We start from the raw sequence: 144179 nt of genomic DNA on the forward strand, positions 1-144179 counted from the left end.
GGTCTTCAGGTCTGACCTTGTTCACACTCTCATCTAGGAGATCTGACCCTTTCAACTAAAACAACTCAATTCAAAACTATTCCTTTATTGCTTGGATTTAGACCGTTGCAGTTACTCTAGCTCTTAATCCAATTGCAGCCTGACTTCCAGCACATAAGAAAATATGCCAGGGTTATTATCAGAAGAAAAATATTATAATTTCCAGTTTCATGCCATAAGGGTGTCTAAAGGAGTCAGTAAGGGTGGAAAAAGGGTGGAGGAAGGAGTTCAGAGCGGGAAAGGAGTAAGGGTGGTGGAAAAAGTAATGTGTCTGAAGGCGGCTGGTGGTGGTGGTGGTAGTGGTGGGGGTGGGGCGTCGGGGTGAAGGAGTTCCAAGGGAGGGGGGGAAGAAGTTATGTGAGGGAGGAGTTCCGGGTGGGGGAGGGGGAGAAAGGAGACTGGAGGGTGGGTGGGGGGGTGGGAATGTCCAGGTGAATGTGCAAGGGAGGGCTCTGATGAGTCCATGACTGCTTCCTAAGGAGCGAACTGAAGGTGGGTATGGTACAACAGAACGGTGAGAATGACCGAGAGCAGAGTGAGGCCGTAGGGTGGGAGGGTGAAGGTTCAATGGTAGAAGGGACGGCAAGGGTAGTTGATGGGGACTCGGAGGCAGACATGGACCCTGGGGATGGGAAGGAGGAGGTTGAGGACGTTAATGTGGATGAGGGTTGGATTTTTGGGAAGGGTGTTGACCTGGACATCCCCAAAAGAAAAGTGTTGTGGCTGGTAGGTCATGGAGGGGAGGTGCAAGATGATGCCATGGAGGTTAACAGTGATGGGGGAAAGGAAAGGGTGACTGGGGGAGGAGAAAAAATGGGGGAGTGAAAGAAAACTGTAGCACTACCATGCTGGCTAAATCGAAAGTGAAAAGAGAGTTGTGATAGGTGAGATCAAGTGCTGCACAGAAGTGTGATCAGTGGGTAGGCGTAAATGCAGGTCAACTCTTAGGGGCCCCGGCTTGCTTTGGCTGTCTTCCTGTGGGCCAGCTGCTCCCTCTGCAGTGACAAAGGTTGAGGTTGATGGGGGTCACAGGCGAAGCGGACTCAGAGGGAGTGGACAGCCTCTGAGATTCCTGAGTGAATGACCCAGGGGTGTCCAACTGCTGCTCCTCCTCCCTTCGGGTGCTCGAGGGCCACGGCCTGATTCCTTCAGGGGAAGGAGCACCGGGGGGACGTTGAGGTGCCCCGTTTCCCTCTCAAGCCACCACTGCAGGAACTCGCCCATGGCTACCGCAATGGAGTGCAGGTCTGCAAACATCTCCGCATTCTGCTGGACCAGGGTCTCCATGGTGTCCATCATCCTCCCCATGGAGACCTCCATATGAGCACATGTGGGCACTACTTCATCAGAGGGAGGCAGACGCACTCCTCGTGTAACTCTCTGTTGAGGGCTTCTAGTGGTTTTGTATGATGTTCCCCCACCTTCTGCTGACTCTCCAGGATGAGTTGGAAGGCCAAATCCAGAGACTTGTCATCTGACTTGGATCTGAGAGATGCCTTTTTCCCAGCAGCCACTGAGTGCTGGGTAGCTCAGCTTTTTTTTCCATTCACGGGATGTGGGCATCGCTGGCTAGACCAGCATTTATTGCCCATCCCTGGCTGCCCTTGAGATGGTGGTGAGCTGCCTTCTTGAACCACTGGAGTCCATGTGGTGTAGGTACACCTCCAGTGCTGTTAGGGAGTTCCAGGATTTTGACCCAGCAGTGAAGGAATGGTGATACATTTCCAAGTCAGGATGGTGAGTGACTTGGAGGGAAACTTTCTGTTGGTGGTGTCCCCATGTATCTGTTGCCCTTGCCCTTCTAGATGGTAGTGGTCGTGAGTTTGGAAGGTGCTGTCGAAAGAGCCTTGATGAATTCCTACAGTGCATCTTGTAGATGGCACAAACATGCTGCTTCTGTGAGTCGGTGGTGGAGGGAGTGAATGTTTGTGGATGTGGTACCAATCAAGCGGGCTGCTTTGTCCTGGACGGTGTCAAGCTTCTTCAGTGTTGTGGGAGCTGCACTCATCCAGACATGTGGGGAGTATTCCACCACACTTCTGACTTGTGCCTTGTAGATGGTGGACAGGATTTGGGGAGTCAGATGAGTTACTCACTGCAAGATTCCTAGCCTCTGACCTGCTCTTGAAGCCACAGTATTTATATGACTAGTCCAGTTCAGTTTCTGGCCAATGGTAACCCCAGGATGTCGATAGTGGGGGATTCAGTGATGGTAATGCCATTGAACATCAAGGGGCAATGGTTGGCTTCTTTCTTGTTGAATATGATCATTGCCTGACACTTATGTAGTGTGAATACTACTGGCCATTTCTCAGCCCAAGCTTGGATATTGTCCAGGTCTTGCTACATTTGGACATGGACTGCTTCAGTATCTTTGGAGTTGCGACTGTGCTGAACATTGTGCAATCTTCAGTGAACATCCCCACTTCTGTCCTTATGATGAGAGGATGGTCATTGATGAAGCAGCTGAAGATAGTTGGGTTGAGGATGCTACCCTGAATAACTCCTGCAGTGACGTGCTGGAGCTGAGATGACTGACCTCCAACAACCACATCTTCCTTTGTGCTAGGTATGACTCCAACCAGTGGAGAGTTTCCCCGATTCCCATTGATTCCAGTTTTGCGAGGGATCCTTGATGCCACACCCTGCTGCCTTGATGAACCTGCCTGCTCCTGCTGCGGACATGTGTCCATGCGGTGACCAGCAGATTCTGAACCCGAGCCTGCTCTAGATCTAGATCCCACCGAGGTGTGTGTCCCTGCGCTGGTGGAGGGTGTGGGTAAGCGCTGTGACAGGTCTTCTAGGATGCTTATTTACAGCTCTTCAATGGCTGGAGGTGAGGACATGGATGTAGCTGAGGGACTGACCGGCTGAGGGCGTCGGTCACTTGGCAGAGTTCCCTGCGAACCAAAGTAGAGAAAATTAGCTCATGGCAGCAGAATCAAAGGCAGGAGAGAGAAAGCACTCGCAGTTACACAGAGAGTGTTAATATGGTGCAGGATCCTCACGAGGGTATTCACCGCTGACCTCATCGTCGCCACAGGCACTGTCCACATCCTCACCAGTCAGTGTGAAGGCATGCTCCTCAAAGTGAGTGAGGGGTCTAATGTGGGCCATTTCACCACCCACCCCCAGTGTGGGCCTCACCCTGCTGTTGTGAGCCAGCTTCTCCTGCACAAAAGCAGATGGAGAATGTGTAAGCAGTACAGATGGCACTGCATGGAATGTTTGTGTGGTGAGCAGAGACATGGACGGGATGAGGATGCAAGCTCAGAGGATATGAGCCTGATGGAGATGTGAGGCTGTGTGTGACAGTTAGTGGTGTTGACCACAGCTTCCACCGCCTCTCATGCAGGATTAGTGATGTTGCTGTCCATCCTGCAGCCGAAGCTGGGGTAGAGGACATCACGGCGGACCTCCACTGTGTCCAAGAAGGACTCGAGGGATGTGTCATTTAACTGGGGGGGGGTTGCGGCTGCAGTCTTTTTGCCTTTTGGAGCCATGTCTTCTTTGCAGCAGCTGTGGGCTGGAAACACAGAGGTGTGCACGCGGCTGCACTTTAAATAAGGCACCCAGCGTGATGGCGTGGTGAGGTGATGGCGTGGTGGGCGAATAAGAGCTTGCCCGCCATCAAAATGGCATGCTTCCCTGGGATGCATAATTAATACGGTGGGATTGAGACGATATGGTGTGTGAAGCCGCCATTGCAGCCAGCAGATAAATCGTAGTTTCTCCTGTTCACTGCCACACTTAATGCAAATCTGGGACGATTCCACCCTTTATATGTGATTCACACTGAAATTATGAAGCAAAATAGTATTAAGTTTGGAGTCCCTAAACTCAATCCCCCTTGTGATATTTTTTAATTACTTACTAGAAAATGTATGTGGGTACAAGAGAGCAGGATTGAACTACATGGATGAATATCTTACAGCCATCATCATGCATCAAATGTGTAACCTGTTTGCATTTGTCTTTGTTTAATGTTCATCAGCAGGTGGGCATCACAGTCACAAATATCAAAGGAGCCGACAGTGCACAGTTGCCACCAGCAGTCATATCTGCCACTGCAGCCAATGAAGCAGGTACCTGTGGAACTCAATGTCCACTTCAGCTCTGCAACTGTGTGTCATTATATATTTGGGAAGATTTACAATCATGGGACCATTATTTGTTTTACTTATTTACTTGCTGCTGAGGTCTGCATTTGCTCCACTTGGTTTACTTCTGGCCAATTGTTGATCAATATGGATCACAGCAGACCACTGCAAATGTATATCAGCATCAGTGCTGGTGGTGCTTGTTTCTGTCATCCCTGGATTGTTGTTTATAGGAGAGGCCTACTATCATTTTGTAGAATTAAATAAGAGCACAGAGCTGTCATTAATGCAAGTATTAATAATGCCATATCTATGATACATCACTCATATCATTACTAGAGGATAGCTCCTTATGAGGTCTATTCAACTGTCTGGGATTAAACCTGTCCGTTTTTATGAGGTCTCTGAATCCCTTCTGCTTACTTACCTGTGTTTGTTCCTTAAGAGTTGAAGCTGGTCTTCAAAGCAATGGTGCATGACTCCTAGTGTCTAGCATCTGTGAAACTGTGATTCTTGTTGTAACTGGCAGCAATAGTGCCACTTGCCAAACAGTTCACGGAAATTAAAAGCAGTACATCAGCTTGATAAGGCTGTAAAATAGTTAGTGGAATTCTAGGTTTTGCCACAACAGGTACAAAATAATAGCCATGTGATAATGATTAGTCAGCATTAAAACCTTAGGAGCTCAGTTCAAGTAGTGTGCAGGTTCTGGGCTCAATACAGTATAATGTGTCAGCCATGGCTCTCAGTTGGTAGTGAGCTCACCTCTGAACCACAAGGTTCCAGGCTCAAGTCCCACTCTCGGGCTCAAGCTCAATGAATTGACGCTGACATTCCAGTGCAGTACTGAGGGAGCTTGGCACTGTTGGAGGTGCTGTCTCTCAGATGAGATGTTAAACTGAGACCCCCAGTAACTGCCTGCTGCAGTGAATATAAATGACTCCATGGCACTATTTTGGAGAACAAGTGAGCAGTTACCCCTGGTGTCCTGGCCAATATTCAATTCCTCAATCAACATCACAAAAATCAGATTACCCGGTCATTACCACATTGCTGTTTGTGGGAGTTTTCTGTGTGCAACTTGACTGCCACATTACAACAGTAACTACACTTCAAAAAGTACTTTATTGGCTGTGAAGCACTTTGCGGATGTCCAGTGGTTCTGAAAGTGCTATATAAGTGCAAGTCTTTCTTTTCCCAGACCAAAGGGAGGATATTCACTGCATTCCTTTCTATACAATTTTTTTTTGCATTTTCTTTACAATTACAATCTCATCATGGGCACAATACTGTTCTACCATTATACAGTTATATTCAGATTTTACATTGGTGCTCTTTCTCAAGTCATGTATTCCTCTCACTTCTTGCTAGGTCTGGATGAGTTGTTAAACCAAAACCCTATCCTCCAGAGCAGCTGGACATTGAACACCCGATGGGCGCTATTTGAAGAAGAGGAGGTTAATATTTCTCTTTCAACCAATAGCAGCTGTCTATTTTGACTGATGATGATGTGAGCCCCAAAGTTACTTTGCTGTGCTGCACCATAAGAGTCCAAGTCAAGAAGTCCTTACCATAGATAGTGCAAGCATAGGTCACAACATCAGATGATGAAGCCATCACATTCAGTCCCCGATACAAGCTCCTTTCCTGGCTACTGACTCCATGTTTCTCCCTAGGAACTAATTGAGGCTGAATCAGATTGTTTGCAACATTGGTGTCAATAACTGAGCCTCAGTGAGCTTCTGACTATCTTACAGCGCCATCACTAAAACCACCTATTTCCACTTCTGTAACATCGCCCCTGCCTGAGCTCATCAGCTGCTGAAACCACCACCTATGCCTTTGTTATTTTCACACTTGACTATTCCAGCACGCTGCTGATCCTCCATCCACAATATACCCTCTGTAAACCTCAGGTCATCCAAAATTCAGCTGCCTATGTCCTTACTTGTACTAAGTCCATCACACCTATGTTCACAAACCTACATTAGCTCCTGGTTAAACATCATCTCAAATCCAAAATTCTTATCCTCAATTTCAAGTTCCTCCATGGTCGCACCCCCTCCCTACTCCAGTAATCTCCTCCAGCCCCACAACCCTCAGATATCTGCATCCTCTAATTCTGGCTTCTTGAGTATCCCGGATTTTAATCATTCATCGTTGATGGCTTGACTCTTAGCTGCCTTCTGAAACCAACTAGCGAGCTAGTCAGTTGTATTTAAGAAGCTGGCTCACCCTCACCTTCCAAGGGTAGTTAAGAATGGGCCAGTGATGCTCAAATTGCCTTCAATTCCCTAATCTGCAAGTTCTGGAATTTTCTCTTTAAACCTCTCACGTCCTTAAAATCTACCTCTGATAAAGCTTTTAACCCATCTGCCCTAATATTTCAATATGTGGCTAGGTATCAAATTTTGCTTTACAGGGCTCCTGCAAAGCACCTTGCAATATTTTATTACATTAAAGGCACTATATAGATATAAGGTGTTGTTGTTGATGATGTTCATGTAACCAAAAACAAATTATCCATTAATTCACTTCATTTGCTGTCTGTGGGACCTGGTGGTGCACAAATTGTCAACTGTGGTTGCCTCCAGCAGTCATTGCATTTATTTCACTAATTGTGAAGTGCTTTGGGGAGGCTGATGAATGTAAATAGTTCTCAGCCCTGTATCCTCAGTGCTGCACTCTCACACACAATGCTTCTTTGCTCATCAAAAATGAAATCACAGCTTAATTTAAGCAGTTCAATTTTTTTTCTTCACTTCTAAAGATTTGAGCATTACTGGCCCATTCATAACTACCCTTGGGAAGATGGAAATGAGCCAGTTTCTCAAATACAACTGATTAAGCTTACTAGGTGATTTCAGAAGGCAGTTAAGAGTCAAGACACTTTATCCCCCACAGGAGCCAAATGGGGGACAGCGAGAGAGTGGGAAAGTGGGCGGGGGGGGGGGGGGGGGGGGGAGACGGAAAGAGAAAGCAGGAAAGAAGGGAGGGAGAGAAAGAGCAAGAGAGGGCGGAGGGAGAGAGATAAGACACACAAAGTGTTCTGAAGTTCCCACATGGCACAGGAATTGCAAGCAACAGATTTCAGATGTCAATTCATGATCTAACAAAAATCTCAATTCTCTCTTTTAGAATCCAGTTATTACCTTCTTTTAACCATTCATTTAACTAATGCCCCAAGGCCAGCTCTCTGCTAGTAGCCTTATTAACTCACTTACTCTAATACTTACTCTAATACTCAGCTCGTGCTGACACTACTTTTACTTTTTTTTTTAAAAACCTTACTCCCTGACGCTGATGCTCATTCTGCTCTGTTACTCTATCCCTGAGCTCAGCTACGCACTTCTCGGAGCTCTCTGAACAACCAATCACCCACCTACTAATCTATGACATCACTCAATTTTTGTTTGGTATTTGTTCTGTGTTCTGTCTGACTCTCATTGACCCCCCAGACTCAGTCTCTCTCCCTCTAACTCCCCAGTTCTGCTTTTATCCATTGGTCTTCAGCAATGTTGCTCTCAGGTTCGTTCTCTCTCCTGCTAACTCCCCACTGCCCCTTTCAACCATAGGTCTCCGCACAGTTTTCCCTCAGACTCATTCTCTCTGTCCCACTGACTCCCTACTGCCATTTTTATCTGTGGGTCTCCTGCAGTGTTTTCCCTCAGGCTCATTCACTTTCTGTCCATCTCATTAGTTCAGGGATGACTGGCCTATAACGTCAACTAGTCTGGTAACATATGCTACGTACCCATTATCATAAGCATAATTTACCTGACTGGGAGACACCCAAGCAACATAAGGGAAACATGTAAAAGTTCCTACTCTAGAGACAAAGCCCAGACAGTCCTTGCCAACTCCAAATTTATGGAAGCTGTATCATCTTTGATACTTACCGCCAGTCTATTTGGCTAGGGCTTAAATTGTCTGGCAACAATGGTTAGAAAGTGAAAAAAAAAAGATGAAGTTCCCTTTTCTCTTGTGTTTACAGCAAGAACTTGGCATAAGGTAGTCAATCTCTCCATCATAGCCTTCTCACTTTCTTCTATTTTTGTCAATGGCACTATGGTCAGGTCTTCTCTGAACCAACCTCTTTTTTTTCTGTTTTGTTGAAGGGTCCATTTGGACTCGAAACGTTAACTGTGCTCCTCTCTGCAGATGCTGCCAGACCTGCTGAGTTTTTCCAGGTATTTTTGTTTTAGTTTCTCTTTTTTTTCTAAGCTTTAACACTTTCCTTCTATATCCTCACCATTGAAATAAAAAGTGTGTGAAACAAAGACTCATCACAATGAGGGTCACAACGAGCAACATTTCACCCCCCCCTCCACGGCTGGGGGAGGGGGGAGATGTACAGGAGTAGTCGTGGGTGGGCAGGTTCCTGATCGGCGCCACCAGTCGGGGGTGTGCTGCCATTTTACGTGGGCGGGCCAATTAAGGCCCGCACAGCATGACGCCTGCCAAGGAGTGCTATGGGAGCATTGGATTGGGGGGCGGGGGGAGATTCCCTGAGCTGGCAGTGTGCTCTTTCGCACACATGTGCAAAGTGCTACTTCAGGGAGATCGGCTCAGATTTCAAACTTCAAATAAACATGAGAAAAGCATTTTGCTGCCAGGTCCCCTCATGTGACACTGTCACATGAGTTGGGACATGTCCATCACTTTTATTTTGAAATATTCTGAGATTTTTAAATCACTCATGAAACCTCATCCTGCCCGTGGATGAGATTTTACGCTTTTTCAGAAGCCCGCCAGGGCTCCCAGCCTGCCCGCCAACCTTAAGGTTGATTTCAATTAGTTTTTTAATGGCCTTAATAGGCCGCTGACCTGAAAATCTAAATGATGCGGGATGACGTCACCCCTCGTCATTTTATGTGTCGGCGAGTGGGCCCTGTCCCTGCTTGCCAAACAGAAGATTCTGCCTAACAAAATTACTAATATTGCAATTCTGGATCTTTACAATTGTTAACCCAGTAATAAAGAGTAAACGAGGTGAAAATAAGTATTGATAAGTTCTGATAAGCATTTGAAAGACAAAAAGTTTGAACAATTTTGTTTGAAAGACCTTTCAACAGATTTACAGAACATCCCAAACACACAAAAAACAAAAAGATTTTTAACCCTTACTGATCTTACAATCAGACCAGAATACCTTAAAAAAGGAGTAATGCAAGCTCTTTACACCTATTCCTCAACTTGAGGGTGGAACAAAAGATATCACTGTCATACAATATATGATAAATTGAAGCAAGTCATTCAACCCTGAATAATCAGTAAGGTCAACATTTGGAATATACAATTGGCAATTTACCTTCAAAAGAACATTTTTATAGTACAGAATATCAGGAGAATAGTAGTAGAGATAATAGAACTTTCATTCTGATGTTATGAAGATAAATTTTAAAAGATAAGTTGTTTACATTAGAGAAAAGAAGTTTGAGAAGGAGACAGGATTCAGGTATTTAAAATCCCATTCGTCTTGGATATATGTTTCTAATGAAGATTTATGTTAAACTTTGATTCCATTGGAGGACATTAGAGACTACCCTTGTCAAGGAAGGTAAACGTGCAAAATAGACTCAAAGCAAGTATGAACCCGGTGTTATTATCCATTAAAATGATCTGAAAGGATATCAGGTTAATAATAGGGTCAAAGTCTTGCGTAGGTTTAGGCACAAATAACATTCCTTACAGGACGCTATGCTCGGTGTCTTGCTGGGACCATGGGGAAGTGTTATTTGTGAAATGTAACTGCTTAAGATTGAACTAAAGCAAAAAGTAATTTTAGATTGGTGCTCTTCCATTTTTATTAACGCTTGGAGAAGACATAAATTGCACTGGACTTTATCTTCTCAGAGGGCTTGCTACTTCCCTTCATATATTCCGATGGACAAGGAGCAAATAAGTAGCAATGCCAGGAGTAAGGTTGGATTCATTTGTGGGTTCTACTGAAAACAGCGTACCAATACTGCCAAGCTGAACCCAGCAAGTTCTAAGTAAATGTTGGTCCTGCTTAGAAATCATGCTGAAACTAATTAAACTAAATTCAAAGAGATTTAAAGTTCACTGGTGTCAAAATTGTATATTTAAAATGTTGCTTTCCAACTTGAGGGGAAGAAAAGGAAACATGTTTCATGCAGCACCTTGTGACTTTCATGAGGAGGTGGTGGCACTGGAGACCCAGGTTAATGCTCTGGGGACCCGGGTGAATTTGAATTCAATAAAAAATTGGAAATAAAAATCTAATGGTGACTATGAAACCATTGTTGTTAATCTGGAACGGGGATGGAAATGTGCCGTCCTTACCTGGTCTGGCCTACATGTAACTGCAGAACCACAGAAATGTGGTTGATTCTTAAATGCCCTCTGAACAAGGGCAATTAGGGATGAGCAATAAATGCTGGCCTAGCCAGGGACACCCACATCCCTTGAACGAAAGAAAAAAGAATTACACTTCACAGGCAGTGAAAAACTCCTGTTACATTCTCCAACCGTCGTTGGGTTACGTTCTCCAACTCTATTTCACCGATTTGAAGCTTATCTCCCATATCTTGATCAGTGGCTTCTCCTTCCTACATGAATATGACCATGACATTTCCCACGTCCTTAATCATACTATCAGAATATTTATTTTGTTTGTTTTTCTTTAATATCATCCCTATGTATACAGAACCAAATTATCTGGTAAAAATAAGATTTTCAGAGGTTAGGCACAGTGCCCTAGTTGAAGAAACTTCCTGTTTGTACAGCACCCCTGCCACTGAACCAGGACTTGATGGCCAAGGAAGGTGTGCTCATAATGTGGCCAAACAGGTTGAGTATCAGCTTGTAAATCCTTCCAACACATGGGGCAGGAGAATTAGAGGGGATGAGGGGACGAATTTTTTCATCCAGAGGGTGGTGGGAATCTGGAGGTCACTGCCTGAAAGGGTGGTAGAGGCAGAAACCATCATAACATTTAAGAAGAATTTGGATATGCACTTACGATGCCATGGCATACAAGACTATGGGCCTAGTGCTGAAAAATGGGATTAGAATAGTTAGGTTTAACTGGCGCAGACTTGATGGGCCGAAGGGCCTTTTTCTGTGCTGTAGATCTCTATGACTATATCAATAGCAGGTGATAAGAGGGGAAGTGATTCCTCGTCAGCCATGTGATGGAACGAAATTGAAGCCTCTACCATCACTATCCATAGCTCCAAGCTACAACATGCATGTAACAGTGTATGTTGCTACAGCAACTCAGACTCCTTGGGTAGCTGGTTGGCTCTGTTAGCTGGACGGCCAGTATGGATTAGATTGGTGTCAGCAGCAAGGGATTCCATCCCGGTTCCAGCTGGGGTGGATTTGGGAAATGCCTCCTTGCCCTACCTGTAGCAGAGATCATGGCACTGTGGGTTGGACCAGCCTCTGGCAGAGAACTCAAGGAGAAGATGGCAAAAAGAAGAAAATGTTAACTGGATGATTCGCTTAACATTGACTCACTTTAACATTGGTAATAAAATACAGTCAATATATCAGTTTAACGTTGGTGGTTTCACTTTGTCATTTGCCACAGACTTCCTTCTCTATGGCCTGTCAGCTCACATGACTTTTCCTGCAGTGTTTCCATCCTCCGCTCTCGGCTATGCCTCTCCCTGCTTGTTGACTCCTGGCCTTAATTGCCTCTCTCCTCCTTGCCTTCCCTGCCCCTTTGGCCTCTGTTCTTACCAGGGGCCTTGGGGTCTGTTTTTCAGAGATTCCTGACTCCAGCTTCCGGCTCCACTCCTGAACTCACACTAAGTCCTGGGCTCTATCTAGTGGCAGAAGTTGGTTAGTGCAGGTAGCTGCTAATTGCACCGACCATCTCTGCCACTTTATGGCGCCTTGTCAATCTAAAAGTACTGTACGGAGGAGAGTACTGTACTATTTTTTTTAATGAATGTAATTTGTATATTGTATTTGTTTGATATTTAGTGATGTGTTTTATTTTGCAATTTATTTTAGCTAGGAGTGCACAGTGCTGAAGATGTCTGGTACGGTATCCCAATTCGTACATTGTTTATCTGGCCGAGAAATGTCCAAAAGAACCTAACTCTGGCTTTAACATTGATTTCTTATGGGAACCTATGATTCACTTAAAGTTGTGATTTCCAGGAATGCAACCACAACATTAAGTGAAGGCTTAATGCAGGTGTCAGAAATGCATGCTTGAATCCAAAACATCTAAATATAGTATAAATAGTAACTCGTCAGTTAGGCCCCCCATGGCCACTAACCTGTAAAGAATGGTGAGTATTGATATAGTAGTAGGAAAAAGGGAGTAATTTTTCTGTGACAAGTTATTTAAATATTTTTAAAAAGATAAAATTTAACTACATAAATTGTAAGCTAAACTAAAGGAAATGGTCACTCAGATAACTAAATGCAGCAGGATATTCTAATTACAATGGAGAATTTGACACCCATTCACCATAAAATCTAACTGTGAATTTGCCCAGTTTTAAAAAATCCCCTTCATGCAGCAGCTTCTTTGAACTGTTTTCTATGAGCGCCAACTGTTGGCCACAGATGCAAATAACAGCAGAGGGCTCTGCACTGCAACAAGGCTGAGCTGGACCATGCATCCACTACATGTTGTACGGTGACCTGGCTTGTCTCTGCACTCTGACAGTACAGTTCCCAATTGAGCAGGCTCCACTATTGGTTAAAAACAAAAAACTGCGGATGCTGGAAATCCAAAATAAAAACAGAATTACCTGGAAAAACTCAGCAGGTCTGTGGAAGGGTCATGAAGACTCGAAACATCAACTCTTTTCTTCTCCGCCGATGCTGCCAGACCTGCTGAGTTTTTCCAGGTAATTCTGTTTTTGTTTTCCACTATTGGTTTAGTGAATTCAACAAAAACACCCAAATTTCTTGATATACAAAAGTATCTCAGAAAAGTCTGAAAATAAACTATTTTCTGACAAGCCAATTACATGGACCAAAAATCAAACTAACCAACTTCGGTTATTATCCTGAATTGACTGGCATGGGACCAGCAGCCGAACAGTAAATGTCTTTGCATTTTGGCAGTTCCACTATGTTAAAGTCACAGGATCATGGAGTCTTTGCAGGGTAAAAGAAGGGCATTGAGCCCATCAAGTCTGCACTGGCTCAATGAAAGAGCATTCTACCCAATCCCACTTTCCTGCTTATCCCCATAACCTTGCACATTGCTATCTGAAAAGAGACAATCTAATTCCCTTTTGAATACCTCAATCGAACCTGCCTCAACCACACTTTCATTCCAGACTCCAGTCACCCTCTGAGTAAAAAAATTTTTCCTCACATTGCTTCTACTCTTTTTGCCTATTATTTTGAATTGTGCCCTCAAGTTCTTGATGTACTCTAGAGTGGGAATAATTTCTCACTATCTACCCTGCCCGTACCTCTCAGGATCTTGAATACCTCTATCTAGTCTTCTTTCAGTCTTTTCTCCAAGGAAAACAGTCCTAACCTCTCCAATCTATCCTCAAAGCTACAGCTGTTTATCCCTGGAATCATTCTTGTGAATCTCTTCTGTACTCTCCCCAATGCCTTCACATCCATCAAGTATGGTGCATAGAACTGGATGCAGTACTCTAGATGAGGCTAACTAGTGTCTTATACAAGTTTAACTTACTCTTGCACTCAATATCCCTATTAATAAAACTTAGGATACCACATGCTTTACTAACTGCTCTCTCAACATGCCCTGCCACCTTCAATGACTTGTGTACATATACACTGAGGTGTCTCTGTTCCTGTACCTCCTTTAGAGTTTCTCCCTTTATTTTATACTCTCTCCACATTCTTCCTGCCAAAATGAATCTCCTCATACTTCCCTGCATGAACTTCATCTTCCATTTGTCTACCCAATCCACCAATATGTCTACGTACTTTTGAAGTTCAAGACTATTCTCATCACAGTTTTCAATCTTCATATCATCTGCAAATTTTGAAATCATGCCCTGCACACCACAGTCTAGGTCATTAATATATATCAAGAAGAGCAAGGGTCCCAACACTGACTCCTGGGGAACTCCACTACAAATCTTCCTCCAATCTGAAAAATAACCATTTATCACTACTCTCCGTTTCCTGTCTCTCAGCCAATTTATGATCCAAGTGCTTACTTTTCCTTTTATTCCATGAGCTAGAATTTTGCACATATGCCTATTGTGCGGCACTGTATGAAATGCCTTTTGAAGTTCCGTATATACATCAACAGCATTACCCTTATCAACCTTCTGATACCTCCTCAAAAAACTCCAGCAAGTTAGTTAATTATGATTTTCCCTTAATGAATCTATCCTGGCTTTCCTTAATTATCCCACACCTAAGTGACTATTGATTTTGTCCCAAACTATAGTTTCCAGAAGTTTCCCTACCACTGAAGTTGTTGGAGATTAATCACACCGAGGCATCATTTCGTATGTAGAAACCCCATTTGTGCACAAGGAAGACAGCACACAAAAGAGCTACTGTACAGTCTTGTAGTAGAATACATGCAGACCTGTTAAAAGCATTTTTACAGCCAATCAGTAAATTTTGCACAAACCTATCTGCTTATTTGCATAAGTTAACTGACCAATCCATATTTCAGTAAATTTTCATTCCCAGCACAACAGATGTTGTGCTTACGCAAATTCTTATCACAATCCTGATTACATTGACCTGAGAAGGAACAAAATGGAATGTCTCAGAGCTCATCCTACAACTGTAGTCAGACAAGATGGTATTGTTTTCAAGGTTGCAGTATTTTTCTCTTAGGCCTAGGCATATAAGTCAACTCCCCCATTTACCCTTTTAGCACTAAATGGGTTCCCTGTAGTTGCCTAGGCCACCACACTTCCTCCGTTTTGTCTTAAAATGACGATCCACCACCCTTAGCCAAGTTCTATGTATCCTAGTCGTGGGCTTCATTCTCAGTGGGGTCCTGATTCCTGAGGAGAGAGGGGGAATAGATAACTGGCTTGCCACCAGGACTCTGGAGGTTCTGTGGTCAGCATACAGAGCGGATGTGGCAGGTCTGACTGAGCTGCAATGCTCGCAGGGCAAGCAAGTCAGGGTAACCAGACAGATTTTTGAAATTGCAAGGCCCAGATTCTTCAGTGTAGTAGCCATTAGAGGTCCAAGTGGAGGTGGAATTATTTGAGGTGAGATTGTATGATCATTGGCAATCACACCCACCCCCCATTAAAGTATGTGAGTCTATCCTCAGATCTCGGGGCCTGCGAAAGACACATCACCTCATTGGCCTTGCACTCCCAAAAGGTAGTCATAGGACCAGACTGGTTGTGAAACCAGAATCGGCCCTCCCGGTAAATATAATCAGCAAGGTAGGCACAGGAACCCAATGGCAATTTGCCCACCCTAGTACTACCCTTGGTATAATTTCTCCTGATGCATAGCCAGGCCAGCTTCTTAACAACCATAAAGGTGGGCTCACGTCTCCAAATGGGCGTTCGATGATCGAGGGCCCCCGTATTACCTAGGGACTATGTAGAATCTGAGGGGAAAGCCAAAAATGCATCTCTGAGGAGGAGGGGTTAACAGGAAAATGAGTACAAATCCAACATTTAGTCTGATTAACTTGCGAGGCTACAGCCTGCATTCGTTGAACCGCAGAATTGGTAGTCCATGCCCCCGCAAGGACCATGCAGGACAGGATCCAAATCAGAGTTAACATTCTGACAGCTCAGTTAAAGTTCCTGCAGAAGATCTTCCATCCGAGGTCAGCGTCCGCTTGACATGCGATGTGTGGATCCACAAGGGTCATCCTTCAACCTTCACGGCCATATGGGTGGTGAGCAGGACTTGGAAAGGTCCCTCCCATCAAGATTCCAAACAGTTTTTTCTCCTGAAGGTCTTTACCAGGACTAGGTCCCCGGGCTGGTATTGATGGCAGTCTTCAAAGGTGGGCTTTTTCTGAGCTTTTTTGTCTTTCCACCGCCCCAGTAGACTGGGGGTGGTATGAGCAGGAAAGGTGATCGTTGCATTGTAAGGCCTTCAGCAGTTCCTTTATCACTTTAGCGATAAAATCTCTGGTATCCCAAACCTGGGTATGTACTCACCCAACAATAATTTTACAACAATAATAGCATCATTCCATCGGGTGGCTCTATCCATTGCGAGAACAAACATACGATAACTAAAACATAATTATATACCATACAGTTAGACATTTGTATAAAGTCCATTTGTAGGTGTACAAACAGGCCCCATGACTGGGGTCCCGTACCAGCAGTCACTGTGGGCGCCTTGCCTGGGTTATGTCGTTGGCAAAGCAGACATTGTGAAGCTATTTTAGCTGCCATGGCGAAAAACCCAGGCGCAACCCACATCTACTGTGCCATTTTGTTCATCCCTCCTTTGCCCCAATATTTTCAACTCTATATAATGTCCTGCCAGGTGTTGACATAGGTATGACAGGTATTACTAATACAATGCCTATTAACATATTACTATTCACTATACATTCAACATTCATTCTATATACGCGTGTCAAACCTCTGAGCTGGCAACTGGTCAAGTCACGATTCTTGTGTCGTGAGAGATTCAATAAGTGCTTGTTAGTTACCCATAAAGGGACTACCCCTTCATTAATCTGTCTTAAATTTTCTCGGGCTTGTTCAGTGCCCAAGATCCATAGGTGCTGCATACATCATTTCTGCTCTCTTCATCTGAAATATCTTTCCCTATTTCAATTAATTTATTGATAGTCCCCGCTTGACTTTCGAGCACGATAGCCAGGCTTTGGATTAACCATGTCACGTCCTGGTCCGTATCTAATTGGGTATCCTGGAACCCCTGTCCCCACTCTAGAATCTCCTTAAGCTTAAAGCTCAGGGTACAAACCTTCTGGTTAACAGTTGCCAGGTTCTGAATTAACCATTGATGTCCCTATACTGAATATCGTAGCAGCATCATTTATCAGGCTGTGCTTAACGCGGTTCCCTCCCAAGCCTGATCGCATCTTGCCATTGAACTGAACTGCTTCAGTCATCAATTGGCATGTCAGTGCCGTATAGAGTGCTTGGGTATGGGTTGAGTACCACTGGGGCAGGACAACACCGGGTACATTCAAGACTATGGGCACCAGCTCATGGTGTACATTATCATGCAAAACTTCTGATTAACCAGTACCAAACCATTCATTGGTCCTGGATGCATAGTCAGACAAGATGGGTCAGTCGGTGTGATTTGAGGGGCTTCAATTATCTCTACTCGGACTGTGGAAGAAAATATGGAAGATGGCTGGGTAGTGGCGGACCTCCCTTGCCCAATCTGAAGCAAACCCTTACTACAATTTGAAAGCACTTGTTTTCCTACTGTTACATTTATCATTCCCTATTGTGCGTTGCATTTGGCACTGTCTGTGCTGTACCAAAGTTCCTCCTGCGGTGTGGGATGAGCAGAGATGTTCCCCGACTTGTTGCCAATACTGATACGCCCATGACCAGGATCATAGGTCTGTGGAGACATTAACATTGGCTCCCGTTCTCTGGGTTACTGCTTGGTCAATTGTCATGTATCTTTAACTGTGTGTAATGCCTCCATTTACTTCTCGTTCTCATATCTACAAGTGCGCATGAATCACCTGTCATAATTACCTCGTATGGTCCATGCCTGTTCACTCCGAGCTCACCTTGACCACCACCTTATTCCCCACTTGGTCCATTGCTGCTCTTTGGATTTGCCTGTTTCTATACCTTTAATCACCTGTCGGTCTCTGACTTCCTTCCTTAACTCATGCAATTGCTTACTTAATTCCTTTACATGGTCTGTATTTTTCCTTTCAGTGGCCCTACATCTCCTCCTCCCACTAAAACACCTTCAGGTAATTGCATGGCCCTTCCTGCTATCAATTCAATGCGGTGAACCTGGTGGTCCTATTTGGTGTAGCCCTAAGGCGCATCAGAGTGCTGGGCAATACTGTGGCCCAGCTCTTGCCTGTCTCCTGAATTGCTTTGGCTATAGATGTTTTTAAAGTTCAGTTCATCCTTTCCACTATCCCTGAACTCTGGGGATGGTAAGGAATATGGAATTTCTGTTTAATCTCCATAAGATTATACACTTTTTTAATGACTCTCCCTGCGAAATGAGTTCCCTGATTTGAATCCATCTGGGTAGGCACCCCCACTCCTTTCAGTTTACTCTCCCCTGCTACTGTCTCATTCAGACCTCAATTCCTTAAACAACTCTACAATGCACCTTCTTATCCTATCTTTCAATGGCTCGGTATCTTCACTTCCAGTGATGGTTCTCTCTGGGAACCGCTTAACTCTGCCTGTCATCAAGGTGTTAATCCTGTGGTCTTACTTTTTGTAGCTTGCAGGCACATTAATATAATCAGTAATACATTTATTTAGCCTTTTTCCAGCTTTCCCTTTACCTGTATCCATCTTGTGGTAAATTGTTAAGTATTATTTCTCCTTACATTTCAATTCCTGAACAACAGATTCCACATAGTTTTACCTCTAAGTTTTTTTTCCCCTGACTATGATCATCCTAAGATTCTCTTGAGTTCAGTTTCTCTATTGTCACCGACGATCTCTGTCTCTAGATGTTTGCTTATCTTCCCCTGTGCAGTTCCAATGCCTCAGTTGATGGCCAGATTATCAAATTCATTTCCCTTAAAACAGTTTGTACATTATGTCCTCTTTCCCTAACTCATTCTCTTACTTGCCTCATACTATTTTACACATGCAACAGCTACCATCTTATCGTGTTTAGGTTGCCTGGAGAGACTTTAAAATAAATAAAATATTCTCATAGCAGTTTTAAAAACAGAAATCAGGTATTGACATGTTTTGCTTCTTTATCTTCTTCTCAAACATTTTATTGTCTCAAAAGTAACCCACTAAATTGTGTCTGAACCTTTTCTTTTAGAATTATCTCAGATTCATTAACTCGGCCAAAAATGAGATTTCTGCCAAACCTTGTCAAGGTTTCGAGTTTAGTTTCATATTTGGGAACAGACTTTACAAATATGAAAGCTTGCAGCATTTGAATTAGTGCCAATTGTCAAACCTTTTAAAATGAAATTTCTCAGAAGGGAATTTATCAAGAACCAAACCTCAAATTTTAAACTTTGTAAGAAATGTAATTTACACTATCAAAATTAAAACTACCTCTTTCTTATGTGTATTGATTTGTATCCAAGTTATAATTTCCGTATATTTATCAACACATTCTTTATCTTAGATAGCATCCTAGTGATTCAGAAGTAACCTGTTAAATTATACTGCACTTTACATCTCAAGATTGTCCCAAATTCAAATTACAGTGCTGTTGGGATGCAGATTTCCTTTAATATTTAATTAATCTCTTCAAAATAAACCCCTTTTTATCCATTGGAACCATCAAGATGTTGTGTTTATGTCTTTTGGTTTTCCTAGAATCCTTCTGAATTTCAAGTAATTTTTTTTCTCAGAATTTTAGAATATGAACTCGTATGTATCAATCCCAATCAGCTTGGAAGCTGATGATGAGGGTTATTCCTTACTAGTCTGCAAGGGGGTGGCACAAGGGTTGGTTCACCTCAAACAAAGGCAAACCTTGTTTTATCTTTACACAACTTCAAATTATGATTTTTGCCAGAAATCTCAACTCAAACCTTATACTCAAAGCTTTGGAATGTTTGAATAAACTTTCCATTTAATCTAATATGGGGCTTTTGACTCTAAAGTGCTCAACTACACACACAAAAGACAATTCAGGGAAGAAAACACATTAAGTCTCACATACAAATGCTTCCTTGCACACAAACACATATATAAAAGGTATGTATTCCTATAATATTGAACTTAACTCTAAACGAAGCTTCAAGTAGTAGTGGGGGAATAAAGGGATATTGAAGGCTCCACCTATAGGGAACTTCAAACTGACATTTTCTCTGCTGCTGCTTGTCAATTGCTCATTAACCTCCTAGGGTACTCTCTCTCTCTCTCTCTCTCTCTTCAGCACAAACAGCTCTTGTAACTTAGATCAATTCATTTTTTTTTTAAGTGCAGAAAATTCAGAAGCGGACCTTTCGGGTCCGTAATGGACATACATATAAGCACTTGGGGTTCCCTTTGGAGGGGGAACCTGGGGTTTCTTTGATACCCTATTACCCATTTTCTATCTAATAACTAAAAAAGGCCAGTCTTTGGCAGGTCCTCGACCCCTAATCTACTACTAAGGTACTTTCACCAATCAGTCCACTCACTCTCTCAAGGGATCCTGGACCCCGAGCCGCAATCACGTACACACACAGCGTTCCAACTCCATGGGCTATCGACCCCGAGTATATTCTAAACCTAAACTCCAGGAGCTCCTGCCCCGAGTATATTCTAAATCTAAACTCCAGGAGATCCAGCCCCGAGTATATTCTAAAGCTAAACTCCAGGGGCTCCAACCCCGAGTATATTCTAAACCTAAACTCCAAGGCTCCAACCCTGAGTATATTCTGGCCAGAGCAGTACCAAACCGTGACAACTAATCTCCTAAACACTTAAATAGATGACTTACCCTAAGAGTCAACCACAGGCAGGCGAAGGCAGATTGTGGGTCAATGAACCCCAGAAGCCCAAATTGGGCTGCTGCGGACTGAGGAGTCCTTGCACTGCAAGGTCCTAACGCTGGCGCTCCGTGACCCTAGGGTCATTTTGATGGGACCTCCAAGAAACTGTCAGAGATTAATCACACCGAGGCATCATTTCATATGTAGAAACCCCATTTATTGCTTGTGCAGAAGGAAGACAGCACACAAAAGAGCTACTGTACAGTCTCATAGTAGAATACACGCAGACCTGTTAAAAGCATTTTTACAGCCAATCAGTAAATTTTGCACAAACCTATCTGCTTATTTGCATAAGTTAACTGACCAATCCATATTTCAGTAAATTTTCATTCCCAGCACAACAGATGTTGTGCTTACGCAAATGCTTATCACAATCCTGATTACATTGACCTGAGAAGAAACAAAATGGAATGTCTCGGGGCTCATCCTACAACTGTGGTCAGACAAGATGGTATTGTTTTCAAGGTTGCAGTATTTTTCTCTTAGGCCTAGGCATACATTCAACTTCCCCATTAACCCTTTTAGCACTAAATGTGTTCCTTGTAGTTGCCTAGGCCACCACAAAGTCAAACTGACTGTTCTGTAGTTGCCAGCATTATCTTTGCACCCCTTTTTGAACAAGGGTGTAATTCGCAATTTTCCAGTCCTTCGGCACCACCCCTGTGTCTGAGGAAGACTGCAACGTTATCACCAGTGCCTTTGAAATTTCCACTCTCACCTCCCTCAGTATCTTGGCTGCATCTCATCCAGTCCTGGTACCTTATTAATTTTATGTAAATATAGCCTTTTGAATACCTCCTCCTTCTCAATTGTAAGTTCCTTGAGCGTACCAGTTACCTCCTCTCTCACCTCGGCCTGGATAGCATCCTCTTCCTTTGTAAAGACAGATGCAAAGTACTCGTTTAATACCTCCACTCCTTCTCCTGCCTCCACATGCAAGTCTCCTCTTCTATCCCGAATTGGCCCTACCCTTGCTTTTACCACCCTTTTATTATTTACATGCTTATAGAAGACCTTGGAATTCCCTTTTATGTTAGCCGCTAGTCTCTTTTCATGCTCCTTTCTTGCTTTTCTGATTAGTTTTTTTCACTTCCCCTCTGGTCCTTTTATATTCAGCCTGATTCTCCATCGTATTTTCTACCTGACGTGTCATATATGTGCTTCTTCCTTTTCATCTTTACCTCTATCTCTCTCTTTGAAGATTACTAACAGAGCAAGAAAAGGCACAGGATTTCATCCAAGTACTTATAAAAGTACCAAATGTTTCTCATGTTTTTCAGGTTTCATGGCCAGTTAGTGAAATTAATGATTTAAAACATTCTACATAACTATGTTCTGCTTACTTAATTCTTAAAATACCTCATCTCCCAATATTGAAATTTTAAACTGCTGTACAATTTCTCCTATTTAACTTCAGGTCGCAAACCAGGTTCAAAATAGGACCGTCCATGGAAGTTATTGAAGGAGCCTAATGCATTTCCATTGTCAGACTAAATTTATTTTATGAGGAAATGTTGAGCCTATCCTCATCAGAGTTTAGAAGAATGAAAGGTGATCTTATTGAAACATAAGGTTCTGAGGGGACTTGACAGGGTGGATGCTTAAAGGATGCTTCCCCTCGTGAGGGAATCTAGAACGGCAGGGGGAGGGGGTTGGTGGTGGTGGGGTGGGAGTGCAGAGTTTCAAAATAGGGCATCTCCCATTTAAGATGAAGATGAGGAAGAATTTATTCTCTCATAGGGTCATTAATCTTCGGAATTCTCTTCCACAGGGGGCAGTGGAAGTTAAATTTAGTTTGTGCTGAGGTCTCTAGTCCATTTTTCTCTCTTTTTCTTAAAAATAGCTTGTTAAGTATAAGATCGATACTGGTATAAAAAAAAATAATTACAATAAAGTATAAAGAGCAGGGGATTCTTCAAGTGTAAAGAGCAGGGATACTACAGTAATTAATTAATATAATATGATAGTGATAGCAGGATGGGTGATGTGTTGCTGCTGCAGCATATGGGAGCTGCTGGACACCAAGGTGATCCAGACCGAACAAATCTGTAATAAAGGTTTGCAGCTCAAGGAACTTTGGATTCAAGTTGGAGCTGGAGTCTGAGCTGCTGACTTTGCGTCATATCATGGAGGGGGAAAGTTACCTGGACACTTTGCTCCAGGAGGTGGTCACACCCTTCAGATTGGGTAATTCAAATTTGGTCTATGGTCAGGGACAAGAGGATGTGACTGCAGCTGAGGCAGGTATGAGGACCCAGGGGGTAGCATTCAAGGAGCCATGCCCCTGCAACTATCCAACAGTTACAAGGTTCTTATAAGCTGTGTGGACGAGAGCGGGACTGCAGGGAGGATGAGTGAACTGACCACGGCACCATGGTACAGGGAGCCATTCAACTTGGGGGGAGGAAATGGGACCACAGTAGTGGTAGGGGACAGTATAATTAGGGGGAACGATACTGTTCTCTGCAGCCATGAGAGTCCTGAAGGCTGTGTTGCCTGCCTAATGCCAGGGTTAAGGACATCTCCTCAGGGCTGGAGAGGAACTTAGATGGGAGGGGAGGGATCCAGTTGTTGTCGCCCATGTTGGTACCAATGACACTGGTTGACTAGAAAGGAAGTTCTGCTAAAAGAATTTGAGCAGTTAGGAGCTAAATTAAAAAAGCAGAACCTCCAAGGTAATAATCTTGGGGTTACTACCTGAGCCAAGGCCAAAGGGTAAATAAAGTCAAGAAGTTAAATGCATGGCTGTGTGGGAGTAATGGGTTTCAGTTCATGTGGCACTGGCACCAGTACTAGGGTAGAGGAAGCTGTTCTGGTGGGGTGGGTTTCACTTGAATCGTGCTGGGACCAGTATTCTGGCAAATCAAATAACTAGGGCTGTAGAGAGGGCTTTAAACTAAATAGAAGGGGGGAGGGGAACGCGTTGTTCTGGAGAGGGCAACAAAGCAAAAGATTATGGCAGCCTTGCAGGGCAGTTATTTAGGTAATGATACCAAGAATGTGACAGGAAGGGACAGAGTGTACAAACATAAAAAAACAGCAGCTAATAGGGTCAAAGGCGGGGGGGGGGGGGGGGGAATGGTAAAAAGGCAAAATTAATGGTTCTTTATTTAAATGCACATAGTATTCTGAACAAAATAAATGAATTAACGGCACAAAGAGAGATTAATGGGTATGATCATATAGCCATTACGGAGACGTGGTTACAAGGAGATCAAAGCTAGAAACTAAATATTCAAGGGTATGAGAGTTTTTGAAAGGACAGGCAGGAAGGAAAGTGTGGTGGGGTAGCTTAGTTAGTACGAGATAGAATAAGTACGATAGCAAGAAATGGTCGTGGATCAGAAGATGTAAAATCCATCTGGGTGGAGGTAAGAAATAACAAGGGGAAGAAGACACTGGCAGGAGTAATCTATAGGCCCCCTAACAGTAGCTATGCTGTAGGACAGAGAATAAATCAGAAGATAATGAGGGCATGTAAAAAAGGCAATACATTAATCATCGGTGGCTTTAATCTTCATATACATTGGGAAAATCAAATTTGCAGAGGTAGCCATGAGCAAGAATTCATGGAATGTATTTGGGACAGTTTCCTAGAACAATATGTTGAGGATCCAACCAGGGATCAGGCTATTTTGGATCTAGTAATGTGCAATGAGGTAGGTTTAGTAAATCTCAGAGTAAAAAGTCCCCGAGGAAACAGTGACCATAACATGGTAGAATTTAGCATTCAGTTTGAGTGAGAGAAACTTGGGTTGGAAACAACTGTGCTAAACTTAAATAAGGGTAAATACAAAGGAATGAGGGCAGAGTTGGCTGGAGTGGACTGGGTAAGTAGTTTAGCAGAAAACATACAAAAACAAAAATTGCTGCAAAAACTCAGCAGGTATGACAGCATCTGTGGAGAGAAAGAGTTAACGTTTCGTGTCCAGATGACTTAGTTGATGAACAATGGCAGACATTTAAGAAAATAGCTTATGACTCACAACAAAGATATATCCCAGTGAGGAAAAAGGATTCTCGGAAGGGGATAAGCTCAACCATGGTTAACCAGGGAAGCTGAGGATAATATCAAATTGAAAGAAAAAAACATACGATGTGGCAAAGAATAGTAAGCCAGAGGATTGGGAAAGTTTTAAAAACCAACAAAAGATGACCATAAAAATAATGAAGTGGAAGAAAATAAACTCCGAGGGTAAACCAACAAGTAATACAAAAAAGGACAGTAGGAGCTTCTTTAAATATATAAAAGGGAGAGGCCAAAGTGAACAGAGGCCCCAAAGAGAATGAGGTTGGTGAAATAATAATGGGGAACCAGGAAATGGCAGAGGAGTTGAATAATACTTTGTATCAGTCTTCACGGTAGAAGGCACTAATAGTATCCCAAAAATACTAAATAATTAAGGGGCAAAAAGGTGGGGGTGGGGGGATAAATACAATAATTATCACTAGAGAAAAAATACAAGGAAAACTCATGGGACTAAAGGCCAATAAGTCCCCTGGACCTGATAGGTTGCACCCTAGGATATTAAAGGAAGTAGCTACAGAGATAGTGGGTGCACTGGTAGGAATCATCCAAGAATCCTTAGATTCTGGAAAAATCCCAGAGGATTGAAAAACTGCCAATATAACACCCTTATTCAAAAAGGGAGACAAAAAGCAGGTAACTATAGGCCAGTTAGCTTAACATCCTTCATTGGGAAAATGTTACTGTCTATTATAAAGGAGGTAATAGCAGAGCATTTAGAAATGCATAATATAATCAAGCAGATTCAGCATGTCTACATGAAGGGTAAATCATGCTTGACAAATTTATTAGAATTCTTTGAGGTGTTAACAAGCAGGATAGATGAAAGGGAATCAGTAGATGTATATTTGGATTTCCAAAAGGTGTTCGATAAGGTTACTTAATAAGTACGCCCATGGTGTTGGATAATGTATTAGCATGGATAGAGGTCTGGCTAACTAATCGAAGACAGAGTGTTGGGGTAAGGGAGGCATTTTCAGGATGGCAACCTGTAACTAGTGGAGTGCCACAGAGATCAGTGCTGGGGCCACAATTATTTACAATATATATTAATGACTTGGATTGAGGTAAGTGAATGTACTATTGCCAAGTTTGCAGATGACAAAAATAGGTGGGAAGGCAAGTGGTGAGGATAACACAGTCTACAGAGGGTTATAGACAGGTTCAGTGAGTGGGCAAAAACTTGGCAGATGGAATTTAATGTTGGAAAATGTGAGGTTATGCACTTTGGCAGGAAGAATAGAGGAGCTGAATATTATTTAAATGGAGAAGGACTGCAGAAAACTGCAGCACAGAGGGATTTGGGAGTCCTCATGGATGAATCACAAAAGCTTGCATGAAGTTCAGCAGGTAATAGGGGAGACAAATGGAATGTTGGCCTTTATTTCAAAGGGAATGGAGTGTAAAAATAGGAAAGTCTTGCTAACACTATACAAGGCACAAGTTAGGCTACACCTAGAATACTGTGAACAGTTTTGGTCTTCTTAGCTAAGGAAAGATATACTGGCATTGGAAGTAGTCCAGTTCACTGGGTTGATCCTGGAGGGATTTTCTTATGAGGAGAGGTTGAGTCGGTTGGGCCGGTACTCATTGGAGTTTAGAAGAATGAGAGGTGACTTTATTGAAACTTAAGATTCTTAGGGAACTTGACAGGGTAGATGCTGAGGGGTTGTTTCCCCTTGTAGGAGAGTCTAGGACCAGAGGACATAATTTCCGAGTAAGGGGTCACCCATTTAAGACAGAGATGAGGAGGAATTTCTTCTCCCAGAGGGTAGTGAAGCTGTGGAATTCTTTACCGCAGGAGGGTTGTAGAAGCTGGGTCGTTAAGTATATTCAAGGCTGAGATAGACATTTTTAATCAGTAAGGGAATCAAGGATTATGGGAAAAAGGCAGGAAAATGGAGTTGAGGATTATCAGGTCATCCAGGATCTCATTGAATGGTGGAGCAGACTCAATGGGCCAAATGGCTTACTACTGCTCCTACGTCTATTGAGCTTCTTGAATGTTGTTGGAGCTGCAGTCATCCAGTCAACACGCTCCTTATTTATGTTTTGTACGTGGTAGAAAGGCTTTGGGGAGTCAGGTGAATCAGTCACCACAGAATACTCGGCCTCTGACTTTTCTTGTAGCCACAGTATTTATGTCGCTGGTTCAGTGAAGCAAACACTACACCCTTGTCTTTTGCACTTATGGGCTAGGCTCTGCCATCACTGAGGACCAGAATGTTCCTGGAATTTCCTCCTCTGTTAGTAGTACAATTGTCCAGCATTCACGGCTAGATCTGACAGGACTGGACATTTGATCTGAATCTTTGGTTGATGAAATGCTTCGCCTTCCATAGCATGTTGCCTCCACTGTTAAACGTGTATGCAGTCCTATTTCGTTTCGTCAGATTGACACCTCATTTTCAGGTATGCCTGCTGCTGCTCCTGGCATACTCTTCTACATGGCTCATTGGAAATGGTAGTGAGGGGTACGCTTATCCAGGTTACAGGCTGTGGTTGAATACAATTCTGCCAATGGCCCACAGCACCTCATTGATACCCAGTTTTGAGCTGTTAAGCTGTTCTTAAATCGGTTTCATTTAGCACTGGTAGTTTCAAATAGCATAAAGGATGGTGCCCTCAGTGTGAAGATGGGTCTTTGTTTGTACAAGGTTGCGCAGTACTCTTACCAATGTCATGCACCTCTAACAGGTAGATTGGTGAGTACTAACTACAAAACTAAGGCAATAGCTGGGAACTTTATATGACAAGCGGCTCATTCCCAGCGCCCCCCCTCCCCCTCCTCCCCTCCCCTCTCAACAAAATCTCCTCCTACCACCTAAAAGGCTACGATGGAATATGCACCACTTGCCACAGCCACAATACTAAAACAGCATCCAGGACAAAACACTACCCAATTGATGCTCCTGCCACTAGAATCAATACCCATTTCCCTTGCTTGTGCAGCTGCAGCATACCACTATAGGATTAACTTGGGTTACTTTAACAGCATCTTGCAGCTCACGACCTCAATCTTCATGGACAAGACCAGCGATATCATGAAAAACAGTATCTCCAAGTTGCACACAATTTCAACTTGAACATAATGCAATTTGTTTGCCATGGATTCATGGCATAATTTTATCCTTATAAAACACCAAATCCTCTGAATTGCCTTGGCATGCAAGATTTACTGGTACTTGTTAAAAGTATAGAATCTATGATGGCTTAGCAAATAAATGCATTATGGGATGTGGTAGAGTGAGCCAGAAGAATCAGAAAGATCTTCTGATTCCTGGTGTGTGGTCTCAGCTAGAGAAGGGGACCGTTAAAATTGGCATTGGTGCGATTGGTTTTTTTTTTGGTGGGTGTTGGGGTGGCGAGAGCAGGGAAATAAACCAGAACCTCTCCTCTCTGCCACAATTGATTTCATGACCAAATAGTAAATCATAAATGATCCTAGGTGGACACACATCAAAAGTGAACACATAGCAGAGATGCTTGTGAAAGAATATCCCTCCATGTCAGAAAGGAACTCTTAATTCTTTGCCTTATGCAGATCAGTTTAGCTCTGAGTCAGCAGATTTGTCTCAAAGTTAAAAAGGTTGTGGGTTTGAGTTATTAAACATTGTGAAGATAAAGGTAAGCACCTCTCACATAGCATTGAGAGCTAGAAAATTAAGCTAATGTCTAGATTAAGCTTGATGTTTAAAATTGTGGAATGCCAGCAGAGTTGATATTTTGGAAGATTAAATGGACCATAGAACCTTCACCTGAACTTGCAGTGCTAATCAATTTTGACATGGTCAGCTTGCAAAGTCATCTGCACTCTTATAATACATCAGATTCAACTTTGACATGACCATCAAATGTTAGCCTTCAGGATTGGTTTTAATCCAGTAGGGATGTTTCATACTTAAAAGTTTATTGCAATATTGTTCAATTGCCATGATGGCATTCTCAAACCTTTTATCATAAACTCAAACTCCTTTACCTGATCTCCTGAAGGAAAGTGACATTGTCTTTGATCAAGGTAAGCCATTCACCAAACCTTCAAAAAGAAAAAGGACTAAAAACTTGCATATTGTGAATGCAATTTCCTCCTTTTAACAGGCAGCAGAACCTATATTCACAGTTATTAGTACATTAGTGCTGGAGGAAGGAGCTTGTAGGTTCAAACTCCATTCTAGCAACAGAGCATGATACAAGCTGAAAAGCTAGTGCAATACATTCACAGATACTGTCTTTCAAACATGATGTTAAAATGAGGCCCCATAAAGTGGATATTAACTATTCCTTGCTGCTATTTTAAGAGCAGGGAGTTCTCCCAGGGTTTTGGCAAAAATTCCCCTTTCAATCAAGATTTAAAAAATTAGTCTATTTCACTACTGTAACGGCAAATGCTGTGTACAAAATAGATCTCACAGTTGGTTACAAATCAGCCACTGCACTTCAAAAGTAATTTGTGTACAGCTTTGAAATCAATTCCTGTTTCAAGTCAAAATCCTGAAGGTTTAACTTTCTGGACAAAAATGACCAAGTTTCTGTATTTTAGGTTATTGTTTGCCTCTTCCTCATCCTTAAGATATATTAGGGTAATATTTGCTGTGCAAGACCCAAACTGCTGTCATTTCAAAAATATTTCCCAAGCAGCTCAGCATTTACTCACTTAATGGGTTTTCATTTTTAATCTAATTATATTTTATATTTCCCAGGTGCATTAAATTCCTGGTGGAAACAGAATTTACCAGCAGCAAATGCACTTCCCTTACCTCAACCACCTAATATTCTATTAAGTTATGTAGGTATGGTAGTATAGTATGTATGGTAGTCAAGTAGTTATGTTACTAGACTAGTAATCCAAAGACACAAGCTGAAATCCCACCATGGATGCTGGGGAATTTAAATTCAAAAGAAATCTGTAATAAAAAGCAGATATCAGTAATGGAGACCACAAAACTACTGGATTGTCGTAAAAACCCTAATGCCCTTTAAGAGACGGAATCAACCGGCCTTAGTGGTAGGTGTCTGGTCTACATGACTCCCTTTAACTGGCCTTACCAGTAGATGTCTGGTCTACATGACTCCCTTTCTAAAATGGTCAGTTTCAGGAAGGTGGCTCACCACCACTTTCACAAAGGCAATTAGGGAAATAAATGCTGGCTTTAGCAGCGACACCCACTTTCCATGAATATTATTTTCTCCCTCAAAAGGGTGCTATATTAATGTTGCATTTGTTTCTTCAGCTAGACTATTTTTTTAAATTAACAACCATTACCCCTTAAATTCCCATCCTTAAAATGAGTCAAAGCATTCCCTTATGAATTATATCAGTTAACTCCCACCTATTACTACGCATCCTCTTTACGCAATACATTGGATTTCAGTAGCTAATAAACTGCCCTGGTGCCCCAAACAAGCAATGTCTAGATTGAATCATAGCAATTATTCCTCCATTGCCCCAAGAGCATGCTTTTCCCCCAACTTACTCTTAAGCTAATTTGGGATCTGGCTGGTACTTGTTCAATTAGTTTACATTGCAATCATATTCCTCAATTTCCTGTTCTTTTAGAATTTAATGTATGCTTCTATGATGTTCCCTTCTTAGATTTCATCACTTACCTTTGATTTCTATGCATCAGGTTCCATCTCCTTAAATTTGGCAAGGATACAGAGAGAATCTTTGGTTAAGAGGAACAGTCCCTTTACTTCCAACAGGCCTTGCAAAAAGATGTTCCCAGATCGACAAGATTTCCAGAAATTGTAGGCAGAAATTCATTCATGTAACGCTACTTCTAGCTTGTTCAATATCAAAGAGGAAGAACACTGTGCAAGTAACGCAACGAATCATAACTTATCACAACATTGGGAATCTTCTGTTGCTTAAGATTTATTGAAGGATTAAATTATTTAGGGATGGATGAGGCATTGCATTTTATCTTATTCCCTCCCCAAATAACTTTAAACAGTATCATAAGTAAATTCACATGTTCAACTACTAACACATAGTCAGCAGTACAATTCAAAAATTGACCCCCAGAAAGGGTGTGTGATATTAAGGAGTTCTTGACAAGGAGTACTTAGGTCTTGACAATAGCAGAAAAAGGTGTAGCCATCAGCATTCACCTGCAATAAAGTTACATTAATTTTCTACTACAGGCTCTCACTCTTCCTTTCCTAGCTTAGGCCACATGTGCAACTCTCTCTCATTATTGTCACAGCTCAGTCGCTTCCAAAACACACTCATTACATTTCCCTCTTTCCAGACTCTCTTTTTTCAACTTTACTGAGAAATTTAAGTGTGGCATCACAGCCCACATCTCTAGAACTTACCAAGCAAACTGTGGGCTTATTAAAAATTGTGACAGCTCATTCAAGGACAACACAAGTTTCTTTCTCAAATGTTTCACAATACTCTGCTCAAGGCTCTCACGAGAGAAGTCAACAATAAGAGAAACAATTTGAATTTGCATCCAAAATTAAAAATATGCAGTGTATTATTCACGATGAAAATTTGTAGTTTTCCCAAAGGAGAAACCTCTAGTTCACAGCACTTAAAAAAAGTGCAATATCATATGTTGGAAATTTGCTTGAATGGGAGGAGTTTTAGAACTCATTGTAGTCTCATTAATGAAGGATGATCAAACCAAGGTAACTCGTAAGCTGAAGCTGCAATGGAAGGAGGAAAAGTTGCCGCTATGACATCCATGTATCCAAAGTATCAATCTACAGGGAAACACCACCTGGATGTGCAAGGTAGGCCTGCTGTTTTTAACATTGAAAAGAAACATATTAGTGATGTGGCTTTAAGATTTGCAGGAGAGTGAATAGTGAGATTCAAGATTTAAAAAAGGTTCAGTACAACATATGAACAATGAAAAAAAGCATCTGCAAAGTTGTAAAGTATTTAAAATTGCAATTCACCAATACAAGTAAATAAATGTTATATATTGCATGTACCCTGCAACAGCTAGATTTAAAACATGCCTTTCACACTCTTACAGCAGAATATTTGCAGATACACTTCCCCTCCCCCCACAGGATAAATTCAACCATCATCTGCATGATATAGTTGCTATAGAAATCAGGTGCTTGGGTTTCAAATAACACCGGTGAGAAAAATTGTTGGGAATTTGCTTCATACAATTAATAAATTTACCATGGTGGTGCTCTGTAAGTCATAGCAGACTGGAAGGAAAGTTTAGTTCTCGCCAATGAGAACATAAGATAACAAGAAAATAGGAGCAGATGACCATAACCTACTCCACCATTAAGTATGACCATGGCTGATCTTCAACTTCAAGTCCACTTTTCTGTTTACTCCCCATATCCCTTGATTCCCCTAGAGACCAAAAATCTGTCTCAATCTTATATATATTCAATGATGATGCATCCACAATCCTCTGGGGTAGGGAATTCCAAAGATTCACGACCCTTTGAATGAAGAAATTTCTCATCTCAGTCATAAATGACTGGCTCCTTATCCCGATACTGTGCCTCTTTGCTTTAGATTCCTCAGCCAGTAGAAAGAACATCTCATTATTTACCCTGTCAAGCCCCTTCATAATTTTGAATGTACAGAACTTGGATATTGCTGAAAAGAGAGACATGTAGGCAAAGCTTTTCATGTTGCATCAGGACAAACACAAGAATACCAAATTTCAAAGGATCACAATTTATACTGCAGGAGAAAAGGGATGCTGATTGCTTTCTCCATGACGACACCTCAACCAACGGGGAACTATAAGCTCCCCAGGCTTCCAGGCAATTCAAAAGTCACAGAACTTCTATATATTCCTTTTGTTTGCAGAGAACAGGTCCCTGCTTATGAATATATCTCATTGCTAGCAATTATAAATGAGCCACATTAGGAACTCAACTGATTACCTTAAATTGCTTGTTAGTGTAGTTATGAATGCACTCAGGATTGGTCAGCAAGTGCTTCCCAATCGCAGTATCATATCTAACAGCAGACGTTTTGTTGTAGACTTTTGCAAGCATGGACTAGTTGAGTATAGACTATACTCTGTCTATTACAAATAGCCAGAGGAACATTATTCAATTTGATCAGCCAATCCCTGGGACATGGAGCCTACGTAACTGGCATCGCACCGGCAATGAAATTCATACACATCGTTGATCAATCATGTGGTAGGCAGATAATCAATCAATAAATCATGACATCTTGCATGCATCATGTGAGGCAAAATATTTACACACACTAGCAAATTTCCATGGCATTGCTCAGAGCAAGTCAGAGATTCCATAGTTGCTTGGAATGGGGAAAGAAAGAAGTATTTTCCATATTCACTGCAGGTAGCTAACTAAATATCAGTTGTATATAAGATGGAGGAGCAGTATTTTACTGTCCATCTATTTAGGGTTAATGTTTTTCATAATAAGCCCAAGATACAATAAAACTTTAATTTGCCTTTTAAAAAACCATATCTGCAAATGTACTATGCATAACCTTTTAAAAATATTTTAAACTCAAGAATATTTATTCAAAGCATTTTTGGTTTGAATAATGCTTCAGCCCTTTCAGGCATGCTTATGAATATTAAATTCCCACCAAAAACAAATGGCAGCTCCAGTAACTATTTATATTTTTATAATGTATTCAAAAGGTTTTACTTTGAAATTTATCATGCATTTGTCACACGTTACAACTCATTGAATTAATAAATTTTATTCCCCCCAGGAAAAATTACCTCAAACACTGAAAATTCCATGTATAAAAATTGTTCCTTTACAACCTTTAAAATGATTTTTCTCTGATGTTATACTCCAGTAATTTCCGATAAGAGCAGGGCTTAAAAACAAGTCCTTCTATGCTGTAGTCATTCTTCATGTCAATCATGCATGATTTTAGAAGTTGTAGGCACGTGTGCAAGCTGGGTTCTGTTTTTTGTTACCCTGGTTCGTCTTTAGTCAGCTAATCATGACTGCTCCGACTTGAATTGACACAGGTTTTAGATAAAAACATTGGACTAATTTCCAACACAAAATGCCATCAGAGATTGAATTATTTTCTTCCAAGTTTTTCAAAGATTTTTGTTGCCTACCTTGAAAACCTCATTGCTGCTGACTGTCAACTTGATTTGGTTTTTGAGCTTCATTGATGTTGATTTTCATACGTGTCTGCAACCTACTAATGTTCTCAAGATTTTGTCCATTGTATATGAAATAGTGTCAGCAATCTGTGTATAGTTCAGCACTGTATTCCAAGAATATCAAGCAAAGTTTTTATTTTACTTTCTCTAACAGATTTCCCATGCATTGCTTTCACTTACTTCAGTGACATGCTGTTTTTAAAGGACTGGATGTACAATGTAGAACATAACAATATGCTGCTGCGAAGACTGACTTCTGTCCCTTTTAATGCTATGAAGTCAATTAAGTAAATCCAGGCACAGATCAGAATTCAATTGTTAAGCTTTCCATATATAGACAGAAGGTATGTGCTAAACAACTCAATCAAAAAATGATTGCAGCACAGAAGGCAGCCATTCAGCTTGCTGAGTCCATGCCAGCTCTCTGCGACAGCAACTTGCCCAGTTCCACTCCCCCACACTTTCTCTGTGGCCTTGCAAATTTTTCTCTTCAGATACTTATCCAATTCTATTTTGAAGACCTCGACTGAATCTGCCTCCAAAACATTCAGTGCAATCCAGATCCTAAAACACATGCTGCACTAAAAAGGATTTTCCTTTGGTTCTTTTGCAATCACTTTAAAATCGGTGTCCTCTGATTCTTGATCTGTCTGCCAATGGGAAAAGTTACTCCCTGTCTACTCTGTCCAGACCCCTCATGATTTTGAACACCTCTACCAAACCTCATCTTAATCTTCTCTTCTTGAAGAAGAGGAGGCCCAGCTGCTCCTACCTAACTGAAGTTCCCCATCCCTGGACCATTGTCATGAATTTTTTCTGCACCTTCTCTAATGCCTTCACATCCTTCCTAAAAAGTGTTGCTGCCCAGAAGTTGACAAGGCACTGGGACCAGATGAGATGCATCCAAGGATGTTGAAGGAAGTGAGAGTAGAAATTGCAGGGACACCGGCCATAATCTTTCAGTCTTTCCTAGACTCAGGGGTAGTGCCAGAAGACTAGAGAATTGTAAACGTTACTCCCTTGTGCAAAAAAGGTTGTAAGGATAATTCCAGCAATTACAGACCAGTCAGTTTAACTTCAGTGGTGGGCAAGATTCTAGAAACAATTATTCAGGATAGAATTAATAGTCACACGGAAAAATATGGGTTGATAAGGAAGAGCAAGCATGGATTTCTAAAGGGGAAAGAGTGTTTAACTAACTTGGAGTTTTTTGAAGAGGTAACAGAAAAGGGTGATGAGGGTAATGCTGTTGATGTGGTGTAAATGGCTTTGAAACGGCATTTGACACAGTGCCACACAACTGACTTGTGAGAAAGTTATTACTCATGGAATAAAAGGGACAGCAGCAATGTGGATACAAAATTGGCTGAAAAATAGGAAGCAGAGATTAATGGTCAAGCTGGAGGAAGCTTTGTAGTGGAGTTCCCCAGGGGTCGGTATAGGGGCCTTCGCTTTTCCTGGTATATATTAATGATCTAGACGTTGGTGTGCAGGGGACAATTTCAAAGTTTATGATATGAAGCTTGGGGGTGTTACGAATTGCAAGGAGGATGGCGTGGAACTTCAAGAGGACATAGACAAGTTGGCGGAGTGGATAGATAGGTGGCAGATGAAGTTCAATGCAGAGAAGTGTGAGGTGATGCATTTTGGTAAAAAGAACATGGGCAGACAAAATAAAATAACAGATGGAATTTTGAAGGGGGTGCAGGAGCAGAAGGACTTGAGTGCATATGCGCATAGATCATTGAAGGTGGCAGGACAGGTGGAGAGAGCAGTTAATAAAGTATATAGTATCCTGAGCTTCTAATAGGGGTATAGGGTACAAGAGCAGGAGGTCATGCTGAATTTATAAAAGACCCTAGTTAGATTTCAGCTGTTGTGTACTGTTCTGGGCACCATATTATAGGAAGGTTGTGAACACATTGGAGAGAGTGCAGAAGAGGTTTACAAGAATGGTCCCAGGGATGAGAAATTTCAGCTATAAGGATAGATTGGAGGAGTTGGGGCTGTTTTCCTTGGAGGCGAGAAGGCTGAGAGGAGACTTGGTAAAAGTTTTCAAAATGATGAGGGGGCTGGACAGGATAGGGAGAAGCTGTTCCTACTCGTAAAAGGATCAAGAATGAGGGGACAGATTTAAAGTGATTTGCAAAAGGAGCAAATGTGACGTGAGAAAAAACTTTTTCACACGACGAGTGATTCGGGTCTGGAATGCACTGCCTGGAAGTGTGGGGGAGGTAGGTTTAATCGAGGCATTCAAGAGGACATTAGATAATTGTTTCCATAGAAACAAGGTGCAGGGGTACAGGGAAAAGGCAATGGCACTAGGTGATAATGCTCATTTGGAGAGCCAGTGCAGACCTGATGAGCCAAATGGCCTCCTTCTGTGCTGTTAAGATTCTGGAGAGAACTGGACACAATACTCCAGTTGAGGCCAAACAAATGTTTTATATGGGTTCATTGTAACTTCCTTGCCTTGGTACTCTATGTCCCTATTAATAAAGCCCAGGATCCTTTTGTTTTATTAAATGTTTTTTCAACTTGCCCTGCCACCTGCAAATATTTGTGCACATATACCCCCAGGTCGCTCTACTCTGGCACCCCTTTTAGAACTGCGTACTTTATTTGATACCACTTCTCTTTGCTCTTCCTACCAAAAAGAATCATTTCAATTTGCAAGGTTAAATTGCATCGGCCATCTGTCTGTCCATTCCACCAGCCTATGTTCTCTTAATGTGCATCACCATCCTCCTTAAGGTTCACAATACTTCCAAGTTTTGTGTCATCTGCAAATTTTATAATTGTGCCCTGCACCCCCAACTCTAGATCATTAATATTGATCAAGAAAAGCAGGTATCCCAACACCAGTGCAAGGAACCCCACTATATACCTTCCACCCATCTGAAAAATAAACAATCACTACCTTATTTCCTGCCATTCAGCCAATTTTGTATCCATGCTGCTACTGTCCCTTGGATCCCATGAGTTCTAACTTTACTGACAAGCTTTTATGTGGCATTTTATCAAATGCACCTTGGAAGTCCATGTGCACCACATCAACTACGTTACCGCCATCAACCTGCTATTACCTCATCAAAAGACTCAAGGGCAAATCATGTTTAGCCAAACTGCTCAACAAATCCATGATGACTTTTAGCTAAATGCACACTTGCCCAGGTGGCTGTCAACTTTGCCCCAAATTATTGTTTCTATACGCTTTTCCATCATCAAGGTTAAACTGACTGGCTTGTAGTTGCTGGGATGATCCTTACTTTTGAACAACGGTGTAACATTTGTAATTCTTCAGTTCTTTGGGAAACCCCGTATCTAAGTAGGATTGAAAGAATATGGCCAAGCCTACTGTTCTCAGTACCCTTGGATGTATCTGATCCGGTTCTGGTAACAATTTTTTTTTTATTACTATAACTTTGCACCTGTCTTTACAAACGAAGATGCCAAGTACTCATTTAGCATCTCAGCTACGCCTCTGTCTCCACGTGAAAATCCTCTTTTAGGTCCAACTCCTTTTACCACCCTTTGACTATTTACATGCTTAAAGGTGACTTTTGGATTTCCTTTTGTATTGGCTGCCAGTCTTCTCTCAATTTTTCTCTTTCTCTTTGCTTCTCTTGATTTTTCCCCTCTGAACCATCCATAGTCAGCCTGGTACTCGTATCGTCCACCTAATATCTGTTAAATGCATCCTTTTTCTGCTTCATCTTACCCTTACTTTTGTCATTCAGAGAATTTTGCATTTGTCTAGCGTGGCTTTTGCCTCATCGGAATGTACCTGAACTGTACCTGACCAATCTCCTCTTTAAAGCCAGCCCATTGTTCCTTTTCCAGTTTTGCAAGCCAATCCTGGATTCCAATTTACCCGAGTAAGCTCCTTGTCCTTTTCCAAAGCTAACCTTTATGATACTATGGTCACTGTTCCCTAAATATTCCCCTACTGACATTTGATCCATTTGACATACCTCATTCTGCAGAACCAGATCCAGCAATGCCTCTTTTCTTATTGAATTGGAAACTTGATGTAAAAAAAATTCTCCTGAACACAAATTTTTTGCCTCTCTTTGCCCTTTACAACCATCTTCCTGGAGTCATACCTAGCACAAAGGAAGGTGGTTGTGGTTGTTGGAGGTCAATCATCTCAGTTCCAGGACAACACTGCAGGAATTCCTTAGGTTATTGTCCTAGGCCCAATCATCTTCAGCTGCTTCATCAAAGACCTTCCTTCCATCATAAAGGTCAGAACTGGGGATGTTTGCTTATTATTGCACAATGTTCAGCACCATTCTCAATGTATCAGATACTGCAACAGTCCATGTCCAAATGCAGCAAGACCTGGACAATATCCAGCCTTGGGCTGACAAGTAGCAAGTAACATTCACACCACACAAGTGCCAGGCAATGACCATCGCCAACAAAAATGAATCTAACCATCACCCCTTGATTTTCATTGCCATCACTGAATCCTTCACTAACATCCTGGGGCTTAGCATCGAGCAGAAACTGAACTGGACTAGCCATATAAATACTGTGGCTACATGAGGTCAGAGACAAGGAATCCTGCAAGTAACTCATGACTCCCCAAAGCTTGTCCACCACATACAAGGCACAAACAGGAGTGTGATGGAAGACTCTCCACTTGCCTGGATGGGTGCAGCTCCAACAACACAAGCAGCTTGATACCATCCAGGGCAAAGTAGGCTGCAGGATTGGCACCCATCCACAAATATTCACTCCACCACCAATGCACAATAGCAGCAGTGTGTACCATATACAAGGTGCACTGCAGGAACTCAGCAAGCTACCTTAGTCAGCACCTTCCAAACCCATGACTGCTACCATCTAGAAGGGCATGGGAACACCACCATCTGGAAGTTCCCCTCCAAGCCATTCACCATCCTGACTTGGGAATATATCACCATTCTCTCACTATAGCTGGGACAAAATCCTGGAACTCCCTCATTAACACAGGAGTTTATAGATTGTTTTTGGGATACTTTCTTAGAACAGCATTTTCTGAAGCCAACCAGAGGGCAAGCTATACTAGACCTGGTATTGTGCAACAAGATAGGATGAACTAATCTCATAGTGAAGGCACCCCTACATAGCAGCGATCATGATTGAATTTTACTAAAATTATGAGGGAGACTAGTGCATCCAAGGCTAACATTTTAAACTTAAATAGGGGCAATTATGAGGGCATGAAAGCAGAGCTAGCTAAAGTGAACTGACAAATGAGGTTAAGGGATAGATCATAGAGATTCAGTGGCAGACATTTAAAGGGATATTTCAGAATACATAGAATAGTGTGAATAGATGTTATCTTTTAAATTTAGAAATATGGTGGCATCCTGTATGGAAGGCTGTGTGTGTGTGTATGTAATTAAATTGGGGAGGGTTAGTAAAAACAGCTTGTCTGTAGGAACAGAGAGATTACAGGTAAAAGTACGATATGCATGCATTTGTAATGAGAGGCTGTGGTGAAGTTGAATGCACAAGTAAATAGGCTTGGTTTGAAATTTGCATTATAAGTAGGAACTTGATTTTTCAGCTGTTAAATTTCAAAGGAAGTTTAAAAGTGGCAAGGGGCTGTTACAACTTACAAAGGTTTCATAAAAAACAAGGGAAGGTTACTAAATTTTATTTTACCCAAATGTGGATTCAATAGGAAAATGAATGATTTTTATATTTTGGGAAAATTGAGTTCAGAGGTGCTTAGAATAATGGAGTCTAGGATTAAAGGGGAAAGGGATATTTAAGAAAATACATTTAGTCGACCTGTGCTGGCTGTGTGGGGGAGGTGTCCCAAGATCAGCTGTGTTGTGAAAAATTGAGAATTTAAAGCAGCCATCCAGTTTCAAGCCAGGGAAGTCTTGACTTTCAGAGAGCAGTCTATTCCTGAACTTCTTTTGGTTTTTTTCAAACAGCAGAGTGGAAGTGAGAAGTTTGAGAGGTATACTTTATTGAAGTAGCAGATTTTGCTTTGGGTAATATTACTGGATTTTTATGATTAAAACCTATAAGGGAGCTGTTACCTAGTAGTTTACTTGTATGGTCTGACAAAGTGAGATTTTTGGGGAATAATCTTGTGTGCTTTTCTTGTTAATAAAGCTTTTAATTTTAAAAGCCTAAAAAGTGTCACTGAAATTCTATACTTCTGGGCTTAGTAGTTTTCCCCTTTTTTTAAAATACAAAAAAAAAAGTTATGATCAGTAAGACAAGTTTCCCTCTGGGATCTGGCTTGCTCAGTGAATAACACCAGCTGCGGTCGTAACAACAGATAGATTCCAATGAGAACAAAAAATTCCAAAGAGGGGGCCCACCATCCATGGTTAACTGTATATAATTGTACAAGTATAATTGTATATAATTGCACAAAGACGGGTGGTGGATCAGAAGATTGGAGAAGACAAAGAACAGCAAAGAATGACAAAAAGATTAATAAAGAGGGAAAAATTAGAGTACGAGAGAAAGCTAGCTAGTAACATAAGGACCGATAGTAAGAGTTTCTGTAGATATTTAAGTAAGAAAAGCGTTAACAAATTGAGATTTGGTCCTATAGAAAAGTGTGCTGGGGGAATTGATAATGGAAAATAGGGAGATGGCGGATGAATTAAACAGGTATTTTAATCGGTTTTCACTATGGAGGACACAAGTAACAGCCAGAAATAGCTGTAAATCAGGAAATTGAAGGGAGGGATGAATTCAGGAATATTACAATCATCAGGAAAGTGGAACTGAGCAAATTGTTGGGGCTGCGACCTGACAAATCCCTGGATTTGGATGGACTTCACCCCAAGGTCTTGAAAGAAGTGGCTAATAAGATAATTGATGCATTGATTTTAATTTTCCAAAATTCCCTTGATTCAGGGAAGGTTCCATTAGATTGGAAAACAGCAAATATAATTCCTTTATTCAAAAAGAGGGACAGAAAGCAGGAAACTACAGGCCAGTTAGCCTAACATCTATCATAGGGAAAATGTTAGAAGCTATTAAAAAGGATGTTACAGCAGGGCACTTGGAAAAACTTATTGCAATCAGGCGGAGTCAACATGGTTTTATGAAAGGGAAATCCTGTTTAACCAATTTATTGAAGTGGTCACATGTGCTGTGGATAAAGGGGAACTGATGGATGTACTGTAGTTAGATTTCCAGAAAGAATTTGATAAGGTGCCACATCAAAGGTTATTGCGGAAAATAAGAGCTCATGGTATAGGGGGTAACATATTGGCATGGATAGAAAATTGGCTAGCTAACAGAATGCAGAGGGTTCACATAATTGGATCTTTTTCTAGTTGGCAGGATGTGACGGGTCGTGTGCACAGAGGTCAGTTCTGGGGTGTCAATTTTTTTTACAATTTATATAAATGACTTGAATGAAGGAACCAAAGGTATAGTTGCTAAATTTGCTGATGACACAAAGATGGTAGGAAAGTAAATTGTGAAGGGGACATAAGGAGGCTACAGGAGGGGCATAGATAGGTTAAGTGAGTGGCAAACATCTGGCAAATGGAGTATAATAAGGGCAAGTGTGAAATTGTTCATTTTGGCAGGAAGAATAAAAAATAGTGCATGAATCACAAAAGGCTAATATGCAGGTACAGCAAGTAATTAGGAAAGCTTATTAGTGTTATAATTTGAGGGAAATTGATTACAAAAATAGAGAGGCTATGCTTCACTTGTGCAGGGCACTGGTAAGACCACATTTGGAGTACTGTGTACAGTATCGGTCTCCTTATTTAAGAAAAGATATAAAATACATTAGCAGCTCAGAGGTGGTTTACTGGACTAATACCAGGAATAGGCAGCCTGTCTTATGAGGAAAGGTTGGACAGGTTAGGCTTGTATCCACTGGAGTCAAGGAGAGTAAGAGGTGACTTGATCGAAACATACAAGGTCCTGAGGAGTCTTGATAGTGTCACAAAACTATAATATTTTTCATATTATTGTAGGCTTATGGATGGGAGTGTGGATTTTGTGTGTGGCTGATTTAATTGAATTAGATGCAGGTAGACTGTAAGATTGAAACTATCAAAAGAGTTAGGTGTAAAGCAGACTGCTGAAATAGAGATGGGCAAGCAAAGATGAGGGTGCCACAAATAAGGTGAATGAAATTTACATTTTTAGATAATTGATGTTTGATTTTCAAAGGGATGGTAGGATGTTTACAATTAACAAGATAAATAGGGCAAGGTTATTTTTCCCAAAAAGGAAAGAAGCCATATTGACATGAAATTTTTTAGATTATGGGAAAAGTAAATTTACAAAGACATGTAGAACATTGGGATTTTACACATTAAAGAGAAAGAAACATATTTAAAGAAGGATGGAAGGCTATGTAGAAGTGTGGCCATGTAACATTTTGAAAGGTACACTGAGTAAAGCAGCCTTGGGGAAAAGCCTCTAGCCACTTTTGCAGAAGTCTCCTGTGTCCAGTAACCAAAGTTGTGTTAAAAAGCCTTTGGAATTCCAAGGTCGAGTGGGTGCTGTGGTAACCTTGCTGGATTGCCTGTTTAAATTTAAACTATTTTGGGCTGCTCCTTAAAGGGGGTGTGTAGTTGAGTCAGATTAATTAGGAATTTTGGGATTTGTTATATCAAATAACTGTAATCTTATATAGGTGTTTGAATTCTTTCCTTTTGTTAATAAATGTTTTAATTTTAATTTTTAAAATCACTAAAGGACTCACTACTTCTGAAGTCAGTGCACAACTCTGGTAATAAATACAAATTGCAAAACCGTGCAATAGCGTGGCCAAGTTTCCTTTGTGGATTCGGTTCGCCTGGCACATATCACCTGTCACATCATATAACAGGGTGGATGTGAAGAGGATGTCTGCTTTTGTGGGAGAGTCTAGAACTAGGGGTCACTATTTGAAAATAAGGGGTCACTCATTTAAGACAGAGATAAGGAGAATGTTTTTCTCAGAAGGATGAGTGTCTTTGGAACTCTCTTCCTGAAAAAGGTGATGGAAAGGATCTTTCAATATTTTTATGGCAGAGCCAGATGGCTCCTTGATTAACAAGGGGGTGAAAGGTTTTCAGGCATAGGCAGGAACATGAGATTGAGGTTACAATCAGGTCAGCCATGATCTTATTGAATGGTGGAGCAAGGTCGAGGATCCGAGTGACCTACTATTGCTCCTAATTTGTATGCTCATATGTTCACTGTGGATGTACATCACATGGACACAGTCGCTCAAGAAGGCAGCTCATCCCCACCTTCTCAAAAGGGCAATTAGGGATGGGCAATAAATGCTGGCCTAGCCAGCAATGCCCACATCCCATGAATAAAAAACATCCTAATATAGACTGGGATAGTAAAAGTCCCCCATTATAACTACTATAAAATTCTTGCACTGCTCCAACTTCCTTGCAAATTTGTTCCTCTATGTATTTTTCCATTAGTTGGTGAGCATTTCTTTTTTAATATTTGCACCTCTCTCCTTTCCCAACCAGAACAACAGAATTGGCAGTCAGCTTTCGATCTTTGCCAGTCACAACTAGTGGCCAATTAGAGATTAGAAGCAGCTTTGGTTCCAGGTTTGAAAAGGGGCATGTTTTCCAGACCCAGAGGAGAGTTGTGGTTCCTGACATGCTGTGGAGTTTTAACTCGAGTATATTGACTGAAACCCACCTGCTTCTGGGTTAAAACTCTTCCCCACCAACCCGCCCCCTCCCACAAAAACCACCTTGAGTACCACTATGATTCTCCTTCCTGCTTACTTGATCCTATCTCATGATTGCTTGGTTAGAAATTTTTCCACATAGGTGGCATGATGCTTGTTAAATTTGCAAAGAGCTGATTCCAAGGTCCACCACTCCCAATACAAAATGAATGGAAAAATCAGGCGCTGCAGGCTCTTTTATTTCACAGCCAATGTTCTATGATATCAGTTCCAGTAGTTCACCTGGCTGTCCTTGCAATCTGGAATTTTTAGCCATTAACAGTAAAAAGCACTATCACATAAAAATTATTCACTCTTCCACTAGATAATTATTGTTTGGAAAGAATACTATCTCAGTATAAATTTGTCCAGCACTTTTGATCCTGTATATTATTTGAACAAGCCAAGATTTCACGACATCTACAAACAGGTTAATCAGTCCTCCACAAAATCGCATCTTGAGCAGCAAAGGAAAACTTCTGTCATTCCCTGAAGTTTGGTTTAGGCTGGCAAGATTGTCAAGTGTAGTACTTAACATATCTATACTGTTTTAGTCCAGATTCTGAAATCAAAGATCAGCGTTCATGAGCCAGCTCTTGGCGAATACTGCTAAATCTGGCTCCTCTGTGTGCAGACTCAAGCCCAGTTTCTCATTGGCCTATGCTGGATGCTAGTTTATGGACAGCAACCTTCCAGATTTCAAAATCATAAGACAAAAACAGAGTATTAATGGAGACTGGGGTTCAAATTTTAACCATCTATTTGGAGGGTTAATTCTCCACAAGAAGTTCAGTTATGACTAAATTTTACAATACACAAAACACGTAATAAGTTTTTAAAGTTTTTTTTTACTCTTTAAGGTTTTTTTTATATACAGTAAATACAAAAATATTCTTTCAAATACATATAGATTTTAGGCCTACAAAACAATCAACTGAATGCACCGGAAAATGTAAATCACAGTGACAATGAAGTTACAGCAGAAAACAGGCAATTTTAGGCAATTACTAAACTTTTCATTCTGCTTTGTAGACATTTATATGCAGTGCTATATATACACTCACACACACACGCGCACACACACACTAGAAAAATCAGCAGACTTGTCATTGGCCATTAGAAATAATGAAAAAAACAATTGCCTGTAAATGCTTTCCTGAATAGTGATGCAATTCTCCAACTGTAAAGATTTTAACCTCAAAACCCTATACCAATAACTAAAATAGACTACATATTTTTTGTTTTTTTGTTATATACACAAAACAATGGAGGAGGTGGGGGGGGTGCGGTTAACATAAAAATACATCACAGGACAAGTTTTTTTGTTATTTTACAATTATTAAAATTACATACCAGCCTTTTGAAAAGAACTGTCAATGCAATACTGATTTTTTTTTCAATAAAAGGCGGTTCACAAGTATTTACACACATACAATGCATAATTCAGGGCAAAGAGACAAATGTGTCCAGGACACTGGTTGATCTACATGGCCAGATGCTATTCCATCCATTTAAGGCTTTGATTTTCTCTCCCTCCTTTCTCATTTTCTAAAAAAAGGCCTCAAGTTTATGGACATCGCTGGTTAACCAGCAGAGTCAGTCATCAGTACATATACTTTGAAGAAGTGTAAACCAAAACATACTTCTGGTACTTCTAGCATCTGGTCTGCAAAACGTATAGTGGAGTAGATTCGAACAACCCACCTTCTGGCTTCAACACCAAGTCAGGGTAACAATTACATAGAAGGGCTCCACTTTTCATGTCAAGGTAAATTTTAACAAAACACAACTGACATGCTTGAATGGTTTAAGAATTACAAATTACATTTACCTGACAAGATAGAGATGCTACCGATTAAGGGTTAGTCTGATGGAATTTTTTATGACACGTATGCTACTCGTGGGGACTGGAGATGATGCATCTGGCAGCTCCTTGCTAGGTAGTCTCTGTAAAAAAAGAAGCAGCACCAAAACAAGGACAGAAAGAAGCATGTTAAATTGCACTTGTTAAAGATGAGTTCTAGAAGTACAAGAGATTTTTTTTTTTAAAAAGACTTAAAAGTGAAAATCATTCTAGCTCCCTTAAAGAATCTTCAGAAAGTTTTGAGTGCAGACATTACTCGTAGAATCATCGTTTCCTGTGAAGAAAGAGATTTAATAGGTGGTACCTGTGATCTTGTATCAATTGTTGGAATGGGCATGGATTTCACTTCTCCGTGGTTGTCCTGTTACATACAGACAACAATTTAATCAATTGAAGCAAAACAAATTTCAGATAGGTGAAACCTCTCCCCCCCCCCCCCCCACTATACAAAATGTGCAAATTTGATTGTTTTAAAAGAATCAAAGGCATGGAAACAATTTATTACATTGTGTCCTGCTTTAAAAGAATCAAAGGCATGGAAACAATTTATTACATTGTGTCCTGATAAGATTACTTGAAATGACAAACAATTGAACCAGACATTGTAAGGGAGCTGAATACCCACTGATGCATCTGGGGTATTCCAGTTACTTGTTGTATTGAAAGTTAGCCTCCAGTCACTCAGATTGGTGCTAGCTGCGACAACAGGTAAAATGTTGCACCACAACAAACATTTCCCTATAGGGGAACAGAGCAGCAACAGAAAAATGTGCATATAAATGTCACTTAATTCTTGTTGATAGTCCTAGTGTAAAAGTCAACCTAACAGTGAAATTAAATATAAAGCTGCAAACAAGTTTGTTCTTTATACCTGCATAAATTCTTGTATAAGTCTAAAACACGAGGGTACAGACTGTAAAATGCAGTATAGAAAGCAAGATTACAAGAGCAACGTCTTGCACAAACTGCCTTTCATGCAGAAGACATACCATAGGTATACCTATTGGGTATTGCGAACGGGCACATAAACACTTCACCATAACTCCTGCCAATACATACTGTCTTCAGGAATATTCTACATAAGCAGGATGTTAAATATAAAATATCGCAATTAATTCAAATATTTAATTATTAACTTTTAACATTAGATTTAATAATGATAATTAAGCTGGGGAGGGGACTGAATTTACAAGAGGGAGGACTACAGATAAATGAACTGATATTTACTGACAGGTTCACCAGTTTAAGGGTAAAGCTGTACCGTCTTAGCTGCTAGTGAATGGTCCCGTTTAACCAGTGAGAAATGAACACCCTCAGTCACCATGAACACCCTTGTAGTCAACCTTCAGTTGTAGTTACCACTACCTGTCCATCTTTCTGAGATTTCTGTCCGTCCTCTTCATTTGATGAACAGGGCTGTTTAAAAGCAGAATCATCTGGCTCAATGGCACACATCTGGAAAGACAGGAAAGAAAAGCATTGAAACAACATTCCAGAATATTGTGATAAGTGTTTAACTTTAATTTAGCTCTAAATTAAATTATGTAACATTTAAAAAGCCTGACAGTGCCAATACTAACTGTGGCTCCTGAAAGGACATGCTCCCAATTTTGTTTTGAAAAGGAAATATTGTTCTAGGCTAATGTCATCCTAATACCGTTGAAAAAGAAAAATGTTCTTGCAATATGCGCATTACAAATAAAATAACCATACGTTCCATCAAGCTCCTGCTTTGTACCACAAATTCAACTGAGGATAAACTGCTTTGCCTTTTCCACTATGAGGCTCAGACAGGAGTGCGATAGAACACATACCACTTGCCATGCAAACACAACACAGTTCAACATAATTTCATGACAGGTCAGTACCCCAAGGTTTAATATCCACTCTCATCATCATTGTGGTTACACTGAAGACCATCTACAGAATCCACTTCAGTAACTTACCAAGCTTACTTTGACTGCGCAACAACTCTCACATGCAAATTCTATGACTGAGAAGGACAAGGGCAGCAACGTCATGGGAAACCATCACCTCAAAGTGAAAGGTTATGTTAACCTAGACATGCATCACTATTCCTTCATAGTCACAATATCCTAGAATTCTTTAGTTCGCAGCATTTCAGGAGCATCTCTGCCATAAGAGCTGCAGCAGTTCAAAACTAGGCCCACCTCCAGTGTCTCAAGGAAATAGGGATGGGTAATGAATAAGGCCTTTCCAGCATGGGGACATGTTGAGAACAAATAATAAAAGGAAAGCTTAAATGACACTCACCTACCATTTGTGGTGTAATTTGCATTTACAAGCATTATGCAACAACCACTCCTCCAAATGCATGAACCAGTAGCATTTCAGAATTTTACCCCAAATGGTAAGTTAACTTTGCATTGTCTGAAACACTAATGCTCTTTATCAAAAGTGGCTCTAACTTAAGTGTCAATTTAGTAGCAATAAACCACAGTTCTTTCAATGTAGATCTCAGCATAAATCACTTAATTTAAGAGCATTGTGTGTTATGTTCACTGAAAGTTTGTTGCAGGCAGTCAATAGAAATACTTTACAAAATGACATTGATCTGGTAAACTCCAAATATAGAAAAATAATGAGGGATGGAAGAGGTAGGGACGGACACAAGGCAATTTTGACAATTCTTTTTGATTTGTAAGAAGAATATTCCTTCATGCAGATGTGAGAAGTTGGCAGTAAATTAATGCAATTTAATCAAAAGGCAAATAAATGAGAGATTACAGACTATAGTTAGTTTAAACATACACAATTCGCTTCTAAACTTGATCTGCTACTGGCTCTAGTCAGCACTAGAACAGATCCGAGTAAGTCAAAATGAAAGAAATTGGAAAGCAGAAAAGGAAAATTATTTCAAGGTCATATTAAGAAAAAGAGCAACTAAGTGAGTTTTCACAAACACCCATCATATATCAGGTATAAAATCACCTCCTCCCTCAAATGCTACTTATAAGCATGTGGTGTTTTAAGTTTGAAGTGCTGGTAAACCTAAAAGTTTTGCATAAACTAAACCCTGCTGGTATTTACCAATGGGAGGTCTTTAAGTCGTTTCGGAGATTCTTCCAAAGTAGGTGAATGAGGTCTTTTCGATGAAGAGCTGTTGGGGCTAGGATTTAGCTTGGTCCCATTTGGTAGCGGCTGGTTACATGGAGGAGGAGATGTCAAACAAGGAATTACACTACGCCCAACAACAGTGGGAATGGTACAGAGTGCTTGAGGAGGAGTGGGATTTGCAGTGGAAATCGGATCATTCTCTGCAAGGAAAAGTTTATAGTTAACATCTGTGAAGTCACAACGTGTAGTCTTGCAAATCAGTTAGGACAAGTTGACATACTTGCAAGAATAACAGGTCTAGACTTCATTTGGCCAAGCTGCGTTTCTGGAGAAGCACCCTCATTAGGTAGTAGTTTTGTTACATCTGAAGCTTGTACTTTTCCAGGGGAAATACTGTTTCTAGTAAAGAAAAATTAAAATTCTTCAGTGTCATAACGTTACAACACAGAATGCCAACATACTCAACATGTTCCACATGAAGTTTCACATACTTCTGCAAGTCCTCTGTTCCCAGAGTATTTGATTTGCAAGATTTTTGTAACAGTGCAGGAGAGCCAAGAGGGGTGCCAACATCAGTATCCCTTGAACTGTCCAAAGGACTTCCGTCCAAAGAAGTGCGATTTTGATTACCAACATTTCCAGAAGAGTTCCGATTAATGTCAGGAATGCTTTGCTGGAAGGCAAACAGAATGAGAATAAGAATTAAACAAAAATGCAAAGATAAAGGGCTGAATAAGTTCTATGCAGTGCACATTTACCTTCTTCCTTTTCTGTAGAATTTCAGCTGGCAAATACTGATGGAGCTGCTTCTTTTTGACATGCGTAGCTTCAATTCTCATTTTCTCCTTCAGCATGTTAATGTTGTTTGCTTGCCTGTATACTGCAATATAAACCAGAATTGTTTCCAGGCAAGAGCAGAAGATAAGAGGTGATTTGTAGAGTTAAATGATAAAACATCTTAACCAGCAATATAGTTAGAATACAGTATGGTGATTTTGCTTTGAAAGAAATTCTAGTAGTATTGCAGATTTAAGCATTCCTGTCCAGAGCTTTGTTTTGATGATTGTGTAATCCCATTAGATACTACAAAAATGGAAAAGTTTAATTCTAGAAATAAGAACAGAAGGTGCTGGAAAAATTCAGCAGGTCTAGCAGTATCTGTACAGTTAACATTTTGAATCCAATATAACTTCTTCAGAACTGATTAATTTGAGGCATTCCCGAGCAAATTTACATTCAAAGTTGTTACAAAAACGTTAAAATTGGCACACTATTTGTTCTGGAACCATAACATGCATTCCCTACTCCCATAAACGGAATATCTAAACAAACATGCTAATCATTGGTATTCCTCATGCTGATTTTGGGGATGCACTCCTTTATAAAGTGGTACACCCAGTGACAGTATTTTTAATAAATAATTTCTGTCCCTCTACATTCCTTACTGTTACTTTCTCACTTTGCACTATGAATTCAATCAGGGCATCTAATCCCAGCAACTCAAATTTTCCACTAACTGTTTCACTCATTGCTGCAGCAGCAACCTTATTGAAAATTATGAAAAGCACATGGAAAAGAACTGACTGGACCAGATGGATTACAAATCAGTGATTAACTTTTAAAAAAAAACATTTACAGCAATATGAAAGCTATGCATTACAGTCAGTACTGACAATTTACCCTCTACTTAGTCCATATCAGTTTAGCAATGGATACTGTAGACATCAGATTGCAAAGAAAACCACCCGACTCCATTTCAAAGGGCATCTTTCCTAACAGTGGAGGCATACAGCCAATCTACAAGATATGAGTGGCATAATGCTTGCTATTGGTTAAGTCAAATCTTTATGATTATATGCTTGGGCAAGAACAAAAATTGCACCTTAAATCAGGACCAATCCAAAACATCCACACACAATGCCACCAGCAAACTGCTGCACGCCACATTTTCTTGCAGTTACCAGTCTTGCATTAAGGTAATACTGAAAGGAAAGCAGCAGAATAGCACAATGCTTACTTAGAATCACAGAAAGTTTACAGCACAGGAGGCCATTCGGCCCACCATGACTGCACCGGCCGAAAAACAAGCCACCCAGGCTAATCCCACATTCCAGCATTTGGTCTGTAGCTCTGTAGGTTACGGCACCTCGGGTGCATATCCAAATACTTTGCCTCTACTGCCCTTTCAGGCTCTTAGAACCCCCTGGATAAAAAACATTTCCTAGTCTCCCTGCTAATCCTTCTGCCAATCACTTTAAATCCATGCACCCCAATCACTGGCCTCTCTGCTAAAGTAAAAATACCCTTCCCACCCACTCTATCCAGGCCCCTCACAATTCTGTACATCTCAATCAAATCTCCTCTCCACCTTCTCTGTTCCAAGGAGAACAACCCCAGACTTGCCTCATAGCTGCAATTTTCCAATCCTCGTAAATCTCCTCTGTACGCTCTCTAGTGCAATTACATCCTTTCTGTAATGACCAGAACTGCGCACACTACTCAAGTTGTGGCCTAACTAATGTTTTATATAGTTCCTGCATAACCTCCCTGCTCTTATATTCATTGCTTCAGCTATTAAAAGGAAAGGATTCCATGTGCCTTAACCACCTTATTGACCTGTCCTGCTACATTCAGGGATCTGTGGACACTCACTCTCGGGTCCATCCCTTCCACTACACCGGAGTATCCTCCCATTTATTGTATCCCTTGCTTTGTTTGACCTCCCTAAATGCATCACCTCTCAGTTCTCTGGGTTGAATTCCATTTGCCACTTTTCTGCCCACCTGACCAGTCCATTGATATCTTCCTGCAGTCTACAGCTATCCTCCTCGTGGACAATTTTTGTGTCGTCTGCAAGCTTCTTGATCAGTCCCCCAACATTCAAGTCCAAATCATTAAAATTTACCAAAAAGGCAGGGGACCTTGTACTGTGCCCTGCAGAACCCCAATGGAAACAGCCTTCCAGTTGCAACAACACCCATCAACAATTACTCTGGTTTCCTGCCACTAAGCCAATTTTGTATCCAGTTTGCTACATTCCATGGGATCTCATGGGCTTTTACTTTTTTTTAAACCAGTCTATGTGGAACCCTGTCAAAAGGCTTGCTAAAATCCATGTAGACTGCACCAACCTCAATCCTCCTAGTTCCTTCCTCAAAAAATTCAAGTGTCAGATATGACCTTCCTTTAAATTCATAATGACTCTCCTCGATTCATCTGTGCCTAAGTGACAGTTTATCCTGTCTCTCAGAATTGATTCCAATAATTTGCCTGACCGACTGGCCTGTAATTATTCAGTCTATCCCTCACTCCCTTTTTAAACAAAGGTACAATATTAGCAGACCTCCAATCCTTCTGACCCTCACCTGTATCCAGTGAGGATTGGAAAATGATGGTCAGACCCTCAGCTATTTCCTCCCTGGCTTCTTTTTACAAGTCTGGGGTACATTTCATCCGGCTTGGTGATTTATCCGCTTTCAAGGATGCTAATCCCCTTAATACTTCCTCTCTCCCTATGTTTATCACATCCAATACTTAACACTCCTCCTCCTTAACCACAGTGTTTCCATTGGCAACACAAAAACAGAATTACCTGGAAAAACTCAGCAGGTCTGGCAGCATCAGCAGAGAAGAAAAGAGTTGACGGAGAGTCAACTCTTTTCTTCTCCGCCGATGCTGCCAGACCTGCTGAGTTTTTCCAGGTAATTATGTTTTTGTTTTGGATTTCCAGCATCCGCAGTTTTTTGTTTTTATCTCTGCTTCTATTGGCCCCCATTCTGCGAAGACAGATGTAAATTATTCATTAAGAACCATACCCGCATCTTCTGCCTCTACACATAGGTTACCTTTTTTGGTCTTTTATGGGCCCTACTCTTTCCTTGGTTATCCTCTTACTCTTTGTTTAGGTAAAAACATTTTTTGGGTTCTCCTGGATTTTGCTTGCTAATATTCTTCTCAGATTTGTCTACATATTTGCTCTTCTCCCTCTGACTGTTTGGGGGTCCATAGTACACCCCCCAGTAATGTGACTGCCCCGTTTTTGTTCCTATGCTCAATCCATATGGCCTCCATTGATGATCCTTCTGACATAATCCCACCTCACAGCTGTAATTTCTTCTCTAACCAAAACTGCCACCAGCCCCCCTTTTATCTCCCCTGAAAACCCTATAACCAAGAATGTTGAGCAGCCATTCCTGTCCCTCTTTAATTTATGTTTCTACAATAGCTATGATATCATACTGCCATATTTCTAACCATGCCCTCAGCTTGCGTGATTTGCTATGCTCCTTGCATTGTAGTACATACTCTTGAGTACAGCCAAACTCTTTTATTTTCTATTTTTTGTTTCCTCTGCCTTCCAGACTTATTCACTGATTTTCTGCCTTACATTACTATTTCTGATTTTGCCCCATCTGAGTCTACCCTCAGGTTCCCACCCCACTGCTAAACTAGTTTAAACCCTCCCCAACAGCACTAGCAAACCTCCAGGCAAGGATATTGGTCCCGGCCCTGTTGGGGTGCAAACCATCCAGTTTGTTACATGTCCCACCACCCCCCACCCCAATCAGTCCCAATGCCCCAAAAAACTCCTCCCTCCTTCACCATTTCTCTGGCCACACATTCATCAGTTCTAACCTCCTATTTCTATGCTCACTAGCGCGTGGCACTGGCAGTAATCCGGAGATCACTACCTCTACAGGTCCCGATTTTTAATGTCTTACCTAGTTCCCTAAAATCTGCCTTCAGGACCTCATCCATCTTTCTACCTATATTATTGATACCAACATGAGCCAACACTTCTGGCTATTCATCGACCCTCTTAAGAATGTCCTGGAGCCCTTCTGTGATATCCTTGACCCTGGCACCAAGGAGGCAACACACCATCCTGGAGTCATGTCTATGGCCACAGCAACGCCCATCTTTTCCTCTGACTATCAAATCTAATACCACTATTCCTCTTCGATTGTTCTTCCTTCCCGCCTGTGCAGCTGTGCCACCTGTGGAGACTTGAATTTGGCTCTTGCTGCACTCCTCTGGGGAACCATCGCCTTCACTGGTTTCCAAAATGGAAAACTAGTTCTTGAGTGACAAAAGCTCAGAGGGGGACTCCTGCCCTACCTGGTGGTCACCTATTCCCTCTCTGCCTGCAAGCTCCTAACCTGTGGTGTGACTACCTCCCTAAAGTGTGCTATGCATGTGGTCCTCAGCATTGCGGATGCACCACCGCGACTCCAACTGCTGCTCTAGTTCTGGAACCCGGAGCTCAAGTTTGTACTCCTGGTGACGCTTCCTGCACATGTGCTTGACTAGGCCACGTGGAGTGTCCATGTCTCCCCACATGCCACAGGGTGGGCATTCAGGTGGCCAAGCAGCTCTGCTTACTTTTGGACTATTTAGTATAAACTGGAGACTGCTAAGTAGACTTACTTAACGATTAGCTCCTTCTCCTGAGTCTATAAATTGGTTACTTAAAGGTTATGTAAAGCTTACATTTTTCTGTAATCCAGCTATTCACACAATGTTAATTACTTTTTTTCAATTAATGAATAATCCCTACCACTCCCAATAAGCTTTACTACTACTATAAAAACCTTACTACTAAATAAAACTTACAGTTACCAATAAATGGTACCAGTTCTTAAAAGCTAAATGAGCAAAATATTCACCAACCACTTACCTGGTTCCTTGTGATGTCACACTTGATTTTCTCTGAATCTGGTTGGTCCACAGATTAGACCTTAACTGTTCTTAAACCTATAGCATTTATCATGGCTACTGATCCTCCCGTGATGCACCACTTAATTGTACTTTGGACTGTATTAAAGAATCAAAGCCTTCTTGCCCACATTTAACAGCTTATTTTGCATTCATACAAGAATGCTTCCTACATCTACAAAAACGTTGTCTTTCAGTTTCAGTGCATCTTCCTGGGTTGAAATTTAGTTCCATAAGAGAAATTACCAGGTCTAAAATTAAGGTTCTTTGCATCACTATTGGACATCTAAATAGTGATACAAAACCCCTTATTGTAGATTTAAATTGGGGTTCTGTTTCATTCTTTACCAGCTTTAACAACAAAAACTCTCATGCAAGGTTGAAATTGGAAATGAAAATCTGAGTATGAAGGGGAAAGAAATGCCATTCACGTCAAGTTACAAAATAAAACTATAAAATGAATTTGAGAAAAAAATTCTAATCTTTATCCTGTAAAGCAACCCAGAACATTGCATTTCTACCACTGATTGCAAAACAGATAATCCGCTGAACAATGAAGCTTGTAGCAGAATTTAAACATTGCAGATCCTGTATGAGGCAAACATTTTTGATTTGTAGTGCAAGATGAGGACATAGTTATAAATTCAAAACTGAGATATTAGAAACATTGTGATTAGGTGAGAAACATATCTACATCTGATGATAAAGTTGGAGGAAAGCGGCAAATTGTGACAAAGAAACCCTTGGATTGCAGATCATTGGTAAAGCATGTGGAAGACTGCCAAGTTGCCTGGAATGCTGAAAAATTGATTTTGACAGAACTTCAGTGCAAGACATTTTGAAGAGTATCTTTTTAAAACTTTTTTCCACAACATCTAATCATTCGAAGTGTATTTAAAGAAAAGTAGGTTGACATGGAGCTACCCACAACCAGTATGCTGCAAAATAGGCTATTAGGTGTTTTCCTTATATGAGATGATGAAACCGGATGACAAAAATATGAAATATAAGCATTTGAAAGCATTATAGCAAGAGGAGTCTGAAATTACTACTTCTTGGAATGAACAGTATGTCAGACAATACAACATAGTTACTGGAGACTGAGTGGATAGCATTATGTAAATTTCAAGAGTTAAATTACAAAGGCACCAAGAATTTTAGTCAAAGTCCAAATTCAAGCTGCAATTTTTAGAACGGTGCTAAAATTAATCCATGCAACTTATTTGTGTGTGGATACCACAAATCTGCTAAAAACTTTGTAGTCTAGATTATAAAAGGAAGAGATTACAAGACCTTATCTCATCCTAGTAAGTCCAAGGACTTTAGTTCTAAATTGTAGTCCACAAACATATGAAACCATCGTTGACACTACTGAGCTGACCAAATTAATGAATAACTCTTTACCTGTATCAGTGAATAATTGAATATCTTGTGTCAGATCAATGTTTACACTTTCTGCATTTTCCACCTTCTTAAAAATGATTCCAATAAACCAGATGGTAACATACTCATCCCTACAGAAAAGAAAAAAAGGTAAGACATATTTGGGCCATATTTTGCAGTCAGCAGCAAAATGACGACATTCGTCACTCAACTTGAAAAAACCTCAAAGATTTAGCAATCTCTGGTGCGAATTTCATCTTTCTAAATGTTAATTTAATTTGGCATTAGCTTATGGCATCCAGCAACAGTAATGCCATCAAGAGGCTAAGCAGCCAATCAGGTTGAAGAGTTTTCACAAAGAAACAGAAAATTAACATCACTTGAGGCAGCCATTTGCCAAACATGTTTGTGCAGACCGAAAGAGCTAATCCCACTTTCCTGCTCTGGGCCCATTGCCCTGGAGGTTATGGCAGTAATTCTCAAACATTTTTGGTTGAAGGCCCCCTTTCAAATGAATAATCATGGATCCTCATCTAAATGATAATACCGTATCATACAAAAGAGAGTCTTGTACTAATGCATTTAAGAAAAAAAGTATTTACTTAAAGCTATCAGTAAGATGGGTGTGCCTGCTTCTCAGAGTCTGTTGATCCCTGGTGTGATATTTACCAACGATACTCGTAATTCATATACAAAGCTAATTTTTATTTTTCCCCAGGTAAAAAGATGGAATTGCAAAATCTGGTCCCAAAACACCCGTTAAAAAAAAATCAATGCAATTAAAAATAGAATTTGATTTAGTCATTCTGGTAAAGTCTCGATTCAGCAGAGCACTTAGAGACTGCCCAAGATGGTCTCACATTTGTTTGATAGCTTTGTGCTTCTTGAGTCATTAAGCATCAATACAAGACTCAAATTCTGCCATATCACTCCTCACGGGACTTTTAACCAAAAAGCCCGGTGTCTTAAGCAGTGGCAAGATGTTCCAAGTGGCTACATGATAGCAAAACAAGATCCAAGAACTGACCACTTTGCCCATCAGGCCTTGCTCAGTAAATGCTTTCAAGTTATTGTGTACACTCCTTGGAAAGTCTCCTTGCATTCTAGTTTGAGAACCACTGAGTTATAGCACTTCAATGAAAAAAAAATGCAATGAGGGTTTCTGCCTCCCTGTTGCCGAGTTGAGTGTTCCAGACCCACCACCCTTTGGCTGAAGATGTTTTTCAGCTCCCCTTGAATCCTTCTGCCAATTACTTTAAATCTATGCCTCCTGGCTATTGACCTCTCTACTAATGGAAATAGGTCCTTCCTATTCACTCTCTCTAGGCCCCCTTCAATTAAAATCACTCCTCAGCCTCCCCCGTCCCAAAGAAAATAAACCCAGCTAATCTAAAAACTTTCCTGATAGCTAAAATTTTCCATTCCTGGCAACATCCTCGTAAATCACCTCTGTACTCTCTCTCTAGTGCAATCACAACTTTCCTATAATGTGGTGACCAGAACTGTATACAGTATTCTAACTGTGGCCTTACTAGTACTTTGTTCAGTCCTAATATAATCTTTCTGCTTTTATGCTCTAGGCCTTGGCTAAAAAAAAGGGAAAATGCCCAAATGCCTTCTTAACCACCTCATCTACCTGTTCTGCTACCCTCAGGGATCTGTAGACTAAGGTCCCTCTATTCCTCTAAAATGCTCACTATTCTGTCACCTATTGCATTTACCCTCATTTGTCACTGTTACCATTCTGATCAGTCCATTGATATCTTCGTGTAGTCTACAACATTCTCTTTCACTAAACAAAACAAATGGACTGTGTGGTTGATAATCATTTGCAACTTAATTGTGTCCTCAACATTAAGACTACATCATTGATATATATCCCCACAATAAGCAAGGGAGCTAGAACTGAGCCTCGGCAGAACCCCACTGTGAAACAGCCTTCAAGTCACAAAAATGGCCATTGACCATAATCCTTGGTTTCCTGCCACTGAGCCAATTTTGGATCCCATGGCCTCTTACTTTTCTGACCATTCAACCATGCCAAAAGTCTTGCTGAAATCCATGTGGACTACAAGTGATACACTATATTCATTGACCCTCCTTGAAATTTAATCAAGTTAGTCAGACTCAACCAATCTTTAACAAAACCACACAGTTTGCCCTTGATAGATCTGTGCCATTCTAAATGACAATTTATGCTGTCCTCAGAATTTTTTCTAATAATTTGACCACCACAGACTGACAGGTCTGTAGTGACTTGGACAATCCCTTCCTCCCTTTTTAAGCAGACAGCAAACCAGGAGATAAGCACAGAATATCCTTCACTTTAATCGCTTTACAAAAAATGAAATAAAACACTGGAACATGCACTTGGGGTTAAGGTGAAGCTGAAATATCAATATTTTAAAAATAATTGCAATTATCATAATGCAGAAATTTGATATTCCACAAACATAAAATTAGCTTTTCAGTGCCAGAGAGATTATTCTGCAGTAATTATGAACCTGTTAAGTGAGATGTAACTAAGGCTTTTTCTTCAAGGCTTTTTACAGAGGAATCATTAGCATACAAGGTGAAAATTCACATTAATTCAAGAGTTTAACAATTTTCATCTGCTGTGACTTTTCAATGCACACTTTGTGAGGAAGTAGAAAATCCACTGATAGTAACTTCTGGGATTTCCATGTTTAACTATGCATATGTGGACACCCGAAGTTGCTGTCATGTTGATAGTGCCATAATTACAATATCCGGGCTTTTGTCGGTTTTTATAACCTGATACACAGCACAAAGGAAAATGAGTAGGTCATTCAGTCTCCTGAGTCTATTCTGCCATTCAATAAGATCATGGTGAATCTGTACCTCAAGTCCGTGTACCTGCTTTTGTTCCACATCCATTGCCTAACAAAAAACAAACTCAAGTCTTGAAACTTTCAATTGATCCATTATCTGCAGCCTTTTGATGGAGTGAGTTCCAAATTTACACTACCCTTTGTGAAATGAGCTTCCTGATTTCACCCCTAAATGGCCCAACTCTAATTTATGATGATGCTCCCTCGTTTTGGAATCGTCCACCAGAAGTCAAGTTTTCCTGCATTTATCATTTTGAATATGTCAATTCGACCTCTCCTCAATTTTTCAAACTCAAGTGAATGAAACCAAGTTTATGCAACTGGCCTTGGGGCTTGAAGGGGCAAATGATGGCACAATTCTAATGAATCTGTACTCCAACTGAGGTACAATGTTGAAAATTGAAAGCAGTGCTCCGGTTAGGTTCTAACCAAAGCCCCTTTGTATCCCCAGAGATAAAGCCCAACATTCCATTTTCTATTGCAGTTGCCTTTTGTTCCTGTGCACTAACATTTAGCGATTTGTGAGTAAATAAATCTTTGCTACACATGTCTCAACAATAAGAAAATATTGCGATTTATTTCACTTGGATCTAAAATGGATGTCACACTTCTCCACATTGAATGACACCTGCAAAATTAAGTCCCTTTGTAACTTTCTGCTCCCATCAAAGCAACTTACTGTGCTGCCTAAATTAGTATCTTCTGTAAATTTGGATATACGTTTCTAATCCTTCATGCAAATTATTGTTACATATATGAACAGAGGCCCTAGTATGGATAACTTGGGGGGTGGAAAATGTGCTGCAGATTAGACATAATCTATGAGTAGCAAAGCAGGTTCAAGGGGTTGAGTGGCCTACTTCTGATCTTCTATAAGACTCTTGCAGGATGCACAAATCTTCCACACCACAGGTTAGGGTACAGCACAAATTCATAATCTTAATTATTGGCAGTAGCACATCATTAAAGCTTTGGGGCAAATGTTGAAAAAATTCAGATCGGAATGCTTCAGGATAAACAGGCCTAATAATCAATTTGCCAATTTCTCTCATCTATCTAGAAGTCTTTTAGAATACCTAGAATCCCATGATTATTTTTTTTAATTTGCAGAAAACTGTACTCCTATTTTGAACTTTATGAACACTGGCATCTAGCTGACAATGTGGAAAATTGTTCACGGTGTCCTGCCCACAAAAAGCAGGATAAATCCAACCTGGCCAACTACTGCCCTGTCAGTCTACTCTTGATTGTCAGCAAAGTGATGGAAGGTGACGTCGACAGTGCTATTAAACAGCACTTACTCAGCAATAACCTGCTCACTGATGCTCAATTTGGATTCTGCCAGAGCCACTCAGCTCTTGACCTCATTACAGCCTTGATCCAAACATGGGCAAAAGAGGTGAAGTGAGAGTGACTGCCCTTGACGTCAAGGCAGCATTTGAACAAGTATGGCATCAAATAGCACTAGCAAAACTGGATTCAATGGGAAAGGGAAAAACTTTCCACTGGTTGGAGTCATAAGGTGGCTGTGGTTGTTGGAGGTCAATCATCTCAGTTCCAGGACATCACTGCAGGAGTTCTTCAGGGTAGTGTCCTCACCCCAAGCATCTTCAACTGCTTCCATCAATGACATTCTCTATCATAAAGTCAGAAGTGGGCAAGTTCACTGATTACTGCATAATCTTCCTCAGATACTGAAGTAGTCCAAGTCCATATGCAGCAAGACCCAGACAACATTCAGGTTTGGGCTGATAAGTGGCAAGTAACATTCACGCCACACAGGTGCCGGGCACTGACCATCTCCAACAAGAATCCAACCATCTCCCCATTCAACAGTAATACCATCACCAAATCCTCCTCTAACATCTTGGGAATTCAGGTTGACCAGGAACTGAACTGGACCAGCCATATAAATACTGTGGCTACAAGAGGTCACAGGCTGGGAATTTTGCATTGAGTAACTCATTTCCTTAAAGCCTGTCCACCATCTACAAGGCACAAGTAAGGAGTGTGATGGAATACTCTCCATTTGCTTGCATGAGTGCAGCTCCAACAACACTCAAGAAACTTGACATCATCCAGGGAAAGGAGCCAGCTTGACTGCCACTTCAAAAACCACCTTAAACATTCACTCCCTCCACCACTGATGCACAATGGCAGCAGTGTGCACCATCTCCAACATGCACAGCAGCAACTCACCAAGAATCCCTTGGCATCATCTTCCAAACCCTCCACCACTTAGAAGAACAAGTCAGCAGATGCATGAGAACACCACCACCTGCAAATTCCCCTCCAAACCACACACATCTGACTTGGAACTATATCACTGTTCCGTCACTGTCGCTGGGTCAAAATCCTGGAACTCCCTTCCTAAGGAGCACTTTACATGTGCCTACACCATATGGCCCTCAGAGGTTCAAGGCTGCAGCTTACTGCCACCTTTTCAAGAGTAATTAGGAATGGGCAATAAATATTGGTCTAGCCAACTATACCCACCAGCTGAGAATGAATTTAAAAAAAAAATTGCGCCATTAAATGAAGCCTTTAAAATCAAGGCCCAAATCTTTTGGTCTCTGGAGATATGACTGAATTTGCCTGTTAGGATTCTGCGGAAGTCCTGACGTGTGCACCTACGTGGGAATTTCCAGGGAAGTTTAAACTTCTGATGGGCAATTCCCCTGCTGCCCGGGACTCTGCACGAATGTCTCCAACTCTGAGCTAGAGCTGGAGGCTTGGGACAGATCTGTGTGACTTACCTTGATAGTTACCCAGGAAATGTTAAGACAGTTTAAAACCTGGTCTAACACCTAGGCAACTTCACAAATCGACATTCCCAATCATTCACCCGCCCCTATGCCCCACTTCCCCCAGACCCGACCATCCCCACCCCAAACTCCTGCCTTAACTACCCCACCTATCCACACTCGAAGACCAGACCTTTATAAACTTATCGAGTGCTAGCTAGTGGAGTTAGTCTTCTCTTCCCCTGACTCTACTCCATTCTGATGGGAGTTCTCTGGCTGACGCTGAGCATTCCTTTGAAGTCTGGGATCAGCAGATCCCAGGTGAATGCGCAGCAGCATCAGGTCGCGAGAATCTTCACACAATGGAAGTGTGCACAGTATTGCCGCTGGTCAGAGGTTTCAGGTTCAAGTCTTAAAAGGCAAAATAATTATTGCATTTCAGATAACACTTGTCTAAAATTTTCACTCTATTCAGCTTCTAGATAATGTTTGAGCTTCATTCTGAAGGATAGATGCCTAGTTTCTGTTGATCTTTACCCAAAGCCCTAGTACATCACTCCAGTACCAATTTAGAAAAGAATGATGGATTGGCAACAACTTCAAGTGTCATTGGAATTTAGAAATTGAAGCAATTTAGACAATTAAGAAATTGTCATTTTGCCCATAGTCAATAGGAATCAATAGGACTGAATTTGAGACTCATCAACTTGCTGATCATGGCAGCAAATGTAATTGATGTGGCTTACCCAACACATTCACCTGGATTGTTATGCATCCACAATACTGTTTCTGCCCCATAAGCATTGAACCATAGCGTTTCTACTAGAGCACCTTGTTTAGAGACTCTTCCTAGGATATCTTTCCCACTTTGGTCTACACTAGTTGAGATTACTCAATTTTGACCTCAGTTCCCAAGAATCTGTGGCATCAGATCCTTATAACTCCTTGTCATTAACTTCAGTATGACTAACTTATTTTAGAACTAAAGTTGCTAATGCAAGAGGTACAGAAATTCAATCTGAATAATAAGCATGTGACACTACTGCACTTTTAAGGTTTAGAGCGTGATGGATATCAGCCAGTGGGGTTAATGTAAAGATGTAAAGAATGTGTATCACTGCATGGATGTGATAAATTAACTACAGGCTCAATTGCTTTATTGCAAGTTATAACTAATGTCTCTGCTGCCTTCCAGAATAGGATTTCTAAGCTACAAATTGAGTCAGCCAGTTGTAGGGAAGGTCTGCAAACTAGCCACATGCTGGAGTAGCGGATAAATCAGAAATTTGTTGAAGAATCCCAACTGGTAACCCCTTTGCCATTCCTTTCCATAAGTGCAAGTGACTGAAGATTTATGGCTTTATTTATTGCTGTCTAGTACTTCTGCCTGCAACTGCTGCCAGTAAAGATGGTAATGCCATTTTAAAAAGAAAATGTACTTTTAAAAAAAAATATACAAAGGAATTTGGATGATCATCAGACCAAAGCAAATGACACAAACATGAAACATTGAGAAAATTAAGAATCAAATGATACTTATAACAGGTGATTTTTTAAAATTACACCTCAAGTGCTGTGGGGGATTTTTTTCTACATTAAAAAAAGTGCTAACAGAGGCATTTTCAAACATATTTTAAGGGTACGTGTAGCTTCAGGAATTAGCTATGTGGAAATAACTACTTTTAGCAGGTAGTAAATGCAAAAGTTAAAATCTGCAAATTGGCCAGTATTGGAAGTATTATGATTAAATGCTAATTTCCAAGATAAATTCATATCTGCGATGTATTGTGGTATTATCAGGTTTAAAGTAAATATCATACATCATATTCAGTATATTTCCCAAAGGAAGTACACAAAAGCCATAGGCAAGTTTAATTAGCTAATGTATTTCAAGCAGTCATGCATGGGCTCCACCCAATTTATAACATGAGGCACTTAAGTCAATGTAAAGCCTAACTTACAGATTATGATGTTCCTTTAAGCCAGGAAAAGATTGTGGGTTTACATGGGCAAGAGTAATGTAGTCATTTCGCTCAAGGTTGCCAACAAGTACACGGATTTTTGATTCAACAAGACCAACCCTAAAAAAGGGAAATATTTTTAGTTTAGGAGTTATCTAAAGAACCACAATTTTGAAGTAGGACATGCAGTGCAGAAATAGGACATTCAGCCCAATTAATCCAATACCAGTATTAAGTTGCATCCAAGCTTCCTCCCATCCTTCCCATCTAACTACCAGCATATTCCCTTCTTCCCCATATCCAGCTTCCCCTTAAATACATGTATAATATTTATCTCACCACTCTCTCAATAAAGACGTTTCTGAATTACCCATTTTGTAAACATCTTTTAATGGCCCCTAGTTTTTCCTCCTTCCAAAAAAGTTGAAACACTGTCTTTATCAAAACATTACATAAAGATTTTTTAATTAAGTCACCACAGCCTTCTCTTTTCAAGACCACCCAGCCAGATTAACTTGTTCCAATAGGAATGACCTTGCAGTTCTGGTATTATCCTTGTAAGTCTTTTTTTAAAAACTGGAGTATTCACCATTCTAAGTGATGATCTTCAGTGGATGCACTTGCTGTTAATACAATGTAGTGCCTGTAAACAAATAAAAATGGTTTTAATAACTTTAAGTTGAGAATCTCACAAAGAAATACTTCAGAATAAAACTGTAAAATGACCTCATTATGAATTATTCATAGCAAAAAAGACTTCAAAAAGATGTTATGCAGCAGTGGAGTGGCTTGACCATAAGCATTGTCTTACAGTTTTCAAAATTAATCACCAATTCACATGTTAAGCATGCTCCACTTCTACCGCACAAAATGGGCAAGCATTAGATTGTTATTGTTAACAAGCAAACATACACATTTCAGTAGCTTAACCTCAAGCAAAAAGATAGCTCCCCAAATTGAAGTACAAGTCACAAGAAAAAGCACAAGCCTGGTGTGATTTATACAATTCTCTTAGTGAATAGCATCTTAAGGAGCAATACTCCAAGACAGAAGCAGCATCAGTTTGACAGTATCTCTAATTTTGGCAGCCAACAGGAAAAGCCTGTCTCGAGTCTGAACCAGCTTATTTTTGAGCAACAAAATTGAGATGGTGATCTTCTGTTTCTAGACAAAGTCGACTCTTTATTCCTGTTTAATGAAAAGAATGGAGGAAGATATGTTCTGATGGTGGAATCTATATACTGTTACGATCCTTACAGAGTCCAATAATGTGGAAAGAATTCTCAAATGACCCCAATGAAAGGAACTGTTGGACAAGATTTCACTTTAAAATTTTTGCAGTAACAGTCAAACGCAAAAATCAACAAATTAAGCGTGTGTTAACAGACAAACGTATTTGAATGGAAAAGATGCTTTTTGCAAAGTGTAGGTTTGGTCACAATACACTCATGATTATTGGTAAAGAGACATGTCGAAGATTTATGTTTGGTACTCATCAGGGCACTTCGCAAAAAAAAAGCTTATGCTGTCTGTGATGAGTGCTGATTGGTTGGCAAGTGGACTCTGAAAGGTAGAGTCCATTGAGGATGCACCAATTGATGGTGACTGACAGTTAACTGCCAGCATTGTTTGAAATTTAAATCAGGCAGCTTGACACTGATTCCTCAGGGCTATGCCTTGACCAATGAGTCAGCGAATGACTGTCACTTATTTTGTTTAGCTGAAACAGTCTCAATATTTGCACACGTTCTATCTGCAGAGACACTCTTGATTCATGTAAATAAATTTAGCCCAAAGCTTTGTTGTCTCAATACAGTGCTATTTCAGGTAGTACAGGTTATACACTGGGGGCCATGAAGTAAGGGTGCTGCATTATGACCAGTGGATGGTATAATGCAACAAAAATTGGGTAGGAAAGAAAAGTACACTGCAGATTATATGCACAACAATGGGAATGACCACAGATTGAACGTTGAGAAAATATTTAGCATAAAAATAATCTATTCAATATGGAAAGAAAAATGTGGAATAAAGAAATTAGCTTGTTTAGGGACACAGCAGAGCTCAGGAAATCTTCAACTTCTAAGAATCTGAAGAATTATGCCACATTGCTGGCTCAAATAGAAAACATCTTCCTATTTTTAAATAGCTGTGAAACAACTATCATGTTCCCTATAGAATGAGGGGGTCACTCACTACACCTTATGTTAGGGACCAAAAGAAACACACGAGGATCCCTACCCATACTAGCAGTGGATCCATTCACAAAATACACCCAATAGTACGGAGTGGGGGATAGCAGGTGCTGGATACAGGCATACACAGTTTCAACAGTCTAACTGTGACAATGACATGACTAAACTAATATTAACAGTACACTGGAATACAAAACTGAAGTAATGAAATTGTAAGTAATTCTCAGTTGGTATGACATCACCATGGCAACCAACTTTCAGATATCCCTTACCACACTGGCGCACTATAATTCAAGTTTTTATTAATACATAATCAATAGGTTTAAAATCTAACCAAAGCTTTTCATATATTTTTGTAAATTGGAATAGATCTCTCCAGAAACAGGTTGAAAACGCTCACACATTTGCAATTGGACTATAATACTATACTAGAAGTTTATAGGCTACATTGTGAAAGAGTACAACTACTTACTTATATTTTTGGAAGAAGCTAGGTGGTTCAAAGAGTTTAGACCAGTCTGTCTTGCCTTGTAGTATTTCATCAGTAATGGCAAGACCTGAACATACAAAACCAAATCAGTATGGATCTGGAATAAAACCTCAACGCTGCAAATAAAACAAAGCACCTTAAAAGCATATTAACTACAGATTTAACTTGTGGCATTTCATTTAAAACGGACATCCAAAATTATTCATTGGTACTAAAATGGACAATTCTGAGCTCAAAATCCTGTGGGAATTAAGATACTTCCTAAGCCTGACTAAGGCACCAAGATATGTATATGTGAAAGCACAACTGAACCATTATTCATTAAAAATCTCTGCTTTTGGATAAGGAATTAAATATCTTGATTTTGGACCAAGTTTTGTTTGGAAAAAAAAGGGACATTAGAACGTTCATGAAAGAAATTAACAAAATACTTTGGTGATGGCTGAAGTAAAAGGGAGCACAAAAGGCAAGTCATTGAAAATAATAAATTGGTTTAAAAGACAAGCTAATACATTGCTGCAAAAAGAAGGGTTTCAGGGTGAACAGACTGGTAGGTAGTGCTATTTTTAAAGATGTCATTTTATGTTTTATAGCCATAGTTTTTTGGAGCAATCATTTTTAAAATATAAGGAGCATTGCTGTGATACTATACAAATAGCATTTCTGCCAAAATTACAAACAATCAAGTCCTTTTTAGACTTTTAGAAAGACGGTGTGGACATCAAATAAAGGTCTGGTAGCCTATAAAAAAAACTAGCAACTAATAAAAACATTTTCTGCCAAGTTACAAGGTATATTTAAATAAAACATTTAACCTTGTTTGAATTCTTCTATCATTATTGTTCGTGTTGATGAGGACACATTGAATGTAGAATTTTGCTGTGGGTAGGCAGGAGTTATTATTGGCATCAAATGGTATCTGTCAGATGGGTTTACCTGAGGAACAAATATCAGATGTGACAATATACAACAAACATCAAATCAAGTTAGTGTTCAGTACTGTGCTTAGTCATACCCGTGGATCCCAAACTGGCAGATTCAAGTTGCTATCCTCTGGTTGTTTAAGCAACACTGGATTTGGCCATTCCCTGAAAACAAAACAAAAAAGCCAAACAATTTTCAGGACAACTAAATGACTATTTGATAGCATCAATGTAAAAGCAAAACAAAAAAAAACATTAGCCCAGCTTCAATGCTAACCAAACAGTAAACTTCTAACAATTTATATACATTGGTGATTGCACTCTGCTGCAGCCAGGTGATACCCTCTTTATATTACCTGGCTGGTTATCAAACCAAAAATTCTCCTGCTTAAGAGAGCACTTTATGTAAACAAGCACATGCAGGGTAACAATACACTCCTGCGGGTACAAATTTTAAACATTAAAAAAAGGTTATATTGCATTATTGTGGAACTAAAATCCTAAGGACTTGGTATAAAACCAACCAGCGTTGTAAACTTTTTTAAAATTTGCATATCCTGAAGTGATTTCTGATTTGCGTTGAGAGGTGTTCTCGGGAAGGCATTTTCGCACCACTTGGGTTTGGCTGCAAGTGGGAGCATCAGCAATCAATCCTGAGTAGGTTTAAAAAGTTCTTAGGAAGCCCTAAAGTGCTTGCTAAGATCAAGTTTGATGTTATGCTACATGCGATGCCAAACCCAAGTGGTGCGAAAATGCCTTCCCCGGAACACCTCTCAATACAAATCAGAAATCACTTCAGGATATGCAAATTTTTTAAAAGTTGACAACGTTGGTTTGGTTTTATACCAGGTCCTTAGGATTTTAGTTCCACAATAATGCAATATAAATTTTAGACTAAGCGAAGAGCAGTTTATTTGAAATTGTTAAAAGACAATACAAATGTCTGTACTGGAGTGCTGTTTTTCAGTGTTACAAGATAAATGTTCTTTTTCAGCTATGAACATCTTTACAGTTACAGTACATTAGCACAGAGAACAAGAAAGCTGAATTACATGCAAGCTTTTAGTATCAGTATTACTGGTGGACATTCAATGGTCAACTGTATACATTCAATTATCACTATTTTTGAACAAAAAGCCCTGTGGTTTTAATCTGCAACAGCTTTAACTAATGTATAGCACCACAGACTTCTTGGAGTACTGGCTTTGGTATATTCTGAATGAAATCTATTCCACACAGGGAAATTGAACTACTTTAACAATGGAATTGAAACAAAGTGCTAGAAATACTTAGCAGGTCTGGCAGCATCTGTGGAGAGCAGAACAATGCTAATGTTTTTAGTTGAATATGACTCTTCTTCAATGTTCTGAAGATGAGTAATTTTCAACTGCAAATGTTAACTCTGTTCCTCTCTCCCCAGATCCTGCCGGGCCCCCTGGTATTTCCAACGCTTTCTGTTTTTATTTCAGGTTTCCAACATCCTTAGTATTTTGCTTTTGCTTTACAATGTATACTTGAAAAAGGTTACACAATTCATCGTCTTCAATATATAACTTCCATGGTATGTTTTTCCTATTATCAGTAAAGTTTTTGTAAGTTCCAAATAGTTTTACTTACCACTTCGAAAAGACTAGAAAAAACTTGTGGACTAAAGTAGATGCAACTGCGTTAGGATACAACTGACAGGTTCTTGCTACTAGCATGGCCCATGAAACACCACCAAGGAATCCAAGCATATTAGAGTATATTCCACGCCCTAGAATAGATTTTTACAATAGCATTCAGCAATTTTTCTTTTAACACCTGCTAAAGATTAGTCAGTAAATGAAGTATCTGTGCTACTTACTTTTTGCCCATAGTTTAATGGCTCTAAGTGTTAATCTGAAATTCTCTTTATTTGGTACTAAGTGAAGAATTTCATCTGTAACTCTGCAACCTATCAGATATGAAATTTTACAAGTGGCGTTAAAGGCAACTCTCATTCAAAACATTGACATCTACAGTCAAGTATTGAACTAGCTTTCCAAAATTTGCACCAAGTCAATGTTGTACTCATGTATAATATATGAGAACAGTTAATGATCAATGAATGTTGCAACCAGCTACAATATAATGCTACAAAACTTTCAGGATGGATATCTTAACCTCTTATGAGTTACAGGTAGTCCCGATATAAACTCTTGTTTAAGCCTTCTTTATTGTTTAAATTATATTTAATGACTTATACTAGTTAATATCAGAGATAGAAAAGTAAAAAAAATTGCAAAATATTCATTAATCTATATACTAGGAAGCAAAACATGAGGCAGAAGAAAAGTTCGAACATTGAAAAGTAACATTCAAGATCAAGTAAACAGTTTGCATACCATTCAAACTTCGTATACATCGAATGTTAAGGTTTTTCAGATGAGAATCATCTCTGAGGTCTAAATTGTCTGGAATGGTTTGCAAAGCCAGCCTAGCAAATACAAGATCGATCTGAAAGAGTTTAAAAGATGTGCATCACCATGGTATTGTAAATTAAACAAATGCCTTCGAATTGTGTCTAGAAGAATTTGCTGAAAATCTGAAGCATGTTAATCTAACATTTTTCTAAAAATACCAGCATGTATAATGAATTTTTAATAAAATTTATTTGTTCATGGGATCTGGCCATCGCTGGCTAGGCCAGCATTTAATGTCAATCCCTAATTGCACGAGGTGGTGGTGAGCCATTTTCTTGAACCACTACAGGCCATGTAGCATAGATACACCCACAATGCTCTTAGGAAGGGAGTTCCAAGATTTTGATCCAGCAGTGAAGGAACGGCGATATAGGTTCCAAGTCAGGATGGTATGTGACTTGGAAAGGAACTTGCAGATGGCGGTGTTCCCATGCATCTGTTGCCCTTGTCCTTCTAGGAGGTAGAGGTTGTGGGTTTGGAAGCTGCTGTCGAAGGAGCCTTGGTGAGTTGCTGCAGTGCATCTTATAGGTGGCACACACTGCTGCCACTGTGTATCAGTGGAGGGAATGAATGTTTGTGGATGGGGTGCCAATCTTTGTTCTGGACGATGTCAAGCTACTTAAGTGTTGTTGGCGCTGTACTCATTCAGGCAAGTGGAAAGCATTCCATCATACTCCTGACTTGAGCATTGTAGATGGTTGACATTAAAATCATTTATGCATTACAAACATATGCAGCTTGAAACTTGTATTTCTAAATAAGCTCTTATTTCAGTGAATTTTATGTCTCATCTTAATTTTAAAAACTTAGAATCATAGCTTACTGCTATATCCCACCCATGGATTTGCCCTTCACTAAAAGAGTTTGTGGCCTTCATTGTTCAATTGGAGACCAGATTAACAGGAGAAAAGATCTCTCCCCATGGGGATAAGTGGACATAAATGTCAGAGTCATGCTCAAGCACTGAACATCCCAATTTGAAACTCAGATTTGGATCAAGTGGAACAAAAGCTCACACTTCATTACATCTGTGCAATTGAAACCCAGTTAATTTAATAATTACTAGAGAAAAAAAATGTATACCGTATTCTTTTACAAATTTGTGCAATTAGGTTACTATGAGCAATCTTACCTCAATATTATCAAGTTCAAATTTGATAACTGGAACATATGCATCTTCGACCGCCTGCAAAATAAAAAGGGCAAAAAGATAGATGTGGACCATCAATTATGATTAACCTCTTAAAAAGCTAGCAAAAAAAATTAAAAATAGGGGTCAATCCTTGGCTAGACCCATTTCAAAACAACTGGGCATCCTTCAGATCTTTATTATGTACAGGTAAGGTTTAGGTGCACGTCGAAATCCTGGGATTAGGGTGTTTCTTCACTCAAGTGAAAAAAAATCCAATGCATTAAAAATATCCAAATGCGTAAGAGGCACAGTGTTAGCAATCAATTTCTAAGTTGCTGATTTAAATTCAATGGCACAAAATAAACTACTTGGAAAATGTTGTTACAGCAAACGGCCATTGTAAAGTAGAAGCTTGTTCTCAACTGATTTATAAAAAAAACCCTTTGGGTTAAAAGGAAGAGGAGAAAAGTAAAGCAAAAAGGAAGTTATGAGGTTACAATTTCCATGGTTAACATGTTCAGAAGTAGTACACTAGCAGCTCCATGTTTTTCTACTCATTTGTACCAGTTAGCTTACATAAAATGCCATTCAATTTGCCAATATGCTGCAAAAGTAAATGAATACAAAAATTATTAGGCATTAACTTTTAAAGCTAAACATTCAAAGTAAAACAAAAATACCAACGCCTTCCCCCTAATGGCCTGGTGTAAAAAAGCCCATATAAAAATACACACGCCAATATATTCTTAGTGGACCTTCATCATATTTCTCATGATTAGAGGAAGGATAGAATTCTAGGATTTAGCTGCAACAGGATTAGGGAAGTAAATGGAAAGAGACCCAGAGCCACCAGCATCTCAGTAGATGGCCAAAGACAGAAAACTAATAGCTGGAAGAGGTGCCCCAATAGAAGAATGGAGAGAGATAGTGCAAGGAACAGGCCTACAAATTTGATGTAATGAGCAAGGAGAGAAAGTAGCTACATCAAATAATAACAGGAATAACTGGGAAGTGTCTCCTGCAGTCAACAACATTGTGAAGCAGTCACTTCAAAAAGTGACATCAGCACAAAAGTGACAACTGTTTGGTGAGTAGTGGGCAAGTGTTTTTCTCCAGTTCAAAATAGATTAAGCTAAGGAAAGGTGAGGGTTCTAGTTTTTATTTAATGTACATAAATAATTTAATTTTTAAAAAACTGTATTTGACTAAAAAGGGTTTTTTTTTCCAACTAGAGGCATGGCAGGGCAACTCAGTCCTGTGTTATGTACCACCTGCAACATGTGGGAAGTCCTAGACGCTCCTTGCGCTCTGACCGACCACGTGGGCAGGAAGTGCCTCCAGCTGCAGCTACTCGAGCTCAGAGTTTCGGGGCTTGAGCGGCAGCTGGAGGCACTGAGGTGCATCAGCGAGGCTGTGTTTTGTGAATAGCATGTTTTTAGACGTGGTCATCCCACAGCTTCCAGAAGTGCAGACAGAGAAGAAATGGGTGACCATCAGTCAGAAGAAATGTTTTAGGCAGGTTGTCAGGAAATTCCCATGGTGCATCTTGCTCGAGAGCCATTTTTTTGTGTTTGAAAACGGAGAGAGTGAGATAGTATTAGATTCAAGGAAGAGGCATACAAATTGGCCAGAAAAAACAGACCTGAGGATTGTGAACAGTTTAGAATTCAGCAAAGGAGGACCAAGGGATTGATTAAGAAGGGGAAAATAGAGTACGAGAGTAAGCTTGTGGGGAACATAAGAACTGACTGTAAAAGTTTCTATAGGTATTTGAAGAGATAAAGATTGGTGAAGACAAATGTAGGTCCCTTATAGACAGAAACAGGGGAATTTATAATGGGGAACAAAGAAATGGCTGCCTAACTAAATACATACTTTGGTTCTGTCTTCACAAAAGGACACAAATAACATACCAGAAATGTTGGGGAACACAGGGTTTAGTGAGAGGGAGGAACTGAAAGAAATCAGTATTAGTAGGGAAATGGTGTTGGGGAAATTGATGGGAGTGAAGGCCGATAAATCCCCAGGCCTGATAATCTAGATCCCAGAGTACTTAAGGAAGTGGCCCTAGAAATTGTGGTCATCTTCTGAGGTTCCATAGACTCTGAAACAGTTCCTACAGATTGCAAGGTAGCTAATGTAACCCCATTATTTAAAAAAGGAGGTAGAGAGAAAACAGGAAATTATAGATCAGTCAGCCTGACATCGGTAGTGGGGAAAATTCTAGTGTCCATTATAAAAGATTTAATAGCTGAGCACTCGGCAGAATCAGACAAAGTCAGCATGGATTTATGAAAGGGAAATCATGCTTGACAAACCTACTGGAATTTTGAGGATTTAACTAGTAGAGTTGATGAGGGGGAGCCACTGGTTTATTTGGACTTCCAGTAGGCTTTTGACAAAGTCTCACATATGAGATTAGCGAGTAAAATTAAAGCATATGGGACATGGGGTAGTGTACTGAGATGGATAGAAAACTGGTTAGCAGACAGGAAACAAAGAGTAGGAATAACAGGTCTTTTTCCATTGGCAGGCAGTGACTGGTGGGGTTTCGCAGGGATTGGTGCTGCGACCCCAGCCATTCACAACGTACTAATGATTTAGATGACGGAACTAAATGTAATATCTCCCAATGTGCAGATGAGACAAAGCTGGGTGGGAGGGTGAGCTGTGAAGAGGATGCAGAGATGCTTCAATGTGATTTGGACAAGCTGAATGAGTGGATAAATGCATGCCAGATGCAGTATAATGTGGAGGTTATCCACTTTCATAGCAAAAACAGGAAGGCAGATTATCTAAATGGCTATGAATTGAGAGAGGGGGATGTGCAACCAGACCTGGGTGTCCTTGTACACCAGTCACTGAAGGTGGTAAAGAAGGCAAATGGTATGTTGGCCTTCATAGCCTGAGGATTTGAGTACAGGAACAGGGATGTCTTGCTGCAATTGTACAGGGACTTGGTGAGATCACACCTGGAATATTGAGTGCAGTTTTGGTCTCCTTATCTGAGGAAGGATGTTCTTGCTATAGAGGGAGTGTAGTAAAGGTTTACCAGACTGATTTCTGGGATGGCGGGACTGACAAAATAGGAGAGATTGAGTCTGTTAGGATTATATTTGCTGGAGTTCAGAAGAATGAGGGGAGGGATTTCATAGAAACCTATAAAATTCTAACAGGACTAGACAGGGTAGATGCAGGAAGAATGTTCCCAATGGCGGAGGAGTCCAGAACCAGGGGTCACAGTCTGAGGATACGGGATAGACCATTTAGGACTGAGATAAGGAGAAAATTCTTCACCCAGAGAGTTGTGAGCCTGTGGAATTCACTACCACAGAAAGTAGTTGAAGTCAAAACACTGTTTTCAAGAAGGAGTTAGACATACCTCATGGGGCAAAAGGGATCAAAGGATATGGGGAGAAAATGGGAGGTTATTGAGCTGGATGATCAGCCATGATCATAATGAATGGCGGAGCAGGCTCAAAGGGCCAAATGGCCTGCTCCTTCTCCTGTTTTCTATGTTCCTTTGGGGAGTGCAGCCACGCTTATGGCACTGAGTTGCTCAGCTGCACGGGGGTGGGAGAGGAAAAAAGAGGCGAAGACTTGATAGTAAAGGGAACAGACAGGCGTTTCTGCAGCTGTAGACATGACTCCAGGATGGTATGTTACCTCCCTGGTGCCAGGTTCAAGGGTGTCACTGAATGGCTGCAGAGCATTCTAAATGGGGGGGGGGGGGGGGCAAACAGACAGAGATCATGGTACATATTGGTACCAACAGCATAGGTAGAAAGAGGGATGAGGTCCTGTAAGCAGAATTTAGGAGCTAGGAAACAGATTAAAAAACAGAACCTCAAAAAGGTAGTAATCTCTGGATTACGTCCAGTGCTGCTATTGAGCATAGAAATAAGAGGTTAGTCCAGATGAATGTGTGGCTGGAGACATGGTGCAGGAGCAAGGGCTTTAGATTTCTGGGGATGGTGGGGCCTGTACAAGGCAGTTGGGTTGCACTTGAACCAGAATGGGACCAACATCCTTGCAGGGAGGTTTGCTAGTGCTATTGGGGAGGGTTTAAACTAACTTGGCAGGGGGATGGGATCCTGAGAGGAGGTTCAGCAGCAGGGGAGATGCACAGCCAAAATTAGAAGGGAGGGCTGGAAGGCATAGAAATTATAGGCCAGTTTGGGCACAAGGGAGTTTGGAAAGGTTAGATGGTATTTATTTTAATGCAAGGATTCTGACAAATAAGGCAAGTGAGTTGAGGGCACAAATTAACACATGGAAGTATGATGTCATTGCTGTCACAGATATATGGTTGATAGAGGGGCAGGATTGGCAGCTCAATATTCCAGGATATAGGGTCTTCAGGCAAGAGGTGGTAAAAGAGGAGGGGGTACCGCAATATTGATCAAGGAATCAATTACAGCAGTAAGGAGAGATGACATCTTAGAAGGCTTCTCAAATGAAGCCACATAGGTAAAACTGAAAAGCAAAAAAGGAGCAATCACATTGCTGGGAGTGTACTATAGGCCCCCAAACAGAGAGAAATAGAAGAGCAGATCTGTAGGCAAATTTCAGAGGTGTAAAAATAATAGGGTAGTAATAGTGGGGAATTTCAACTTCCCCAACATTAACTGGGTTAGTCATAGTGTGATAGGTTTAGAGGGAGCGGAATTCTTAAAATGCATCCAGGAGACCTTTTTAAGCCAATAGGTAGAAGGCCATACAAGAGAGGGGGTAATCTTGGACTTAATTTTAGGGAATGAAGCTGGGCAAGTGGTAGAGGTATCAGTGGGGGAGCATTTTGCAGATAGCGATCATAGCTCCATTAAGATTCAAGGTTGTTATGGAAAAGGTCATGGATGGGCCAGAAATCAGAGTTCTAAATTGGGGAAGGCCAATTTTAATAAGATCAGATATGATTTGACCAGAGTGGACTGGGAGCAGCTACTTTTAGGTAAATCTGCATCTAGGCAGTGGGACTCATTCAAGAAGGAAATAGGGAGAGTACAGGGCCAACATATTCCTGTAAAGACAAAAAAGGTGGGACCAACAAATCCAGGGAACCCTGGATGTCGAAGGATACACAGGATTGGATAAAGAGAAAAAGGGAGACTTATGGCAGATACCGAGGGCTCAAAACAGTGGAAGCCCTAGAGGAGTATAGAATGTGTAGGGGGTAACTTTAAAAGGAAATTAGGAAAGCAAAAAGGGGGCATGCAAAAAGATTGGCAGGTAAAATAAAGGAAAATCCAAAGTTATTTTAAAGTACATTAAGGGTAAGAGGATAACTAGGGAAAGAATAGGGCCCATTAAGGACCATAGTGGTAATTTGTACGTGGAGCCGCAAGATGTGTGTCGGTGTTCACAAGTGAGAGGGACAATGTGGGCATAGAAATTGGGCAGAAGGGCTGTGATATAATTAAAGAAATTAGCATAGAAAGGGAGGAGGTTCTAAGTGGTCTGGCAGGCTTAAAAGTAGATAAATCTCCAGGCCCAGATGAAATGTATCCCAGGCTGTTGAGTGAGGCAAGAGCAGGGGCACTGGCAATAATTTTCAATACCTCTCTGGCCTCAGCAGAGGTGCCAGAGGACTGGAGGACAGCCAATGTGGTACCATTATTCAAGAACTGAGGAAGGGATAAACCAGGGAACTATAGGCCAGTCAGTCTAACCTCAGTGGTGGGGAAACTAGTGGATGCAATTCTGAGGGACAAAATTAATCTACATTTGGTGAGGCAGGGATTAATCATGGACAGTCAGCATAGTTTTGTTAAGGAGAGGTTATGTCTGACCAATTTGATTGAATTTTTCGAAGAGGTGACCAGGTGTGTAGATGAGGGCAATGCATTTGGTATTGTAGTCTACTTGGACTTCAGCAAGGCTTTTGATAAGGTCCCATATGGGAGACTGATAACAAAAGGTAAGAGCCCATGGGATCCAAGGCAATTTGGCAAATTGGATCCAGAATTGGCTGAGTGGCAGGAAGCAGAGAGTGATAGTCGAGGGGCGTTTTTGTGACTGGATGCCTGTGTCCAGTGGGGCTCCACAGGGATCGGTGTTGGGGCCCTTGCTGTTTGTGGTATATATCAATGATTTAGCCTTGAATGTAGGACACTTGATCAGTAAGTTCGCGGATGATATGAAAAGTGGTGGGGTGTAAACAGTGAGGATAGCCTTACGTTATAGGAGGATATAGACGGGCTGATCAGTGGCAAATGGAATTTAATCTGGATAAGTGTGAGGTGATGCACTTGGGCAGGACAAACAAGGCACGGGAATACACGATGAATGATAGGACCTTGGGAAGTACCGAGGATCAGAAAACCTTGGTGTACGTGTCCACCGTCCTGTAAGGTAGCGGGACAGGCAGATAAGGTGGTTAAAAGGGCATATGGGATACTTGCCTTTATTAGCCAAGGCATAGAACATAAGAGCAGGGAGGTTATGCTGGAACTGTACAAACCGCTGGTTAGGTCACAGCTGGAGTATTTGGTGTAGTTCTGGAATCCGCATTACAGGAAGGTCATGATTGCACTAGAGAGAGTGCAGAGGAGATTTACCAGGGTGTTGCCTGGGCTGGAGATTTTTAGTTTTGAGAAGACGTTGCATAGACTGGGGTTATTATCCCTGGAGCAGAAGAGATTGAGGGGGCACATGATTGAGGTGTATAAAATTATGAGGGGCATAGATAGGATAGACAGGATCCCTTGGTGGAGGGATCAATAACCAGGGGGCATAGAGTTAAGGTAAGGGCAGGAGGTTTAGAGGGGATGTGAGGATGAATTTTTTTCACCCAGAGGGTGGTGGGAATCTGGAACTCTCTGCCTGAAAGGGTGGTAGAGGCAGAAACCCTCATAACATTTAAGTAGTATTTGGATGTGCACTTTCGATGCCGTGGCATACAAGACTATGGGCCTAGTGCTGGAAAATGGGATTAGAATAGTTAGGTACTTGTTTGACTGGCACAGATTCGATGGGCCGAAGGGCCTGTGTGCTGTGGACCTCAATGACAAGTGCACAAGGACCAGAAAATTGATGTAGCCACAACCAGGTTACAAAAAGCAGCCAATTGTCAATAGCAGCTCCACAAAGGAAACAAAAATAAGTCCCTGGCTTAAGAGGAGGAATTTAATTTAATGTAATGGGTTCTTGAGCCAATGCAACTTAGTAATGATGGATAATAGAAAAATGACAGGCCTGGATTTTGTAGTCAGCAGCAAATGAACAGCACTTGCTCTCAATTAGACTTGTGTTTGTCAACAGACTTTGTGGGCTTTTTTGTACTGAGTTGAGGTATTTAGAGAGTCAATCAATTCCACACCCTCTACAGGGAATGTGGGACCTGTGTGAACAGAACAAGCAAAGGTCTCCCCTCAACCAAACAGATTGAAGAATCCTTACAGACACTATGGATGGCGATGTACTCTTTAATGGCAAGTGCTGATAAAACAATAGGACAGGATATGGGAAGCGAAGTTTTGGATAAAAGTTCACACAGGGTGAAATGAGAGCAAATAATCAAGATTTAAAAAGTATGGCTAAGGGTAGCAGCAATTGAGCTGGGGATGGAAGTGGACAATTTTTCAATTCTTTCATAATGAATCATTCTTGAAGTTCAGCACCAGATCAAAAAGGGTCCTGAGGTTCTATCCAGCTCGAGTGTGCAACTGGTAACAAGTTGAAGTTAACAGTGAAAGAGATTGATGAAGGCAGAAAATGATGGCTTTGGTCTTAAGTTATGAATCGGCCACAATTTTGCACTGGATGACCATTAAAATCTGTACAAAGATCAGCATGTTGTCAAAAGATGGTGGTGGTGCAGAGCTCAATACTAGCAACATAGATTTAGAAGCTGACTCTGTACCTGATGGTACAGCAGATGTGAGCAAGGGAAACATACAAAAGACGACAAGACCAGGGATACACCCTTATAAGTGTTTGGAAATGACTGTGCAGGGGCAGGAAAAGGAGACATTGCTGCAGCTGTTTATTAGGTAGGTAGGGGTTCCAACATGCAAGAGAGATCCCTTGGAAAATGGAGGTAAGGTAACAGGAAAAGATGGGAAGGTTACCTGTGTCAAACAGCATAGAGGAATAATGCACAGCATGGACACCATTTTTGGGGTTCATACAGGAAATGCTAGAGATAGGCATGGAGGTGGGATGCAATAATGTGTTTGAGAACCTTAATAGAAAAAAAAATTAAGAGATAGGGCAGAAGTTGCAAAAGAGAAATGGGTCTCAGAAGTGGGTGAAGAAAGTGTTTTCAAAGGGAAGGAGTTGGTGCCCAGGAAAGAGACACTAAAAATACACAAGATCATTTACTTCCACTACAAAGCAGTTATCAACTTCTATTCCAACTATGGGGCATGTAAAACTTTAGTCAACATAGCCACTCCTAATATACTGAAAATTCAGAACATGAAAATGGAATATTCAAACACATGAATTTAGGAGCAGCAGAAACACAATGTAAAGCACACAAACATGTAACATATCAATCTAATAACCTGTAATAACAGTTTGGGTAACAGCTGTCAGAGTACAATATTTATAGGAAATAAATTACCCTCAGGTCCTTGATTCCTTCTTGTTGCTTTAGTTTTTCAAAGAAGGACTGGAAGAAATCACTCCTTTCTACATGGCGTGGAGCAACACATAGTGCATCAATATCAGCACCTGTAAGTTATTTGGGCACCCCAGAAAGTGCCAACATTTTTCAGGTCAGTAAGTTTGACAATCGCCTTAAATAATTTATACTATTACAGTAATTAGAAAAAAAATTGAAGCATACCTTTTGTATGCACTCCTAGCCTGTATGAGCCAAATGTAAATATCTTTCCACCAACATTTACTATAACTGACGGTGGTAGATTCTGAGAATAAAAATTAAAACCAGTCAACACAAGAGTTGCCACATTCTTAGAGGAAATCAGGCATTTTAATTCCCCATCCCACTTAAAGGAAAACATGCACAATAACCAAATATTCTTTAGTGATATGGTCAAAAATATCTGTATCCTTCACTTCAGCAAAACACAAGTTTTATTTTAAATTTACAAGTTTACAGGCTTCTCCAATTCTACTTTCAAATAACCTACAATGAAAATTTACACAATTCAATTTTGGCAAGTACACCTCTTTGGAGCATAAACATTTTTATTAAAACATATTTATTAACCTAAACAGTCAATTATCCAAATAGTCCCAATAAATAAGCCCTGTGGAATACCAAGCTGTTGCCTAATTGTTCCACATAATAAATGAATATTATTCATATACTCAGACTTAAATTAAAATTGAGAAAAACAAACATTAGTTTTCATAACTAATTTAATCAAAATATCTAAAATTTAGTTTGCACTCAACCGTACAAAAAATAAAAGCACTTAGTTTTTAAGCAACTGCTTCTGCAAAAGCATTAACCATGAGCAAATTATCAAAGGCAAATTGAGCTTATTACCAGAAACCAGATAGCTACTTAAGTGAAACCTCTCCCACTGATTGTGATAGCAGTACAACCTACAGTAAATAGTTACCAAATTTTATAAAATGGTGGAGCATATAACAGCACAACAAAACAAAAAAATAACAGATGCTGGAAATCTGAAATAAAAATACAACAGCATTATCTACAACACTTGTCAAAGGATTTCCTGGAAAAGAATATTAAAGTACTACAATACGAGTAACATAGCCACCAATGTATCCATTGAAATTTTAGTTACAGAATATCTTAGAATAAGCAAAAGTAGTATTACCTTTGTTTCGCTGATTTCTGCTATCCATTCTTTAACTAAATTGTTCAATTTACCCAAAACAACTAATCTGAAACATTTAAAGAAACCATTAAAATTGGTCAATGAGGAACCAAATGGTAAATTAGTATATATAAATGTATATATAAATATATTACAAGATTACCACCTGTGGTTTAATTCCTCTTCCTCTTCAAATACTCCAAATGGTTTCAAGGCTTCAATCAACCTCCGAGTAGAAATATCATCCACATCTTTGGGATAGGCAAGGCTAATTGGAGAAGTGATCCCATAATGCTTTTGAGCCTGCTGAGGCCCCAGCATAACACTGTTGCTGTAACAGGAAGTAAAATGCCATTACATATTGCAAAGTAATACCATCACAGCTCAAACGGAAATTTTGTTGATAATAACAATAGGCTTAATATTGTAGACAATGAGTAAAGGTAGCAACATTTTACTTATGTATATTTAGCACTTATCAAAACCCAGTGTAGTTTACTTATTTCATTCATTACTGCTCCAGTCATTGCCAAAGGTCGACAGACTGCGCCTTTGAAGAGAATCCCACCAATAATCACAAATAAGCCATTTACTTCTAGCATAAAAACAAAATTGTCACTAGAAAGACTGTAGGTAACTCAAATGTTAAGACACCGATAGAAGGCAGTTTATTTCTGCCACAATACTCAGAGGAGCACCTCCTGCACATGCGTAGTTGCTGCCTCCGTCAGTGTCAAAGTATCAGCTACTTACATTAAAATAAACAAGTTGGCTTGACAGAAACTAACAAAGTTCAAGTTATCTATTCTTAGGTCTGTTCAGTCCTTAACCAACTGCAAGGTCTTGGATCATCTGACTTGGAACTATATCACCATAGTTTCACTGTCACTGGGTCAAAATCCTGGAACTCCCCGCCACCCTGGAACAGCACTATGTGTGTACGTACGCTACATGGACCGCAGCAGTTCAAAAAAGGCAGCTCACCACCACCTTCTCAAGGGCATTTAGGAATGGGCAATAAACGCTGGCCTAGCCAGCGAAGCCCACATCCCATGAAAGAATAAAAACTTCTAGTTTACATATCATTTATTACTGTTTTCTCTATAAAACATGCTTCTGATGATTCAGTAAATGAAAAATATATGCAATCAGGAAATGAGATTCCCAACACACAATCAACTATAGAAACATAGAGACTAGGAACAGGAGTAAGCCATTCGGCCCTTCGAGCCTGCTCCGCCATTCATTATGATCATGGCTGATCATCCAACTCAATAGCCTGCTCCCACTTTCTCCCCATATCCTTTGATCCCTTTCACCCCAAGAGCTACATCTAACTCCTTCTTGAAAACAAACAATGTTCTGGCCTCAACTACTTTGCAGTAACGAATTCCACAGGCTCACCACTCTCTGGGTGAAGAAATTTCTCCTCAACTCAGTCCTAAATGGTCTACCCCGTATCCTCAGACTGTGACCCCTGGTTCTGGATTCCCCCACCATCAGGAACATCCTTCCTGCATCTACTCTATCTGGTCCTGTTAGAATTTTATAGGTTTCTATGAGATACCCCCTCATTCTTCAGAGCTCCAGCAAATATAAACCTAACTCTCCTCATTTTTTGTCAGTCCCGCCATCCCAGGAATCAGTCTGGTAAACCTTCGCTACACTCCCTCTAGCAAGTACATCCTTCCTCAGATACGGAGATCAAAACTGCACACAATATTCCAAGTGTGCTCTCACCAAGTCCCTGTACAATTGCAGCAAGACATCCCTGTTCCTGTACTCAAATCCCCTGGCTATGAAGGCCAACATACCATTTGCCTTCTTTACCACCTGCTGCACCTACATGCTTACCTTGCTTGGCCTAAATAGCCAAGTGGTTATGGTACTGGGTTTGTAACCCCAAGATCAAGAGTTCAAATCTCACAATGGGAAACAATGTAACTTCATCTGAAACAGATGGGAACGGGTTTGTACTCGAAAGAGTTACATGCTTACCTTCAGCGACTGGTGTACGAGGACACCCAGGTCTGGTTGCACATCCCCCTCTCTCAACTTATAGCCATTTAGGTAATCTGCCTTCCTGTTTTTGCTACCAAGGTGGATAACCTCCACATTATACTGCATCTGGCATGCATTTGTCCACTCATTCAGCTTGTCCAAATCACAATGAATTATCTCTGCATCCTTCTCACAGCTCACCCTCCCACCCAGCTTTGTCTCATCTGCAAATCTGGAGATATTACATTTAGTTCCCTCATCTAAATCATTAATATATGTTGTGAATGGCTGGGGTCCCAGCATCGATCCCTGAAGTACCCCACTAGTCACTGCCTGCCATTCGGAAAAAGACCTGTTTATTCCTACTCTTTGTTTCCTGTCTGCCAACCAGTTTTCTATTCATCTCAATATACTACCCCCAATCCCACGTGCTTTAATTTTACTCGCTAATCTCATATGTGGGGCTTTGTCGAAAGCCTTTTGAAAGTCCAAATAAACCAGTGGCTCCCCCTTATCAACTCTACTAATTACATCCTCGAAATATTCCAGTAGATTTGTCGAGCATGATTTCCCTTTCGTAAATCCATGCTGACTGTCCGATTCTGCCACTGTTTTCCAAGTGCTCAGCTATTAAAACTTTTATAAAACAAAAATAAAAATACCTGGAAAAACTCAGCAGGTCTGGCAGCATCTGTGGAGAGGAACACAGTTAACGTTTCGAGTCCATATCACTCTTCAACAGAACTAAGGAAAAATAGAAGAGAGGTGAAATATAAGCTGGTTTAAGGGGGGTGGGACAAGTAGAGCTGGATAGAGGGCCAGTGATAGGTGGAGGTAGCCAAAAAAAGTCATAGCCAAAAGGACAAAGAGGTGTTGAAGGTGGTGATATTATCTAACGAATGTGCTAATTAAGGGTAGAAAGTAGGACAAGCAAGGTACAGACAGCCCTAGTGGGGGTGGGGTGAAGGAATCGAAAAAGGCTGAAAGATAAAGATAAAACAATGAATGGAAATACATTTAAAAATAATGGAAATAGGTGGGAAAAGAAAAATCTATATAAATTATTGGAAAAAAAGTGGGGGGGAAAAAATCGGAAAGGGAATGGAGGAGAGAGTTCATGATCTAAAATTGTTGATCTGAAATTGCTTAGCCTTTTTCGATTCCTTCACCCCACCCCTACTAGGGCTATCCGTACCTTGCTTGTCCTGTTTTCTACCCTTACTTAGCACATTCCTTAGATAATATCACCACCTTCAACACCTCTTTGTCCTTTTGTCTGTCTCTACCTATCACTGGCCCTCTATGCAGCTCTACTTGTCCCATTCCCCCCCCCCCCTTAAACCAGCTTATATTTCACCTTTCTTCTATTTTTACTTAGTTCTGTTGAAGAGTCATACGGACTCGAAACGTTAACTATGCTCCTCTCCGCAGATGCTGCCAGACCTGAGTTTCTCCAGGTATTTTTATTTTTGTTCTGGATTTCCAGCATCCACAGTTTTTTGCTTTTATCTTAGTATTAAATCTTTTATAATGGACACTAGAATTTTCCCCACTACCGACGTCAGGATGACTGGTCTATAACTCCGTTTTCTCTCTACCTCCCTTTTTAAATAATGGGGTTACATTAGCTACCCTGCAATCTGTAGGAACTGTTCCAGAGTCTATAGAATCTTGGAAGATGACCACCAATGCATCCACAATTTCTAGGGCCACTTCCTTAAGTACTCTGGGATCTAGATTATCAGGCCCTGGGGATTTATCGGCCTTCAATCCCATCAATTTCCCCAACACCATTTCCCTACTAATACTGATTTCTTTCAGTTCCTCCTTCTCACTAAACCCTGTGTTCCCCAACATTTCTGGTATGTTATTTGTGTCCTCCTTTGTGAAGACAGAACCAAAGTATGTATTTAGTTAGGCAGCCATTTCTTTGTTCCCCATTATAAATTCCCTTGTTTCTGTCTGTAAGGGATCTACATTTGTCTTCACCAATCTCTACCTCTTCACATACCTATAGAAACTATTACAGTCAGTTTTTATGTTACCCGCAAGCTTACTCGTACTCTATTTTCCCCTTAATCAATCCCTTGGTCCTCCTTTGCTGAATTCTAAACTGCTCCCAATCCTCAGGTCTGTTGTTTTTTTCTGGCCAATTTATATGCCTCTTCCTTGCATCTAATACTATCTCTAAGTTTCCTGGTAAACCATGGTTTGGCCACCTTTCCTATTTTACTTTTGCGCCAGACAGGAATAAACAATTGTTCCAGTTCACCCGTGCACTCTTTGAATGTTTGCCATTGCCTATCCACCATCATCCCTTTAAGTAACGCTTACCAATCCATCATAGCCAACTTGCACCTCATACCATCGTAGTTTCCTTTATTAAGATTCGGGACCCTAGTCTCAGAATCAACTACGCCACTCTCCATCTTGACGAAGAATTCTATCATATTATGGTCGCTCATCGCCAAGGGGCCACGCGCAACTGGATTGCCAATTATTCCTTTCTCATTGCACAATACCCAGTCTAGGATGGCCTGTTCTTTAGTTGGTTCCTCAACATATTGGTCCAGAAAAACATTCTGTATACAGTCCAGAAATTCCTCCTCTAATTTGATTTGCCCAATCTATATGCATATTAAAGTCACCCATAATTACAGATGTTCTTTTATTGCATGCGTCTCTAATTTCCTGTTTAATGCCATTCCCAACATCACCGCTAGTTTGGGGATTTATATACAACCCCTTTACTGTTTCTCAACTCTACCCATAAGGATTCCACATCGGAGCTAATATCTTTCCTCACTATTTCCTCTTTAACCAGCAATGCAACCTCACCGCCTTTTCCTTTTTGTCTGTCCTTCCTAAACACTGAATACCCCTGAGTATTCAGTTCCCAACCCTGGTCACCCTGCAGCCATGTTTCCATAATCTGACCAAATCATACTTGTTTACATCTATTTGCACGGTTAACTCATCCACTTTATTGCAAATGCTCCTCACGTTAAGGCTTGTCTTTTTAAGGCTTGTCCCGTTCCCACTATTTTTCACTGAGGTCATTTGATTCTTGCCCTTGATTTCTCTGCCTATCACTTTTCTTATTCCCCGTCTTTTGTTCCTGTCCTTGATTCCTCTTCCTCTGACTCCTTGTATAGGTTCACATCCCCCTGCCATTTTAGTTTAAACCCTCCCCAACCACTCTAGCAAATGTTCCCCCCAGGACATCAGTCCCGGTCCTGCCCAGGTATAACCCATCCAGTTTGTACTGGTTCCACCTCCCCCCAGAACCAATCCCAATGTCCCAGGAATCTGAAACCCTCTCCCTTACACCATCTCTTCAGCTACGTATTCATCTGATATATCCTATTTCTACTCTGACTAGCACGTGGCACAGGTAGTAATCCTGAGATCATTACCTTTGAGGTCCTACTTTTCAACTTACTTCCTAACTCCCTATATTCTGCTTTTAGGACTTCATCCCTTTTTTTTTAAACCTATGTCGCTTTTACCACGACCTGGCTTTCACTCTCCCCATCCAGAATGTCCTCTTGCCGCCCTTAGATATCCTTGACCCTAGCAGCAGGGACGCAATATACCCTTCCTGGAATCTTGTTTGTGGCCACAGAAACACCTATCTATTCCCCTTATAATTGAATCCCCTATAACTATTGCATTCCCACACTTTTTACTCCTCCCCTGTGCAGCAGAGCCGATCATGGTGCAATGAATTTGCCTGTTGCTGCTTTCCCTCAGAGTTCACTGGAACTTTTGGTTCAAGGACACTTTTCATTAAAAAGCAATAAAAAGTAAATTGAAAATGAAGTAAAAACGCATTACCTAATGTGGAACTTGCACCATTGATCAAGAGTCTTATTCACTACCATCTGAGCTTACCAGCTACATAAGTCCCTCCACAAAAACAGAACACAAATGGAAACAGTTCACTTTAAGGTTATGGTTGTGCATCAGACTTGTGGGTGCCCGAGTCACGTAACTTGCAGGAAATGCGTAGCACAGACTCGTTGGAACCCCGTATTCGGAACTCCTGCCACAGACCGGAAAAGTGTCAAGGAAGAGCTGTGCATGCATCAGTGGCCACAGTGTGGGCCAAGAGCACATGCCAACTCTTCCTAATGCCTTTTCGGTTGGCAGCAGGAGTTCATGTACACGGTTATGCTCAAGAAAGTTATACAAGAAGGCATGTTATCTGGCATGTTCAGGGAATGGGAGGTGCTAGTTAATCAAATATGCAAGATGAGTTCCACGTTTTCATCCAATCAGAAGGCTCCAGGGTAGTCACTTCAGTGTTGAGATCAAGTGAGGTGTGGGAGTGCATGAATCGAGTAAGCAACACAGAAGGAAGTTGTTGCTGCAGAACAATGGCAGGCTGAGACCAGAGCGAGGACAGGCCACTGACAGCAACTACTGGCAAGTTTGACATTTCCAGTCAAAAAACAGATCCAATAGACCCAACCCCAGAATACCAACCGGGATTCTCTATTAATTGGAAGCGTGCTGGATAACAGAAATTTTACTGTACTTAATGTTCTTTACTCTTACTTGCATGACTTTTGTAGTCGCATACTGATTGCATTGCATAACCTTGTAATGATCTTTTGACAAGCAGAATTCTCTCCTGCCACTGCCAGGTATTTTCAATAGATCTTGCTCGAGTTTTCTTTTTCCCTAAATGAGAACTACATCCTTCAATTCATTATGATTAGCAATATGTTTGGAGCCTCAAATCTTCAGTGCAAAGCTTCTCACAATGTTAAAACAAACTCTTCAGATATAGATATTTAACATAGCACCAAATACTAAATTTTGATGATGCTCACAAAGCAGTATCCTGCATAGAGCTACAGAAATAGCAACCCCAAAGATCCTGGTTACACCACCGAGTACCATAAAAGGTGATGAATAGCCAGATATGCTCCATCAATGTTCATGGACTACATTCCAGAATCTGCCTGTTCTCGTGTTCGTCCTCTTGAACATAGAAGACTCCAGAGTACAAAAAAAAAAGGATGCGAGCTGCCAGATTACATACAGTCATAGAGGTCTACAGCACAGAAAAAGGCCCTTCGAGTCTGTGCCAGTCAAATAAGTACCCAACTATTCTAATCCCATTTTCTAGCACTTAGGCCCATAGCTTTGTATGCCATGGCATCGCAAGTGTACATCCAAATGCTTAAATGTTATGAAGGTTTCTGCCTCTGCCATCCTTTTAGGCAAGAGTTCCAGATTCCCATCACCCTCTGGGTGGAAAAAATTCTTCCTCACATCCCCTCTAAGCCTCCTGCTCCTTACCTTAAATCTATGCCCTGTGGTTATTGATCCTTCCACCAAGGGGAAAAGTTCCTTCCTGTCTACCCTATCTATGCCCCTCAATTTTATACACCTCAATCATGTCCCCCCTCCATCTCCTCTGCTCCAGGGAAAATAACCCCAGTCTATGCAACCTCTCCCCATAACTAAAACTCTCCAGCCCAGGCAACATTCTGGTAAATCTCCTCTGCACTCACCTCTAGTGCAATCATGTTCTTCCTATAATGCGATTGCAGAATTGCGTGCAGTACTGTAGCTGTGGCCTAGCCAGTGTTTTATACAGTTCCAGCATAACCTCCCTGCTCTTATATTCTATGCGTCGGCTAATAAAGGCAAGTATCCCATATGCCATCTTAACCACCTTATCTACCTGTCCCGCTCCCTTAAGGGACAGATGGACATTTACACCAAGGTCCCTCTGATCCTCGGTACTTCCCAAGTTCCTACCATTCATCGTGCGTTCCTGTGCCTGGTTTGACCTGCCCAAGTGCATCACCTCACATTTATCCAGATTAAATTCCATTTGCCACTGACCAGCCCATCTATATCCTCCTATAACGTAAGGCTATCCTCCTCACTATTTACCACACCACCAACTCTCAAGTCATCCGCGGACTTACTGATCAACCCTCCTACGTTCAAGGCTAAAATCATTTATATATACCACAAACAGCAAGGGCCCCAACACCAATCCCTGTGGAGCCCCACTGGACACAGGCATCCAGTCACAAAAACCTCGACCATCATCCTCTGCTTCTTGCCACTCAGCCAATTCTGGATCCAATTTGCCTCGGATCCCATGCGCTCTTACCTTGTCAAAAGCCTTGCTGAAGTCCAAGTAAACTACGTCAAATGCATTACCCTCATCTACACACCTGGTCACCTCTTTGAAAAATTCAATCAAATTGGTCAGCCATGACCTCTCCTTAACAAAACCATGCTGACTGTCCACAATTAATCTCTGCCTCTCCAAGTGCAGATTAATTCTGCCCCTCAGAATTGCTTCCAATAGTTTCCCCACCACTGAGTTTAGACTGACTGGCCTGTAGCTCCAGGGTTTATCCCTTCCTCAGTTCTTGAATAACGGTACCACATTGGCCTCAACAGAGGACTGGAGGACAGCCAGAGAGGTATTGAAAATTATTGCCAGCGCCCCATCTCCTCCCTTGCCTCACTCAACAGCTTGCAGTACATTTCATCTGTGCCTGGAGATTTATCTACTTTTAAGCCTGCAAGACCATTTAGAACCTCCTCCCTTTCTATGCTAATTTCTTTATATCACAGTCCTTCTGCCTGATTTCCTAACTCACGTCGTCCCTCTCACTTGTGAACACCGACACAAAGTATTCATTAAGAACCCTATGTCTTCTGGTTCCACATACAAATTGCTACTATGGTCCTTAATGGACCCTACTCCTTTCCTTAGTTATCCTCTTACTCTTCATGTACTTGCAAAATAACTTTTGGATTTTCCTTTATTTTACCTGCCAATGTTTCTTCATGCCCCCTTTTTGCTCTAATTTCCTTTTAAAGTTACCCCCTACACATTCTATACTCCTCTAGGACTTCTGCTATTTTGAGCCCTCGGTATCTGTCATAAGTCTCCCTTTTTCTCCTTATTCAATTCTGTATATCCCTTGACACCCAGGGTTCCCTGGATTTGTGGGTCCCACCTTTTGTCTTTACTCGAATATGCTGGCCCTGCACTCTCCCTATTTCCTTCTTGAATGAATCCCACTGCTTTTGAAGCAGATTTACCTAAAAGTAGCTACTCCCAGTTCACTCTGGCCAAATCATATCTGATCTTATTAAAATCGGCCTTCCCCCAATTTAGAACTCGGATTTCTGGCTCATCTTTGTCTTTTTCTGTAACAACCTTGAATCTAACAGAGTCATGATCACTATCTGCAAAATGCTCCCCCACTGATACTTGCCCTGCTTCATTCACTAAAATTAAGTCCAAGACCACCCCCTCTCTTGTAGGGCCTTCTACATACTGGCTTAAAAAGCTCTCCTTGGTGCATTTTAAGAATTCCGCTCCCACTAAACCTATCACACTATGACTAACCCAGTTAATGTTGGGGAAGTTGAAATTCCCCACTATTACTACCCTAATATTTTTACACTTCTCTGAAATTTGCCTACATATCTGCTCTTCTATTTCTATTACTTGCAAGTTTCAGTTCAATATGTAGAAGGGCATGCTCAAGCAGAACATCAAGCTACATAAGTGATGTTGGCAGTGAAAAAATATCTCACTGATTATATGAGATGGTAAGAAACAACATACGGTAGAAAATGGAAGTGGGAGGAAGAGGAGGAAACAGAAAGAATGGAAACATGGAGCAGCAGCAGCAGCAATCTGTCAAACTCAATTAATAGTTTTGTCTGCGAGAACAAGAAACTGGAGATTACAGGAGAGATAAACCAGTACAGCTGCGAGGACTTTGGTCTCTCTCCAAAAGGCTTGACACAAAGTTCAGCTCATACTATCCCACATTGCTTCAGGCCCAGCTCACCTGTCAGCCTTGTGCTTGCTGGCATAAAAGTTGGTTCTTGGCCAACGAATTTCAGCCACAAATTTAAAATTCTCATCCTTACGTTTAGATCTCAAATCTTCTCACCTCCCTAAATCAATTTCAGGCTGCAGCAAGTGACCTAACTAAAATTGCACACAACTTCACATCTTTGGTCACCCTTCCCAACTTCTCCATTGGCTCAGCATCTGGTTTTGATTGCATCTTTCAAGTGCTTTGGAATAAAGGTAACTTGTCAAAAAGCTGCCCTGAATGCATCCCTAATTCCCAAATGTTGACACCATGCTATGTTATTGGGTGGGGCAGAGTGGGGTGTTTGGACAGATCTGCCTGAGAATCTAACTTCTTAAACAAATGAGTTGCTAATCTCTTTTTAGGCATATTTCAAGCATGCTAACACATGGCTAGTTGAGCATTTAGAAAGCACAAAAGAAGTCAAAAATGTAGACTTCTATCACCATTCGACCCAGGAAAGTGGCTCACTTACATGAGTTAGCAATACTGACAGCATGTCAAGAATCGATGGCATTGGACTATGGCAAAAGCAACTTACAAGCACAACTTACAAAACCAACTTTTAAATGTTACAAACTTCTGTTACATTCAGCCAGAAAAAGTACATAAAGAATACTGACTTCATTTCCAGCTAAATTCATTATTGCTATCAGTTGGAGCCTGATAAAGAGATGCACTAATTTCTAAGATTATGTGCAAACGGATCTCACATTTATTTGCCTTCTTGTCGGGCAGCTCAAAGTCATAGCATAAATCAAGCAAGCGTCCACTCATGCCACTTCAAAACATGTACTGGAGCTAAATGTCAGAACCGCAATCAAGAGAATCTCAAAATAGCTTGGATTTTGTAGTCAGTAGCGACATGACAGCACTCGCCGCTGACCTCAAGGAAGCTGCCCGAGAAGATCTAGCTCTATGGCGAGGACTACATCGTTCCTGATCTTGGCTGGCACCATGTCAAGGGGCTACCCAGACATCTAGCAACAGTGACGTCATTAAATAGAGTAAGGAATCAAATCACATTGAAGTATTTCCACAGGCTGCAAATCAGGAAGTAAAATGCATCAAAAATCATTTTACACAAAGCAAAAATGAAGATCAGGACATACACATAGGATTAGGGTACAAGCTGGCATATATAAGAAATCACTGTATAAAAACTTAGAAGATCTTAAATTTATTGAATGTTACAGAAATCTTGTGAAAGCTGCTTCCGTAGCAGCTTGCTAGCTGAAAAACACAGGGCAGGCCTGTTATCTCTGCCAAGGACATGTCTCTAGCACAGACATTCCTGATAAGGTGAATCTCATGACACACATGTAAGTCAACAGTCTGAGAAAAAGGTTAAAAACAGGCTCTTGGGAGGGAGAAAAGAAAATCACTTTGGACAGGAAAGAGATTTTCCAAAGTGATTCATGCTAGCCAATCATCTTCGGGTGGAGGAGGATTGGGAGGAAGAACTTCCTCGTATCTCGATTAGCTTGAGAAGAAAAAGTACAAAAGAGAAGGCTGAAGATAAAACAGACTAGAGGCTGCCGTCCCCAGCTGGAGAAATTGGTTCTATCTGTCCGTTCACCTTCCAGGGCCAGCGAATCATCATCAATTGTCAAGGGTTGTATGCTTTTCCCATCTATTAAGCTTATCATATTTAAACTGTTGCTTCTCAATAATCTACTTAATAAACTACCCTAAAATGACTTACAAACTTAGCCCTCTTACTGGCTATTCGGTGATTCCCAAACCTTAAATCTTACAAATGTAAACAAACTTTTTTTTAAAATGTGGAATGTTTTCATAAAGGAGAAATTTCACATTCCACAAACAGAAATTTGTTTCAGGGCCAGAGAGGTTGCACAACAATAATTGTGTGTTTAATAGACAGTTAAAATTCCGTTACATCTCATTCAACAAGGTGCAACTTTAAAGATTTTTGTGAGATGGTGTAAAATTGGACATCCTCATCAGGTCAACGATTTCTAATTGACTGGAGTCTGCAAGGGCTTCAACAGTGCACCCAATGCAGAAGTTTAGAATAATTGCTCTGGTTTAACTGCGCATGTGTGGACTCCAGAAATTACTGTCAGTTTCAGAGAAATAACGAGTGAATGCTGACAATTTTGTCATTACTGCTGCAAAATCCTAGCCAACAATACAATGGCAGAGGGGCAAATGCATTTAAGTGGCATGCCAAAGTCCCAAATGGGATAAAAGGAATTAGCTGCTTGTATATTTTCAGATGAAGTCATTATTTATCCCGAATTTCAGATTTTAAGAGCTGCACCCACACTTAATTACGTACACCACAGTGTAGGCAGGACTCTTGGTATTGCATCCAAAGTTCTTGCTAGGTGCTGCATACCTGTATTTAGAGCATGCTTATCAGAGCTCAGCTTTGCTGGGTTGATCATGTGGTTCACATGGAGGATTCCTGCATACCAAAGCCAGCTGAGATTGGGAACACGTACCATAGGACGCTCCAAACTCAGATACAAAGATATCTGAAAACCAATCTCAGTTTAAGTTGGACCCTACTACACGTGGAAAAAAAAACCCAGAGATCCAAACAATGAAGTTTCTTTCATCAAGCAATCTCAACATTTGAGGAAAGCAGAGTCAAATCTCTACAGAAGCAAGCACGCTACAAACCCAATGTCTTCATCCAACCCTCCAACAGTGACTTCATATGTGATACTGGCAATCGGATCTGCAAGTCATAAGGACTCAAAACGTTAACTCTGTTTTTCTCTCCACAGATGCCGTCAGACCCGAGTTTTTCCAGCATTTTGTGTTTTTAATTACTGCAAATCAAGACTTGGTTTGGTTTAATATTACACAGGATAATGCCAGCCTAAATGAAGAACAATTGGTCTCCTTGCTGAACACACATCCATCAAAGCGATGGGAGAATGCATCAGTATTAACCTTACTCTGAAGTAAAAAATTATACTTATGGCATACAACGATCACTCACTGCAAGAGGTTCACACTCAAATGCCACTATTAAATCTAATGAGCTGGAAAAAACATCACAGGTCAAGAGTGCATTTTTATACGCTCTCTCAGAACATGCTCAGTGCAGAAGCAAACTTTTTATTTGATCTGAAGATGTTTCATGCACAAGCAAAAAAAAAACACAACCCAACATGATCATAGTTTAACATTTCTCCCCGACTAATATGAAAAAATATCACAATGCATAGGTACCCAAATTTAGATTGGGACATCCCAAGTCAGGTATGTAACAGACTTCATCATACATTTTTCTTCATAATACTGGGTGTAAGTTTCTGTAATTATAGCAGCAGACAATTTCTGGACAAGTTTACCAAACATTTCAGAGGAGTTTCAGGTTTTTTTAAAAAAATCTTCCTCCTTTAAATTACAGTAATGTTAATGCTTCCTAAAAATAAAGTATACTAACCCGGAATTTAGTAGTGCAGTCATAGATTCGGGAGACAGATCTCCGCCACTGGACATCAAAAGTCTGTAGTTATAAAGTACTTGGATCAAAAAATTGAAATAAGAGGTTTGATTTCCCACGTAAATAGGCGCGCAAGTGTCGCATTTCAAACATGTAAAAACAAAGCCGGCTAGGCTGCCCTCATTATAAAGATCTGCTCAGCCGCAAGAGGGTGTACAGATTAATAATTCCAAATGCGATCAAAAGTTAAAGAAACTGTCCAAAAAATAGTTGATACATTTACAGCCGGAAGTATTAAATCACGTTTTCAAAGCCGTATTGAAATTACTTTGAACACTTCACAAGTGTTATCGTGTTCATTATGCGGCTGATCATCATATTAAACGTTGCCACACGACAATTTCAAGAGGCTGAAATACTGACAACTGAATAATACATTCAACACTATTTACTTTCTTATTTGGTGTACAAAGCGAAGGGAAAGAGGCTGAGGCCTAGTCAGATACTCCCCGGATCCCGTTAGATGGGGAGACGCCCGTTTCCAGGAACTGTGCGGACATCACACGGGCTGCTCTCCCATGGAGAAGCCGGGCCCACGATAAAGGGGAGAAATAGGCCAAGGCCTCCGCAGGAAACGCTCTGTCCGCAGCTCAATCTAAGAGCAAGAGCCGGGAATCCATCCACACAACTATCACTTACGCTGACATTTCTTTCATCTCCTCCTGGAAAACAGCTACCCTCCGTGTTTACTGGTTTACTTTTTCTTTTCTAGCAATAGCCAGTCGGTTACTATTTCACCACCTCCCCTGAAATCTCATAAATACCGACCCACCGCCAACATGGCGGCCGAGCAGCCCGGCATGCATTGCGCCGCGCGCTCCTGCCGCGCCGCGTCATTCTGCACAGTACGTGAGCGCTCCTGCCGCGCTGCGTCATTCAGCACGGTGCGTGAGCGCTCCTGCGGCCTCGCGTCATTCAGCACAGTGGGTGTGCGCTCCTGCGGCCTCGCGTCATTCAGCACAGCGCGCGCGCTCGAATCTTGAGGCTGTTCGGTAACAGGAGGAACCTGAAGCAGCAGTGGGAGTTTATGAGTCTAACGATTGTGAATTCAGCAGGATCTTCAATATTTAAAAGAATAAAGATGAATCAACGTTCTAGGTTTTAGCCATGGCTCAATTGTGGTCCTGTCTTTTTTGATTCAGAAGGTTGTGGGTTCAAGACTCATTCCAGAGACAAACAAAATGTTGGCTGACACTTAAATACTGTGATAAAAACAAAAAAAACTGCGGATGCTGGAAATCCAGAACAAAAACAGAATTACCTGGAAAAACTCAGCAGGTCTGACAGCATCGGCGGAGAAGAAAAGAGTTGACGTTTCGAGTCCTCATGACCCTTCGGCAGAACTTGAGTTCGTGGACTCGAACTCAAGTTCTGTCGAAGGGTCATGAGGACTCGAAACGTCAACTCTTTTCTTCTCCGCCGATGCTGCCAGACCTGCTGAGTTTTTCCAGGTAATTCTGTTTTTGTTTTGACTTCAATACTGTACTGAGAGAGTGCTGCACTGAGGTACTGTCCTTGTAACGTGAAATGTGTACGCTCTCAGGTGGTTTAAAAGATCCCGTGCCACTGTGTGAAGGAGAGGTGAGTTGTCCTGTCGAACATAATTTTTAAAAGTTATCTGATCTTTTTGCTTTTGTGAGATTTTGATGTGTGCACATTGACTGCCACATGTTGCCGTGACTACACTTCAAAATACTTGATTGACAGAGAAGTTCTTTGGGTTCGCCGTCACAGAATTGTTATGGTGTAGAAGGAGGCCATTCAGCCCATCATGTCTGCACCAGCTCTCTGAGCATTCTAATTTAGTGCCAATCTCCCGCCTTTTCTCCATAATCCTGCACATTGTTTCTATTTGGATAATCATCCAATGCCTTCTTGAATGCTTCAGTTGAATCTACTTCCACCACACTTCCAGGCAGTGCATTCCAAGCCCTAACTACTCTCAATTTGCATTTGCTTCTTTTGCAAAACACTTTAAAACTGCTCTTTGGTTTTTGATCCATTCACAAGTGGGAACAGTTTCTCCAGATTTCTGTCCAGTATTCCAGTACTCCAGTATTCTGTCCAGATCCCTTGTGATTTTGAAAACTTCTTTCGAGTCTCCTTTTAGCCTTCGCCTCTCCAAGGAAAAGAGTCCCAACTTCTCCAATCTTTCTTCATAACTGAGGTGTCTCAGCCCTGGAATCATCCTTGTAAACCTCTTCTGCATTCTCTCGAATGTGTTCACATCCTTCTGATAGTGTGGCATCCTGAACAGTACACAATACTCCAGCTGAGGCCTAACCTGTATTTTATATAAGTTCATTATTACGTACCTGCTTTTGTACTCTATGCCCCTATTAATGAAGCCTTGAATACTATATGCTTTAGAAACAGCTCTTTCAATCTGTCCTGCCACCTTTAATGATTTATGTACATATACACCCAGGTCTCTCTGCTCCTGCACACCCTTTAGAATAGTTTCCTGTATTTTATACTGTCTCTCCATGTTCTTTGTACCAAAGTTTATCACCTCACACTTCTCCGCATTGAACTTCATCTGCCACCTATCTGCCCACTCCACCAATGTGTTAACGTCCTTTTGAAGTTCTACACTGCCCTCCTTACAGTTTACAATTCTCCCAAGTTTTGCGTTGTCTGCAAACTTTGAAATTGCCCCCTACACACCAAGATCTAGATCATTTTATATATATATAAGGAAAGGCAAGGGTCCCAATACCGACCCCAGGGGAACTTCACTACAAACCTTCTTCCAGCCCGAAAAATACCCATTAACCATTATTCTGTTTCCTACCCCTCAGCCAATTTTGTATCCACGTTGCTACTGTCCCTTTTATTCCATGACCTATAACTTTCCTCATGAGTCTGTTGTGTGGCACTGTATCTACACTGTTGTGTGGCACTTTTGGAAGTCCATATACAACAGATCAATGGTCTTGCCCTCATCAACCATCTCTGTTACCTCTTCAAAAAACTCCATCAAGTTAGTTAGACACGATTTTCCTTTAACAAATCCATGCTGACTCTTACGAATCAACCCACATTTTTCCTTGTGACTATTAATTCTATCCCGAATAATTGTTTCTAGAAGTTTCCCCACCACCGAAGTTAAACTGACTAGTCTGTAATTGCAGGGCAGATCTTTACAACCTTTTTTGTACAAGGGCATAATGTTTGTAATTCTCCAGTCCTCCAGCACCTCCCCTAAATCCAGTGAACATTGAAAGATTATTGCCAGTGCTTCTGCAATTTCCACTCTCACTTCCTTCAATATTCTTGGATGCATCTCATCCGGTCCCGGTGCCTTGTCAACTTCCGATAGCTTATCCAGTACCTCCTCCTCCTCAATTTTAAACTTTTCTAGTGACTAAGTTTCCTCTTCTGTCACCATGGCCTGGGCAGCATCTGCCTCATAGGTAAAGACAAATGCAAGGTATTAATTTAACACCTCAGCCATGCCCTTTGCCTCTATGTGTAAATCCGCTTTTTGGTCCCTGATTGGCCCTACTCCTCTTTTTACCACCCTTTTACTATTAATGTGCTTATAGAATACTTGGGGATTTCCTTTTATGTTAGCTGCCAGTTGTCCTGAGACTGTGAACGGTGCTAAGTAAATGCAAGTGCTTGCTTTCGTTTTAATGAAGAACACAGGAACAAGAGCAGGTCCTCTGAACCTGTTCCATCAATCATTTAGATCAGGCTTGTCCAGCCAGTGGGCCGCAATGTGGTCCCCGGAATGATTGTTGAAAACGTAAGACAGCTCAGTGTGTTTGAAGGTTTCTGCCAGGACCTGGTCCTCTAACCACAGCCTGTTTTTCTCCCATGTTTGCGGCTGATAGGCTCACTTTGAGCCTATCAGCATCAACCATAGGAGAGAACCAGGCTGTGATCGGAGGAGCAGCGTACACTGGCAACTGCAAGTATTTGAAGATAGAGAGAGAGAGAGACTTTGGATCGCATGTTCACCATGCTTTCCCCCGACTGCCGGTGCTCTGGCCTGGCTGCGGTCGCTTTCCCCCTGCTGCTGGTGCTCTGGCCCGGCTGCGGTCGCTTTCCCCCGGCTACGTCCCACCGGTTCCCCATGTATTCCAGCTCTTGGCCCTCCCCATGGCAGGTACCCGCGTTCGGGCGCCTCTAGGCCTCAGGCCTCACTCCAACTCTTGTGTGTATGGATGAGTGAGCGAACATGTGGGTGAGTGAATGAGTGTGAGGGTGAGGGTGGCTGAGTGGGTGACGGTTGGTGAGTAAGTGAATGCGAGAGCTGGTGAGTGAGTGAGTATGTGAGTTGGTGAGGGTGGGTTGGGTGAGTGTGCGTGTGTGTGTGTGTGAGAGAGAGAGGGAGGGGAGAGTGTGTGTTTGGCTCACTCCCAGTCACAGGGTTCTCATTCACTTTCATGCCCACACACCAACAGGCACTCTTACAATGGGTGAGGGTTAGTATGAGAGAGTGAGCATCCTAAGACTTGAAGTTAGCTGGACAAACATACTTTCACCCTTTCACACTCGAATAGTTGCCTTTATTTATTACTCATTTTTTAATTATCAATTTATTGGGGTTTTTTTTGCTCAGCAAGTTGCTTTAAATCATATATCAGTTTTTTTTTAAATTCATGTTTAATGTTGCACCAAACCTCACTTTTCTAAAATTTGCTCACCGGCCCCTCAAGTATGAGAAAAATTGAAATGTGGCCCCTGGCAAGAAAAGGTTGGATAAGCCTGATTTAGATCACTCCATTTACTTGCCTTAGCTCTATAAAACTTGTTATCCTTACCAAACAAAAGTCATCTTGCTTTCAGTCTAGAAAGGTCTAATTGTTTCAGCGTCCACAACCTTTCAGGGCAGATTTCCAGATTTCTTTGTGTGAAAAATAACTTGTTGATTTAACTCCTTGAATTGCCTAGCTCTAATTTTATTTCCCCTTGTTCCTCATTTGCCCCTTCAGAGAAAATTGTTTCTTTCTATCTACCCTATCAAATCCTTTTCACATTTTAAATACTTCAATCAGACACCTTTTAAACTTCTACACTCAAGCAAATGCAAGCCAAGTTTATGCAACTTGTCCTCATATTTTAACCATCTAAACTGCAGTATTATTCTGGTGAATTTGCATTCCTAATATATCCCTCTTGCCGTGCATTGCCCAAAATGAATGCAGTACTTCAGTTGGGTTCTGTACCACTGAAGCATCATTTTCTCTCCTGCAGCCCCCTGGAGATAAAGGTCTTTTTGATTGCTTATTGGGTCTGCCTACTAACTTTAATTGATTTGTGTACTTGGACTCCCAAATCTCTCTGCTTCTCCACAATTCCTAGTTTCTCACCATTAAGCAAATACTCTTGACTTATCTTTCTAGGGCCCAAAAAGGATGACTTAACACTTTCCAGCATAAACTCTATTTCCTCTAGTTTTGTTCACTAAACTGTGATATGACCCTTTGCAACTTCCTGCTCCATCTGAGGCTCCTGACAGTTATTTTAAATTTACACTCTCCATCCAGGAAAGACCATCCTGAAACATCTACTTTGTTATTACTCATCAAATCATTAATACAATATGCTAACGAGACAATTGTTTGGTTAGCTTGATCAAAAGACATGCAATTAAACTTAGTCATGATAACTTGAAATACATAATAATAAAGGGGGTAGTTTGAATTTGCTTCCAGTTCTGTAGCATAATATGTATTTTTAAACATCTTGAATAAAGTTTGAGAAGAATTATATTGGACTGGAAATTGTTAACTCTGTTTCTCTCTCCACAGATGCTGCCAGACCTGCTGAGTTTTTCCAGCACTTTCTGTTTTTATTACCTGAGAAAAACTGACTGTTTCTTCCCTGGAAGAGATAAGCATACAGCCCTGGAGCATGATTTTGATGAAGGCATTCTTCACAAAGACTTATGTCTGGAATCATAATACTTTGCCAAAAAGATCATGGAGGATTGGCAAAAGAGCCAAACGAAGACAGGTTAATGGCTTACAACTTGGACTGAGGTAACCTTTGGGCATATGAACATCACTTGCCCTAAGTTCCACTATTTTATTCACCTTCTATTGACTCTTTCTGATAAAGAGATATTGGGAAGCAGCCTTTCATGGGTTAATCTTGCCAATCGTCAGGCATAAATTTTATTATAAAAATGAGCCTGAAACTCATGCTTGGTGTTAGAGAAATAGTGCAACTAAGTCACAAGAGCTTGGAACAACTCTACCCCAAACACCAACCTGGTGAACCATATCTCTGATTCTTCATATTAGATTATTGTTTGGTGTGCGTGAACTGACTTTGTTCTAGATCCAACTAAAGTACCCAACTGTTAGCATAGTTCCTGTCAGACTTTCCTAGATCTTTTTGCAAGAAGGCACAAAAGCCTCCTGGTGTTATTTAAATACAGGAACTGATATGTACCGATTCCCATGGACGACTTCTTATTGAATTTTAAGATCCGTTCTTATCATGGCCTCTGTAAGGGAATTTTAGACCATGCTGTGTTCAAGTCTACATAGGGAACATTACACAACTGTTGCACCTGCTGTTCCTCCTAAGTTATTGTCATTTAGTGAACCCTTATCAAACTTGGAAATAGGGCACCTACTATCTTCATTTTTGTTATTAGGAACTTAGGAGTAGGCCATTTGGCCCTTCAAGCCTGCTCTGCCATTCAGTAAGATCAAGGCTGATCTGATTGTGGTCTCAACTCTGCTTTCCTGTCTTCCCCCATAACCTTTGACTCCCTTGTTATCAAAAATCCTTGTTGTCTAACTCTGCCTTGAATAAATTCAATGACGCAGCCTCCACAGCTTTCTGTGGAAGAGAATTCCACATACTATCCACCCTTTGAGAGAAAACGTTTCTCCCCATCTCTGTCTTAAAAGGGAGGCCTCTTATTCTCAAACCATGTCCCCTGGTTCTAGTCTCCTCCAGAAATGGAAACATCCTCCTGGTATCTATCCTATCAAGTTTCCTCAGGATCTTATACATTTTGATAATATCACCTCTCATTCTTCTAAACTTCAATGGGTATAGGCCCAACCTGTCTAACCTTTCTTCATAAGATAAGCCCCTCATCCCAGGAATGAGTTGAGTGAACCTTCTCTGAACTGCTTAGGAACTTAGGAAGACAGAAGAACACAGGAGGTAAAATAGGCCATTTGAGCCTGCTCCACCATTCAATAAAATCATGGCTGGTCTGATTGTGGTCTCAACACTGCTTTCCTGTCTGCCCCCATAACTCTTGTCTCCCTTGCCTAACAAAAATCTGTCTAACTCTGCCTTGAATAAATTCAAAGACCCAGCCTCCACTACTCTCTGGGGAAGAGAATTCCACACAACAACAACCCTTTGGGAGAAAAAAATTCCCCTCGTCTCTGTCTTAAAAGGGAGAACTCTTATTTTTAAACTATGTCCCCTAGTCTTAGTCTCCCCCACAGGAGGAAACATCCTCCGGGTATCCACCCTATCAAGTCACCTCAGGATCTTATGTTTCAATAAGATCACTTCTCATTCTTCTAAACTCCAATGGGTATAGGCCTAACCTGTTCAACTTTTCTTCATAAGACAACCCCTTCACCCCAGGAATGAGTCCAGTGAACCTTCTCTGAACTGCTTCTAAAGTGGTTATACCTTTTTATTAAATAAGGAGACCATAACTCCAGATGCGGTCTGTACAGCTGCAGTAAAACTTCCCTGCTTTTATATCCCATTCCTCTTGCAATAAATGCCAACATTCCATTTGCCTTCCTAATCACTTGTTGTACCTGCATACTAACCTTTTGTGATTCATGTACCAGGACACCAAGATCCCTCTGCACCACCGAGCTCTGCAATCTTTCTCCATTTAAATAGTATCTTTTCTGTTCTTTCTATCAAAGTGAAGAAGTTCACATCTACCCACATTATACTCCATCCACCATTTTTTGCCCACTCTCTCAACATGTCTATATCTCTTTGCAACTCTCTACCTCATCTTGACAACTTACTTTCCTATCTATCTTGGTGTTATTGGCAAATTTAGCTATCATATATTTTCTCCCTTCATCAAAGTCATTAATGTAGATTGTAAATAGGTGAGGACCCAGCACTGATCCCTGTGGCACTCCACTAGTTACAGCTTGCCAATCCGAAAAACATCTATTTATCGTACTCTCTACTTCCTGTTGGCCAACCAATCCTTTATCCATGCTAATATGTTACTTGCTACATTATGTGCTCTTGTGTAGTATCCTTTGATGTGGTACCTTATCAAATATCTTTTGGAAATTCAAGTACACCACATCTACCAATCCCCCTTTATCCACCTTGCATGTTACTTTGTCAGAAAACTCTAACAGATTAGTTAAACACGATTTCTCTTTCACAAAGCCATGTTGAGTCTGTCTGACCAAATCATGATTATCTAAGTATCCTGCTATAACCTTCTTAATAATGGATTCCAGTGCTTTCCCTATGGCAGATGTTAGACTAACTGGTCTATAGTTCTCTGATTTCTACCTCCCTCCTTTCTTGAATAAAGGTGTTACATTAGCTATTTTCCAATCCGCTGGAACTTTTCCAGAATCTAAGGAATTTTGGAAGATTATATCCAATACTTCTGCTATCTGTGCCACCACTTCTTTTAAGATCCTTGGATGCAGGTCATCATTCCTGGGGACTTGTCAGCCTTCAGGTCTAATATTTTTCCCAGCATCTTTTCCTTGCTGATGGTGATCAGATTAAGTTTATCCCTCCCGATCATCTCATAATTTTCAAGAATCATTGGAAAGTTTTCTAAGACCTCTACCGTGAAGACAGACACACAATGGCTATTCATTGCCTCCATTTCTTTGTTTTTCATTATCAATTCCCCAGACACAATCTCTAGAGGACCAACAATAGCTTTAGTTACTCTTTTTCTGTTCAATACTTGTAGGAAATTTTACTATCTGTTTTTACATAACTAGTTAGCTTTCTCCCCTACTCTGTTTTCTGGCTCTTTATTATCTTTTTAGTCATTCTTTGCTAGTTCTTAAAATCTGTCCAATCCTCTAAACCACCACTAATCTTTGCAGATTTGTAAAATGTTTCTTTCAATTTAATACTAGCCTAACTTCCTTACTTAGCCATCCTTCTCAAAGAGCCTTACTTTCTCACTGGGATAAATCTTTTCTGAGTGTTATTAAATATCTCCTTAAAAGTCTGCCACTGCAAATCTACTGCTTCTAACACAATTATGTTTTTTTATTCCAATAAGGAGACCAAAACTGTACACGGTATTCCAGATGTGGTCTCATCAATGCTCTGTACGAAATAAAACTTCTCTACTTCTAGATACCATTCCCTCTTGCAACAAACAGCAACATTCCATTTGCCTCCCCAATCACTTGCTATACCTGCATACTAACTTTTTGAGATGCACATATTTTTTCTATTTCCAGTTTAGATTTTCAGCATTGGGTTTTTTATGTTTTATAAATAAACAGGGTTCATATATTCAAATTGTTTTGCACTCTATGCTACTCTTGATTGTCAATGGCAGTCCTAGTTTTGACAGCCCTGTAGAATGTTCCCAACTCTGGCTTGTGTCAGTTTGGTTCATTAGGTAGAATTTTTGCCTCTGAGTCAGAAGGTAAGCTGGATTAACACCAGTGCAGTGCTGTCTGAGGTGTTGTCCTTCAGATGAGATGTTAAACTGTGATCCAATTTGCCTGTTCAAGTGGTCTAAAAGATCTAAAGGCACTGTTTAATGAAAAGCAAGGAGTTTTATCAGTATCCACCCCAGCATCATCACTCCTGACAGATTTACTGCCTCTCTCTGTATAACCTCAGCATCCTTCACTGAGGGTGGCTCTTCCCCACCCATCTTGGAGCCAATCTTTTGGACCTCTTTCCTCATCTCCTTTCCTCTATCAACCCTTATCTTATGCGGTTCTCATGGAAATCATCTTGCCTTGCCTTTATATCCCAGCATATTCATTGCCTCTATCCTGATCATCATGGTTGTGGAATAGCACTTATCTTCAAATTCCTCCCACTTTCCTGGATGCTTCTCCACAGTGGAAGATCTTGTCCTGCTCTAGCCTCCGAATACTCATTTACTGCCATCCACTCACTTCCAGCAGGTGCCTTTTTTTACTGAATTCTCCTTACAGTTGTCTACTTTCCTTCTCTGCACCAAGAGAATATTTGTCCTTGTTAATTTCAACTTTTACCTGAATCCATCCTCACACATTGCAACTGACTTCCTTGTCCTCAACTCTTGTTTCATCATCACTCTCCAAATGGACTCCCGCACCCACATATATAATGAAAGACTTGACCTTGTCATCACATGTGGCCTTGATATTTGCAAGGTCTCTATAGCCAACAGCAGTCCCAGATACCTTATTTTTCTTTTACATACTCACTTGTGATCCCATAATCTTTCCACCATCTTCTATTACCCCTGGAAAAAACTACCCTGACTTGCTCACACAATTTCTTTTATACTTCAACCTTCCCCACTCTGATGCTTCACTCCAGATAACATTGTTGCCTTCATTGATTTCCTCAATAACAACTTCACCAGATTCAGAACAACTCCCATCCTTACCACTTATACTTGCACAATAATCATCTGTGTCTAAATCCTTAAACTGGAGCATACCTGGTGAACAACAAGATTGACTATCCATTCATGAATGCAACTTTGATTGCTCCAGGTCTACCGTTGCTGCCTTTCCACTACTAAATACTTTTCCTGTTCACTCAAAGGTTATTTGAAGAGCAAGAAGGTCTCCAAACTCCTCTTCAACAGACTTCAGCTGACTCTCTAAGCTACCTTCCACTTCATCCTCCATTCTCACCTCAGACTCTAACTTTGAAAAACCCATGGACTTTTTCATTTCTACGGCTTCAGCCTTCTCTAAATTTTCCTCTGCTCAGTCCTTACCTATGAGCACCCACTCTGCTTACTTCCCCTCATTTCCCTTTCCCCCACTGTCAGTAAACATAACCCTTTCATAAAAAAACTACTATTTTTTGGAATTTTTCCCCGCTCAGTTTCTCATTACCCAAATTTCTGCTTTTTAGTTCTCTGATCAATACCTTAATGAACCTGTCTCTATTCCCTGGCTTGTCCTCTCAGTTTTCATCGCCACTCCCCAAAACTCTGCAGTCCACTCCTTCGTCATTTCTGACATTTGCATACCTCCAACCTTTGATCTTTCCATTAAAAGTCTTACAACAGTGTTCCCACGAGCCTTACTGCTCCCTATTTGAAACTGTCCAATCGGGCTTCAACCTTGCCAAAAGCACTGAAATCACATTAGTGAATGTCACCAATGGCATCTTGTGGGGCAGTCACCATGGCTCATCCTTGATCTCCCTGCTACCTATGAAAGTGCCAACCCCTCATTGTATTGAACATCTGCCCTCCACTATCACTTTTGTGGCACTGCTCATTGCTGCTTACATGCCTATTGTGTCTTTAATGTGCTACATATGAGTTTCCTTTCATCTTTTTGTCAGTTTCACTGACATCCATCTGTTGCCAATACATCCAGAAAAGTTGGGCTTTTAAACCACTATTGCACTCTGATAAAACAGGCACAGTAGCTCCCCAACCACCTAGTCACCTAATTCAGATGAAAGTAAAGAGTTTAAGTACTTTGAAGAATCAGACAATTTTGGTTGTTGATTTCTGTCTTAACAGGTGGTTTTTCAAACTCTTATTTCCCATAACTTTGCTCACTGATACTTGCACTGACTAGCCCCTCCTCCTCCACCTTCCCACCTCCAACCAAGTGCTGAAACTTCACCACAACCCTTGATCCCTTCCCAAAAGCTCAGAGCAATTCTGGAGAAGAAATGGTAGAGTATGTCTGTATGTCATTCTTATGAAGGTGAAAGAAGAACAGAAGTCAGTGGAAGCAGGGAGAATAGGCAACATGGCAGAAGACATTGGTAGTGAGTGCCAGTCTCATCTATCTCTCCAAGCGGCAAAATAATGGGAAGGGTCTCTAATTCTTTTTATTGATTCATGGGACGCGGGTTCATTGGAAAGGCCAGCATTTATTGTCTATCCCTAATTGCCCTTGAGAAGGTGGTGGCGAGTCGCCTTTTTGAACGCTGTAATCAGCATGGTGTAGGTACTGTTAGGGAGGGATTCAGAGATTTGAACCCAGTGACAGGGAAGGAACGATGATATAGTTCCAAGCTAGGATGGTGTCTGGATCAGAGTGGAATTTGCAGGTGATATTCCCATGCGGCTCCTGCCCTTGTCCTCCTAGTTGGTAGAGGTCACGGGTTTGGAAAGTGACACTGAAAAAGCCTTGGTGAGTTGCTGCAGAGCAAATTGTAAACACTGCTGCATGGTGGTGGAGGTAATGTGGTGGATAGGATACCAGTCAAGCGGTCTATTTTGTCCTGGATGGTATTGAGCATTTTGAGTGTTGGAGCTTCATTCATAAAGACAATGGCGAGTATTGCATCAAACTTCTGACTTGTGCTTTGCAGATGATTGACAGCTTTGGGGAGTCAGGAGGTGAGTTACTCGCTGCAAATTCCAAACCTTTGACCTGCTTTTGTGCTACAGTATTTATATGGCTGGTCCAGTTACATTTCTGGTCAATGTTGAACTACCCCAGAATGTTGATGATGAGGGAATTCAGGGATGGCAATGCCGGTGAATGTCAAAGGAAGATGGTTAGGCTCTCTCTTGTTGTAGATGGTCATTGCCTAGTAATTGTGTGGTGTCATGACAGCATAATAATTTTCTGGTTTATTGTAAAGTAGGTTTATGGGGGGTTGTGTTATCCTGTCTGTGTGTGTGATTTAATTACATTTTGTAGCCAAGCAGAGTGCAAGTTGTAGTAGTGTCTTTAATATGGCTGTGGTCTTAGCATGTAAGGGGGAATTTGGTTTTCAAAGGGTTTTTTTTTATCCATTCATGAGATGTGGGCATCACTGGCTAGGCTAACATTTATTGCCCATCCCTAATTGCCCTTGTTCAAAGGGCATTTACGAGTCAACCATATTGCTGTGGGCCAGGCCAGGTAAGGGCAGCATATTTCCTTCCCTAAAGGGCATTAGTGAACCAGATAGGTTTGTTACAACAATTGGTTATCATTAGATTTTTAATTCCACCATCTGCCATGTTGGGATTCAAACCCAGATCTCTGGATTACTAGTCCAGCGACAATACCACTATGCCATCGCCTCCCCGATCTCATTCTGTTTACAAATAGCCAGACAAGCAAGCTAAGGAATGTGTTTACTTTTCTCAAGGGTTACTGATAATATATGACATGAAAAGATTTATATTATGAGAAAGGTAAAGTTCCAAAGACATATGAAAACAATGGAATTTACATATTAAAAAGGGAGAAACATGTATAAAGGAGAATGAGACTATGTGTCAGGAGAAGGCATTGTAAGATCTGACAAAAGTGTGTGAAGCCTCCAGTATTTGTGCACAAACCTGCTGTCTACAGAAATTGAAGCTGGAGAGAGCCATTTTGAATTCAAGTATCCCAATGACACAAAGAAAAGTGGCATAGTTAGCATTGTAGATGGAAGCTGAAAATTACAAGAAGATATTAACGGATTAAATGAGTGGCCAAAACTGGGGAAATGAATCTCAATATAGGTAACTATAAAGTAATGCTTTTCAGATCTAAAATGGACAGATCAGAGTAATTTCTAAATGTGAGAAGATAAAAACAGTGCAAGTCCAAAGAGACATGGAGGTTCATGCAAATAGGTAATTAAAATGTCATGGACAGGCACAGAAAATAATCAAGAAGTCTAACAGAATGCTGGGGTTTATATCTAGATGACTTGAAATCAAGGGGTTAGAAGTCATGCTTTAACTATATAAAGCCCTGTTAGACCACACTTGGAGTACTGTGTGTTGTGATATTTTGTTCAGGCAATATGCAAATAAGCAAGTAGTCAGGATGTAGAACAGCATGTGACCAGCAGATGTTAGTGCGTGTAGTGTGTGTGTAGGATTGCAATTGTGCTGTCTTCGTGAGTAATAGTTGTTGAACCCATAAAGTAGATCTGCCTGCTGAGCCATCCTGTACTGTATCTTCAAATAAACCAAATCTATGTCTAGTTTATCAGTCCTGTGTGTAGATTGGTAAGTTTATGTAAAGCAAACATAGTAACGCAACATGGTGGCAGTGATGCAAATTTGAAGGCCACAGGATGAGCCACAAACATTTTTTAAAAATTCGTCCATGGGATGTGGGCGTTGCTGCTAGGCTAGCATTTATTGCTCATCATTTAAGAGGGCATTAAAGAGTCAACCACATTGCTGTGGGGCTGGAGTCATATGTAGCCAGACTAGGTAAGGGCAGCAGATCTCCTTCAGTGAACCAGCTGGGTTTTTACAACAATTGGCAATGATTTTGTGGTCATTATCAGACTTTTAATTCAATTCATTTTTATTGAATTCAAATTTCACCATCTGCTATGGTGGGATTTGAACCCGGGTCCCCAGAGAATTACCCTGGGTCTTCTGGAATACCAGTCCAGTGACAATACCCTCTACAGACAGTGCTTTGTAGAACAGTGAGTACCCAATTTGTGGACTGGCCCTACAGTGGTTAACGGGAGCAGCAAGTTGGTTCAGAGCCATGCCATGCAGTTGATTTTGAATCGGGCAGGAAAGCTGCAGGGCCATTATGACATCCTTGGGTGCTGTTCCCATGTAAAAGAATAAAACATATGAAAGGGCAAAAACTTGAACTGCTGTCACAGTGCAAGAGAGCTGCACTAGTGAATTTCTCCACAGAGTGTAGAGGTTACAAATCCCCTACACATCAGAAAGATGACTACCAAGTTCCCCAGCATGAATTGGAAGTCATAGATATCTGAATTTAGACTTTTTAAACAAAGGATGGAACTATGCCTTTCAGATTTATCCGTCACAAAAGAAGATAAACAAGCGGTGAAAATAAAGATAGCATTGGAAACATGCTGCTCTACATCCTGACATAGTGTCAACACTTCAGGTAACTCACATTAACATTCCAGAGTACCTTTAGTTCTTCTGTAATGTGTGAAGTGGGCTGAGTCTAAAATCTCAGTTAAATTCAGCACTTGTAATCTTCGGAGGCTGACATTTGTTTCCTGTCAATAACAATGATGGGTGTGAAAATCGACAGGCAAGTTTGCTTTTACATGTATTTAGCCTGTAATTTTGTCATTCACAAACCTCACTCCACAACATTTAAAGAGCAATACCACAAATAAACCTTGGGGCTAATACTTCCAGTTAACTTGATAAGCAATAAAGGGTGATGGTAAGTTCAATGGAACCAATTACCAGACATGCCAGTTTTCATTGGGAAAGGCCCACAAAACTTAATCATTCTATGAGCATTTAATGAACATTGGAATAGGTTGTTGCCCATTCCTAATTTTTCAGTCTTAAGTTATGAAACGTTATTAAGGTTAACTCAAATAAGTTTTAACACCTCATAGTTTAAGTTATATTAGCAGGGACCAAAGAACAATGATAAATGCTATAGTCACCTGAGGAAAAGATTAGTTATGCTCACCATGCACAGCAGGAGTAAAAAAGTGTTAGGTTTCATTGGCTGTATCCACTTCACCTATCTTTGTGCCTGCTGAGAATCTGCACATCTGCTGTAACATGAAAGGCTTCCATTCCATTAATAATGGCATGTGATACCAAGAATATAATTCCTGATATGTTTCAATTTCCCTGCAGCACCCACAACTCAATTCATCCTTGCCAATTCATGACAAAGCAGAAGCTTTATGCATATATCTAATTATGCATAATTGACTGTTGGGTGATTACAAACAAAGATTTTAACTTGCAGATATCTGTGTCTGTTTTTTAATGTTAATGCCAACATTGCTTTTTGAAGCAATAAGGACTATGGTATCAAATTTCCCAAACCATCATTCCAAATACATGGGTCACTGTAATTTTGCTGCAGGCATTCACAGGGATGTTGGTTGAATTCCTGCAAATGAAAAACATAGAAAACATAGAAACATTGAGTCATAGAAAGTATGTGGGTCATCTGAGCTAGTGGTGTCAATATTATGGTATCTTGAAGCTTGTTTGATTGCCTTTGGGAGCTGGAGAATAATTTATCGAGAGTCTTTTTCATAAATTGGCCTTTGGTTCCTTTTTGTTCTTTTTGGTTTCTCCCAGAAGCTACATGGACTGCAGAGGTTCAAGAAGGCAGGTCACACAACCTTCTCATAGGCAATAATTGCTGGTCTTGTCGGCAACACCAACATCCCGAGAAGGAATAAAAAATATATTGCCACTTATATGGCTAAGATTAACTCTGATTTTAATAATCACCTGGAAACCCTTCAAATATGGCAGTTCCAAAAAAATGTACCAAATCTGGAAGGATCAGATAACAAATCATTTCATGGTGAAATTGTTATTGTAATGATTGGTGGATTCCTTCACATCCCATAGACTGTATGTACTCCAGTGGCCTATTACTAAGCAGCATTGATTAAAGCCTTTGAACAAGTTGCTCATCTGTTATTTAGGTTAGGGAATGGTGCAATGGACAGATTGAAGGAATTAAATTCAGGATAAAATATAAAAATCAAATATGGTGGAAAATAATTCCAATAAAGTTTGAATTAATATATTTCAGTGCAATTTGCCTCATTGTATGCTTGCAAATAAATAAAAACGTATCGGAAACAACTTTTGGTGAAGATAATATTCATTTAATCCAAAGATTGTGATATTAACTTTGATGATTTATTTTATGCTGAATGTGGTGCAGGGCATTGGCACTATATACAGTAGTAGGACATGGCTTCATTTCCACAGTGCCCCACATGGTGAGACCCAATCTCAAGCATTTTGTAATAAATGTGGGCAAAACGACAGCACAAGAGCTTGGAGACAGAGCTGGGGATTTGCAACCAGAGCGGAAGCTGAGACTTTGGTGAATGTAGGAATTTGACGAGGAAGGCATTTTCTCATGCCAACTCAAAAGTGCAGCTGCAGAACCCAAGGATTCTAAGATGAGTATCTATATTAAGCATCTATGTATCGAATATTTCAGTTTTTTGTGTTTAATGATCTCAATGGTTCCTGCTAAACTTGAGTAAATAATTAGTCTTTGGTTAGTTTGCCTGGAGGTGCAAATAGAAAAATAGTAGTGTAATTTACATTTCGTTAACAGGAATTATATAAATAATCACCTTATACCAAGGAGTTTATTTTAAGTTTTTGATTAGAATGGAGGGACAGCTTTGACCCATAGCCTGCAGTTCCTGCACCATGTGGGAGCTTCAGGATGCTTCATGTGTCCTAGAGACTCACACATGCAGGAAGTGTCTCAGCTATGAAAGAGAGAGAATCTCCTTCAGGGGTCAAAGACAGAATCTATTTGGTTGATGTTGAGAAATAATAAAGGAGCTATTATTCTACTTGGTGTATTCTATGGGCCACTAAATAGTTGGAAGGAGATAGAGGAGAAAATTTGTAATAGATTAAAGGTGCAAGAACTACGGATTAATAATAATGAAAAACTGAAATAACCCCAATATTGAATTGGTCAGTGGTTGTGTTAAGAGCAGAGAGGAATAATTTCTGATGTGTGTTCAGGAGAATTTTCTTGATCAATGTTTCCTGCCTAAGAAGGAAGGAGACATTGCTGGGTCTAGTCCTGGGAAATGAAGTGCATCAATTGGGAATGTCATGGGGAGCATCTAGGGAATGGCTATCATAGTATCATAAAATTTAGATCAGTTATGGAAAAGGACAAAGAACAATCCACAATAAAAATATCAACTGGAGGAAGGCTGATTTCAGCAAATTGAGGAGGAATCTGGCCCAGGCAATTTGGAATGAAAGATTGGCAAGCAGAAATGTAATGGAGCAATGGGTGGCTTTAAAGAGGAGATAGTTAGGTACAGTCTAAATACATTCCCACAACAGAAAAGGGAGCAAAACTGAAGCTGGTGCTCCCTGACGTTAGAGGGTAGGATGAAACAGAAAAAGATATGTATTACAAATGTCAACTTAACAATATATGGGAGAATCAATCTGAATATTAAAAAGTACAGAGAAGTGAAAAGGGAAATAAGGGGGACAGAGAGACAAAGATTGGGGTCGAACTTAAAAGGGAATCCAAAGGTCTTCCGTAGGCATAACAACAGTAAATGTGATACCAGAGGAGCAGATTTGTGATAAAAATTGAGATGGAGGTGGAAGGTGTGGCTAAGGCACTAAATGAATACTTTACAATGTTACCAAGAAAGAGGACTTTGCCAAAGTTACAGTAAATGAGGAGGTTACCTGGATGCTGGATGAGATAAAAATAGATTAAGAGGAGGTACCAGAAAATCTGGCAGTATCTAAAGTGGGTAAGCCACCCAAAACAGATGGAATGCATCCTATGATTATGATTACATAACTAGAGGTACAAGAACTAGAGAGTCGTAATAATAAAAGACTGTAACTGCACCAATATTGAATTGGTCAGTGACTTGGAGAGAAGACATGCTAGAAATTGAAGAGTTGCTGGTCTCAATCTTCCAGGGCTCCTTAGATACAGAGATAGTGCCAAAGGATTGGAGGATTACTTGCTCAAAAAGCGGAGAAGGATAAATCTGGCAATTAAAGGCCAGTCATTTTTATGTTGGTAGTGGAGAAACTTAATCTGAGAGAACATCAACAGCCACTTGGACAAGCGTGAACAAATGAAGAATGAGCACAGATTTGTGATGGGCAAATCGTGTTTGACTAACCTGATTGAGTTTTTTTGATGACGTTATGTAAAGGGCGAATGATGTGTTTATGGACTTTCAGAATACGTTTGATAAAATACCACATATTAGGCTTGTTAGCAAAATTGAAACTCATGGGATAAAAGGGACAGTAGTAGCATGGATACAAAATTGCCTAAGGGATAGAAGTCAGAGAGTTGTGGTGAATGGTTGTTTTTTGCACTGGATGGAGGTATACCAGGACCAGAATTCAGTTCTAGGGCTGAGGTGATACATTTTGGTAGGAAGAATGAGGCAAGACAATACATACTAAATGATATAATTTTAAAGGGGGAGCAAGTAGAAGAGAGATCTGAGTGTCTTTGAATGAATCTCAAATCTTTCAAAGTGACCCAATAGGACAAGTTAACAAGATACTTAATAAGGCATATGGGATCCTGATATTATTAATACAGACATATAACAAAAAAGCCAAGAAGTTATGCTAAACTTATATAAAACACTTGTTTGTTCTTTGAAAGAGCTGCTGCAGACTTGACTGGCCTCTTTCTGTGCTGTACAATTCTATGATTCTATGAAGATTATCACAGAAAGACAGAAAACTAGAATGCTCCATATGATTTGTACTTTCATTTGACTTGTTCAAGATTGAATGATCTCTTATTCCATGTTTTTTTGCATTCAAGCAAATATATCCTTCCCAAGTATCTCCTCTAATGATTATAGCCCCATTATATGACAATACACCTCCCTCTTGCATTCACACACCCAACACTAATGACTGCCCTCACAATTATTTTCCCCTCATGGTCACACTTGCTGGTTCTGACTCTCACCGGACAGACAATGCTAAACTGCCCACACAGCTTCAAAACATTCCTGCAGGACCTACACTGAGCCACTGTCACTTTTCTTGCAGGTAAAGTTGACAGACAACCAAAGGAAGATTTAAAGAACTGGAAGAGATCTTGCTATACTGCAAACACATACCAATGGAGGAGGAGGCAGCATCATCATGGCTGAAAGAGGATCAGCTGGGAAATAGAATGGCTGGGTTGCTTCAAAGATGTACTGCAGTAGATCAGTGAGAGTGTTAAGATGCAGCTTGATAGTGGCAGTTATGCAATGGAATGTGTTGCTTTCTCTCAAGATGACAGCATGTCTACACCCTTACTATGTCCTCAACCAATGCCTTTCATGTGCCAGGAAGCCAACTGGGCCTGACTTCTCAGGCAGCTACTGAAGTGGCACAGTCTGCAGAAATGTACTCTCAAGCTCAGTCTCCTAGATGTCGCTGACGACAAGCATCTTGAAAGCCGTTGACTCAGCCACAGCAGTTTTCCACTTCCAAACCTAAAGTCACTGGGTTAGCAACTCATAGGAGCACTAGAGTACGCATGAGAGCATGTGAGATAAACTAGGAACTCACACCAGGGTGGTAATTAGTATGTCAACATTTGTATCAATAGTAAAATGATAAATCTTCTTGAAATTTTTGCATGCATGCAATGTTTCTGCTGTAGCTGATGACCCTGCCCTATTATTTGCCATGAATAGCAGTATTAATCTATGGGATATAACTTCTTGTGTGTTCTTTGAGGTAAAGATGACCATGTCATCATCTGGGGTGTTTGGTAGGATTCCATTGGGTACATAGGTGACTGCTAAGGCTGATCTGTGCCTGGAAGGTTCTGCGATAAATTTGACAGGATATCGCAGAAGACTGAGTTTTGGACAAGTTCGGCCGAAGGGTCATGAGGACTCGAAACGTCATCTCTTTTCTTCTCCGCCGATGCTGCCAGACTTGCTGAGTTTTTCCAGGTAATTCTGTTTGAGTTTTGGACAAGTTGCTTGCTTGGGCTTTTCTCTCCTTGCGTTTTCTCTCTGCCTCTGATATGCACTTGCTTTTGAAGGAGGCCGCACTGTTTTTAATTTAGTTATGCCAGGAGCAGCAATCCGGAGCGAGCTTCCCCCAAGACTCAGTCAATATCAGAACTCCCAAGTGAAGCTTCAGAGTGTCCTTGTAGTGCTTCTTGAGAGCACACCCCAGACTCAAGCTCTCCATAGAAGATTTGCTTTGATAAGTGAGTGTCAGGCATTCTGGCTACATGACCAGCCCAACTCAATGGCAATCTCAATTGGCTTGGATACTTGGCATGCCAGCTTAGGTGAGCACCTCAGTGTCTGGTAATTTTCCCTGCTATATGATCCTCAGAAACGTCTGAAGGCAGCTCAAGTGAAAGTGGTTGAGCTTCTTGGCATGATGCTAGTACACAGTTCAAGTCTCACGTGTATACAGCAAATTGGGCAGGACTATTGCTCTGTAGACCTTTGTTTGCTAGACAGACTTATTCCTCTTCATTTTTCAGACTGACATACGAAGTCTGCCGAAGGCTACACTTGCTTTGGCAATTCTTGCATGTGTCTCATTGTCAATATAGATAGCTTGAGAGAATGTGCTGCTGAGATAAGTGAACTTATCCACTGCTGAGGGGTTCTGGTCATGGACTGAAATCCTGGGCTTGAGATAGGGCTTTCCTGAAGCAGACTGTATATTACTTCAGTTTTCTTCATGCTAATCATCAGGTTGCATGCATTGGAGAACAAGCCTATACTATATTACAAGTACAGTTCTGAATTGGCAACTAGTGCACAGTCATTGGCAAACAAACCATGAAGTATTTCATTGGAGACCTTGGTCTTTGCCTGGAACCATCTAACATTTAGCAGCTTCCCATCCATGCGATATCTGATTTCGATGCCAAGATCACTATTATGAAGGCATCAGCGAGCATGGCGGAGAAAAGCATGCCAAAGATGGTTAATGCAAGCACACTAACTCCATTAGTAACAGGGAATGGGTCAGAAGACCCAGCATCATCCAGGACACACATGAGCATGCCGTCATGGAACTGTCGAACCATTATGACAAATTTCTCAGGGCAGCCAAATTTCTCAGTTACCTTCCAAAGGCTCTCATGGCTGACTTGGTCAGGTCAACAAATGTGGTGTAGAGATCCATGTTCTATTCTTGGCATTTCTCCTGGAGCTGTCTAACTGCGAACACCATAGCATCCACATTTTCAGAAACTGCACTGACTCTCTAGCAGCAGATCCTGGTCGAGATGTTGTACTAAGGAGGTCAGAAGGATTCTGCCAAAGATTTTGAAGGTGATGGACGGGAGTGAGATTCCTCTGTGATTTTTTTTCAAGACTGGTAAGTTCCTTTCTATTGCCCAGATGGCAGTGGAGCAATGAAGGCATCTTTGTTCTCTTGTGAGATGCCACATAGACAGAGAGTTCAGTGAACTTCTTGACCAGGCATTGACCTTCAGCCTTGTAGACCTCAGCTGGGGTAGCTTTACTGCTATACGGGGGTTTGACTGCATTTGTTGTTTCTAACAGCGTGGAAGGGTTATCAAGAGAGCAGGTGATGGCAAGCTGTGCCAGCCTGTTAATTGCTTCTTCACTGATAGATGAAGGCCAACTGAGGATGTGATTAAAGTTCTCTGTCCATCTTTCTAGAATTCGGGTTTTTGAACAATGTTGACCCATCAGTGTCATATCTTTCCTGAAAAAAATCACTCCTGTGCACAACATGGGTGTTGGGTAAAAGAGAAACTGTTTTTTCTTATACATGAATGCACATGTTGTGACCAACAGGAGGACATGATTACACTCCTCTATTCTTAATGAAAAATTATAATATGGTCGATTCCCAGACAATCTTAATTCATGTCTTTTGTTCCCTTTATTCACAAATCAAACTTAATCACTGGTTCCCAATTCCTAAGAGGAAACCGCCTTTCCTGACTCAAACTTTCAGAACCTTGACCCATCTTGGACTGAGTCTGAGGAGAAGTTTTTTCCACAAGGACTTAATATGACCTTGACCTACAATTGGAATTTCTACTTCATCAGGCATGTTTTGGATCTGAACTAGTTTCTGGCACGATTTGTGTTTGAATAATGATTGATACTTTATTCGTATCCCAACAATCCAATTTATCAGACTCACTTGATTCTTTCCAACTTCCTTCTTTGTCGTGAACCTCTGAAGGTAAAATATGATCTATATGTACAAACTTAATCTTTCCACTAACAAATTTCTTGACCAAATATGTGCGAGGACCACATATTTTCACAACCCTTTCCACTCCAGCCACTTGTGATCATGATTCTTCACTCTAACCTTCTAGTTCAACTTCAGACTTCTTTCTCTCGCTCTTCCCTTATCACAACTCTCCTTCCGTCTTATTGTTTCTCTTCTATTGATTGGGCCGTCTTCTAAGAAACAATTCAGCTGGCGTCATGCCAGTAGCGGTGTAAGATGTATTACAATTGATAAACAGAAACATCACCAGTCTGTGATCCAATGAAAACTGATGCTTCTTCAGATTTGTATCCAGCATTTTCTTAACAAGAGCACAATTAATAATTTGCACTGTGCTGGAGAAGTAGTAAAGGGGAACAAAGAAATGGCGGAGGAACTGAATAGGTACTTTGCATCAGTCTTCACGGTGGAAGACACGAGTAACATCCCCAAAGTTCAAGAGAGTTGGGGGGGGGGGGGGGGTGGTGGGGGGGGGGGTAGGTGGCAGAGGTGAGTATGGTGGCCATTACCAAGGAGAAAGTGCTAGGAAAACTGAAAGGTCTGAAGGTGGATAAATCACCTGGACCAGATGGATTACACCCCAGAGTTCTGAAGGAGATAGCTGAAGAGATAATGGAGGCATTAGTGGTGATCTTTCAGGAATCACTGGAGTCAGGGAGGGTCCCAAAGGACTGGAAAATCACTAATGTAACCCCCCTGTTTAAGAAGGGAGTGAGGCAAAAGATGGGAAATTACAGGCCGATTAGCCTGACCTCGGTCGTTGGTAAGATTTTAGAGTCCACTATTAAGGATGAGATTTCAGAATATTTGGAAGTGCATGGTAAAACAGGGCAAAGTCAATATGGTTTCATCAAGGGGAGGTCATGCCTGACAAATCTGTTAGATTCTTTGAGGAAGTAACGAGCAGGTTAGACAAAGGAGAGCCAATGGATGTTATCTACTTGGACTTCCAGAAGGCCTTTGACAAGGTGCCACACAGGAGGCTGCTCAGTAAGATAAGAGCCCATGGTGTTAGAGGCAAGGTACTAGCATGGATAGAAGATTGGCTGTCTGGCAGGAGGCAGAGAGTGGGGATAAGGGGGTCCTTCTCAGGATGGTGGTCGGTGACTTGTGGAGCTCTGCAGGGGTCAGTGTTGGGACCACAACTTTTCACTTTATACATTAATGATCTAGATGAAGGAACTGAGGGCATTCTGGCTAAGTTTGCAGATGATACAAAGATAGGTGGAGGGACAGGTAGTATTGAGGAGGCGGGGAGGCTGCAGAAGGATTTGGACAGGTTAGGAGAATGGGCAAAGAAGTGGCAGATGGAATACAACGTGAGCAAGTGTGAGGTCATGCACTTTGGTAGGAAGAATAGAGGCATAGACTATTTTCTAAATGGGGAGAGAATTCAGAAATCTGGAGTGCAAAGGGACTTGGGAGTCCTAGTCCAGGATTCTCTTAAGGTTAACTTGCAGGTTCAGTCAGTAATTAGGAAGGCAAATGCAATGTTGGCATTTATTTTGAGAGGAATAGAATTTAAAAGCGGGGATGTGCTGCTGAGGCTTTATAAGGCTCTGGTCAGACCACATTTAGAATATTGTGAGCAATTTTGGGCCGTGTATCCCAGGAAGGATGTGCTGGCCCTGGAGAGGGTCCAGAGGAGGTTCATGAGAACGATCCCAGGAATGAAAGGCTTAACATATGAGGAATGTTTGAGGACTCTGGGTCTATACTCGATGGAGTTTAAAAGGATGAGGGGGGATCTGATTGAAACTTACAGAATACTGAAAGGCCTGGATAGAGTGGACATAGGGAAGATGTTTCCATTATTAGTAGAGACTAGGACCTGAGGGCACAGCCTCAGAGTAAAGGGAAGACCTTTTAGAACAGAGATGAGGAGAAACTTCTTTAGCCAGAGAGTGGTGAATCTGTGGAATTCATTGCCACAGAAGGTTGTGGAGGCCAGGTCATTGAGTGTATTTAAGACCGAGATAGATAGGTTCTTGATTGGTATGGGGATCAAAGGTTACGGGGAGAAGGTGGGAGAATGGGGTTGAGAAACTTATCAGCCATGATTGAATGGCTGAGCAGACATGATGGGCCAAATGGCCTAATTTCTGCTTCTATGGCTAATGGTCTAGTGTGTTTTACACCATTCATTCCCACGAGTTGTACAAACTCTCAAAACTGAGATTAGAAACAATTTCCTTGGAGAACCCATAAGCAGCGAACAAACTACACAAAATGTCTAGAATTTCATTGGTTGTTGTTTGATTCATTGGAAACCCAACAAGCCCTTCGAATGGTTATCTTTCACTATGGATAGTTGTTGCCCCTCTAATTCTGCAAAACCCATGTGCAATCTCTGCCGCACTCTAGCTAGCAATTTCCATGGCTGCAAAGACACCAATCGTGGCTTCTTTTCTACTGCTTGACATACTCTATGCTGTTTCACTGTGTCTTCCATGTTCTTATCAACCCTAGCCATCAAAGGTAGTTACTTGCTAGACTCTTTGTCAAACACATCCCTTAGTGTAGATCATGAAGATCACATAGCAACTGTAATCTGTACTTCAGGGATTACAACTCCGACTCCCCACATGACTCAACTCTTATCAACTCCCAGCTAATTCTTATGCATAAGAAATGGCCTGTTTTCTAAATCCAGTATCTGTGTTGGCCACACATTTGTGATATAGTCGTACACCCGTGCCAGTGCAGTGTCCCTCTGAGTTGTTCTACCAATGTCATCTGCTATGACTGGCAACTCACGTATGTAAGAAAGGAAAAGTACATCTTCCCTGTTAGGCTGTACCTCAGATGGAGATGATAATCTAGATATTGCATAGGCAAAACAATGATCTTCCGATCATCTGCATTTAATGTTATACTTATAAGCAGACAAAATCAAACCCCATTCCTGTATTCCTGCATTCCTGCAGTGAAAGTGGGTACTTTCAGAGTAGTTGTCAGTGGTTTATGGTCAGTTTTGATCATGAAACTATTTATAAATAATTATGAAATCTTCTTGACTCCAAAAATCAAGGAGAATGTTTCACATTCTATCTGAACATAATTTTGCTCACTGGCACTGTGGGTGTGAGAGGCAGATACAATCAGTGTTGCCTCACCCCAATCCAACACAATGAGCAATTACAGCACCTAATACATATGGAGAGGCATCATATGCTAACTTAACCTCTTTGGACACATTATAATGTATGAGTATCATGCCCTCCACAAGTTGACTTTTACATAATTTGAATGTCTTGTCATACTCCTTTGTCAAATTCCACTGAATACCTTTCCTCAAGAGATCATTCAATGGATGCAATACTGTTGCCAAAGTTGGTTTGAATTTACTATAGTAATTCACGAGGCCCAAAAAGACCTGAGCTCAGAGATGTTCTGAGGGTGTGACACATTTCTTTTTGCTTGAGCCTTACTTTTGGTAGGATGTGACCCAAGTACTCTATGGATTTTTGAAACATTTCACATTTGAGTGCCTTCACCAGAGCTCCATGCTTTTCCAAACGTTGGAGCACCTCTTTCAGTTTGTCATCACGGGTCTGCCTGTTTGGAACTGTAATAATGTCATCCAAATAGTACACTACTTCCTGAATTCCTTGAAAAATTTGGTTCGTCACCCCATGTAAAATTCCAGAGGTTGAAGAAACACCAACTGAAAGCCTATGAAACTGAAATAGACCCATGTGTGAATTGATGTTCAAGTGATGACTCATTGTTTAATTCAAGTTGCAGATAGGCATTTGTCAGGTCCAACTTTGAAAAAATCTGTCCTCCTGACAGCATTGTGAACAGATCCACCATGTTTGGCAAATGTGATTATGGGAGTAGCCCAACACTCTGCTCTATCTTAGAGATAATGTTCTCAGTCTCAAGTCTTTTCAATTCTTCCTCTATCTTCTCTCTTAGAGCATAGGGTACTGGACACACCTGCAGCCTTGAGTTACTCTGAACTCATACATTAGCCTTGTACCCTTGAATCAGTTTATTAGTTTCACTAAACACCTTAGGGTACTTGGTGACCACATCATGTGAATTTCACTTCAACATAAGAAAGCTCTCCAATTTAACTTGAATGTTGCTAACCAGCTTCTTCCTAATAAAGCTGGTTTTTCACCTTTTACAGCAATGATGGGCAATTTTGCACATTGCTCCTTGTATGTAACTGGAATCAACACCTTCCAATTATGGGAATTTTCTCTCCTCCATAACTGTGTAACTCTATTTGCAATTTTTCCAGCTGATGTTGACTCAACTTTTCACCATACAGTGATTCCAAAATCATGTCAATAAATGCGCCATGTCAACCTCTATATTTACCACAACTCCATCCAATGCTACTTAGACCACAATGCCCTGCACATTTCCACTAGACATCCTTGTGCTTTTGATTGTATGGATCTGAACCAATGCGTTATTGACCTGTTGCTGTCCGACAACCATATGCAGCAACTGAAGTTCTCTCCTGCCAGCGTTTTCTCCATTGACCTTTTTGTGACATGCCTTGGCAAGATGACCCTTCTTGCTGCTGTCACACTCTGCCTTCACAAATGGACAATTCTGTACCCAATGTTGGCCTAAGCACCTGTAGCAGGACTTTATTGTACCCCTGCTACCAGCCTGATAGGCTCCATCAGTTGCTGTCATTGGGGATATCAAAATTCAACTTTGGCAATATCATCAACATATTGCAAATGCACTCACTTTTTAAGCTGCAAACAAATCTGTTATGCAACGCTCTCTCTTGAAATTCTTCAAAATTACAATGAATTGACAGGTTCATCATGGCTACAATAAATGTCCTCATTGTTCTAAAATGATAGCTTTCTGCCATCTCCATAGGTTAGAATTATAGTGCTGCTCAAGCTTAATCAAAATGTCCTTCAGTAACATCCCCTTTGGCTTTACTAAGGTGAGCAAGTTCTTGAACATCTCAAACAGTCCCTAGCCTGCTTCAGTCAAAAATATTGTTTTTTCCTTTCCCACACTGCCTGGTTAACAGCTGGATTATCAGGATCTTCGAGGATATTGTAAGTGGTGAAAAATATCTCTAGATGCTCCCATATATGCATTGAACAACTTTCGGTCAAGGCAGCATTCCTCCAATTGCTCGATAATTCCTGTAGGTGGAGCCATCTCAAAAGGTCAGTCCACCCACTTGTAAACCCACTTTCCTTTTAGACTGTAGAATGCTCACAAGTTCCTTGGTTGAGGAACTCCTCCAATCCAAAATTCTTCAGCTAGGGAATCTGTAATCCCACTCTCATTGCCAAAGCCATTATATCTTTCTTGACAAAATTACTCGTATGTGCAACAGAGAGCCAGATAAAAGAGGAATTGTTTAATCTGAAAAAAAAACAAAAAAACTGCGGATGCTGGAAATCCAAAACAAAAACAGAATTACCTGGAAAAACTCAGCAGGTCTGGCAGCATCGGCGGAGAAGAAAAGAGTTGACGTTTCGAGTCCTCATGACCCTTCGACAGAACTTGAGTTCGAGTCCAGGAAAGAGCTGAAATATAAGCTGGTTTAAGGTGTGTGTGTGGGGGGCGGAGAGATAGAGAGACAGAGAGGTGGAGGGGGTTGGTGTGGTTGTAGCGACAAACAAGCAGTGATAGAAGCAGATCATCAAAAGATGTCAACAACAATAGTACAATAGAACACATAGGTGTTAAAGTTAAAGTTGGTGATATTATCTAAACGAATGTGCTAATTAAGAATGGATGGTAGGGCACTCAAGGTATAGCTCTAGTGGGTTTTTTTTTAATTTTATATAATGGAAATAGGTGGGAAAAGGAAAATCTTTATAATTTATTGGGAAAAAAAAAGAAGGGGGAAACAGAAAGGGGGTGGGGATGGGGGAGGGGACTCACGACCTAAAGTTGTTGAATTCAATATTCAGTCCATCATTTTCACGTGGTCCATCTCTGACACTTCCCTTCCCTTCCTTGACCTCTCTGTCTCAATCTCTGGTGATAGACTGTCCACCAATATCCATTACAAACCCACCGACACCCACAGCTATCTCGACTACAGCTCCTCACACCCCACTTCCTGTAAGGACTCCATCCCATTCTCTCAGTTCCTTCGCCTCCGTCGCATCTGTTCCGATGATGCTACATTCAAAAACAGTTCCTCTGACATGTCCTCCTTCTTCCTTAACCGAGGTTTTCCACCCACGGTCGTTGACAGGGCCCTCAACCGTGTCCGGCCCATCTCCCGCGCATCCGCCCTCACTCCTTCTCCTCCCTCCCAGAAACATGATAGGGTCCCCCTTGTCCTCACTTATCACCCCACCAGCCTCCGCATTCAAAGGATCATCCTCCGCCATTTCCGCCAACTCCAGCATGATGCCACTACCAAACACATCTTCCCTTCACCCCCCTTATCGGCATTCCGTAGGGATCGCTCCCTCCGGGACACCCTGGTCCACTCCTCCATCACCCCCTACTCCTCAACCCCCTCCTATGGCACAACCCCTTGCCCACGCAAAAGATGCAACACCTGCCCCTTCACTTCCTCTCTCCTCACCGTCCAAGGACCCAAACACTCCTTTCAAGTGAAGCAGCATTTCACTTGCATTTCCCCCAACTTAGTCTACTGCATTCGTTGCTCCCAATGTGGTCTCCTCTACATTGGAGAGACCAAACGTAAACTGGGCGACCGCTTTGCAGAACACCTGCGGTCTGTCCGCAAGAATGACCCAAACCTCCCTGTCGCTTGCCATTTTAACACTCCACCCTGCTCTCTTGTCCACATGTCTGTCCTTGGCTTGCTGCATTGTTCCAGTGAAGCCCAACGCAAACTGGAGGAACAACACCTCATCTTCCGACTAGGGACTTTACAGCCTTCCGGACTGAATATTGAATTCAACAACTTTAGGTCGTGAGTCCCCTCCCCCATCCCCACCCCCTTTCTGTTTCCCCCTTCTTTTTTTTTTCCCAATAAATTATAAAGATTTTCCTTTTCCCACCTATTTCCATTATATAAAATTAAAAAAAAACCCACTAGAGCTATACCTTGAGTGCCCTACCATCCATTCTTAATTAGCACATTCGTTTAGATAATATCACCAACTTTAACTTTAACACCTATGTGTTCTATTGTACTATTGTTGTTGACATCTTTTGATGATCTGCTTCTATCACTGCTTGTTCGTCGCTACAACCACACCAACCCCCTCCACCTCTCTGTCTCTCTATCTCTCCGCCCCCCACACACACACCTTAAACCAGCTTATATTTCAGCTCTTTCCTGGACTCGAACTCAAGTTCTGTCGAAGGGTCATGAGGACTCGAAACGTCAACTCTTTTCTTCTCCGCCGATGCTGCCAGACCTGCTGAGTTTTTCCAGGTAATTCTGTTTTTGAATTGTTTAATCTGTTTTTCCTTATATAAGTGAATGCACACAATGGTCACAAGAGGGCACCATTACAGTCAGCATCAAGGATTGATGATGAACCAGTAGACTTATCAGAAGTGGATAGATTCTTGATAAGCAAGGGCATATAATGTTATCAGGAGTAGACAGGAATGTGAAGTTGAGGTTAAAATTAGATCAGCCATGATCTTATTGAGTGGCGGAACAGGCTCGAGGGGCCGAGTGGCTACTCTTGCTCCTAATTCGTACTTTCATATTTCAGAGCATCAGATTGCAGAGATATGATTTAATTGAGAGTGGAAAGATTGGCACAGATATTGGACATGTATGTTATTGCAGGGAAGCAGGGATTGTACAGCTGAAATGCTCTCCAGTGAGCTGCTGATGAAAAGGTTTGTCTGCAGGGAAGTAGGTATTGGACCCCTTCCAGTTTCTTATTTTCTCTTTCATCATTTTCCACGTGTTGTCTCTGTTGCAGTGCAGCATACACCAAGCCATTATGAGGTGGATAACTTTTTGTGGGCTGCATTGCAAGAAGCCACCAGACTAGTCTAGTTGTTGCTTGAGGGCTCCAAGGGTCTGCTCAATGAAGGCTCTTGTTGGGTCTCAGATCTAATTATAGCACGCTTTGACCATTAAGTGTGCGTTCCTAAGAGGAGTCACGAGTCAAGTTTGCAGGGCCAGTCCTTGTCTGTATGCAGCCAGCCTCTTACTGCGTGGTCACAAAAAGTGGGGAGAGGGATGAAGGATTGGTGTAAGATAAAATCATCATGGCAGCTTCCAGGAAAATTGGCACCTGATGTATGTCTCACAGTTGGTGGCAAAGCTTTGAGGAATCAGGAGGTGAGTCTATTCACTGCAGAATACCCAGCACCTGACTTGCTCCTGTGGTCACAGTACTTATGTGGCTGGTACAGTTATGTTTCTGGTCAATGGTGATCACCCCAGGATGTTAATAATGGATGAGTCAATGATAGTAATGCCATTGACTGTTAGGGGGTAGTGATTATACCCTGAAGAAGAGTCATATGGACTCGAAACATTAACTCTGTCTCTCCACAGATGCTGTCAGACCTGCTGAGTTTTTCCAGCATTTTCTATTTTTTTATAATGATTACATTCTCTCTTGTTGGAGATAATTATTACTTTTGCCATTTGTATGACATAAATGTTACTTGGCACTTATCAGCCCAAGTCTGAACATTGCCCAGGTCTCCCTGTAAGCTGGCATAAGCTGCTTTAGCATCTGAGGAGTGTGAGTGGAACTGAATGCTGCACTCTTCAGCAAATGTTGCCAATTCTAATCTTTTGATGGAAGGTCATTGATGAAGCAACTAAAGATGGCTGGGTCTAGGACACTGCCTTGAGGAACACCTGCAGAAATGTCCTGAGGCTAAGATGATTGACCCCCACAATCACAACCAGCTTTCTTTGGGATAGGTGTGACTCCAACCAGTGGAGAGCTTTCCCCCTTGATTCCTTTGACTTCAATTTAGCTAGGACTGCTAGATGCCACACTCAGTCAGAAACAATTGTTTATATAGACCGCAATCCTTTAAAATTTCTGGACAAATTTTGAGACCGAAGTGCGAGGTTATTCAGATGGAGTTTATTACTGCAACCATTTCATTTACCGATTATACATGTAGCTGGACGAGAAAATCTAATTGCAGATGCATTGTTGAGAGTTCAATGCTCAAAGGGAAATTGGACATTTAAAACCTGGACATTGGACTGAAATGGCCTCTGTTAATACCAAGGATTAGTATATATTTTGTTATGTTAATACACGCATCTGGTATTGTAAGAGTTTGGCTATATAGATAAGTGCAGTAGGTAGGTAAGATGGAGTAAGAAAATGAATCCAACTTTTAAAATTATGACAGTTCATTTTCCCATAAAGGTGGAGGTGTGATGAAAGTATAATAATTTTCATAATATTTTTCTGGTTTATTGTGAAGTAGGTTTATGGCGGTAGGTATAGTTGGATCTGTCTGTGGTTTGATTACATTTGGAGTCAAGTAGTCTGCAAGCTTTAAATCATCAGAAGAAGCTAGGTGCTTGACATGCTAATGATAAACATGGATGCTGGCTTAGCATATAAGGTATGAAGGGAATTTGAATTTTTAGATAAACGAAGAGATTTAGATTTCAAATGGATCTTAGTCTGTTTACAACTAGCCAGGTAAGTTAGGCTAAGGAGTGTGTTTATTTTTCTCAAAGGTTACTGACAATATTGGCAACATGATTGTTTTTATATTAAGAGGAAGATACAGTTTTATAGACATATGAAACAATAGAATTTACATATTAAAGAGTGAGAAACATATATAAAGGAGAATGAAAGGCTCTTTGGGAAGAAGGCCATGTAAGCTCTAACAAGCATCCATGAAATAGCCTTAATGAAGCCTCCAACCATGTGTGCAGGAGTATGCTATGTAATAAAACTGAGGTTGGGGAAAAGCCATTTGGAATTCCACTGTCAAGTGGGTATTGTGTTAACTTTCTGGTTCTGTTTTAAATCTAAAATCTATTTTGGACCATTTCCTTAAAGGGGGTGTAACTGGAGGTCAGGTTAATTTGGAATTTTAGGAGTTATTAGAGTAGTAAATAATTATAGTCTTATATATATGTTTGAAATCTTTTATTATGTTAATAAATATTTTAATTTAATTTTTAAAAATCTCTATAGGCGTTGGTAGACTTATTACTTCTGAATTCAGTGCCCACATATTCTTGTAATAAATACAAATTGCAAAACCATTGTGATAGCATGACCAAATTTCCCTTGTGGATTTGGTCTGCCTGGCACACATCACCTGTCACATCATAACAGGTTATTAATAGAAAATTGGATCACACCAAAACTGAGGGGTTGAGAAATACGCCATCAATTATAAATGGAAGCAAATCAAAAACACCTTTCTCTTTACAGATGGGTGGTGAGAGGAAAGATTAGTGCTGTTTAAATGAATCATCCTCCTGTCCACAGCACTTAGTATGTCATAAGACAATTGTTACGTATGTTGAAATAGGTTGTTAATGCATTGCTGAGTTGTCATCATTTTCGTCTTGCGCAGGCATACGTGTCTCAGAGATATCTTCCAATTCTTCATCTCCATAGTGGAAAAGGTTTTTGCACTTGTCATCTGTGACCACAATCATGTCTTTGAAACATCGCAGCCACTTTTTCCATTGTGGGAATACAGATGATCCCTCCGTATGCATATCAAAATATGGTAGATTGGGCATAGACAAAGGCATTTTGATCAGCAATGCAGTGATAGTGTCTGATCAAAGATCTGGGATCAAGTTCCTTCCAAATAAAAATGTCTCTTTAATGATCTAAGATCTTTTTTATCCCTTTGGATGACTATTTTGGTGAGATCAGTGTGTGTGAGAAGACAGTGCAGGCTCTCCTATTGTTAATCCCAAACTGGAGTGCCTCTGTGTGTCTAACAGGCAACAGCTTCAAAGTGTTCTCTGCTAATCCCTAATTTAAAATGCTGTCTACAGAAAGTAGACAACGATCTTCCAAAAATGTAATACCTGAAAGCAATATTTTCTATTTCTCACCATCTTCATTGCCATCGTGAAGTTCTTGGGAAGAAATACTCAGATCCAGCAAGATTTAGTACAAAGCAAAACTGCCACGTGTGCTGTTAAAACGTGGTTTCCGTTATTCTCCTTCTAGATTCTCTCTGCTGATACATATACAAAGTAACCTTAAGCGGACAGAATGCACAATGCTATTGTTATGGCAGGCGGATGGTAAATGACAAGCTGCCAAAATCCCAGAGGGAAACATGAAGCAGCTGCCACAACAATTTGCAATTTGTACTTATTTCGAGATGCAGGCTGTGAATTCAGTAAAATTAATCTAACTCCCAGTTACCTCCATTAAGGCAACAGTAAAAACACATATATTTTAAAAGACCCAGGAAAAGTAACATGATACCCTGAACAGTCGAATTCAAAGTGAGTTTTCTTAACTTCAGTTCTTTAGACAGCAGCTTGATGCTTAGATGCTGGAGGCTTTTCACACTTGTGTTAGATCTTAGAATGTCTTCCCTTGCACACAGCCTCCTTTTCTATATACATATTTTCCCCTTTGAATGCAAATTCCCATTGTTTCACTATGTCTTTGGACTTTACCTCTCTAATAATAAAATCTATCATAGTACCAATTTTACCAGTAATCCTTGGGAAAAATAAAGACACCGTTTCTTAACTTCTCCTGGTTATGTGAAACATTTCACCACCACCCCCCCCCCCTCTTTTGAATGCAAAAGGGGGATTGGTTTATTTAAAAATGCAAATGTTTACTTTACACCTCACAGTCTAAAACTTCAACCACATTTACCTACTTAACTTTTCAAACCTAGCTTATCTTCTGATAAGCCAAAGCCTACAGACCAGCTTCCTTTAATTCAATTAAGTCCCCCTCCCCACCCGCCCTCCACACACACACATAGACACAGACCCCACTATTACTCTACTTCACAATAAATTCCAATAACATTATGAAAATTATTCTACCTTCCTGACACTATTTTCAATACACTACAGAGTTGCTGGTAGAGTTAAATCACTTATCCAAAGAAATTGGAGGGAAAATTAATCAAAGGATTTCCTGCACACATCACACATCTGCTTACATTCTGGGAGTGAGAGAGACCTGAATGTGTTTCTGGGCCTAGAAATGGTTGCGCATGATTGAGGGGATAGGTCAGTAAAGTTTCTAAATGCAATAAAACTCACTGATAATAACTGACAATGCACACTAGAAGATCCACCTCCATCACTAGATAGATATACTCAACAGAAATGGGAACAATATCAGCTACTCTCCAACTATTTTCACATTCTTTTCTCAAATTCACCTGATTTATTTGAATAGGACATGGTGATTTGGTTCTGTGATCTTGAATGTATAGCTCATTTAATTACTGGATTTTGACAGAAAAAATCCTTTGAAAAATTATAGTTTGAGATAATCGTGTAATTTATATTGTTTGTTTCATTAACATTAACACTCATCTGTTGTTTTTAATGTTAGGGAAGAGATATTCATTTATTTAAATTGCAGATGTTCTATTTTGTGGGAGTATTTTAAGAGTGGTGCTAGTGCAAGGTGTTGGGTTCTGTAGTTTGGAAGGACTGAGAAAAGCATACCAGTGTCTGGTGGTAAAATTAGTAGTTGGATCCTGGGCTTTGAAACTTTGGAGTTAGGAGAATGGGGAAGGGATCCTAGGATAGAACAATGGTTATCTTGGGGCATGGAAGCACAAGGATGTCTGTGGTGGAGCCCAGGAATAGTGGGAGGAGAATTCCAAAGCCAGAGCTTAGCAACTTGCAGTGTGGCAGTCATGTGATATGCTGCTTAAGGCATGATCATGTTGGCAGTGCGGTGCTGTATGTAATGGTAGGATATAGGAAAGCTGAGGAATGTGTCTTGGCTAAGGTCATACTGTGGTCGTTAGGGTATGGGAGAACTGGGAGGGATGTCATGAATTCTACAAGTAATCAAAGGAAGGCACTAGGCTTTGGTAGGTTTGAGCATCGAGTGTCAAAGTGTGGAACTATGGAATAGGAAATCCTAGGATGTGGCATGAATGGGATTGATGTGGCATTGTTCATGGCATTGATCGCAGGGGGCCTCTGCCCTGTATGGTTCAGTCCCACACCAGAGAGTGCCAGAAATCAGTAAGGAGCTTGTGATAACAAGTCAGAATGGATCATATTGTTGTGCTTAGCAAATAAGCAAAATTGTATTGTCAGATATTTTTTAATAAAGGCAGTTCCTCTTTAAACTTAGAGCAGAAACAATACAGATATTGGACCTAAAATCTCATGCTATGGCTTTTAAAGTGATCAATGTGGAATTATTTAGATCCTAATGAGAAGGCTGTCCATTAAATGGAGAATATTAGATCCTTTACATTTGTTGCAGTTCATCAAGGTCAAGAAATGGATACTGCTCCTCTTGAATAAATAATACCATTATCAATGTCAAATAATTTTGCATTTTCAACTAAAATTGTATGCCAAATGGACAGAATGAAATGAAAAGTAAAAGACCTTTAATGCCATAAAATATGAAAAGGGCAATAAGCAGTTAGATAATTAACAGTTATTTGTCTAGACAGGACTCCAATCACAGAATGAACAATGGAAATTAATAAACAACGGGAATTTTCACAATGTATAAAGTTGCATTTTTTAAACCAGGATTTCTTACTGTTGTCTTCTAGGAATACTGTTGTACATAAATGGTATTTTATGATCAATAGTGAGATATGGCAAATATCGTCTCAAAGGAGGTTGAATAGATAGCGACCTACAATTGGTGGATACACCTTCAAGGAGGTTGAGGGTGGTGGTAAAACAGAATGCACTTTAGCTATGGGCATGGTGTGAAATTGGCCCATTTCAGCAACAAAATGGAGGTGGAATTTAATTCGAAACAACTGTGTGGCTAACAACACTCATGGTCATTTATGCACAAAAACACAGAGACTACAGGTGAGGGCTAATGTGTGGTTAAACATGAAAATCCGATAATAGCTGTCCAAGATGCACAACTCCTTTGTTAGCTTCTGGAAAATGACATCTCATTGACTGAGCCGTTCAAATGCTTTGAATAGTGTGAAGTTCCTGTACTTGGATAGTAGTTACAAATTAAACCTGCCACGGAAGGTTAGGGTTTGTTCATTCCAATGTAAGTATCCTTTTTAATGGTGTGGTAAGTCTTAATTATTGCCAAACAACCTCTCGGCATTGACAATTAACTTTTATAAGTATGTATCTCATATCTCATTCCTTCAACTTTTAATCATGCTGGAATTATTTTTTTTTTTTACTTTGTCTTTTTTTTCTCTCTCTTAATTCAATATCTCTTTCCCTCTCTTTATTTTGCTTCCTGTGTCTGATTTGATTCATTATTCTAACTTACACTTCCTGGTTCTGATGCTGTGCTGTTCATTAACAATTCTTCACTTTGACTGATTAAGGATATACAGATCTGCTTTCCCCATTTATACAGCTTGCAGATGTCCTGTACAGGGTGCTGCATCATTTCAATGTCCCAGTAGCCCTAACTTGCCGTGCAATAGTTTATGGAAATTAAGTGGGCAAGGAGGAGTGCCTTTTGTTTGCTGGCTACAGTAAATTCTGGCCCATGGTTTTGACAACAATACATTTGTCACCGAAAATGCTAGCTAAATATCTCACATTTTCTCCAAAATATCATGCCATTGCTGTGAAATGGAAGGTTTTAGTCTTTTGCAAATATTACAACTGGCAGAGCCACAGCAAGTATGTATTGAACACTGCTTGAGTTTTGAAATGTAACAGTACTACCTGTGCTATCCAGCTTGCTATAATCATGTGACCTCTGCCATGAGGAAAACTCTGTAAGCGGCTATCTTACAATCAGGTCAATAAATACCTACAATGAGAAAGTGCTGCAATCATTGAACTCTAAACATCGTGTCAGGAAGTGGAGATAAAATAGAGGACGGAATTGTCCCAGATTTACACTGTGTGGTAGCGGGTACGGAAAACAACGTCTTACCCACCAACCGCAATGGCGGCTTCTCACGCTGTATCATCTCAAACCCGCCGAATTAATTATGCATTCCTGGGAAACACACCATTTCGATGGTGGGCTGGAACTCGCTCGGTCGCCACACCATCACCTCGCCGCTTCATCATGCAGGGTGCCATATTTAGAGCGTAGCTGCATGCATACCTCTCAATGCTTCTGGCCCAGGACTGCTGCATAGAAGACATGGCCCCAAAAGGCAAAAGACTGCAGCCCCCAGATTTAATGACACATCCCTCGAGCGCCTTTTGGATGCCATGGAGGCCCACCGTGATGTCCTCTAGCCCTCGCTCTGGCCACAGGAGGGGCAGCAACATCACAAATCTGGTTTGGAAGGTGGTGGCAGCAGTGGTCAGTGCCAACACCCTTCAAAAGAGGACAGCCACTCAGTGCTGCATGAGAATGAATGATCTCCTTCGTTCCACCAGAGAAGTCACTCTTCTCATCACTCTCAATCCACACACTCTCAACCCACAAACTCACTGCCAGTTCAAGGTACATCACAATTTGCTCTCTCTCACACACTTTCATTGTCCTCACCTGGCCTGGCAGGCATCCTGCTTGCACTGTCTCCATCTCTATTCATGCAGGACAAGCTGGCACACAACAAGAGGGACAGGTTGCAGACTGGTGGAGGAATGCCCAAAATCAAGGTCCTCAATGACTGTGAAAACTGAGCCATCCAGCTGGCCTGTGATGATCTGGACAGTTCCTGTGCTGACGGTGAGGTCGGCAGTGCTTTGCCAAGTGAGGATCCAGCAGTGCAACATCCATCAGCCAACCATGCTGTGAGTGACATGTCCTGTTTCACAGGCCACTGCCATGCACTAATTATCTCTCCTTGCTTTCGCAGGAACATCTGGGAAGCAGTCAGTGGAGTCCACAACCCAGGGCCTCCAATCAAGTCCCGAAGAAGCCTCTGAAGAAGATTCTGAAGGCACTCCCCTTGAATTCCCATCACAGCACTCACTCACACTCTCCACCAGTGCAGAGAGATGCACCTCGGTGGGTCCTAGCTTTACAGTAGCCTCAGGATCACAATCTGGTGAACACATCATGCTTTCTAATCCACAACAAGCAGCAGCAGAGACTTTCCGAGTCCCTGGCATTTGGAGGACCGCTGGAGGCCAGAGATTTGCTGAGTCTGAGTCAGGTGACAAGCATCTGGACTCAGTCATGTCACAGTTGCTGCAGCTACAAAGGCAAGCTCAGGAACATCAGGAAGGGATGTTCGCTGCACTCCTCAGATTGCAAGGCAAGATGGAGGAGTCCATTTGCCTTCAGGCTGAGGTGATAGTGCCTGCATGCCAACGCACCAAGATCAACACTGGGTAGGATGGCAGTCACCATGGAGACCTTGGTCCAGGACATCTGCTGCACTGCTGTGCGGGCTGAACTCCATCGCTAATGCCACGGTTGGTCTCCAACAGTGTGTACAGCTTGATCTCATTCCAGCTTTCCCTTTTCCTCAAGGAGTCAGCCAGTCACCCAAAGGAAGGAGGGTCAGCAGGTGCACATCCTGAGCCATACACCCACGTGACTTGAGTGTCCAGCCCATCTGAATCCTTCCTTCCTGTGACCCCAGCAGCTCCAGCTCCACAGGCCCAGGAGGGTGCCACTGCCACACAGCAGAACCCTGAAAGCAGGCTGGGACCCTCCAGGTCTCGGCCCTCCAGAGGACAATCATCAAGGTCATCACAGACAGGGCATAGCAGTCACTAGGCTGCCTTCACCTCCACTGTGGATATCTGGGGAGCACCAAGACATAGCAGCAGAGTTAGGAAGGTTAAGAAGATGTAGCTGCACAGCCTAGGCATGGGTGTTAACCACTTGTATGTAATATTCACTATTGTAAATAAAGTCTCAACAATGTCTCTTTGCCTGTGGCTCCTTGTCCTGATGAGCAGTATTCGTGACACTCAGATGTGAAACCTTCCTGCACAAGATAAAGTGCTCACCTAAATACTCCTTAAATGTTGTGAGGGTTTCTGCCTCTACCACCCCCTCAGGCAGTGTGTTCCAGATTCCAACCACCCCATGGGTGAAAACATTTTTCCTCAAATCCCCTCTAAACCTCCTGCCCTTTACCTTAAATCTATGCCCCCTGGTTATTGACATCTCTGCTAAGGGGAAAAGTTTCTTCCTATCTACAGTATCTATGCCCCTCATAATTTTTTATGCCTCTATCAGGTCCCCCTCAGCCTTTTCTGCTCTAAGGAAAACAACCCAAGCCTATCCAGTCTCTCTTCACAGTTGAAACTCTCCAGCCCAGGCAACATCCTGGTGAATCTCCTCTGCACCCTCTCCAGTGCAATCACATCCTTCCTATAGTGTAGTGACCAGAACTGCACACAGTACTCCTGCTGTGGCCTAACTAGCGTTTTATACAGCTCCAACATAACATCCCTGGTCTTATATTCTATGCCTTGGCTAATAAAGGCAAGTATCCCATATGCCTCCTTAGCAGTGATGAGGGCCTCCTAAGCACGCCTGCCTCGTCTGGCCAGTGCAAGGGCCTCATTGCCATCATCAACGCCTTTGAGGATCTCCTCACCCTCATCACCATCGACATCCTCCTCAACAGAAAAGACCTACATTTCCTCCTCAGTCAGCTCCTCTCCCCACTGCAGTGCCAGGTTGTAAAAGGTGTAGCACAAGATGATGATGTGTGGCACCCTCTGTGGACTATATTTTCAGGGCTCCACCAGATCTGTTCAGACACCAGAACCTCATTTTCAGCATCCTGATGGTTTTCTCCACCAATTTGCGAGCTGCAGCATGAGCCTTGTTATACCTTCGCTCTGCTGCAGCCTGTGGCTACCACACGGGTGTCAAAAGCCACGTCCTCTGCGAGTAGGCCTTGTCCCCGAAGAGTCACCCCTGCAGCTTCTGTGGACCCTGGAAGACGTCAGGGATCTGTGGCTGACTGAGAATGTAGGAGTCGTGGACACTTCTAGGAAATTGTGCCCAGACCTGCAGGATGCATTTGTGGTGGTCACATACCAGCTACACATCCAGCGAATGAAAGCCCTTGTGATTGACCTAGTTGACCCCTTGTTGCATCAGAGATCTGAGTGCAAAGTGAGTGTAGTCGACCACAGCCTGAACCTCTGGGAAACCCAAGGTCTGGGCAAACCCAATCGCTCTTGTATCCTGGCTCTCCTGGTCCTGGGTGAAATGCAGAAAGTTGTGTGCTCTCATGAAGATGGCATCCATGGCTTCATGGATGCATTTGTGGCTGGAGGCTTGTGATAGCCCACAGAGGTCACCTGTGGAGCCCAGAAAGGAGTCACTAGCATAAAAATTGAGCACTGTGATCACTTTCACAGCCATTGACAGTGGATGCCCTCCATGTCTCTTTGGCGCCAAATCCTGCAGTAAGTGGGAGATGTGACCAACCAGTTCTCTAGAATGTGCAGTCTTCGGTGACATTGGTTCTTGGTCATCTGCGGGAATGAAAGGCGGTGTCTGTTGACCCTGAGTCTAGCTAGACTTCGACTAGCAATGGCTCGCTGTGGCTCTTCAGTGGCGTGTGGGGGAGCCCCGGCTGCCTCTTTTCCCTGAGGGTGCTGCTCCTCCCTCTGTGCAGCCAGGTGTCTCCGTCGCTATCTTCTCTGTCATCTTTACTCAACAGGAGAAATAGTAGAATGCCTGAAAACACACTTCAGTCTTTGCAGCATTCCAGACATTGTGGTGAATGACAATGGCCTTCATTTCTTAAATCATACCTCTTTGACCAAGCTTCTGGTCATCTGACAAAATATCTCGTTGTGTGAGGTGAGAGTGACTGCAGCATTTGACCGAGTGTGGTATCAAGGAGCCCTAGCAAAACTGGAGTCAAGGGGAATCAGGGGGAAAACTCTCTGCTTGTTGGAGTCATACCTAGCACAAAGGAATATGGTTGTGTCAATCATCTCAATTCCAGGACATCACTGCAGGAGTTCCTCAGGGTAGTATCTTAGGCCCAACCATCTTCAGCTGCTTCATCAATGACCTTCCTTCCATCATAAGGTCAGAATTGGGGATGTTCGCTGATGATTGCACAATGTTCAATGCAATTTGTGACCCTCAGATACTGAAGCAGTCCAAGTTCAAATACAGCAAGACCTGGACAATATCCAGGCTTGGGCTGGCAAGTGGCAAGTAACATTCACGTCATACAAATGCCAGGCAATGACCATCTCCGACAAAAGAGAATCTAACTATCACCCCTTGACATTCAGTGGCATTACCATCGCTGAAACCCCAATCAACATCCTGGGGGTTTCCATTGAGCAGAAACTGAACTGGACTAGCCATATAAATACTGTGGCTACAAGAGCAGGTCAGAGGCTAGGAATCCTCCCCAAAGCCAGTACACCATCTTCAAGGCACAAGTCAGGAGTGTGATGGAATACTCCCCACTTGCCTGGATGAGTGCAGCTCCAACAATCAAGAAGCTTGACACCATCCAGGACAAAGCAACCCGCTTGACTGGCACCCTATCCACAAATATTCACTGCCACCAGCACCAACGTACAGTGGCAGCATCTACAAGATTCACTTCAGGAACTCAGCCAAGCCTCCATAGACAGCACATTCCAAACCCATGACCATTACCATATAGAAGGAGAAGGCAGCAGACACATGAAAGCACCATCCCCTGGAAGTTCCCCTCCAAGCCACTCGCCATCCTGACTTGGAAATATATTGCTGTTCTTTCACTGTTGGTGAGTCAAAATCCTGGAACTCCCTCCCTAATAGCACTATGGGTGTACCTGCACCATGTGTTCTGCAGTGGTTCAAGAAGGCAGCTCACCACCACCATCTCAAGGGCGACTAGGGATGGGCAGCAAATCTGAAGTTTTATAATGCTTCTATGAAGCTCCTTGAGACACTTCCTTATTTAAAGGTGCTATATAACAATGTTGTTGTTTTTGTAATTTGCATGTCACCATGAGGGAACAGCTTACCTATCAGATGAGATGTTGAGGAGCTGGGGTACTTGGTGTAACGTGGAAGAGGAGGATGAGGAAAAGGAACAGGAGGAAGAGGTAGGAAGGGTGCAATCTAGACAGCCCTGTTCTACCCAGGCTGTACGTGAAGAACAAATTCAAGTCCCTTAGAAGGTGAGACTTGGGAATTAATAATGGGAACCAAGGAAATGGCTGAAGCATTTAATCGGTATTTTGTATCAGCCTTCACTATGGAAAACACAAAAGGCATCCTAAGAATAGTTGAAAATCAAGAGGAAAAAGGGAGAGGGGATCTTAAAATAATCACAATCACTAGGGAAAAGGTACTGGAAAAAATGTCAGATTTAAAGGCTGGACCCGATAGCCTGCATCCTAGGGTCTTAAAAGAAGTGACTGTAGAGATAGTGGATGCATTGGTTGTAATCTTCCTAAATTCCCTGGACTCTGGAAACTCATCCAGTGGATGAGGAAACTGCAAACCTTTTTTTAATTCTTTCATGGAATGTGGGTAGTGCTGGCAAGGCCAGCTTTTATTACCCATTCTCAATTTCCCTTGAACTGAGTGGCTTGCTTGGCTTACAGGAACATTATAAAATGAAGTACGACACCAAGCCACATCAGAAGGAACTATGTCAGATTGCAGAGGGCAGTTAAGAGTCAATCACATTGTTGTGGTCTGGAGTGACATGTAGGCTGGATCAGGTAAGGACAGCAGATTTCCTTCCCTAAAGGAACATTAGTGAGCCAGATGGGTTCTTAATCAACAACTGATGATAGTTGTCATAGTCATCATCACTGAGATCAGCTTTACAAATTGAATTTAAATTCCACTAGTTGCAGTGGTGCGATTTGAACCCATGTCCCTGGATCATTAGCCTAAGTCCCTTGATTACTAGTCTAATGAAATTACCATTGCACCACCATCTCCCCACAAAAAATCACAAAAGGAAGGAGGCAGAAAGCAGGAAACTATAGATCAGTTAGCCTAACAGCTGTCATAGGGAAAATGCTTGAACCCATGATTAAGGAGGTAATTTAGAAAATCATAATAAAATTGGGCAGGGTCAACATAGTTTTGCGAAAGGAAAATCGCATTTGAGGAAGTAATAACCAGGGTGGATAATGAGGACAATAGATGTGGTGCATTTGAATTTCCAAAGGGCATTCATTAAGCTGCCACATAAAAGCTTACTAGACATTATAAGAGCTCATGGTGTTGGGGATGATATATTAGCATAGATAGAGAGTTGCTTAGCTTACAAGAAGCAGAAGGTCAGGACAAATGGGTCCTTTTCAGGTTGGCAAACTGTAACTAGTGGAGTGCTAGAGGCATCAGTGCTCAAACCTTGACTATTTGTGATTTATGTTAATTACTTGGATGTATATACCATACTGCATGTATGGTAGCTAAATGTGCTGATGACACAAAGGTAAGTAGGAAAGCAAGTTGTAAAGGGACACAAGGAACCTGCAAAGGGATATAGATAGGTTAAGTGAGTGAGCAAAAGATTTGGCAGATGAAGTATAATGTGGGAAAGTGTGAGGATGTCCACTTTGGCAGGGGGAATAGAAAAGCAGAATATTATTTAAATGGAGAGAGATTGCAGAAGTGCAATGGGGAAGGGTTGTTGCCTAAGACCTTTCTGCCACAGTGTACTGAGGGACTGGGAACTGTTTAAATCCCCTCGGGCTGTACAGCTCAAAATGAATGTCTGCAAATAATTGTAATATTCATTTATTGTATTGATGCATTTTGTGATACATGTTGTAAAAATTGAACCTGATTGTATTTTTGTGATGGTGATTTTGAAATGGTTTGAAATGTTGTTGAAGATATTTTATGAATAAAGTACATTTTTGCAAAAAAATAACCTGTGATACAGTGGGATCTGAATGTCCTTATACATGAATTACATGCAGATACAGCAAGCGATTGGGAAGGCAAATAGAATGTTGTCCTTTATTGCAAGGAGGATGGAATTTAGAAGTAGAGAAATTTTACTACAGCTGTAAAGGGCCTTAGTGAGACTGCATCCAGAGTACTGTGTACAGTTTTGGTGTCCTTACTTAAGGAGAGGTATAATTGCATAAAAGCAGCTCGGAGAAGGTTCACTCATCTGATTCCTAAGATAAAGGGGTTGTCTTATGAGGAAAGGTTGAGCAGGTTAGGCCTATACCCATTGGAGTTTAGAAGAATGAGAGATGATCTGATTGAAACATACAATATGAGACTCTGAGGGGACTTGACAGGGTGGAAGCTGAGAGGATGCTTCCCCTTGTGGGGGGGGGGGGGGGTATCTAGAACTAGGGGGTACAGTTTAAAAATTAAGGGTCTTCCATCTAAGAGAGTTATTAGACTTTGGAATCCTCTTCCACAGGGAGCAGTGGAGGCTAGGTCATTAAATATATTCAAGGTTGAGTTGGCAAATTTTTGATCAACATGGGGAGTTAAGAGTTTATGGGGGACAGGCAGGAAAGTGGAGTTAACATTACATTCAGATCAGCAATAATCTTATTGATGGTGGAGCAGGCTTGCGGGGCTGAATGGTCTGCCCGCGTTCCTATTTCTTATGATCTTATGATAGAGCCATAGAATCATAGAAAAGTTATCGCACAGAAAGAGGCCATTTGTCTATCATGTCAGTGCCGGCCAAAAAAAGAGAATAAGGGAAACTCATTTTTAATCCCACTTTTCAGCAACTGGTCTGTAACCTTGCAGGTTACAGCACTTCAGGTGCAGATCCTTTTAAATTAATGGAGCGTTTTAGTCTCAACCACTGATTTAGGCAGTGAATTCCAGATGCCCACTACCCTCTGGGTGAAAAAGTCTTTCTTCATGTCCCCTCTAATCCTTCTACCAATCACAAATCTATGCCCCCTGGTAATTGACCCCTCAGCTAGGGGAAACAGGTCTTTCCTATCTACCATATCTAGGCCCCTCATAATTTTGTACGCCTCAGTTAGGCCACCACTCAGCCTCTTTTGTTCTAAGGAGAACAGCCCTAGCCTATCCAATTATGAAGTCTATACCAGTAACCTCAACTCCAATTCTCACCACAACAGCTGGTGGAATTTAAATTCAATTCAATTAATTAAAAACTCTAGAATTGAAAGCTAGTTGCAATAATGGTGCCACAAAACTATCATCAATTGTCATAAAAACCCATCTGATTCACTAATGTCCTTCAGGGAAAGAAATCTGCTCTCCTTACCTGTTCTAGCCTACATGTGACAGGAATGTGGTTGACTCTTAATTGTCCTCTGAAATGGCTGAGCAAGCCACTCAGTTTTACTAAACCCAACAGAAAGTTTCAAGAAGGCATCGCATCACCATCTTCTCAAGGGCAATTAGGAATGGGCAACAAATGCTGGCCTTGCCAGCAATGCCCACACCCCAAGAAAGATTTTTTTAAAAGCCTCTCCATTCACGAACAATCCCATACTCCTTACTTTCCTTCTGTTACTGACTCTCTGGGTCGCAATGCAAAAGTAAAAGCTGACGCAACATAGACATTTCAATCCAAATTTATAATTAAAATAATTACATATTATGTACAAATTAAACTAATTACCCTTTTCATTTCCTTAGTGATTGTCTTCCTTTGTCTGTCCTAGTGCTCCTATGAAATGCTATCTAGTGGGTGTAGTACGGCCTTTGGAAGGCTGCTGATTCATAGTGAAGGAGATTGCAGATGGTCTTTGTTAATGCCTTGAGTAGCTTTGAAGCTTGAGGGCCTGGCTCCGGACAGTATCATCTCAGTATGCATGGCAGCTGGCTGGCTGAAAGGCAACAGCAAGGACAATGATAGTATGAAAAGGATGGGAACATGAAAGCTGTAGTCCTGAGAGAGGCAAGAGGGTCCGTACTCTATGGAGCCACTGCTACTTCCCCAGGGTGGTGTCTCAGCAACCTGAGTATCTGTTTAATGAAAGATTGATGGACTGCTATGATGCCCTGGAATTGAAGACTGGTTTCCAGATCAAGATGGCAGCAGCCTGAGCTTCTCCTGCAGCTCCCAGATATTGAGTGGTTGCTGCTTATGCCGAAATGGAAGCTGGGACATTGGCCATCAAACACTGCATCATTGATAAAAACAAAATACTGTGGATGCTGGAAATGCAGAACAAAAACAAAAATACCTGGAAAAACTCAGCTGGTCTGACAGCATCTGTGGAGAGGGATACAGTTGACATTTCGAGTCCACCCTTCATCAGAACTAAGACATATAGAAATGAGATGAAATATAAGCTGGTAGAAGGGGGTGGGACAGGAGAGCTTGATAGGGGGCCAATGATAGGTAGAGGCCAAGGAGAGACTACCAAAGATGTCATCGACAAAAGGACAAAGGGATGTTGATGGTGGTGATATTATCTAAAGGATGTGCTAAAGGGGACATTAAGGGTAACAAGCAGGACAAACTAGTGGCAGATGGCCCTAGTGGGGGTGGGGTGGGGGGAAGGGATCGAAATGGGCTAAAAGGTGGAGATGAAACAATAGATTGAAATAAATTTAAAAATAGGAGGGAAGAGAAAAAAATATAGTTGTAAAAAAATTATAAATTATTGGAGAAAGGGGAATCGGAAAGGGGGTGGGGATGGAGGAGAGAGTTCATGACCTGAAATTGTTGAATTCAATATTAAATCCGGAAAACTGTAAAGTGCCTAGTCGGAAGATGAGGTGCTGTTCCTCCAGTTTGTGTCACTGGAACATTGGCCAAGGACAGACATGTGGGCATGACAGCAGGGTGGTGTGTTGAAATGGCAAGCGACAGGGAGGTCTGGGTCATGCCTGCGGACAGACCAAAGGTGTCCCATAAAGCGGTCCCCAGGCTGCGTTTGGTCTCCCCAGTGTAGAGGAGACCACAGTCTCTTCTTGGCCTCGATCTATCACTGGCCCCCTATCAAGCTTTCCTGATCCACCCCTTTCTACCAGTTTATATTTCATCTCATTCCTATATGTCTTAGTTCTAATGAAGGGTCATACAGACTCGAAACGTCAACTGTATCCCTCTCCGCAGATGTTGTCAGACCTGCTGAGTTTTTCCAGGTATTTTTGTTTTTGTTCTAGACACTGCATCATAGTTGGTTACACAAGTGTGTTGATAGAGTTTGGCCACCAGTTGTATGCTGGAAAGGATGGGCTCCAAGCGCTGCGCAAGGTCCTGAGCCAAGTTGTTGCAGAACACATCCATGCTCCTCAGCATCGAAAACAAGATTTCTGGCAGGCTTCCCAGATCCTAGCACGTTGACTTGCATACCCATCAGGCCTATTCTGTAGCCTTGCCGATCACAGTCGTCATCTGGGTTTGCTGAACCAGATCACATCTGTGTCCTCACCCTCCGGTGAGCTGGCACTTACGCTATCCATGCCCTTGCCATGGCTGTAGGAGACTTGTACCCTGTGTCTCACCACATGCAAATCCCACCTCAGTGTAATCCTCTGGATAACCTCTGTGGGAGCAACTGAGTTGGTGGCTGAAAGTGCGAACTTGAGTGATGGTGTGACTTCATCATCACTGTCTTCTCCCTCTTCCTTCACTGCTTGAATAGGTTGCAGTGCTTGGGTACCTGAAAGGAAAAAAAGGAATCAGTGTTGAGGGGAGATGAGAAGGTAAGAAATACATGCTTACAGTTTCTGCAGATTGTAAATCAGAAAAGAGTATGGGATGAGGGGAAAGTGAGATGTGAGAAGGAGGATTAGATATGAGTATACTGTCATCTTCAATGAATTCATCTCAACCATTGGCCATGTCCTCAGCAGTGGCCCTTTTCATAATGGCCAACATCACATTTCTGTGAGTTAGGACATGCAGGCCCACCTTGCCCCCTACAGTTAGTTCCTGCAGTCTCTGGTAGTACGCCACCTTGTCCTGCAAGAGAAAGGGAAGCATCTCAGTGAGTGTTGTGCAATATGTTTGGGTGTGGCTGTCATTTTGAATAGTTGGCAGTGTATGCAAGTTAGATGTGGGTGCGAGGTGTGAAATAATGAACGTACATTAACGTGAGATGCAACATGTTAGGTATGAGTCCTGATAATGATTGTTAGGTGAGTGATGGGGTGTGGTGGATTGAGCAGTGTCTGAGGCTAGTGATGCTTTATTGAAGTTATTAAACTTTGTGCTGCACTGCATTCAGGTCCTCGGGCTTGAATTCAGGCATTGACCCCCCGAGTGACTCTGTGCTGTATCTTCAAATACAAACGTTGTATTTCAAATCCATGCATCTCATGTACAGTTAAGTGCTATCTGGCAAGCAAAACAAATGTAAAAGGAAACACTGCGGCCACCTGGCCAAACAAAATTGCTACATGCTGTAGGGAACTCTTACCTTTTAACACATTAATCCAGAAAATGTAAGTGCTTTTTGTTGAAGCTTTTTTCCAATGATGAATTGTGTTCACATTGATCAGATGTTGCTGTAACAATTAAATCTAGTTCACATTGAATCATGCCCTATACAGATGTGGCAGAAAGCTAAGTATGGATACATGTTTCAGGTCTTGTAATTTGGGTACAATAATGTATAAACTGACTTTGTGTGGGCGAGGAAGGGGGTGGGGGGATAGGTGGAGAGAGGGGGATGGCGGGAAATTCTTGATATAGCAATAGTGAAAATGGGAAAACTTTTCTTTTCCTGCTGCTTCTGCTTGCACAAAAGATGCTTCACCTCATTGCTGAGATTCACCCTCTTTGAGAACAAATGCTTTCTCCAGCATTGGGTTTTTATGTGTGCATTCACACCTATGGTTTTTCCCTCTTAAAATATGGTGACAAAACTTAAATTTTGTTCAAAATGTAATTCTAATGCTGGGGAAAGGGTGGCTATGGCTTATGCAGACATCACAACTGGCACATCAAAAGAATGTGTTCAATACTACATGTTTGGTGCAAATGACATACTGTAAGTAGTTCACTGATTTTTGATATGGGTTTTAATCTATATATTCATTGTAGTAATTACATAATGTTTGTGGGATCAATTTTAACTTGCTGAAATCGGTGTTAGTGGGATAATAACAGCCTTAAAATATAGTTTGTAGACTTCCCACCTCATTAGCACATATGCTGTGCTCATTGCCACTTTATAAGTGGCTTGTCTTTGGGTCAACAAAGCACCTGCCTATTTCAGGAAGTTTTAATATACAAATCAAGGTCCATTTGGCATACATGGGACCTAGATGACCATTTTAGGAAAGAAATTTCATTGTAATGGTGCTGATGTGGCCCTGAAAATGTTAGTTTTTAATTATTTCTGTGGGGCCTGGAGAAGCAGGAGCAGTTCTCTTTATCCCAGGAAAAATAACCTGGGTTATAGCTGCCCTTACTATTTCCCACTGTGATCCTGTGGTCATGATTCCCCCTCACAAGGTAGGAATTGTATGATAGCTAATTGTGGACTTTATTTCCACGCATGTGAGCAAAATAAATAATCTGATTATTTGTTATTCACATTGCTGCTGTCATGCTGTACATGGCAAATACATTTCATTCATTCATTCATTCATTCATTCATTCATGTGTGCTCTGCCTGAAGATAGGTCTTTGGCTCATTTTCTGCTGATGCTTTATCCTGAGCCATTTTCCTTGCAGTTTTCTGTCAGTGGTAGTTATGACAAATACACTGAGCCATATTTACTTGGTGATTCATATCAAAAGATTGCCTGTCAAAATATGAGTGAGTGATGCATTGATAATATGCAGGGTAGATTTTCATCTTTATCGCCTCTTAATTGCCCTCCTTCATAGAATCTGACCAATTTTTATTTCATTGACAGTGGAATAAAACTGAGGTGGATTCTGTAAAGGGGAGAAACCACCTCATCAGCTTTGCTGCCCAGCAAATGAATCTACTCCTATTTTAAAAAGAAAAATCAAAATTCATGGTAGATTAATGTTATTGTGAACCGCCTGTGCTATGAGTGTCCTATAGATTCCTACCAAACTACTCTAGAAAATATCTTTATATGAACAAACATAAAAATAAATGTTCTGT

The 144179-nt window shown here is 41.2% G+C and overlaps 1 protein-coding gene across 4 annotated transcripts; it reads right to left on the bottom strand.

Moving 5' to 3' along the window:
- Positions 1 to 30598: 30598 nt before the first annotated feature.
- Positions 30599 to 94231, bottom strand: papolg (poly(A) polymerase gamma). 4 transcript variants are annotated; one of them, XM_041209637.1, is made up of 24 exons: positions 94054 to 94231; positions 93355 to 93417; positions 80219 to 80383; positions 80053 to 80119; positions 79086 to 79167; positions 78861 to 78970; positions 70295 to 70348; positions 69085 to 69196; positions 68565 to 68654; positions 68336 to 68474; positions 66811 to 66883; positions 66611 to 66731; positions 65778 to 65862; positions 63700 to 63753; positions 63111 to 63230; positions 55575 to 55684; positions 49214 to 49335; positions 48947 to 49128; positions 48736 to 48854; positions 48429 to 48655; positions 46743 to 46832; positions 45682 to 45738; positions 45345 to 45460; positions 30599 to 31486 (listed from the first exon to the last, which is right to left on the bottom strand). In XM_041209637.1, the coding sequence occupies exons 1-23, from the start codon at positions 94068 to 94070 to the stop codon at positions 45362 to 45364; spliced, it is 2358 nt and encodes a 785-aa protein (XP_041065571.1). In that variant the 5' UTR covers positions 94071 to 94231; the 3' UTR covers positions 30599 to 31486; positions 45345 to 45361. The 4 variants fall into 4 exon arrangements, with proteins under 4 accessions (XP_041065571.1, XP_041065552.1, XP_041065562.1 ...); XM_041209618.1 differs by having other exon boundaries at positions 30599 to 31489; XM_041209628.1 differs by lacking the exon at positions 30599 to 31486 and adding an exon at positions 43905 to 44202.
- Between the last annotated feature and the right edge of the window lie 49948 nt (positions 94232 to 144179).

This window comes from Carcharodon carcharias, chromosome 2, assembly GCF_017639515.1.
Source record: "Carcharodon carcharias isolate sCarCar2 chromosome 2, sCarCar2.pri, whole genome shotgun sequence".
NCBI classification, from domain to species: Eukaryota; Metazoa; Chordata; class Chondrichthyes; order Lamniformes; family Lamnidae; genus Carcharodon; species Carcharodon carcharias.

Coding starts and splice junctions, on each gene's coding strand:
- papolg (XM_041209637.1), bottom strand. Junction 49,336..55,574: donor TCAATTATTCACTGATACAG/GTAAAGAGTTAT, acceptor TTTATATTGCAG/TATACAGGCAAGCAAACAAC. Junction 48,656..48,735: donor TAGACCTGTTATTCTTGCAA/GTATGTCAACTT, acceptor TTTTCCTTGCAG/AGAATGATCCGATTTCCACT.